Source organism: Cyrtonyx montezumae, unplaced genomic scaffold (assembly GCF_038088225.1).
Source record: "Cyrtonyx montezumae isolate F1298 unplaced genomic scaffold, pur_monq_1.0 scaffold_18, whole genome shotgun sequence".
Lineage (NCBI taxonomy): Eukaryota > Metazoa > Chordata > Aves > Galliformes > Odontophoridae > Cyrtonyx > Cyrtonyx montezumae.
Genome location: NW_027071914.1, coordinates 7,432,452 through 7,557,472, shown reverse-complemented (window position 1 = coordinate 7,557,472; position 125,021 = coordinate 7,432,452). Strand labels below are relative to the sequence as shown.

Genomic DNA, 125,021 nt, shown 5'->3' with positions numbered 1-125,021 from the left:
AGACTGATGCTACAGATCCCCATAATGGCCAACAGTTGACATTAAAATTGACTGTGAAAGTTCCTTGTGACATAATAGGCTTTGAGAACACTGAAGCATTAATTTATAGAGAGCTATTTAAAAAAAAAAAGTGTTTTTCAAGTAGTTCATTCAGATTTTGGAGAATAGGTGTGCTCCGTAATTACTGCATATACTGCTTTTTTTTTTTTTTTTTTTTAAATCAGTGTTGAAATGTTTACATTAGAGGCAGATTTCTTCAGTTGTCTCCATGCAGATTTCAAAGCATGATTTCATTAAATAATTACTAGTAGCTCTCTGTTGGCTATTAGTTGTCACCTTAAATTTATTTCAAGAAATCTCTTTGTGCGTACTGAAGTCTGAAACTGTACTAGTTGCATGTCTTGAGCTCTAGTCTTTACAGTGATGTGCCTGAAGGCAATATTCTCAAGCTAAGCTTTCTTGGTGCTTTTTTTCCTTCTGTTTTGACAGTGGAGACTTAGAGGTGTGGGGTTTGGGGTGAGGTTTGTTGTTTGTTTGGTTTTGATTGTTGTTTAACAATGTCCTGCTGCATTTTTAGTTTTGATTTTTGTGGTTAATTGCTTATAAACCGTTTCATGTCTGCAGTGAGGTTGTGTTACATCTATGGGAATTAAAATGTCATTGGCGAGAGAGAAACCCAAATTCACAGTAAGGACCGTGCTGCCTTTAACAACTTCTGTGTAATTAAAATGCCACTTAACTAAACAAAAGCATACAGCCTCTAGGATTTCCATGTGCTGGAACAGTAACTGTGCGTTGTTTTATTGGAATACAGTTCCTGCAGTGCAAGATTTGATCTCCTTTACTAAAATTGGGCAAACGGGTAGGAGTATGGACAGGAGGTTTGAAAGAAAGATGCTGCTCCTGGTGCTGTGGGTTCACGCAGCAGGTAGCTCAGCACCATGCAGTCGTTCCCTCCATTCCCAGTGGCGGGGGGCTGAGCTTATCTGGGCAGTGCAGGGAAGGTATGATGGAATGTACTGGCAGAGAAGTGTACTCACACCCGAGAGGCTCTGCAGGTCCAGGTGGGCTAATTAACTGGCTCAGAGCTGTCATCTCTGCTTTCAGAAATGAGCACTTTAGGCTCATGGAAGGCTTATTAGGTGGAGCAGAGAGTACTGAGACCGGTATAAATCTCACTAAAATTCCCTGAAACCTGGACTACTAAGGAGCAGAGGCTGTGTTGAGCTGGATCTCATAAGCTTGATTTGAGCCCAAACTGAGAAGCCACTCAGGAATGTCTGAATCACACCTTGCTGAAGCTTCTAGGTCAGCACATGACAGAGATGCCCATTGCTGCCTTACACTGACGTGTCTGACCCTGGAAGCAGAGCAGTAGAGCTGCAGCTGCAGCGAGGCAGTCCACTGTCTTGAATATCACCAGCTAACTCCTCCTGGCGTGGGCACAGGACTGCATCCAGTGTGTTGTCTTAACAACAGACCTCTGTCGCTGAATGTGAGGCAGCTTAGATCTTAACCCCAGCCTTCATTCAACTGCAGTACATACCCCTAGATCATGCACAAATCAAACCACTTTGAAGCTATTGTAGATACTTAAATTTCAATTTGTATCTTGATTGTTACCAATTAATTGTTATCTTTAGTCAGCCTTCTGTGCTTATTATTTACCAGTGTACGGCTGGTGCTGGAAGTTACAGGCAGTGTTTTTGCAATCTGCTGCTTTGTCTTACAAATGAGTTTGGTGACAAATGCTCTTCCTGCCATTCTGTTCCTGCTTCTTATCTTTAAAGGCCTTCTTGGGCAGAGGCTGGGTAGCTTGTTCTGGAAAATAAAAGCACAACAAAACTTTTGATATTTCTACCTGCTCTGCAACTTCCCTGCTGGATGCCTGCTGTGTACCTATAGTTTTAAAGTGAAGGGTTGAATAAATGGAGCTGAACAATTGCAGCTGATTCGCTTTTCATACTTGTTTGTAATTACATTGCATTGTGTGAAAGAGACAACGTAATGTCACTGGAAGTTGTGCACACCATTAGAGAGGACTCAGATCTGTAGGTCATTCCTACTCCAAGTGTCACTGTCTGGCTAGAATAGAAACCTCTGGACTGTGTTATTTGACATTACTGCAAGTTTTCTTCCAGGTAAAATGCCTATTAATTACCTGATGGCAGCTCTTCTGCACTGTCCATATCCTAAACCTTCCTTTTTTGTTGTTGTTTGGGGTTTTTTTTGGCTTTTTATTTTAAAAGGGATTTTTTTTTATGTCTAAACTAGTCATTACTGCTGCCAAGAGAAAGGTAATTGGTACTTCCTCCTGTTGTAAATGGCCACAGATCCACTGCATTGCCAGGGTGTTGTGAGTCACATGCATTGAACTTACAACTTCTAATAGGAAAAAATGCTTTATGCAGCAATCTTTTAAATATAAATGCTCTAAACCAACATCTCTTACTGATTTGTTCCACTAGTTACTCACCCCTGTGTTTTCAACAGATGTGCCTCGTTTCCACTTGGTGTTGTCTGTCCTCAGCTCCCAGCCTTTGTTTCATCTCATTTCTCTGCAAAAATAAAAAGCTGTTAATACTTGGCATTTTCTCCCTGAACATGTTTGCACAGCAATGAAGGGGACAGTTGGTTCTCTCTGTAAGCTGAAGAGACAGGGTTTCTTTTAAGACAGATAACTTTCTGCAGGATTTCTGAGATGTTTGCATCTCAGCCTTTTTTTTTTTTCCCTACATTTAAGAAGGGACATCAGAACTGATGCTGAGATTTTTGTCCTTTCTACTCTATATAAAAAGCGTGTTATTCTTGCTTACTTCTGCCTTGCTTATACACTCAACACTCTTAGCCTTATGGGGCAACAGCTGTGCCAAGTTTTAGACACCCTCCCCCTTTTCTGGAATAGCTGATTCCTGAGACATAGACCCCCACTTTCCTGCAGCTGTGGGTGAGTTGTTCTTGCTTGTGTTCTTGCAGCTAATTGCAGAATTAAGTCATGTTTTCTTTGTTCCAGCTTACTGAAAAGTATGTGTTGTTTGCTTTGACTTCCCACCATGCTGCTGCTTACCAGGGTTCTCAGAATGACTTCAGGTTTGCTTCTCAGTGACAGATGGAAGTGTTGAATTGTATGAGACCTAGCAGAGATCTGAGCAGAACCTCACAGGAACCATTCCTTTTTGAAGAATAGTGGCAAAGTGTTGGAGATCTGCCAGAGGTACAGATCTTAATCCATGTGTGCAACATTTATTTTATATTATATTTACCCATAAATATTACATATATTGTAGAGTGCAATGCCAGGTGATGTATTTTTATGATTAGATTAGCTAAGTGTAGTTGAATGACAAAATCTATTCTTGATGGATTTAAATTGCCTCTTTTCTATTAATTCTTTATTCAGAGGACCCTGCTTTCAGATTCCTTTCCCTGGACAACCTGACCTAGCTGTGGTGTCCCTGTTCATTGCGGGGAAGTTGGACTTGATGTCCTTCAGAGATCCCTTCCAACTCTAAGGATTGAAAATTCTGTGATTAATAGTCTGTACATATCTCTGTTTTCATCTTTAACCTCTTTTGTTCTGCTGACTTTGAGTCTGTACCCAGCATACACCGAAGACAAAGAGGGTGAGCTACTTGGCCATTTTAGGTGAAATACCTGGGCCTAGCTCTGTTTCTTATTTCTAGGCAAGTTCACTTATTCTTTCTTACTGTAGGCTATTTGAAGCACAGGGTAGGAACAGAAAAAAGAATATACATAAATATGTGGGTAGACTGTAGCCCCTGACTTCCAGGACATGGGTTTTTGTCTGTAGACCGGGCATGTCCAACCCACAGCCCATGGACCACACGTGGCCCAGGACAGGCAGTAAGCAGCCCCACAAGAGCATAAACTTTTACCATTATTACATTATTTTTAGTGGTACTTATCATGTAGCTCGAGTGCAGACTCTGTAGGTGACAACAGCGCTGTGGAGGGGAGGGCAGAGTGCAGTGCTAATGTGACTTCTTGTGCCACCACACACAGTGGAATTGGAACCTCTGTGTATTACATGTGACGTGTTCTTGTGCCACTTGTTACAAGCAGTGATTGCAGGTATTTCATCCCAGTGTCTTCTCAAAAGAAACAGAACCCTAAAAAAAAGAAAAACTGTGGATGAAGGAAGAGAGTTGAAGAGTGTTCAATAAAAGATGGATTTTTTTGTCAAGGCAAACAATACAGCACTGTGCTTAATGTGTAAGGAAACCATGCCAGTTTTCAGAGAGTACAACTTGAAAAGACATCATATGCAAAAACATGCTGCCAGATTAGATGCGGATCAAGGAACGCTTCCCAAAGACAAAACAGCAGAACTGGAAGAAGTCTGTCATCACAACAAGTTTTATTTGTTTTAAGTTACAACTCAGGCTCTATTATAAAAGCTAGTTATATAGTAACAAATCTGATTGGAAAAAAAAAATCAAACTGTTTCCTGATGGTCTATTATGCCACATATATATATGATGGTCTATATCTGCCACACTTCCCATATAATTTGTCTTGAGAAAAAAAGTGGAGTTTGCAGTTTGTCTCACCGAACTGTAGCCAGGCAAACTGAAGAAAAGGGAAACCATAATGAAAGAAATCCAGAGAGTAAGGCTGCTCATTTCAAAGTTCATGTTTTGGTGTTGGACGAAAGCTACAGATACAGCTCAACTTGCTATTTTTATTAGAGGTATTGACAACAAATATAATATAACTGGAGAAATGGCTTCTTTGTTGCCATTGCAAAACACAACTAAATCTCTTGATGTGTATGAAGCTGCAAAAATTACATTAAAGCACTTTTCTTTAGCCTTTGTCAGCATATCTGCTACAGCAGTTGATGGAGCCCCAGCAATGGCTGGTTAAAAAGAGGGACATAGAAAATTAATAGAAGAAGATGAAATTGCTGCCAGCACCTCATGTTTGATGAAATCTCATGGCATCGTACATCAAGAAAATTTATGAGTGGAAGCTTTAAAAATGGATAATGTCATGCAAATCTTCATCAAAGCTGTGAGCTTCATCAAGTCCGAGGCACTGAATCATTGCCAGCTCCACGTGTTCCTTAAGTGTATGGATGGTGACTGTGGGGACACTTACTTTTCTGAAGGAAGGTGTCTATGGGTAAAATGATAAAATTTCTTTTACAATTTGTGGCATGAAGTCCAGCCAATTATGGAATCAAAAGGAGAATTGGTGCCAGAAGTAACAGATGAAAAATGGCTCGTGGATTTAGCGTTTTTGGTGAATTTGGTTGTTCGTTTAAATGAGTTAAACACGTGTCTTCAGGGTGAAACTTAACTTCTCTGTGCTATACTTCAAACCGTAACAACATTCAAAATGAAACTTAAATAATGGCAAGCTCAAGTTATGGCAGATAACTTCATGCCTTTTGGTACGATGGCCAAACACAGCCCTGTGAACAATGAAACGTACGCAGCCTTGCTTTCACTTCAGATAACAGAATTTGAGAATAAGTTTCAAGATTTCTGAAAAATAATCAATTTTTTTGTATATTTGTGACTCCATTTTCAGTCAACATAAATACATTACCTGTGAGTTTTCAAATCAGATGTACAGAGTTGCTGTCAGATATTCAACTCTAAGAAGTTTAAGACCTAATGTACCAGAGAAAAATATCCCTCGCTTCACAGCCACACCTCAATCATTAACGTCATTGCTTTTTGGCAGCACATACATTTGTGAACAACTGTTCTCAAAGATGAAACACAGGAAGGGTAAAATTTCATCAAAAAATCTAACCAACACATTGAGAACTCACTGAGAACCACAGTCACTGCCCTTGAGCCAGGGATCAGTGCATTAGTGTTGCAAAACAACACTGGTTCTATGGTTTTGTTGCAGCCCCCGACAATTCCTCTTCACTCGGTGTGGCCCAGGCAAGCCAAAAAGCTGGACACCCTGCTCTAGATATTATAACCAAAGCAGCATATCCAGGGCCTCGTACAAGAAAGCTCTTCTGGACATAAGTTGAGAAAAGTCAAGAGTGCTCAGCACGTCTTCAGCACTTCAGCTTTTCATTACAAGGCCACTGAAAAGTGGCTCCTCCATTTTCTGGTGGTGCCATGAGTAGCATTTCCTGAGCTTTGTCCTGAGCTTTACTGGCACAGCTGGTGGTAGTGCTAAATAGCCTCTTCAGTCCATGGTATCTAAAATTGTTGCTGTATCTTCATTTCTACCCTTTCTGAACAGGTAATAGCAAATAATTGACCAGTCTGGTCATTTAAGTCATTCCAGTACATCACCATGTGCTAAAGTTTATCTCTTATCATCTGTGAGAACATGTCAGCTTTCTTATTGTGCAGGAAGATTAAAATTAAGGTCAAGGAACCTTTAAGTGTTCTCTTGTAAATAGTCTACATTTAATAATAACAGTACATTTCGGACTGTAGCACTTTTGTTACCTCTACCTCTTCATGTGTGATGGGAGTGGGATACCCAGGAAAGCCATCTTCATTTTCCGTTCCTCTGCCAGCACTCACAGCGGCTCCATCTCCCGCGTCAGACCTGGACACAGAGAGCTCAGAGTCAGCACTGAGTTAGCACTGAACATGTACCCCTGTGAGCAAACCCAAGAGAGCACCACAGCCAGGTCACTGAGAACCACGGCTGTCCCCAGAGAGCAGAGCTCAGCGCTGCCCTCCTCCCCTGTGTGGGGCTGCGGCCGCCATGAGCCTCCCCTCCGCTGCTGTGCTCTGGGCTGAGCCAACGCAGGGACCTCATCTGCCCCTCACGTGTCGTGTACCATCTTTGCAGCCCCTCTTTGCAGGCTATCTGATAGTTTTATGTCCTTCTGATATTCTGTTGCCCACAGTGCAGTGCCTCTGGGATCGGAGCCCAGCTCATTTTGGGTTCTGGCTGTGCGAGGCATAAGGCCTGGTGTCCAGAGGAGCTGAACACTTGCAGTTCCCTCCACCTTGAAAGGATTTGGGGATTTAACATCTCTTAAAAACAACAATAAAAAAAAAAAACGCTCTCAATTTGCATCATCTGCCTTTCAAAACGTCAGTGTGAAGCAGGAGACAACCCTCTCCAGTACAGAAAGAAGACCTTGGGACTCACATAATCTGTGCCTGGCTCTTACTGTCAGTGCAGTGCTGCTGATCCCCACCCGCCCGGCCAGTAAGTGGGGACATGAAACTGCTCCCAGCTCCTCACATCAGAATATTTGGGATTTGATAAAGTGCCGAGCTTTGAAGTTGAACCCTTCCTTCCCTGATGAGTGCATTTCAGCACTGAATTTCTTGGAGACCCACCTAGCCCTGATGAGAGCAGAGCAGACACAGCTGTACAGAAAGGAGAAGCCTCTGGTCACCAGCTCCTGTGCTTTAATGAGCTGTGCTGTTCCTAAGGGATTACTGCAGCAGCCAGGCGCTGTTGCCTGCTGCTGCAGCCAAGAACCAATTATATCCAAGTACCACCTCTCTTTAACTGCAGGTACAGATGTGTACGGGCACATTTAATGTGCATTAATACATGGCTCATTCGCAAGCTTTCCCTGTTTGGAAGAATCCCAGCTTTTTCTTTTCCAGCTGCTTAGTTTTTTTCCTAAACCTGCCCAGCCTCCTGCATGAAAGGCTGTAATTGCTGGGGGTATCTTTCATCAGCAGAGGCTCTGGTTAGCCGCTTGTCAAAGAAACATTCTGCTGAGGCACAGTAAATTGTCAGGCTCTCGGCTGCTGTGGCATTAAGCCAGAGTCATCACAGCCTACCCTGACAGAGCAAAGTCCTTTATAAATGAAACGTCCTAAAACAGCCAAAAAACATTAACCATATTTTTCTGATTCTGCATGTTCAGCGGCAATCCTCCCAGCTGGAGGCATCGCTGGTAGCAGCTATGTACCGGCTTGGAGCCAGGATTCCCTGTACCTGCTCGCTGCTTAGCAGCTGCCTCTCAAGAAGACCATTCTCAAATCAGCCCTCCTGGCACAGGCACAGCACCAGCAGCTCTCCTTTCCTAGCCCAGCCCGGACTGTTCACCCGGCTTTGCATTGCTGCCCACACCGACCTCATCCCCGGCTCTGCTGCAGGGACCGGGGCCCCGTGCTGCACGAGGCAGATGGAATGGTCTAAAGATATTCATGGAGAGTTGCTGGCATGTGCCAGCCATAAAACATGTCCCTGGAGAGGCAGCAGGGTGGTTGGGCTCCGCTGGAATAATTGCATCCAGCAATTGCATCTGTCTTTATCTCAGGGAAGAGTGACACGTTTCCATTAGCTTGTCTGCCGCAGCCTGCCATCTTGGGGCACTTCTCTGTCTAAGAAAAGAGGAAATGCAGAATGTGGGAGCTCTGGAAAGAGGCTAAGAGCAGCTTTACTGCTGCCCACGGCTGTTACACGGCAGCCCCGCAGACCTGCATGCGTCCAGTGTGAGCTCAAACACAGCAGAGGCACTGCTAGGTGCAGCCAGCAGCAAGTTGACTAAGCCAAGACACATCCAATGGCTCTGCTGTAATTTTACCACATTAAGGAAAATGTAAGTGATGTACGTACACCAGCCCTTGTTCTCACAGCTTATTTGCAATGCTCTCTTTGAAGCAGCAAACTGACAACAGAGTGACTAAGGAGAGGGTTAGCCATGTCCAGCTATATTGTACTAGCAGCTCTGAGATCTCATCGTGAGCACAGCCCCAGCCACTTTCTCCAAAGGCTCAGAGAACTTAAATATTTGAATGAGCCCAGGAGCAGGCACAGCCTGCCTTTAATATTTAACAACCAGGATGACTACGTTTGGAAATATCTGTCTCTGAGCTCTTAAGACTCGGAGCTCTGAGCTGAAACTCTGCATTTCCAAGTTAGAAGTACCCCTCGTTAGCTTTGAACGTTTACCCAAAATTCAGAATGGCCTGAAGCTGCCACATGGGTCACAGCCTGCCCGGCCCTGACTGCCCATGGCTTGGGCTCCAAACCCAGCGGGTGGATAAAAACAAACACTACTGAAACACTGAAGGGAAAAACACGAGCAGAACCATAAAGTCAGGCTGCAGAATGCAAACAACAACCCGCCAGCACCAAACCAACCAGGAAACAACCCAACCCTTTTTTCTGAGGCCATCCATACGCCCCGAGCCTCCCAGAGCTTCCCTGCACAAAGAGGGAGAATGACAAATCCACGTCCAATGACTTAAGCAGGGACCAGTGAACGAGAGCAGAAATGAGAACAGCGAGTGCCCCTTGATGCCAAGGGCAGGTCGCCGTCCCCGCAGGCGCTCAGAGGGCTGCACACACTGCTGTCTGCTTTTACAACCAGCACCTGGCAGTGCAAGTACTGCTGTGCGACTGGGAGAGCAGGAGGATGAGCTTCCTTGCAGGAGGGTCAGATCTCCACGCAAGGCATGAGGACACCAGCCTTGTATGCAACCTGCTTGTATTCCAAACCTTCCAGAAAGTGCAAAAGCAGGAAAAGGACTTCGCCATGCAAATCTCAGCTCATCAGCAGGGAGCACAAAGGTAATGTGAGATGTGTGCCCTTTCCTTAACTATGGGGGCTGCCTTGGGCAGTTAACCATCTTCCTTTTCAGTGCGCTCTTCACCACATCACGTTTAAAAATGACACGGATGTGACAGCTGACCACGCCACGTCTCTGTTAGTGATCTGCCTGATTTCCATCAGAAGTCCACCCGTTGGTCTCACCCTAAAACAAGTCGTTTTTCTCCATTGCAACCCCTCGCATTTCAGCTGGCACGTCAGCACCAGGAGCACTTTTGCCCTCATTAAATATTCCCCTTTTGATGCTTCAGGGAAGCAGAAAATATTATTACAGAGCGGCATTGTGCAGCACTGCCTTCACTGCTGAAGGTTGGCTTACTTTTATACTCTCACCACCGAACTGCTGGAGTGCACGTTAATCAGCAGAGTAATTGCAGACCTCCAAAACCTGCACGGCCAACCTCTCCCATGGGCTTCACAGCCACGCAGCAAATCCAGCACTCCCGCAGGGAAAGCTCCCAACACAATGCCACAAAGGAAAAGCCATTAGCGAGCAATTACATTTCAGCAGGATTTCCCCTCTCCACCGACCCCCAGTGAGGATAACCAATTCAAGGGGAACTGCTGCAAGAATGAATGAATAACGAGAGAAAGGGGATGGGAGTTCCTGTAATCCGGACAGAATAAGAAACAACTGTGGGAAGGTGAAGAAAAATACACGGCAGAGCTCTGCTCCCTTCGATAACCAGAGGTGGAGCCCCGCTGGTTACTGGAGGCACCAGCTGATCCCAGAAGCCACACAGAGGCCCCGCACCAGGGCAGCAGCAGATGGCATTCGTGTGCACTTCACTTCATAAGCTAACTTAGTTTTGGGGAGAGTCTTAACAACCGACAACGGCTCAGTAACAAAAGCTGGCATCACACAGGGCACAACCTGCTCCTCCTGCAGGGCACCACGATGGGACAACGCCTCTCAGCACGATGCATCCCTTACGCACACAGAGAAATACCTTCCTACACTTACCTGCTGCAGACAACCAGCCTGAAGCTGTTAGCACCGCCACAGACAGGTGAGCAGGTGGGCTGCAGGTACCCAGCACGTCCTGTGCTCCTGCTGCTTTGTGCCCTGCTTGCTGGGCTGTGCTTGCAGGGAGCTCTGTGCTGCACAGCAGTACTGGGGCGGCCCTGAGCTCAGCCCCACTGCTCTCCCCTGCTCCTTGCCCACATGGAAGAACAGCTGGAGGGGCTGCAGCCTCTCACAGGGCTCACTTCGTATCTAGTTCTAGAAAGCACAGCTAACCTTGTCTTGTTAATTACCACCAAGAGTAAGAAAAGCCTTTCCCCATCTCCTGGGGAAAGCATCCAGCTGGCTGAGTGCGCCTTGACATCTTTCACCACGCTGAAACATGAGTCTGGACAGAGGCTTGTCCAGATGACTCCCTTCCAGCAGTGGACAACTAACCCCAGTTCAATCTTTAGTCTGTAAATAAATAAATAAATACCTTTTGGATCAAGGACTAATAAGGAATCAAGGAAGCTATGACATGAAAGCATTATTCAACATTATTTCCCTTTAAAAGAGCACTGAAAAAAATCAAGGCTTTATTTGAATAAATGTTACACAACATTCTTTATCATTTACTTCTCAGCAAACCTTAAAGGATGAATCATTTTCCTCATTCAAGTCTACAAAATGAAAGAGGCATAGTGACCATTCAATATACAGACAAGAAGGTAGCACGGAGCAAAGCTTAAATATTAAGCAACTACAGCAAAAAAGTGAAAAGCAATACATTACTGTAATTCTCTATCATTAGAATATCCCTGACAATTTCATTTCAAAATGAAAATCTGGTTTCAAACAAAATGGCTGCAATGCTTTTTGTGAAAACAAACAAGTACAATTAGCTACCTTGTCTTATTTTTATGCTATTTGCTTATATACCCATATTATCCAATGCATAGACCTGCATCACTCTTAAGTGTTTATATATATATATAATATACTTTATATATATATATTTCAGCTGCTGTGCACAAGTGCTCACCGTGAGGAAATGAGAGCACTGGTTAAGAGTCAGATGTCACACAGGCAGGCACTACCGGCTTCTACTTACAACATCAATCAGTTTTCAATCCAATGTGCAATAACCCAATAACCCTGCTATTACAGTCCTGGGCCTTTTTCCTGAGCAGAAACTGTTTTGTGCCGTGTTGTTTGGTGGCTTCTTTTCAGTTTGGTTGTTTGGGTGTGGATATAAATATTATCATTAGGCCAAGACCGTCATTCATTACCAATGCAATCGGGGTTTGGTGTCCAGAGGTGAGGCCAGCACGTACACTGCACCACGTCACTTTCCCTTCCATCACATCTGAATTGTCATCACATCTCAGCCACAAACAGGACCTGAGTGGTGCAAAGGAAGAGCGCTGCCAAACGTCAATCTGAACGTTAAAAAGAACGATTGCAGTTTATTACAAGTGGTACAACTTGAACCTACTACCCGGCAGATGCAGCTCTCTGTTGAGAAGCAGGCCATACATACTCAATCTCCAGCTTTATGAACTAATTACCTCTTCATAGACGGAACTGAGCGAGCACTCGGCACGACCGGACTCAGAGTGTGCGCTGCTCATTGGCCTTTCCTGGAGCTGGATGACAGGCCCGGCCCCTCGCTTCCCTCCTCCCCGACTGCTTAATGAGTTGAAACCCATTGCCAACACCAAAGCCAAACAACGGAGGTGCGGTGAGTTCGGATTCAGTGTTACTCAATTCGGGCTCCGTAACGAAGGCTGTGCAGCCGCCTTCGCGCTGACGCGGACTCTCAGAAAGGTGTCTTTCTTTTTAAATGATGTGGACAAAGACACTGTGTTCTCCAATCAAATCAGGATGTTAGTAAAGAGGAACAGAGTTTAATACAAGCCTTTCCACTTCTATACCAACAAAAATTTGACTTTTAGTAGATTATGTGCACATTTTCATTTCTTCAGAGCAAATATTGTTTCCCCGGTTATATAATAAATCCCCTTCTAAGAACGTTGTAGGAAATGATACTGCTGAGAAAATGTGCACACAACGTCAAATAATGGTGACAAATAAATTAATATTTAATAAGTCAGTATTTCAGCAGCATGTCCAGCATTCACAAGCTCCACTGAAATAAGTCGTAATGACCAGACACCTTTTGGGGAAAGGGAATAAAATGAATAAAACCCACTGGGTTTCTTTTTTTGATTTACAGCTATTCAAAGAAGTCAACAACCACCAGAAACACTAATAAAGCCTTTGCTCTACGAGTTACGTATCTGAAAAATATTTACGTCAAAAGGAAAATGAACCCATGATTTGAAATAGAAACGCCATTCCATTTAATCTCTCTACATTCACAGCTCCCATCTCGTCATAGTATCATAAGCAAAACACTGCTCTCTGCATCAGAACCCTTCCACGATCCTCAGTTCCCTAAGTGTCACAACAGCATAAATAAAATGCAACCATATTCACACAGAAGGAGCTTTCCCATAATACGGAGATACACGGAGTTTGTGGTCACTGTCCCTTCCATCACCTCTATGGGAAACGTTGGTCTCACGTAGCAGGACTGTTCATATTTTACAATACAACTGGATTCGGACATGCTTTTGATCACAGGTCACAGCTCTGCTAACACCTGCACTAAATACTAACTAAGCCTCATAGAATGGAGAATCGCAATGCTAAAGTTAAGAATTAAAATAAAGGTTCAAAAGTTACAGTCCCAGGCAACTGGCTCTGTCACTGGCACCTACTGAAACATACAAACGTGACCGTCACATTACAAAAGAACAGTTATTTGCAGTGATTCTTCATACTAATAATTCAAGTGGTTCCTTGCATGTAAGTGTCATAGAGTCTTGGATAATTTCATGCGTCATTTATTGCAAAAAAGTTTTATAAAATATTTCCTAACATCTTTTTAAACTTGAAAGAAAATGTACATTAGGTACAGGTGCCCTAGCAGGGTGTGAGGGGTCGCTTCGACGTGATCACCCCTTTTCCCGCTCAAAAAAGGTTTACTACGTGGTGAAGATTTCAGAGGAAAAATAGGACAATTCAGTCTCAGATTTCTTTCAGTCCTGATGAGCTGGTGCTCTTCGTGGCAGTGTAGTGAGGTTCCATAAAAACAGCAGCTGCCTAGTGTCTCTGAGCTGAAAAGGGGAGAGAAAGGGAGAACGGTTAAATGTCTTCCAGTATATACTGCAAAGTAGGCAAACAAAACGTGAGGCGGCCAGGAAAGATCCCGGATCACCTGCTCCATTTGGTGCACTGCGTGCAGAAGACAAATACAGACATAGCTACTGACATCACCATAAGACATACACGAGCAAACAAACTCCTCTGCTGATGGAGCTTGACGAGAAGCTCCATCCCAGTCTGTTACATCTCACCCCGTTTCAGCATCAAGAGAGAACTTCAATGATCAAACTTCAATTATCAAACACATCTTAGGGGTCGCTCGTGAAGGAGGGAGATGAAAACAAAGTGCGTGCAAGGATGGATAATTTATAATGCAAAACTAAAGCTGATGCTATAGCAGCACGCTGAAGGTGAGGCCTGAAGAATGCACGGCAGCACTAAGGCTGAAGCTGCTCAGCGTGTTGCCTTCCACTGTTGCTTATGTTTTCCCATTTGCTCTTCAGAACTCAAATGAAATGATGGTAAGGCAGAAACAAGGCAAAAAATAACTGCTGCATGAGAGCACCGACCACCACGGGCAGCAGAGATTAGCACAGTCTGCCCTGAGTGGCACTTCTGGAATGCAGAGAAAGCAGATTTCAAACTAATAATATCCAGGTGGGAAGAGACCTCTTAGAGGTCTTCTGGTCCAACCCCTCTGCTCACAAAAGGGCTCCAGCAGGACCTGGCCAGCCTCGCTGGCTCCCACCGCTGCTCCTTTGACTGCTGCAGCTATTTCAGATGGATGTCCACGTTTTCCTGTGCTGACAATGGCTCTGTGAATCACTCGTGCTTCAGGTGGGAAAATCCAGAAGTTCCTTCTACGCTGACAACTCTCCTGAATAATATCCAAATGAAATATAAAAATGAGAGCAAGAGAGAGGAATTCATGAAACTGGGCCTAACTCCAGAGAAGACAGGGGACATACAGCAGGTAGCTACACCATTTCTCAACTGTTCAGTTGCTCATCACGCCACAAAAAGACAAGACAGAAAAAATAACTTTACATCCTATATAATGAAATAGAACTAAAATAGGAATAGAATTTTGGTATAATAATATTGATGCAGATAAACTGAGGACTCATTACAAAACATAGCAGATCCAGGCAAAGATGCACTTAGCTGCTATCCAGGGAAATAATGCATCATTTAGCAAACTAACTGGCAGAGAGCAAAGCAGCAATAGGTATCTATCTATGTGAGGACCCTACTGCCCAAAGAAGCCCTTGGTGCTCAGAGCCAGAGCGACACTACGAATTGTGCCACGCTATCTGAAGTGAGAACTGAAGCAATGGAGTGTAATTTTTGGTAATCATGACCATATTTTCTATATTTTAGAGTAAAAAAGCGAACTTTGGGCATGAACTTTTCAAAATTGATAGCATTCTACATTCGCTTTGTAACAAAGTCTAAGAGAGCAGATTTTTTTTTCCACATACTGAAAAATGAATGCAAGTGTGACAGGCAGAGAGACAGCGAGCCACCACAGCCACACAGCTGGCAGCCAAAGCCAATCCATGGCTACATGCTTCTGTCTTAGATACACCTTACTTCTAAAATGCAAAAAACAGCAGCTACTCCTCTCTTGTTTAGAACAGAAAGCAGATAAAACACCATTTTTCCACCCCAGGTAAAAATCAAAGATGAAACTGCATCTTCCTTTGGCTTCATGTATTCATATGAAGCTGTGCACAGTTGTGTATACCTCATTAGTACTGGCCAGACTACCCAGAATGTCTTTACTATCACAATTAAAGTCATTTAAAAGCAGATGACTCTCAGTTGTAGAGTATATTGGAGTTTCTTTGTGCACTGCCTCACATTTTTTGTTCTAACAACTATCCCCATATGGCTCCTCACTGCCTATAAACTGAAATTCAAAGCCTTTTTGGCAGTAGCATTATAATCTCTGTTGAAGTGATTACAGTATGGAAGAAACCCGAGACAACCAAAGGTGAAAGAGCAAATGGACCAGTTGCTCTCGAGGCTGTTAGGATTCAGTGGCAAAACTCCAAGGAAAAAAGCTGACAAGACTGAAAGACACTCTTGAGATCAATAAACCGAAGTACTGCTGAACCTGCTATTCTAATACATACCAAGCAGACACCTGTTATCTGCATGTTTGGGAAAATTCATGAATGCCCATTGACCTGTGGTGGAAGCCTTGTCTGGTTGCCATTATGCTGGTGTTAGAGCTGTGTGTGGATTTTGGGGACCAGCAGGGAAGAGCCGTGGCTTGGACTGATGTAAGTACATAACGTGATCAGGGGATGGCTGATCAAAGGGGCAGCCCAGTTAAAAATGCACTGTTGTACCTGGATCAGGAGCAATGTTCTGTATAGACAAGGCTTCAGGCAGGACTATACAAAGTCAGTTGGCTGCTCAGCTATAGCAAACGAGAAATAAAACCCCACACACGCAGTCATGTGCTCTACTGCAGGGAACATTCGTAGCCCTCAGGATTCCCCTCACTGTGCTGTGCACAACGCAGTCCAGGGGCCGAAAGGCGGTGATGCTCAGAGCACAGCACTGCTGCCCTGCCAGGCACCCCTTGTCGGCCTGCTAGCACTGCAGCTCTGGATAAAACCAGGTAACAGAAGAACCAGGAAGAACTGAACTGTCTGACTGTCACAGCTGAACTGTCTGACTTTGGTTATTAAGACAGGCTTCTCTTCCACGTCATGCATTACCAGAAAGAAAGCAGAAGCATTGCATTCTTTTACAGCACATGAGTTTTCAGCAGTGAGGCCTTCAACCTTAACTGCCAAGCAGAAATGCATTCTCCCCTTCACGTGCCTAGTTCTCTGAAATACATTTAAAACAGTATCAAGAATTTCTAAGAACATGCCCAAGCCAAAACTTATCAGAACAGATCAACGCCCTCAGTGCTCGGAAAATCTCCCATTTTTCCCCCTAAAATAACCATATATTGCATCCAAGAATATTCAATGCTCAAAACTTCCAGCTATGATTCTAACAGCAACACGCATAGAAAGAAAGCATCTTTTTTTCCCTCATAGCAGAAATATAGACTTTTTTTATTTTTTAATTTTTTCTCCAGGGGGTAAAAGACAGAGGAGGGAGCTATTTTTATTTCATACTAGAACCATATGCTTTAAAATTCAGAACCCCTTCAGCAGTGCAATTAAACATCAGTGCCTCCTAAAGCTAAATTAAAAAAAAAAAAAAGATGTAAAATCAGCATTTAAGTAAATATTTGCTTGGAACTGAACCTGCTTGCTTTACTGACAAAGCAAGCACCTCCTTCCCCTTTGTGCACCTGTTAAAACACAAACAGGCAACGACAGTCGGGCAGAGTCTGTCACCAGAGTTATGCTACATTTCCATTAGTCTCTTGCTGATGGGAACAAGCTGGTGGGAACACAGCTCGCCTTCCAAATCTCAAATGCACAGCACATGGCCAGCACATGTAAGAATAGCTCTTGTTCATACTGCGTATCTGATATCAAAACCATTAGTAAGTAAACACGAAAATTGACCTACATGTTTTAAAAGAAAAACTTGTTTGAAGTTGACACGTTATAGAAATGATGTCATCCCAATGTGGTTTTGCATAGGAGAGGCCCCTTGGCAGGAGGTGCACAGCAGCCTGGGCACTGTGCTTCCATGATACCAAGCATGATCCCCACCTGACACGTGGGGCAGAACAGCTCCTTATCTGCACAATTCTGCAAAGATTCTTTTTCCTAAATATCAGAGCTGTTAATTCCAAAACTGCAGAAAATGGAGCTGTGACAGGGCAAGGATAGCTCAGCAATTCTATCCCACAGCCAAATGCAGGATGAATTTAACTACCCCCATCCTGACAGAGGTTAATCTCCCTTGTTTCCAAAAGCTTGCAGTTACAGAAGCTATGCAGCTCTCAAAATATCATCCAGGACTTTGCTGCTGTAACTGGACTGAATTCTGAACTCTAGTACTTAACTCTGTCTTGTAATTTTAAACTACAACTTCTTGTCTCGCACTTAAACAGGAATATTTCCCTTTTGTTCACCTGTCCATCAGGTATTAGCAGACCTGCAGTTCCAGTAGGCTTTTCTTCCATCTCTGCCAAAATCACTGACATAGAAACTGTGCTACAGTTGTTCAAAACGTGCCCAGTCCTGGCTTTGAAATTATCTTCTCAAATGCTGCCCAAATTAACTCCACAAAGCCATTTGTTTTCATACACTGCAAGAGCAAAGCGAGAATTTAAAACAGGATCCTGATCTGGTCCTTGCTCCAACTTACACCTGCAGCCTGTGTCAGTATCAATATCCCTTCAGACTGCAGTAGGTAGGCAAGTTTTTAGCAGTGTGCATTTGCAGACTCTGCAGGGGGATTCTGCAGGCACGTGCGGTGATCCCTTACTCCCTTTTGTCTCCCTATTGGATGTGCAGAGCAGCTCAGGTCTTCTAACATGCAGAATATCTTATCCATCACATTCCCTTCCCATGCTGCTGCTTATCCTACTCCACACCAAGAACACACGGATGCTTTTTCTTTATTAGCCACGGATCCGAGCTCCCTTCGGTGTGTCAGCACCTGGCAGAAAGCCAGCCATGCTGCAGGGCCACCCTGAGACTTTGTTCCCCAACTGCTGGATCTGATGCCAAGAACAAAACCGCAGGAAAAAAGCATGATCACAGTCAGCAAGCCCATGTCTCCACGCCAGGGAGCTGCTGCCCTTCCCTGTGTTCACACAAGGGCAGTTGTGTCACAGAAATGAAAAACAAAAACCATGTATAAATTAAATTACAGTATGTATTACTATACATATCTCAGATGTTACAGAACAAAGTCTGAGATGTACGTGTAGCTCACAGGACAGTCCCAAGCTACTCCCAGGCTCCAACAACTGAAGACCAAAAGCAGTCACCAGGGAGATGTCTGACAGAGGAGAACCGCTGCACTGCTGCCCTATGAGTTTTGCAAGACCCCATATGAATTACCAGAAACAGTTCTTACCACTGACGTTGAAGAAAGATGAGTTCAAACACGAAGAGGTGAAAGAAATGCCAGTAAGGTGAGCGGGGAATAGAAAAACCATCTTAAAAGGGGATCTTACTTCACGGCCACATTCTTTAAGCACACAGCCGCACTAAGGAAATTCAACTAAAATACTATGTGGCAAGGAACAGAAATTGAGGTATTTTAAACATCAAGCAAGAATTTGTCATTATGATTACCGCAGCCACGTATCCAAGCAGAGCTTCTTCCCACAGCAGATTAGTACGACTGTGAGCTGAATACTTGCAGCCACACCGCTTGGCTTGGATCTGCCAGCTCGTGCTGACAGCTGCTCCACAGCAGCCCTCAGTGCAGGCCTCTGCCAGACCTGCTGCTCAGCGTGGATGATCCCTGAGCAACTCAGCCACGACAGAAGCCTGAGGGAAGTTACTTTTGTGAGGAGACCTCTTTTGTTATCGACAGCTTATTTTATCTATAGGGATAACTGCACAGTATTGCTGCTGAGTTGCTTGACTGTATCACTATCAGGTACTTTACCATGCCCTGTATTTCAAAAAATAAAGAAACAGGCACTACATGTATGCACAGCCTGAGGTGCCAGAACCCAGTAACGCCACAGAACGATGCCCTGCTACTGCACTTGTAAAGCACCCTATTATTCTCAGTATTATTCTCGCAGATCTCCTAATGTTTTCATATATAAGTCAACGCACCAAGTTCTCCTCCTCTCCTTCAGGTTCCCCACGACCTTTCTATTTATACCCATAAAAAGTAAACTGAAAGTAAGAACAGAAAAATAAAGTGTCTCAGCCTTTAACCACTAAGAACTCTGTGCTGTAAGATCACTTTCAAGTTTGTTTTTAAATAACATGCCTACGCTTTCACCAAATGGCTTAAGGCACAAAACGCTGCCATCTTCACTCACCTCTCCAGTGGCTTTTTCCTCTGAGACAAACTGAAATCAGCTTCAGGATGTGGGAGCATTAACTTGTTAACTTCAGGAGAGCTGATGAGAAACAAGCCTAGCCGTGAAAAAAAACTCATAACTTCCATTAGTGATATTTCGTAAACCTAGGAACACTTGGAAGCTTCACCCGCACTCCCCAAAAAACATTTTCCTACACAGCGAAAAGAAATAAGCCTTCTCAGCCTCCACAGCTGACCTAAACTCAGTGCATCCCTGGCACCACTACTAGCAAGGAAGCTGCCAGTTCTGTAGGTCTGAACCAAAGATAACGCTGTCTAAAAGAGAGTAAGTCCAATGGGAGATGATTTCCTTCTTTAAGCCTTGACGTAAGATTACAACTCTGATTAGAAAAATAAGAAATCTGTTCACTTTCCTGTTGGAATTTCAATTTCACATTTGGTCCAACCTTTACTCGTTAAATGATGTTTTCAACTCTTAAAGGAAATCTTTATATGTTTTGGTATAAAATGGCTTAAGATAAAGTAGCTTTAACTAAAACTAAAGATATTTGAAGGAAAAACGTTCTGGTATTACAGACTCATCATTACCTGCCTTATTTTTTCCCCCAAAATGGAAGCACCATGCATATACAACCATACTGAGGAATCTCCTTAATTCAGAAAGGCATCGTCTGCTCATTACATCAAGCTGATAGAAAGATGATGGTCTCTGTACTGCTGTTCCTCTTCTCAATACGCAGCCTGCCTGCAAGGTGCACAGCTTAGTCACACAGATGCACTCCCCTGGCACTTCACAAGCACGCGCTGTCATTACTTATCTGATAGATCACTTACACTGTGGAGGTAACTCAGAGACAGTAGACATGTCCTGAACTGCAAGGACAGGAGTCCACACTCACACTACGGGCACTTTGGGCTCAGGTGTGCACATAAGGATGCACATTTTTTTGCAGCTAAGGCAAAGCCTGATGCTGTGCAAGTCTTCAAAGCTAATCCACATGCAGCACCCATGCTGCTCCCATCAAGGCTAAATGTCACCACCAGACTTCACAGTGAGCCCAACACTTTCTCCATTACGGACCCAATGTAGAATTTCAGCTACTTCAGAGCAAAAAGAAAAACCACGGACCCACAAATAGGATATTTCCAATGGAACATAACACGGTGCTGTGATGAAAGAAATTCTCCGCTGGGTTTGGGACCTATTAAGTCCGCAGCGATGATGTACTTCAGGTTTAGTACAAACTATGAAACTTCATAAAGACTTTATAATAAATGACTGATCAGCTACAATCACAACTCTGAGACATTAAAGGCCTTCCATAAAGTTCTTCTGAACATAGTGCAAACAAAAGAAACCCCTCGTACTTGTTGCTTTTCAACCTCCTCAGTGAGCATGTAAGTTCCAGCTACACACACTCTAGCACTATGCTAACTTTATAGAAATTAACACACAGCTTCCAAGTACTTTAAATAAAAAAAATACATACATATCAACTTCACTGCTACTCCACTCAGAACAACTTATAAAGCAGTTTGCTTGAGATTCTAAACCTCAAGAAACCAGCATAGACACCTAAACCACGCTGGAGGAGTTCTTGGCTTCAAAAAGCACTCTGCTTCAGTAACAAAGTAAGGCTTATTTACTTCAGTAGAGAAACTGTTTCTGTTTGCAGGAAAGAATACATAGAAGTGAAACAGGATTTTTAATTTTTTTTTTCCATATTATGAAATTTATTGTGTGTTTATCACATTCAAAAAGCATTGACCAGTTTGGTTTGATTTGGGCTTTTTGGTGGAACCTAGAAGGTCAAGGAAGAGCCGACATAATTGGAAGCTTAACTAGCACCTAACAGAGCTCAGCATATACTGGAGAAGGAATTTTAACAGCCATGCACTCAACACTTGGGACTTCAAATAGTTCTGTGGGCACAAAAGAGTAATTTTAAAAGGTTAAAGAAAGCGAATGCTTTGGAAAGACCAGACAATATCATGAATATACAAAACTTTAAGTTTACAAGATTGTAAGGGTTTGATGATTAAATCCTTACCCCCATTTTCACGTCTGCTCAAAATCTAATTTCAGTCTCAGCTGAGATTTTTACATCTGTCATGGTTGCCTACGTGGCAAGCAATTACAGAAAAAAAACAGGATGGAAACTGCTCAGGGATGAACGCTGACAGATTCTTCACAACGCATTGCAAAGCTCAAACAGGAGTGGGCTGGAAAGAGAGAGCAATAAATATGGTCAGCCGAGGACCAAAACTAGAGGGAAAAATGTACAGTCCGTACAATCAATGGCATGAAAGTGCCCAGCATCGGACAACAGACACGCAAGGAAAGCTGAAGTAACAGTGGAGCAGGACTGCTTAGTATCTGATAGATGGAGAAAACCAAAAACATCTCCCCACTGTACAAATGACATTATCCAGTTGTTATTCAAATATACAGAACAAAAACTAATTAAGGGGGAAAAAAACTGATCAACTTTCCAGAAAGCCCTCTACAGAGCTGGTTATGAAACAAAGGGGAGAGATAACTGCTTCATCTCAAAATTAAGACTGAAATATACCAACAGGACTTTACCAGCACTTTTCTTTAAGAATGAGTGAAAAAGGACAATTTGCTTTTTAAAAGGGTGTCCTCTAAATCCAGCATATAGATATATATCAAGTACTCTAACATCCTAGATTTTTTTTCAAAGCTTTTTGAGAAACACACACAAATAATTCAGATTTAGTCAATTTTATTTACAGTTTGTTTTTACATTTCAGAGCATTACACAATTACATAATTCTCATTTTCTGACCTGCAAACAGATACCTTAAACGGAAATACTTAAAAAAAAAATGAAGTTAGATACATCCAAAATGCAACAATTACACATCTGACAATTCACAAAGTGTAATTAACTAGGACGTATCCTAAGAATTTAGGAACAACCAGTCAGGAGAAAATCTGACCAAATTTCATCAATCAATTATTTACACATTCAAAACAAAGCCTCTCTTAAATCTAAAACTCCAGGCAAATGGCCTGAAAGGCTTCTTCAGGAAGAAAGACCAGAAGTTATGATTCACACCTATGCAGCATTAACAGCCCTTGATCCCAAACACTGAGCAACTTCTCAGCTTTGTCTTAGAGCTACAGGCATCACTCTCAGCTTCTCAGACCCTGAAGTGTTAATATTTGTGCCCCCATGTGCATAGAAAGGCTGAGTGTTTAAGTGGTCACTAAGATAAAACCCCATTTAATCTGGTCTTTAATTTTGTGAATTTGTCTTCCTTAAAAACTTCAGCACGTCTTCTAATGCCATTTAAACTGGCCTTGGTGGACTGAGGCAAGCCTCTAAGATGTTCACGCGTGCATCGACCCAATTAGCACTGGCCAGATTAAATACATCAGAAAGTATTTGAAATCGTGTTTAAAGACCATTTAGACAAGGCTTACGTTTCTACACTTCCCTGATGGGCCACCTAAGAAAAGAAAAATAAAATATCACAGCTACTACTTTCACCCCTTGTGTCAACCCTTTGCCACACAGCAACTAGGTACGTACTGGGTAGAAACTACTAAAAAATTCCCTGCAAATAAGCTGCCTTTCAGCTGAGGCTATGGCTCCTATGCATTGGGTGTTTGAGGAGTTTTTTCTTTAAAAAAAAATTCTCACTTGAAAAATACTGAAATTCTCGCTTTAGGCTAATTTCGATTGCATGTTCAATTCATTTAACTTCCACGAAACCGCTACAAATGGAACAACTTTAGTATAAAAAGAGCATCCAACCGACTGCAACTTCTGCCTCGGCAAGTCCTTCACGGCAGTCCTCTAACTAGGCTACGGATTTTGTGGAGCCTCCAGATTTCTTGCCTACCTTACTCTCCACGTTCACGTTTCAAACTGTGTCAGCAGGGCCCGAACTTCGGGAGTCAGCTGCTTAGCAGCCTTAGCTGCCTCTGTGACGGCCTTGCGGTAAAGGCCCTTTCTCTTCTTATTAAAGCGCGACTGGAAGTTCTCTAAAAAGGGGGACAGTTGTGAAAGAGCAAGAATAGACGTTGTCGGGGACCCAAACCACGATATACAAGCCTCCTGTCGAACTAAAAGACCGTTATCTTTCCGGCTCACAGTTATGGTCAGGATACGGGCTGGCCACCAAGGGAAGCCATAAATTTTGGCCCAAACAATGTCCCCTACACATATGGTCCTGCCATCTGGCGTAACGCATTTAGAGACTTTTTTGGAAAAGACTTTCATTTTCAAGGAATTACTGAGCTTTTTCTCTTCCTTCGAAGAGGAGGAGGAGGAAGAAGGTGCATGCATGCTGCCTGGAGGAAAATCAAAGCTTTCAGTAGAGCTACACTCAGAGTTGGTAGATTTCAAATCATCTGTGCTATCGCTACTACAAACTGATGCACTGGAAGAGTCAGATTTCTTTTGATTAAGGGTCATGTAAACCGTTATATTGCTTTTGCTGCCTCTCTTGCCCAATGTCTGGTGTTCATCCTGATCAACAGTTACATGCACTTCACTTGTGTCCTGAACCTCACTGCTGGCCTCTTCAGGGCCTTTTGAGGGGCTCTGATTTTCTGAAGGGGCCTCACCTGCTGAGCGGGTGGAGGAGCAGCGAGACTGCGGCTTAGTTGCCATCTTGCCACTCCGTATTTTCTCAAGTCCTGTCTTGAGAGAAGAGTCATTTTCTTCATTCCGATATCTTTGTGGCTTTAAGCGCAATCGGGGTGGGAGGGAACCTGAGCTGGTGTTCTGAAGACGCCGTGTGAAGTGGACCTTTGAATGTGCATTTTTGGAAGAGGAGGTTGCACTCTGCTTCTTTTGTGCCTTTTCTTTGGCCATTTTCAAGACTTCCCGAGCTTTTGCATGATCCATGTTTTTGCTCTGGAGAACTTTTTTTGTATTTAACTGCGCTTTTGAAGTATTTGCTTGTGCAGTAACTTTAACTACTCTGCTTCTGCTGTGGGCAATATTTGAAACCTTGACCACAGCATTCCTTTTCTGGCTTTCATTTTGGCTTTTTCCATCCACTTTATGGTCAGTCTTAAGTTTTTTATTCACAGTAGTCACACTCTCGTTTCTTCGTTTTTTATTATCCTCGTATTTTGAAGAGTCACTTGCATTGCCACCTTTTTTTATTTCCTTTTTTTCTGCAACAACACTGTTTTTGCACTTGTCACATAAGACCTGTCGGGGTCGTAGTTTGATAGCATTCATAATAGAAGTGGGCTCCTCCCTGTACATTTTACGCTTGGGCCGCTTAATTTTGCGGGGCGGAGGCTGAGGTATTGACTGGTTATACGTGTCCCTGATAAACAAAGGAGGAGGATATGGCGCTCCTTCGTGGAAGAGAGGAGGTGGTTTAGAAGTCCATAGGCTTTTAGCTAAGCTTGGTTCTGATGGCTGCGTGAGAGAAGAGTCATCAGGGACTGCAGCATTAGATTCACACTTCACCTGTGCCTCATCTTGGAATGGTTTACTTTGGAGCTGCATGGCTTCTGGTTTATCCTTGTATTCCCTTTTAGGAAATATGGTCACAGGGATTCCATGGGGTCCAAACCTGAAAGAAAACAAAAGAACATTACAGGATTTGAGGGATCTTTTGCTGTATTTTTTAAAAAGCATTTTAAAAGCTGTCCACCTGACTACCATTCAAAAATAAACAAGTTCTGAACAAAACTGAAATATTATACCAAGTCTTAGGCTGGGCTTTGAAACAGCAACACACCAAGAACAAGTCAGCATACAACACAAAACACATCACTTCACTTATATCTGTTTCTATTGTGTCAACAACAATCCTTGAAAATGTAGCCAAAAATATTGCCTAGAACAGCATTTATACGCCTAGAAAACACTTATGAACACAAAGTCCATATTCAGCAAGTTACCCCATCAATTCCAAATCTACACAAGATTGATTTCCACACCAACTCCATTTACACAAGGAAGGAAGGCATCTTCAGTAATTTAAACAGAATCAGTTTGTGGCATAGCACAAAAGACTGAACTTCTGTTAGATTTCAGCCTAATATACAATGTGTAAATACCAGCATTTAAGAGCACTATCATTCTTCACATAGATGTCCACAGAAGATTAGTGCTCGACCATCCAATGCTTTACACCTTAAAACATCGAGTTCAGGTTTCTTCTGGCAAAACTTCCCTTATAATTTCATAAACGGTACAAATAATTTCCATCTATTCCATTTAAAACACTGTCTACTTTTCTGCAGGCAGCTCTAGGTGTTTTAAGATCTCTGATGCTCTACGTAACACATATACAGGACTTCTCACTGCCCTGATTAAGAGAACAGAATGAAAATTCCACCAAGTCTTATACATTAGTTTAACTTTCCTGTACTAACAGAAGTAGCACATTGCTCAACAGGTAACCAACACCTTCTGCAAAATGCTATGCTAAGGGTGACTTGTCATCAGTTCACAAGGCATAATGCTTCTCTGCTCCTGGGAGGAAAGTTAAACAGTAAGTACATTCATATTGCATCACTATGTCCTTCAGTCTGTTGGACAAGAAGGGAGGGATTACAAAAGCCTGTTTAACCTTTCTAGTGTCCCACACTAGAATCTATAATCCAAAGTACCAACCTTACACAGAGCTCTCATGAAGCACTCATGCTCCCTGACACACTCCAGCTCCAACACATGTTTGGCTTACATTAGGTTATACTTTAATGGTTTAACTTCCTGAAGTAAGAACATGATAGACAAGGTTGCAACTCAAACATTAAATTACCCATTCCAAATCACCAAACACCATTTGTATTTATCCCACGTGACCTGCGAATGAAGTAATTATCCAAGACTTGTCCTCAGGTTAACACTAGTTCACAGTGCAGCTGTTTAACTGCATCATCTGAACTGATGGAACTGAAATTCATTTGTAATCTATGGTTGCCTCTCAACTGAAGAGAAATGCTGAGCGCTTTTCCACTCACATTCCTGCAATAAACATGCAGTTTATACAAGCAACTACATGCTAGCTTCTTATTTCTTCAAAATCTGTACTGAAAGAAGTGTCATAACTTGTCAGAATATTCTTTACACTGTCACCAACAGAAGCCCTCCCTTACCTATCCTTTTGCTTACCTGTTAAGCCTCTTTCTATACTTCAAGTTGTAACTGAAGCAAGCAATGCATCCAAAACTAAGTTATCCATCCCACTTGCACATCGTTACACCCAATCAAGGGACAGCTCAACCAACTTTGCCAAAATAATTAGAAGTTGTATACCCAACAACTTGCAGCTAGGAAGTACCTAAGAGGGCTGTTGTTATCCTCCCCCTAGATACTGTAACACTGACACCTTTGAAATCTGGAACCCAGGCAGGAGCCCAGTCTGCTAGCTGCTGGAGCACTCTTCTGTCTTTACACACAGGTGCAAGCACCCTATGTCACAAAATACCTCACTACCATACAAAAGTTCATTTCTTAGGGTCGGGCCCACTCCAGTCAGACTCCAGATGTCCTTCCTGAAAAGCGTAACTAAACGCAGCCTGCTGCACCACTGAGGGCTACAGAGAACTACTAACATTACACGGAGGACACGAGCATCAATCCAGCCTACAGTCCGGCATTAATTCAGAAGATACTCACTTGTAACTAAGCTTTAAGTTCCCTAAAGTCTCAGAAGTCCAGCAAGTGTCAAGGAGTTGCTTTTCCACAAACACTCCTTTTCACTAAGGATGAGAAATAATTTGGTCAGATCTGAGAGTGATTTACAAAAAACAAACAAACAAAAATAACCCTGTCAGCTTCTATTAATAAAACTAGCAACATCTTCAGTGTTACTTGCACTAAGAGCTTCCGTCCCTCATACAGCAAGAAAATCCCATCATTCACCACCTGAGGAAGATTTACAAGAGTTGGGAAAACAATTAATATAGCATAGGAGTTGAGAACAAGAACTCCTAGATTGGACAACAACTCTGCTGAGCAAATTTCTATCCCAAATGAACACCAGGAATACAACTGACACCATAAAGCCATTTAAGACCATGACTGCACTTTAGACCATCTTCTCCTTCAAGAAGCTCCATAATATTTTGGCCAAAAAGCTGAGAAGCAGGACAGTTGAAGCGGATATTTTATATCTAAGTGAAAACCTACTCCTACTTCATTACGACACAAAACCATTCACACTGAATTTGTGAGGCTATACAGACCATCTCACAAAATGTGATGTTTTAAGGAATGAGCTGGAATTCGCTGACCATGCCTACCTAGAAATTAATGAGTTGTAAGATTACAGACCATTCACAGATGCCTGGTACCAGTTTTGCAAGAGCAAATGGAAATGTGACCTGTGCAAAATGCATGTCAATACAAAGATGTAACAAGCAAAGACATTGTTCACATGAAGTACAAAATAAACTGGGCATGCCCAGAGACTGATTATTACTTCCAGGAGCTGAACATCTTTTTTTCCAGCCTTATCCTACAACAGGTTATGCCCACATTCTGTTCTTATACGATTGTTAATTCCTCCTTGATGAAGTTCTCCAGCTGTGCAGCTCAGAAGAATCATGTGGAAATTAAAAACAGAAAATGAGAGAAGACTTGGGAAGCAAACAGTAACGAAGATGGTACAGAACGAAGATGGAAAGAAGAGCAAGGTAATAAGCACAAAGAGAAAGTGGACAGTGGCATATTTCCTTAACAGAAGAAGCAGAATGAATATGTGACCAGAACAAACATACTGAAGATTACACATGGCAGAGCATCTAAATAGTTTAATAATGATGAAGTGAAGTATTCACTGTTCAAATACTACAAGAAATTGCCTTGTCTTGATCCTAGCAAATCACATCTTTTTTGAAGGCATGGATCCTGAGGTATCACCTGTCCTTACTACATTACTTTCTTCAGAAAATTCCTGAAAATGCTACTCTTGGAAAGGCATAAGAAAGTGTCCTCCTCATCAAAAATAAATAAATAGAATAAAAAAAATATCAAGGTGTGCCTAAGTTCCAGCTGCTCATTGTGTAGCCCACTAATGCACTACATATATACTTCTACCTTCAAATATTATGTGATGCAATAGAAGGATTCCTTCATGAGGATCTGAAACTGAATTGTTAATGGGAAAACAAGAAAAAAGAGTAAGAAATAGATATTTAAACAGAGATTAAGGTACCTCTATTTAACAACCTACTCAGAATTTATAACAGTTTTCCATATTGTCAGGCTTCTCTTTCAAAAAACTGTCCTGGCCCTTTTTTGTTCTGAAAAGTCCACTCCAAAAAGAAAATGGATAAAACTCACTGTGAGAAAAATATTTCTAAGAAGGTTTACAAGAAACCAGAGCAATCAGTAGGATCTAATCACACCTGGCATGGGATATCAGATATACACATAACTACGATATACATCCATGTTTAAGACAAAGAGTAAATAGTAATTAAATAACAAAAGTGACAGGATAGATGAGATGCCTTCTGACAGTCCAGTGATCTTTACAGCAAGAACTTAGAATTAAGCTGGAAGGTTATACAGAGACAGATGTGGGAAAAACACAGGTTTTATTTCCACATTTTATCAACTTATCAAGTTAATGAGGGGAAGTCATGGCATCCTACGTGACGATGCAGAAGCTACTTCTTATATCAAACCTAGAAGTCACAGAGATTTCTATTACAGACATGCAAACCTAAGTACTTCAAGCCAAGTAAGGAGTTCACATCTAAATCCTATAGCAGAATTATTACAATGAACACAAATTACTGTTCAGTTCATATGCAAAACAGAGCACTGTTAAGAAGCATTTTTAAATAAGCAAGAGATAAGGAACAAATACCAACTAAATGTACCACAGCACGTACATAAACATCCAACTGATACAGCCTGGGGCAGAACGTCTGCGTCACTCTGTAAAGTCTTTGGCTCTCATCTTTAGTCTCCAATGTTTAACTTTTAAGTTTATTAATTAAAAAGTATATTTTTTTCTGGCAAGAAGAACTGAAGAATGTGCTGAAAGGGTTCAGAAGAATTTCACGTTTGTCTGCAATCACTGAGCTGATGTCAACACAGCACAGTCACTTCTAGTGTTGGTTCTAGTGTTGGGTTAAATAAGTTCTCATCTCCACCACTAAGTCAGACTACAGCAATCATCAATTACCTTTCAATGCATTACTCTTGTTCACCCCATATCATCTGTACCTATCTTGCAGCAAGCAAGAGAAGAAACAGTCAAAGCAATTTTAATCTCATGGATAAAGGCCCAAAGACTCTGAATGCTGGGAGTATAACAGCATGCTCAAGTAACATTGGGCTAAGTATATTTGCTTCACGTGTATCCAAACTGAGGGTTTAGATTATAATGGTCAATGTAATATACAATTAGATCACAGCTATTTCCATACAAAGTATTTTAGAACTCTGGAAAAAGTGTTTATCCAAAACACGGATTATGCAGTAACCTATTTTTAATATGGTATCTAGTTGGTGTGATAAAGCTTGTTGTGGCACACACCACTTTTAGTGGTAGGCACCTAACTGAAAAAGCATACACACAAGCCAAGTTAACAGTTCAAAAGTTTACTTACCTTCCAAGCAATGTAACAGCAAGACAAAGACACTAAGAAATGCCTATTTCAATTAGAGCTCTACAAATACAACAAAGAACATTTGTGTGAGCAACTCTTTGGAAGTCACATCATCAAGAAAAGCTACAGCCTCAAAGTCAGCTTCCATGAAAGTAGATCAGAGAAGTCCACATAGTCAGGGTGCTGATGCAGACCTGGAAGAATTAGCCACTGCAGAGACAGAACAAGTCTAAGAGGATAAGCCTGAAGGGTGCTTGGATGGCTCCTAACCATTCCTGTCCCTACCAGAGGAGAGGGAAGGTATCCTTCACCTTCTGGCTGGAAATAATTTACACCTGAATTCTCAAAGTTTCCTTTGTTTCAATGTACCTTCTGAAGTTCTGCCAAAGATACAAAAGTAAGCTTATTTTAAAGATGAAATGCAAATATTTTAAGCTTGGGCTTCCTATTAACTACTGCAATTTTACTGTCATGCTTCTAAGGCAGAAGATCCATCTAAAGTCATCTTTTCATTTTCTTGCAGCATTATTAAACACGAGGATCATGTTTTAAAGCAGACATTTAGTTGATACATTTGGATGTGTTACAAAGCTACAAAACTTTATAAGCTGTCTTGAATATACACTCCCAGCTCACCCAAATAACAGTCAAATCCAAGAAACTTGAAAAGGATATCACTTACTGATGGATGAGCTTTAAGTCAACTCAGTAGCAAGACGTATAAGATTAATCAGTCCTACAGCATCATCAAAGAAAAAGCACATCTAAAGCATGCTGAAAACTTCACCTCTGTCCTTTGATTTAGCTTGAAGCATTGAGACAAGTCAAGCTACTCTCAGAAAAACACTGAGAACCCACACTGCTCGATCACAGAGAAGCATGCCCCAAGGAAGCACAGTTCAGCCACCATCCATTGAATCCAAGTCCAGGCAAAGAACAGGAGAGGCCGACAGCTACTACAGGAAAGGGAAGTTTCAGGCACAATCCACACAGACACCCCATATAACAGCCAGATTAGGGATTATTACTGGTTTCAGTAGGGGGTGGATGGAAATCACGCTCCTTGCTCTGGCTCAAAACCAGAAGCAGTTTGACAAGCACATCTGTTCAGAATAAGCAGCAGTTATAATGTGTTTTATACCTACACCAGAAAACCTTAAAGCTACTCCAGTTTTGCCAGCCATTTTACAAGTGGAAACTTGGAATGAGAAACCCTTTCAGAAAAGGCATTTGACAAGTGACAACAAATAGAACTCAGTGAATCTTTGGGTGTAAACAGAAATACAAGAGAATCTATTTTCACATACAGAGGCTGAAACATTACAGAATCACAGAAAAATTTAGCTTGGAAGCGGTATCACAAGGTCCTCTGATCCAAACTTGTGCTCTGAACCAGGCTAACTAAATCTGACATTATACCTTTCAGTATCACTTGTCAGTCACAAAGTATACAAAGTTCTTGCTGTAAAGTGATTTACTGCCTTAACCACACACATTCACACCAGACCTACGCTTCCAGTGTTCTAGGGATAAAAGGAACACCAAAGCAGCAGCACGGCTTTTTCTTGAACACTAGCATTCACCAAGCTTGTTTACACATCCGAGAAACAACAGAGACCAGGTGATGAATTTTACAAACACGTTGCAACTGGAAAAAAGAAAAAAACAACTGTGCAACCCCAAGTAACACAGCTATCTCTTTACTGCTGAAAACACATACTTTAAAATACCAGTACTTCCTTAGAACTGAAACTTCCCCTAGACAAGAAAGAGCAAGTGTCTCCATTTATTAAATTATTAGTTAGTAAAAGAGAACCTAAAGCAAGGAGAAATGTGCCACGTTTTTCCAGGTAAGATTCTCGCTGCTTGTTCCTCACATCAGATCTTCAGTCTGTTGCAACACAGAGTCCTTTCTCTTGTCCTTCCCTTGCCTTGGTGTATGCAGTCACAATACATGAGATGCACTCTGCAGAGTTTAAGCCAACAAGACTTCAGCACACAGGCGAGTTTCTAGAAGTGCTAACTGTATGCAACTCAAAAATATAGTAGGTGTTTTGCAGATTAGAAGAAACTGTGTATGGATGCAACATTCATTTAATCTTGCTATTTTTCTAACCTTATTGTACCAGAAAAACCATAGGATTCAAGAGACACCGGGAAAGAACGCTACAAATGAAAAATACTGCCAGGATTATCACAATCTGAACTGATCTGAAGAAGTTTGTTTTCATCATACAGTTCATTCACATCTTGCTGCAGGAAGCCTTTCCTCATCTTCCACAATCAAGCCCTAACTAAGATGCAAGCCTAAATACCTCTCCACTGGAAATAAAGGGATCATCTTTTGGCTACCCAAGGCTTTGGGGTCACAGCACAACTCTGCTCCCATTGCCTCCTCCCCTAAAAGCTACCATGATCACAAACAAAACAGCTTAGAGGAAAAGGCAGTAGGAGGACAACTCTCCCTCACATCCACAGGATTAGAAACAAAATTTTAGCCAAATGATATCACCATATGAAGTCTAAGACCTGAGTGTTAGCTAAAAACAGAACAAATGCAACTCCTCCAGACCTCCTCCCAAAAGATTAAGAATGCAGAAAAAAACAGCACAGATTAAACTCCCTCCAGAAGAACAAACCAGAACCTCTTAATTGTACATTTTAAGCTTTACAACAGCTACTTTCCTTAGTTATTTCCTTACTGTACATTTCCTTCAGGTGCCGAGCAAGATTTACAGTGATTGTAAGCCAGCAGGTGGCATTAACATCTCATATACCCTAAGCAAACAGCGTTAGCCAAAGGATGCACACAGGCAAGCTTAAAAGCCCTAAGGAGAAGTTCTCAATGACAGTTTGAACAATGCCATGGCAAACTGGCTACAGCCTTCCACAATCCACTTGGACATGACAAGACTGCCTTTGCTTGCCCAATGGTTGGCTGCACCTCCTGCTTCTTCCATCAGCTCTATCAGGTACGCACCCTGGAGCCCACATCAGAACCTCATCCTAGAATGCAATAAGGCTCTTCAATAAGGCACTTAAGTTTTATTATCAGTGTTGCCATTGCCTTTTAATGCTAGGATAACATTTTTAATTTGTGCAATAAGCCTGTAATGTAAAAAAGGTGATGTGCCCCTATTTAAAGAAGATTTACAGGATAAGATACGGATTTGGGACTCAGCAGGTGTAGCTCCCTATCTTCAGAACCTTCAGTGCAGCTGCTGACAGGTGGATCCTCAGCATACCCCACTGCCATCACTAGGGGCAGAAACACCTTCTCACCTCAAACAAAAGGGGGAATAAAGTCCACTGAACACTGAGGTTCTTGCACTCTTGTTTCACAAACACCTAAGGGACACCCTATTTACAGCAAGAAGGGGAACAGAAGGAAATCAGACCTGTAGCATCATTAACTTCATACTGGATCCACAGTAATAAAATGCAAAGTCAAAACATCATTTTAATAACTAAGATAGAATTAATGGGGATGTTTTTTCTTTTCCTTGACCTTGAAGTTAAAGTTACTTAGAACATGCCTTGACAAGATAAGAGTCCATCAGTCAGGTTTTTGTGTTTGTTTTGTTAAGTGCTCATGACAACTTACTCCTCTTATTACTGCATAGAAAAATCAGCTTCATTGCCCTTAAGAGGAAAGCAAAAATTAAGATCCAAGGAGGAACAGGAATTATTTCCTTCTGAATATATAAGAAAAACAGTATCAGCACACACAGAGAATACATCTACTCATTCCACTTCAGAAGTGATTCCAATAAAAAACTTTTTTTTTTTAAGAAAAAACTTTTCTACAGTGGCCTTAAGATACCAATCTACAGCAAACAAAATTCACATCAAGAAAGTTTATAAAATTACTCTTGTGCACTTGGATGAACCACAGGAGACCGTTTGCTATGTCTACTCTCCTCTATACAGAAATCTCATTGCTTCCATGTAAACTTATGCTAAATCTGAGGTGGTTTTGATTTAATCATCTAATTTCACCTTCTGAATCCCAGTGTAACAAGTGTCCATGCAGGAAGTCCAAGATTATACAGGTGGAGAAGAAAGAATAAATGTAACTGCAGGAGAGTATGTGGGAGAAATGGCACAGGCCTTCACACAACACTTTCCAGAGGTCTTTGCTTCTTATGTGGAAGGCTTCCCTGAGGGCCTGTGCTTAAAACAGGGGAAAGTGAGATGCATGCTTCCGCCCAGGCCACAGTGCAGAAGAGCTGGGGTTCACCTGCCACAGATGTCCACTGCTGCATGGGGCCACAACAGCTCTGCTGCTTGAGAGAAGGATCTCCAGAAAACCTGAAGCAAATGAGGGGATGTCTGCAGACAGTATGTGCATAAGAAGATATGGCATCTTTTACAAGAAAGGAAGAAGCTGACATTTCATTTTCCTTCTTAACACAGAGCCCAACAAGAAGTATGTGCTTTGTCACCTTCCTAACTAGATTAATAACGGGATTTTGCTGGTACAGAAGTCAGACCTACAAAAGAACAGATATTAGCTAGCACCAGAACTGAACTCCTCCTGATCTTCTTTGAGGGACTGTCACACTAAAAACAAATATGTTTTGCAGGTCATATTTTAGTAATTGGCTTTGAAATACTGGTAACTCTTCATTATAACAATTTAAAAATGTAAAGCTCACTCCATCTGCATTATCCAGGAGTTAGGTTCCAGAAAACGCCTTCAGTTCCACAAGCCAAGCAAGCTGCTAGGCCTAGGATGAAGGTGGTGGCCACCAGTACCTTCCTTTTAGAAGACACTGATAATGCGATACAACAGGAAGTTATTAAACAGATGGTAGCAACGTAAACCACAGTGATAAAAGACAAAAACAGATGAGGCCTATATCTTGAAAAAAGACACGTTTCATACACTGTAATTCTTCTGAATAATAATCTGGGTCACATTTCACTTTTCTCTCATGCATCATCTCACGGTGTTCACATGTTTAGCAAAGAAACAGGACATATTTTCACCTGTAACTAGCAGTTAAACTCTTCCTGCCTACATGCTCTCACTGATGACTTGGGCCTCCCAAGAGGGCCCGGCTATAGGAAGACAATGAAAAAAGCCAAACCTGGAGCTCATGGCGGGATTAAAGCTTTAAGTCTGCAGTAACAGCCCCCAAAATTATTATTGTGCTTCAGCACCAGTAAACTTCACCTCATTCGCTGCATGCAAGGCGCACTTAGCACTATACTTAGGACTGCGACGGCATAGCTTGAAAACCATTACCGCGAACAACAGCGCGTCCAGAAATACGAGGTTACCTAGGCAATGCGACAGCAGCCTGCCACACGTGCCCGCACCTGCGGTTCGCAGCTCCCTCCCAGACACAGCGCTGCGGGGCACACCGGGAAAGCCACCCGAGCCCAAAGCAGCGCCCACGTGCCCGGCCCTCTCCCACGCTTCGGGCACCGCCACCTCCTCCCCGGGGATGCCGAGTGCCCGGTTCCCGGCACGGGAGGGGAGGAAGGAGCGGAGACTGCCCATGTCGGGACGGCTCCCCGTGAGATCTCACCTTTTCGAGAGGTCCATGAGGACCCCGGAGAACAGCTTCTCTCCCAGCCGGAACGAGACCACCAGGGCGTCCTCGATGATGTGATCCAGGGTGACCCGCACCTCGGAGCCGGGCAGCAGCAGCGCCTCCGCCTCCCCCCCGCTCGGGGCCGCGGGCAGCGGGCGCTCGGGCTCCGCGGCGGCAGCATCCGGCTCCTCCTCCTCCGGCCGGGACGGCTCCTCCCCGGGCTCCCGCTTCGCGGAGCCCCCGGCAGCCGTAGCGCAGGGCTGCGGCCGCTCCTCGGGAACTTGGGGATGCGCGGCGGGCGGCGGGCAGGGCTGCGGCCGCTCCTCGGGCTCCGCGCCGACCGCTGCCCGGAGCTCGGCCCGAGGCGAACCCACCTCCGGGCTGCGGGGCGGTGGCGGCGTCTCCGTCCTTTCGGGCTCCGACTCCCGCGTCCCGGCCGGGCTCCGGGCGAGCTGCACGGGCGGCGGCTCCTCGGCCTCGCCGGGAACAGCCTTTCCCCCGTCGGCCTCCTCCCCGTCGGGCGCCGCCGACTCCACGGCCTCGGTGACGGCAGGAGGAGGGTCCGCGCCGGCCTCGCTGCCCGGGATGGGCTCCATCTCGGGCTCTGCTTCGCCCGCCCCCCCATCGCCCGGCACCGCTGCAGTCGCCGCCGCCTCCGCAGCCATGGCCGCCATTTTCTCTGCTGCTTCTCCGCCGCCTCCCTCCAGCAGCGGGATCGATAACCGCGGCCTTCCCCGCCCGCCTGGGAGGGAGATACCGCCCCTCAGGCAGCCTATTGGGGGGCGCGGCGGAGCTTTCTACTTCTAATAGAGAGCGGAGCTGTCAGTCAAGCTCAGTAGGAACTTGCCATTGGTCAGCGAGGACTTCATTCAATAGAGAGTCGGGAAGAGGAAGAAGGGGCGCGGCTTAGCGCCTCGCAGGCCGTTACAGATGAGAGGGGCGGGGACTCTGGGGCTGCTCCGCCGCTTCATTGGTCGAGGGAGGAGCCCCTCCAAGGAAAGGGCGGTGATTGGCCAGGAGCTTACGTCCGTCAGTGGGGCGCGCGGCGGTTGGCATGCGCTCTGCGGGCGGCCGGGAGAGGGCGCAGGGGAAGATGGCGGGGGCGCGAGGGCGGCCCCGGGGGGGTTCCTCCGGCACCAGGGGTGGGGCTGAGGCTGAGGAGGGAAACCGGCGTTAAAGACGTGATAAAGACGTGACTCGGGAGCGTCTTCCGTGAAGAAATGTACACGTTAAGAGACGGCATTTGCGTTTATTGGGCGTATCGGGGGAAGATGGAAAGCAGGTGGAGGGGAAGAGAGAGGAAGAGGTGACGCTTTCCCGTGGGATGCTCTGAGTCTGGGGTCTTCTCTCTGCGGGATCGGCAGTTGGAGTGGTGTGGGGATTTATTTTTCTCTCTCAAGTGGGAAATCCTGTACTCCTTATAGCAATGAAATAAAATAAAATAAAAAAATAAAGAAGAAAGAGGGAACTGAGGCTCTTACACGTGTTTTCGGAAGCTGCTTCCCTTTGAGAAGCGGAAAGGAGAGCAGTGTGAGGAGGGATGAGAGGCGGGAGCAGCTGAGGACACGGAGCGCTCTCAGGGCGTGGGCGCTTTCCTTCCCCGTGCCCGTGTGAGGGACACCTGCTCAGTGACACACACTTTGCTGCAAATAACGACTCAAAACCCTAAAGTTTTCTTTAAAATCAAAGCATGCCCTTTTGTTCGAGGTAGTGACTTCTTACAGGTGGTTTTTGGGGTTGCTCCCGAGTATAGGGGTAGGGATTGAGCTACATCCTACCTTTTTCGTATAAAAGCATATAAATAGTGGGTGCAAAACCCATGGAACTTTTGTAAGAAGTGCAAGGAAAAAATGTTAATCAAATGCAAGTCCTGGTAGTATGTGCACCTTTTTTCCCCTCTGAAAATAGGGCTATATGCAGATTACAGCAATGTATGCCATTTTTTTAATAATAGGCAAGGGCTTGAAGTATTCTTTATCAGCAAAATAGCTGTGTATAACAGCTCGTTCACTGCTACTCAAATGCAGTCTTGCAATCTGCTAGCTATAGGATTTTAGTAGAGAATAAGAGCACAATTAATGCACTTTGTGGCCTTGCACACAGCGGTTTGACTCGTAACATATGTGAAGTCTTCTCTCTTTGTGTCTGATAGTGCTTTGCTTTACATGGTGATGTGAAGTATATAAAAACATACAGGAATGTCAGGGAAAAAAGCTATATGTATTTCTGGAGGCATACATTAGCAATATAGTTATAAGTTTGTATAGTTAAATGCTGTAAAAATGTATGTAAGACTAATTTTTTTATGTTTTTTCCCACTACATCTATTATATTGCTTGTTTGGTAGCATGAGTGGGTAGGATAGAATGTATTTACTGGGGGAACAAATAGTAGATACTGATTTTATTTTTTTCTTTGTTATTTTTTCCTAGGCGTGCTCACAGCTCTGTCACTCAGTATCACAGAGACACAGCAGATGGATTCGACATATGATCTGTGGTTTTTAAGAAATCAGATGTGGTAAGCTTTCATAAAACTACCTACTATTAATATTACTGCCTAGATCATTTGGAAACAATTTTGTTTGACCAACACTGTAAGATATGTGTCCTGTATCCTGAGGCTATAATACTCTGCAAGGTAGTAACTGTCCAAGAGCCTTTAAGGCTGAATGTGTTCTTCCTCAGGATTATATAGAATAGTGAGCAGATTTGTCACTACTGCATTACCTTAATTTCAGAGCTATCGCTGAGAAAGGATTTCAGTTTTTTTCTGTATGTTCCACCTAGCAGAGTGTAATGGTGGCACTGAAAGATTTCCGGAAGTTGCAAACAATGTGAAAAGAGTCCTTATCTTGAAGGAACCTGGCATTAAAATATATATATATTTTAGAATGGTCATGCACATGGAAGAAGGGCTATGCTGTGCTTTCCTCTAATTTATTTTGCCCTCTGCAGTTGTCAGAAAATGATACATCAGAAACTTTTTACCTTATTCAGCTGAGTCCTGGTGCAGATTAAGAAACACCTTAGAAAAGATAGTTCGTATGGACACAAGAACTGTTTTTACATTACTCTCCTACATGAAGAATGTGACTGTGTTTGGAGGTACTCTAGCTGTATTTCAACAGTAGACCAAACCATATCCTGCCTGCACAGAGCTGTTCTGCTTGTTAGATCTATGCTCATCTGTTGTAATGCTGGATTCCCTTTGCTGTCTTACACTTGTAGTAAACTATCTGTTCACCTCCAGTCTGCGAGGAAAAGCATCAGGCTGGGTTTGGCAAGGATACATACTGTCATACGTTGATTGCAGTTTCCTTGTTTAAGAGAGGTAGTGCTACTATATTTCAAAATGTAGGAGTAGCCTGAGCTGTCGCGGTTCCTGCTGTGAAACAGCACGACTTGTGTAGTTGCTTCATATGGTTGTGATTTTAATTGTGCTACACGGATAGTTCAGTTAGATCCAGTTCATTTTACTAATGCTCCTGTGCCCTGGCATAGAAAAATGGCATTAAATTCGGAGCTTATAAGAAATTACCAACTTATACAAAGAGACTGCTGGTCCTTGAGCTAATGGGATATTGAGATCTAATAGCTCAGCCCAGCAGGCTTTTTGTTATGTTAAATCCAGGCTTCTGTAAAGGATGGGCAGAAAATGGAAGATTTCCTCCTCCAAAACTTTGGGGAGATTAATGCTTACTGAAATCCACCCTGCTTTGCCTACTGTTAGCAACTCTTGATGAAATTACTGTTACAATGCTCAAGCTCGTGTTTTCTGTCTGTTGGAGTCCACAGCAGTCCTTACATTTAGCAGGGGATACAAACCTGGGCGTATGCATTATTAACACCTCTTGTTTCATTGTAATAACAAACTGAGGAGATAACCTGTTCAACCCAACCACTTAAAACATGGGGGCTTGGGGGGAGGGGTCTTAAAAATGATATATATCCGGCTCTTTGTCAGTATTGTTTACATGTTCAAAGGAACTGTATGTGCTCGTAAAAAGAAGTAAATAAAACATTTGTATGGCTTTCTAATCTAATGGTGAACAGGGACCCCTGAATGGGAATGCTCTTAGCAGTAGGCACATAGATGCAGGATGAAACTTCTTCATTGAACAGACAAGTGCTTGCTGCATAACTTTTCTCCATCCTGAACTTTGTTGATCACCATTTAATTTCTGATTATTTTGAATGTAGCCTGTAGTCTCCTGAGGATAAAGTTTGCCTTTCTGTGGCTGGTTTGCATAGTGATTAGCATAGCTGGGGCCTTGTTTGTGTCCTGGAGCCTTTACAAACTGCCAAATTAAAATGAATGAAGTTAATGAAACAAATTGCACCATTTCTGTAGATTTAAATGAGTCTCTGTTCATTGATGGGCAGAAGGGACAAAAGTAGAAAAGAGGCTATGAATTCAGGGGAGGAAGGAACTCATAAAATTGGAGTGTATAAAATGATGAATTGGCAGGCAGGAAAAATGCGTATCTGTATGAAGATATATTAACAGCATTTAGGCAGACTGGGCATGGCAGAAGTTGTACCAAGCTTGAATTGAGTGAGTGAACGGATGTGATGTGGTTGTGGTAAAAAGCAGATATGGTTTTATTGCTGCATCAGTGTACACTCCGTGGAAGAATTGTGTTTGTAAGCTGAGACATGATAAGGATCAGGTCTGGCAGCCTTGTCTATTTAAATGCTTCTACTGCCAGATATTGATGTTGATTTTTTTTTTCTGTCATGGCCAAAATGTCTTATTGCACTGAACTAAATATTAAGAGAAAATCTCAAATGATATGAGTAGTCACAGCGTGTACATGTTTCAGTTGTGTTAGTGTATATTTAAGATGATGTATAGTGGTAGTGATGTCATTCTGTGTGTATCTAGTTCAATAAAAGTACGCTGCACTGAAAGGTCCAGCACAAAGTGCAGGTGTATCTGCAAGGTTGTACATCAACATCAGGGTTCCAGTGAAGCCAAAATTGGCTTTTGTAACAGATGTAAAAATACTCAGTTACCATTACAGGTGAAACAGTGACAGCAGTCTCAAGAATGGGCTGCACCCTGTAATTGGCTAGCATTTGTTGTTACTGGTATCCAAGCTGGCTCCATGCACGTGCATTCGCTATGGCTGTTGAAGCTACAATAGATCCATATGTAGGTATATGAAAGCCTTAAGCAATTGTGTGGATTTATGAGAAGCGTTCACAGAGTCTTGGCAGGACAGCAGGTATTTTTCTGGTATCTAGACTGGTATGTAAGAATTTTAGGTTAGAGGTTTACAATTTGAAGCTCTAACAAACTTATTCAGATGACTCACTTATTGTGTGACTCCTCACATCAAAGGGATTTGATGTTATATACAACCAATAGCTTCTGTCTTCACTGACAGGAGCAACACCAAGAAGCAGCATACTGTGGGAAATGCAATGTTTTTCCACTTGTCGATTGGGATCATACTGGCAACAACTTCTTGTGACCCCAAATGAAGTCTGAGAGTCTCATAAAAACCCTCTGTAGGTCATGATTTAAGGACCAGTATTATATTGTGTTCCTAAATCCATTTAAGAATCAGTCAGTGTTTGCAAGTCATAGTCTGCTACTGTGAAATTGTCAAGGCTTTCACATTCTAAATAATAAATGTGAGCAGTGAAAGCTGATGTGTGTAAGTAACTCAGGAGCAAAAGCAAGTAATAAAGTAAGGGTTGGGTCTTGGTTGTGTGCTGGAGACTTGCTGCTTCTATTGCAATGTAGGAAAGTAGTGCTCTTAAAACAGTTACTTTCCATACAAACTGTTCTGGAATACCATTATTGATTGCGGAGGGAAAATAAGTCATTTTAATGATGTCTGATAACTGAGTTTTATGTCCATATGGGTGCTGAGCTCCTTTTGCTAGGTTTGGGCATTATCACAAAGGATTTATAAAATCTCCTTGTCAGCAGGCATGCCCTGGAAATCTACTCTGGAATATGAAAAGTAAACTATCAGCTAAATTTCTCAGGAACGAGAGAAGAAATCAATGACTGGATCTCTGCCCAATGTCTACGTAAAATTGATTTCACTCAATTACTATAGATTGAGTTGCCTAAAAAATTGCAAATATAAGTGAGCCCCTGGGGCAAGGCACTGGCCTTAGCTCACTGCTGATGCGTCTCATGCTTATTTTATAATTTTTAGGAAGTGTGGGTCTCACTGATGTCTGAAATTTGTGCCTCTGTAGGTACTTGTGATATCCACACACCATTTCCACATACTGAAACAAAATAAGGCTAATTAGAGATGTAAAACTGCTAATACTAGCGTTTCATACTTTAGGGTCAGTTACCTTATGTCTTGTGTTATAATGGTGAATACCTTTTAACTGATGTTTAAAAAAAAATCATTATTGTAGTATAAACTAAAGAAAAAAAGTGTGCTAAAAGCTGGGTATATAGTGTCTCACAAACCATTTATATTTTTGAATGATTAACTTATGGATTATAGCTTATTCTTAGTATATCAAGTACCAGCCCTTTTCCCACAGATGCTTGTCAGTATTAAAAGTTGTAGTATGAAATGAATCAATTCATCTATGATTAAGTTTTTTAGTGCCTTGTTGGGGTGATAAGTTTTACTGAGGCTTGGACACTCAGTATGACAAAATTAGTTTTTAACCAAAAAAATCAAAGCAGAGTTCACAAATTGTTTGGAAAGTGTTGTCAGGACTACTCAGCCTTTGCAGTGTGCCAGACAAGAGATGTCTCAATGTAGATTCAAGAAGCTGTTGGGCTGGGATACTGCTCTGTCAGCATGTGAGATGCCTCATGCCTGGTATGGGTGTGAAATAACTCAGTTCCTTCTTGCTGGGGCTGCAGACCTTTTGGTGGGATGGCAGCCTGTCTGACCACTTCTTTGTCAGGAAATGCTTCTCTTCTGCTGCATGAGGTAGGTTTGGAATAAACTAATTAGTTAACATGGACTACCTGGGTAAGGAAGTTTGTTTTTCAAGAGTGTTTTGGTTGGGGAGTGACATACTTATGTGACCTAATTTAGGTACCTAAATTAAATGGCCAGTTTACAAGCTCTGTAGTTAGTAGGGAGGTGAAGCACACTCAGGAGAGTGATTCAGAAAGGTCCACTTGGCTGGTTTGAAATGATCTCCTCAGTTGAACATTTGTTCTTTCGGCTCTACAGGTATGTTAGTTGCTCAGTTTAAACACTGAAGTTGTGGTTATCAGAAGTACTGCTGTATTCTCAAAATGTGAGGGTGAGGAAGGGTCTACAAATGTTAACAAGGCTCTCTTGGGGAAATGAGTGACCAGTCTGCTGAGGCATCTAGCTGCATTTTCTCAGTTTGAGCACTAAGGCCAAGTGTTTTTGAAAGCTTAAAGGCCTCAGGCTCTTCTATTAATCTTGTGACTAAACCAGTACTTAATGCAATTTCCAACTCTTTATCCATAAATTAATGTTTTCACATAAGTTTTTCAAACAGACAAAAATGAAGAACAATTCTATAATACTTTGTTTTTTATTTTTTTGGTGAAAGATTAATTTTCCTGTTTTAAAACAATGTTGGTTCTGTTTTCCATGGTTTGCAAACCATGGCTGATTTTGTTAGTGCCCAAAGCAGTGTGCTTGGGGACTGTTGCCTGAATTTAAGATCTAGGTAAATTGAGCTGAATTCTTCTTTTCTTCCTGCTCAAAGTTCTTGTTTAACAAACAGAATGGTATAAATTATTATGCATGTTTTAAGTGATCTTTTAGCCAGAGTCTCACAATATTTTAGCATAAGTACAAGGTGGTATTGAAAAAAATCTTAATATAAAAGAAAACATTTGCTCAAGAAATCTAAACTGTCTTTCCAGTGGAAATGTAAACCTCTGTATGTTTTGTTGTGGGGTAAATAACTCCCAAGGATGGTACTTCATAAAGAAATAGTATAGATGATGGTATATTTTGAGTAGTTTATATAGACAGTATGCAAATAATACAAAAGAGAAGATGGCTCACCTTCAGGATGTCAAGGCTCACAGGGGACTCCACATGGGAGGGATCTCTGAGAAGAGATCCTTCCTTGGTGGTGGTCAGCCCTTAAATGGGGTTTGGGAGAGGTGGAGCCAGGCTCCATCCCTTCCAATCACACAGGTATATCACCTCCACCTGTGGCCCCATGGCTGACTCGGTGCTCACCTCAGGTGGCCTATCAGTGGTTCAGGCTGTGATTCAGCAGTTCCCATACATTTGTCTTGGATTTGGAATTCTGTTCTATGTTTGTCACTCAACTGTAATGTTGTAAAAATTATTTTGTGTGTTATGAATGCTGGAATATGCTAATTTTTTACCAAGTCTGGCCACTGCTTTTTCACTGTGATCATGTGTCCATTCACGTTTATGGATTTTTGCAAGTGGGAACTCACATTTCAGTTCCAAGATGATGGATTTATAGGAATGCCATACGTGTTTTCAATGTGTCCGAAATATTTCTTATCAAGCTCCCTAGATTTGATTGGGAATGAAAGAGCAACTGTGCCTTGCAGAGCACATTGTGTTGACATTTAGTTGTGAAACTCTCCTGTGGCTCTTTGGAGTCCTTTAACTGTGGATATAGCTAATAGCTCTAGAGCACAGACAAGGCTTTCATGTCTGGAGGGTTGCTGAAAGATCAACATAACAGAAAGCTTGTTAAGGGTTGGCTCTCAAGTTTATTTAACAATTTGCAGTCGTTTTAAAGATCTTCCATCTGGTTGTTAGATTCTAGCACCTTTCTACCAGGAATTAGATAATTATCCTGGATTCTTTGAATGTTTACCTCTTCAATTTTAAATGGAGAAAAAACTTGGAAAATGCATCGTTTCTTATTTATAGTTTTTGATACATTTTTTTGTGAAGTCTATAGCACCATTTGTGTCAATTACTCACTTAAATATGGTCCTGATGTGATATGATAAGCTCGTCTGGATCTTACCTGAATTTGAGTTGGAAGTCCCTAGAGAGCACTGAAATGATTTGCTGAGTGACTCAGTTTTTCCCCGAATCAGTGCTACATCAGCATCCTACAAGAGCAGTGCCTCACGCAGTGCGAGTTTGCTCATGGAAACTGTTACTGAATGGTTCTTCTTATGGATGCTGCATTCTGGTGGAATAAGGCTTTCCAAAGCAAGGCATGCAACTTGTAATTGTCATAGTGCTGTGCTGAACTGTTGCAGCTGTTTGCAGGTACCCTTGCTGTGGCAAAATCTCTTCAAGCTGCTGCAGCACCAGTAAGTAGCTTCCTTTCTTTTCCCTGTACGGTTTCCATGGCAAAACCAGTCCTTGGAGGTAGTGTTTGAGAGACAATGTAAAACAGACAACTAAAGCTCTCTCCGTACTTTTCCTAGGATACTAGTTTTGATGACTTTGAGATTTTCTTCTGTGTTTTCTTTTTCTCTGCAGTTGAACTGAATGCAGTAGCCTTAAGTACTGAGTGGCAACCAGGATGTGTTAAGCCCCGCTCTGCAACAGGGTTGGCTCTTTTGCATCTGAGGGGAAGGTTTAGAATGTCCTTTTTGGTTTCCCCTATGTGCCATCTTGTTCTGTTTTGTCTTGTGACACGTACTGCATCAAGCCCTGCGGGTGATGTTTTTGAAATCACTAGGTTACTTCTGAATCACCCAGAGATTCATTTGCATAAATGGCAGTATTCTGCCAAATTTGATAATGCTTTATACTCCAAGAGCAGTAATTCCTGATTCCGTTTCCTTCTTCTTTAGCTTCTGAGTTCCAGTCAAAAATGCCTAATTTAATAAAATCCGTGTATTATGCATGACCATTTAGATATGCTTTACTATAAAAGGGGCTACTTGTAACTAAGGCTGTGTAAATATCTACGTTCTAAACTCTAGCTTAGCTGTCTGTTTCATCTTTTGGACACTTATGGAAGAGAACGTTTCTAGATTTCTGTCTGAAAAGCATTAAGTGAATAAATATGAACAAAAGATATGTGGCTAATTTGCCCAAAGCCAAGCACTCTGCAGCTCTTAAGTCTCTAGCTGGCAAAATGTAATTACAGCATGATTTAAATGATCACAAATTATATTTGAAGTAATGCAGTATATCTTGTAAATATTATGTATGCAAGTGAGTTTCAGAATATTTCTTCAGAAACAAAACAGTCTGTATGGCTAAAAATAAAAAAATGAATAGCACAGAAGTGTACAGAAAAATACAGCTAGTTATTTAAAGGCTATCTAAACAAACACATATCAAGAGCCTAAAGATGCAGTCTTACTTCTGGCATTGCATGATTCTTCTGTTCTCACTCATGCAATTTCTGTTTCTCTTGACTTGTTCCTTTTTTTCTTTCTTTTTTTCTTTCTTTTTTTTCTAGTTAAGGTAGAAATTCAGTTGCTTTCTCCATGAATACATCTTGCTCCGTTACTTTTTGTTTAATTTTTCCTCAATCTCCTTTAATTATTTAAGAATGCTGTTCATGAGAAAGCCCTTGGAATGTTTGTGGCAAATAAGCACTGCAGTAAGTATTAGTCAAATATGTGGCTGGAAAATGTTTAATAAGATCTTTCTTATTTGCAACATTCTTTAATTCTTAAGTCTTATGTGAAAATTACAGTGAGAAAATATATTGTACAAATATTTCCTTGAAACCTGTAAGTAAACCAAATCTTTCACACTCACACATCAGTAGTTTTGTTAACAGCTTGTAGGTTTTGTTGTGTCAATCGAATCATGTACAACTTGATTTTCTTTTGGGATGAGCGCAGCAAGCTTTTGTTCTTTGTACCAGAAAATGGGAGCTGGAAGTCTTTGCTCAGCATCTCTGAAAAAAAAACCAAAACATATTTACTATTGACTGATGGTCACCTCTTTGGCAGAAAAAAAATACTGTATGTCAGGGTAACTGAAAAAGTAATAATGCAATAGTACTTTTAAGTGAGAGAGTAATGTTTCAGCCAAATACCAAGTACTTACTCTTATTATCCAATAGGGAATTCTGCACTTCATTGTGTTACTTGTTTTAAGATGTCTGACGTTGGATCTGCTGTTTAGGATTCTTTTTGAGTGTTTTGATTTAATATTAGTTGTTTACAGAGTGTGGGTTAGATGTCAGTAATTATTTTCATTATTGCTGAAGAATTCCATACTGCTGCAAGGAAGGAACTGTTTAGGAGATTCACTCCTCTTTGGGGATCTGACTTGGAGTACATCTATATTCAAATTTGTGTTCAATGAAATAGTAAAGGGACAAAGACACAGAAGCTGTTACACTTGGGTTGGACAGCCACAACTATTACATACAAATTGGATTATGTTCATGTTGTGGCTTTGTTTTTTTGTGAGAAGTGGATGCAACCTGTCAATTAGATTTGCATACCTGTTGGGGGAAGGTTACTCAGGGAACCAGGAAGAAAATGTTTTCATGAAGGATATTCCTGACCCTCTGTTTCTTTGTTTAGTAGATGTAACACTAAGTTTGAAGTTTCCTTTTGTCTGACTGTACTGAGGGAGGAAAATGCGACAACTTTTAGACAAAATTTAAAAGTACTTTAAAGACATTTAAATGTAGATTGAGTGTTTTACTTGATCATTTTGGTGTTCATTTCTTTCTTTTACCAAGCCCATATGCTACCTAAGTCAATTGGGATTTGTAAACAAACTCGTAAACAATGTGGGCATGTAACTAAGTAGGGCTGGTTTAGCATGCAGCATGGTGTAACCCAAGTTGCTCTAACAGATGGTATAAATCCACTCTAACTACTCTGTGCCTCAGAACTTCAAAATATTGCCTCTCTTCTATGAGAGATAACTCTTCTACCTGTCTTTAAGAGGGGATCTTTTACTTCTCTGTGAACTGATGTTACTCACTTCACAACAAAATTGAGACCAAGTTTCTCAGAGTGTGTTTCAGCTGACTAATTGCAGTCTGTTAAGATGCTGCTCTTTAATCATAACCATTTTGAATTTCTTTCTGGTGGGAAGGGACCAGATTGCTCTAAGTGCGAGTACTCTTGACAACAAACCCTGGTTGCAGCCTTTACCTTCTGCCATAATACAAATAACTGCATGAACTGACACACTTTGCTCTTTCTGGTACTGCAGGAAAAGCTGCATTTGTATTGCGTATAAGCATTGTATTTTATCTTCTTTGAATAGTAAACCCAGTTTATACCTTCAACGTTCTTCTTCCAATCCCTGCCTCTGTGTAAAAGCACCTGTTTCAAATTAATGGCTGTATTGTTCAAGAATCAGTTGGTTTGACAAAGGTTAGGGGTTGAAACGTGCATGCTACTGACATGCAGGCATGTAACGCATTACTGGTGTGGTATGCACAAACTCCACTCCTTGCCATTGTTTGGTGACACTGCCCTAGCTCCAGTGATAAATGGGGAGGCTTAAACTTAACTATAGGTGATGTAGGATGGCAGTTCATTTTGGATTTCTTGCATAACTTCCTGAATTCTCTAAGTCCATTTTACATTCAACAACAACGTATCAAAGTTGTGATTTTTTTCTTTGACAGATAGAAATGCAATAGGATTTCTGAGGCTGTGGACTACATCTGTAGGCAAGCTCCTGATCAAGTTCAATAACACTCACAACTGTTGAGGTGTGGCTTTTCCTTAGCTGTAGTCTGCAGATAAACCTCGAGTTGAATGGGAATAACAAGAATGATAAAATACTGACCTTAATTACTTACAGTAATCCTACATAGTCCATTATTTAGGAGCAGTAGTCTAAGAAGGCAGGATAATAACAGGAATAGAATTGAATAGTAATCATTTGGAACCATTCTGCTTCCCTAGCTGAAGCAAATATGAGTTGTCCACACATCCCTGACCCTGTCATTTTTATGGCTTATTGTTGATTCAGCTTTGCTATCTGTGAAGTATGGACAGTAACCTTTCATTCATGGAAATGTAATGAGGATTTAATTGCAGTGAACATTTAAAAACAACCTGAGGATAAAATGTGCTGTAATATTATCCTCAATGAAGACAGAGTAACAAGATGATTAGTCTTTCAGATGCATCCTGTTAATCCATAAATTAAAATTATTTCCTACTACCTGCATTCTTGCTGCCTCTTGTGATATTTTGTACCTGTTAAAAGGCAAGAATAAATGTGTGTAAAAGGCAAAGTATCCAAGTCTTTGGGGCCTTTCCTCTCCACCTAAATAGGCCAAAGAAGCAGTGAAAGCTGCAGAATATTACTTGGCAATGTCATTCAATAAAATACTGTTTTTTTAAGGAGGAAAAAAAAGAAACAACTGATACTGAAGTCTGTGGTTCTCATGTGATGAAAAAGCCATCTGAGCTGGAGTCTTCCCAAACCATATAATCACGTCAGTAGAGCGATATTCAGGGCAATATTCATTTTGATGTAATTTCACTGACTTCTTAATTTAATTACAACAACTATGAATTTGTCCCTCCTGGTGTCTGAAAGTGCACACACACGCACATACATACAAGCTGACCACAGTTAGAGGGGTCATGGTCCATTTGTGTATGATTATGTCTGTGGCTGATGCTCACATTTCATCCCCCTACCAGATGTTCTGTTCTTTTACTAAAATCAGAGCAGTTTTGATTTTCCCTGTTTGGGTTTTTTTTTTGTGATATTTTACCAGAGGATTGTTTTTCATTTTTGTTTTGTCTGTCTGTCTTTTCTTTCTGTCTTTCCCTTGTGTATCCTAAGTTATAAAACCTTTTGTGCTAAGATTATTTTCAAGAACAAAGAAGTATTCACCACTGGTGTTGCACATCTGATTTGCCTCTGTTCTTACCCAATACCTAATCTAGTTCCAGGTAGGATCAGTTTATGGGGAATTCAGGCTCAGCATGTCTTTTTGTCAGAGCTCATCAGCTGTACTCACCATGGCCAATGGCAATCTGGTTCCTTTGGTAACACCAGATCACCTTAATTGCCTTTACCAAGTTATCTGATGATAATGTGCAATTCTGAGAAAACACTATTTGCAAGTGGTTTGCAAATCAAGAGCAAATTCTCCAAGCTAGAAGCTTGATCTATTATCTTTTAAGGATGTGCGTGGTTGTCAATGGTTGGGAAATTGTGTTGCCTTCATTCAGAGACTCCCTTAGCTCAAGCCTTACAGCTATAGAAAAAACATTCAGCCGTCTCCCCCCAAAAATACATTGTGATTCTGATGCTGTAATCAATAAACCACTGTGGTTTGTTAGGCCAGGGCAAGTCTTGGCAGCCAGTCCACAGAGCTGTGTCAGAGATTATTAATGTAATAGGCTTAATTACCCTTTTGCTGATAAGGACAAATGGTGATCAGTGGGGAAAAAAATCCAAGATAATAAATGTTGCCTTTCCCAGAGTTTTGGGAATGTGGAGTTAATTCTCATTTTTGACTGCATCAGTCCTTTTCCTTGTTCTTGTCACAAAGTAGTTTATGAAATCACAAATACAAAGCAAGTCATCTCTGTCACAGTGCCATTCAGCCTGGCTTAACTGTGACTTCTGCACATCTGTCCATTGGCAACTCTAAAAGCACACAAAAAATAGAGCTAGAGCATATCTTGATAATTTGCAAAACATGTTGTTTGTTCTTTTTAACTGAAGCTGCTAAGATGTAAGTGGCTAGGTCTTACATTTCAGCTCTTGTGTTTGCAGTTTGTCATGATTGTTGTCTGTGTTCTGTGTGATAATTGAAATAATGGAATTTTTACACAACTGGATTTCTGTTTATGTTCGGAAGGGGTTGTTTAGGCAGTTGTGAAGAGTTTTGGCAGGCTATTTTGGGATGTTGAGCAGGGTTTTAGAGCATTTCAGTGAAGTGTGCAGTGTTGCTTTTTAGAGCTGGTCATTACAAAGACCGAAGCATGGAGACTGAACGCTTTTACCCTGTTACGCTGTTCTCCAGAGTCATGCATGGGCTGTGGGGCCTGGCAGGCTGATTTTGGAACTGTGTGAATGTGCCTCTGTCAGAAAGCTGCCACGAGATTGTTCAGAGTCCTGCAATTCTTGCTAAAGCCCCATTTTTCTATTGCAGAGAGTGAGGAATGCTTGCATTTTTATCATGTATCAATATCCTGTCATTTTCTGCTTGGTCAGTAGTGAATCACAGTATGGAGTCTACTGAGACTGTGCATAGGGCTTTCTACAAAATATCAGTAGGCCACGAGTTTCAGTGCTGTGATTGAAGCTTGTAACATTGTCTCCCAGGCAAACGGTCAATTTCACCACAAACTTTTATTGTTTTCCCTTCATTTTCTTTTTACCAGCCAATTTAAATACTGAAGAACAAGTTGTGAAATTTTATGTCTGCCTTAAAGGACAGAATCCTGAATAGTGGTACTCTTCAGGTACTACAGATTTATAAATGGTAGTAGAATGCATGAAAATAGTGCAGACTGTTTAAACACACTACCCTGTTTTGCTGGGGCAATAGCAGCATTGCCTGATGTTGAATTAGCTACGCAGTATTAGCATCTCTGGAAACAAGAAGATTTGTGTTATAAAAGTTATCCAACTGAAACTCTCCCCTCACATCCCCCCAGCTGATAATAAAGAAGAATGCAAGCCTTCAACAACTGCTTCATCATCCTTGTGAGGACGTACGCTGGTACATGCTGCATTTCTCCCAAATTACACTAATCTAATTCCCCATGTGGTGGTTTATCACAAAGTGGGACCAAGCCTGCTGTACCTAGGATACGCTGATGTAGCTGTATAGCACAGTTTGTTTTTACAGATGGAGCTCTTTTCTGTTACAGTTGAAACCACCGTGCCCAATTACACATAACCTACAAGGAAAAGATACCTTTGGCAGCCTAAATTTCTTTCTTTCCACTGGGAGGGTTGGTTAGAAGTGTAATTGTTTTTCTCTGTGTTACTAAAAGGTAGAAGGCTGCAGAAATGGAACTGGTTTAAAAACGCATTTTCCCCTGATTGGTTGATACTAATTTGAAAGGTGTGTAAATTAAACAGCAGAAGAGATGCATCCTTCTGAAAATGGAGGGCATATGATAACTGGATTTTTTGTTATTGTTCTTGTGGGTTTTTTTTTTTTTTTTGTTTTGTTTTGTTTATAGGATTCCTCTATTTATATTCAACCTAATTAATGGATTCAGAAGAGAGAAAAGCAGTTAACAAGTAAACAGTTCTGTGCCATTCTGTTTATTGTGGGGAAAAGACTCAGAATGATCTTTTTGCAGCACTTTTTCAAGCAATCTGCCTCTCATACACAGCTCATTCTTCATGTCTTTGAGGTCTGCACTTCAGATAATTAGTACTTGGAGCACCATTGCAATTTTGGTATTACTTCTCCCCCACCCCTCCAAGCTGAACGCTGTGTCAGTTAGATGTTAAGTTTACTGAGTGTACTATCACTGTTCTTGTTCTTCAGTCTGGTATATGTCTCAGTGATCTGTTTGTTCTACTTTAGAATTCATTTGAATGACAAAAATGTTCTGAAATGCAACTTTGAGTTCATGATGTGTACTGTCATCAAGTGATATATTTCTGTAGCAAAAAGAGTATGGTGAATCATACAACACAATATAGTGCATGTCTGGGTCTTAAAACAGTGAAAAAATGCCAGACACAACTAATCAGAGGGAAAAAAGGACTTCTTTTCACTTGCTAGGCCTAGAAATTGTTCAAGTACAATAGGTTTTACTATTGTAGCATCTTTAGACTTTTAATAAGATTTCTGGTAACAAGTATTTGACAGCTTGATTGCCTTCGATTATCACATTCCTTGAGAGCTCTGTTCAGGAAAAAATTTACATTTAAACAGAATTTCAACAGGCAAAGCACTGAACAAGGACCTGGTGAAGTCTGCAGAATTTTGGCCTGTGTTTTTCACCTGGGTACTCACAGGCATAGGACAGACTTTGCATCTGTTGTATACAAGTGTTTTAAATTCTTGTGTAGGCCACTCCATTAAAATAATGCCGATGTATATCAGTGACAGAGTGGAGTCGAGTGTACTCCGAGCAGCCGTGCTGGTGACACCAAGCTGAGTGGTGCAGCTGATACGAGGGAAGGAAGGGATGCCATCCACACAACCTGGACAAGCTTGAGAAGCGAGCCCACTAGAACCTAGTGAGGTTCAACAAGGCCAAGTGCAGGGTGTTGCATTTGAGTCAGGGCAGTCATGAACACGTACAGACTGGGAGAAGGATTCCTTGAGAGCAGCTCTGCAGAGAAGGACGTGGGGATCTGAGTAAATTAGAAGCTGGGCATGAGCCAGCAGTGTGCGCTTGCAGCCCAAAACTCCAGCAGTATCCTGGGCTGCATCAACAGAGGGATGGCAGCAGGGTGAGGAAGGTGATTGTCCCCCTTTATTCTGCCCTTGCCAGACCCTATCTGAAGCACTGCATCCAGGACTAGGGTCCCCAGAGCGAGAAAGGTGCAGAGCTATTGAGTTGGGTTCAGAGGAGGGCCACGAAGATGATCGGAGGGCTGAAGCACCTCTCCTATGGAGAAAGGTTGAGAGACCTGTTCTTGTTTAGCATGGAGAATCAGGGAGACTTCATTGTGCCTGCTACAAAGCTCCTTTAAAGGAGCTTATAAACATGAGGGGGCTGACTGTTTACACAGACTGGTAGCATGTTGAGCTTTGGCTGATGTTATCATGAGTAACAGAACATAGCTATAGGGCAAGGGAGAATGCCCAGAGGAGCTGTGGGTGCCCCATTCCTGGAGGTGCTGAAGGCCAGGTTGCATGGAGCTGTGGGTGGTGACCAGCCCAGCACAGGGGTGGGGTGGAACCAGATGATCTTTAGGGTTCCTTCCAACCCCACCCATCCTCTGATGCTTTTTTATAATTCTGAATGGTGACTCCTGTCTTAATATCTTGTTATTAAGGACATTTGCTGCTAATTCTCTGTTTTTTCCATCATAGATTTAAAATTGAAAGAAAATATGTTTGAATTCCTAAAATTTTTATCTCTGTGGTGCAGTGACTTTTGTTTTGTTTTTGTTTTTTTTCAATGTTAAGGTGTTTTTTTGTTTTTTTTTTTTTGTTTTGTTTTGTTTTGTTTTTGTGGCAAAAGTTGAGTGTGAAAGAGCTTCATGATAGCCATTATGTTTTTCCCTCAGGATAAAACCAAACTGTCTGATTGATGCAGGCTTGGACCACTGAGAGATCAGATAAATACTGCTTTCTGGTTGTGTTGGAGGCCAGGAGTTCCTGAGTTCCTTGTCGTATCAGTAGGGAGATCGTAGTTACAATTTGACTATAGTTTTTCTACATTAATCTCAGTTTGATTCTAACTTCTGAAGACACACAGAGTGAGTCAGATCTGGTCAAACCAGAATAAGCTCTCAAATTGTTATCAACTGATGGAAAATATGAGTGAATTCAGAGTTAAGCAAGTAAAGCCAGTCATAGGCATAAAACAGCCATCAAAATGTGTATGATTCAGTGGGAGAGAAGGTCCACATGGTGAATCAAAACTGAATTGAAAGTAAATTTCAGGGCTTTTCTTTCAGTAGAGCTGGGGAATATCCTCAGAAGAGGTACAAGAACCATGAGTGGGAAGAGAAATTGACAGATATTTATGTTGCATGATTGCTTTTGAATTAACACAAAGCAAAGCACCTCGTAAGGAAAGGATTTGGCCTCTGACTTGGGTATTCTCTTAGGGAGGGAATAGGATAAGTAAATAAAACCACGGAAGTGGCAGTGGACTCCAAACTCTGAAGGCAGCTGATGCTGTGGCCCATCTTACCATGGCACAGCATGTGGTGTGTTCATTAATGCTGTTGCCAACTGTATCAGCCTGGGTACACATACTGCAATTAATAACTGTGCTTTCTCCAGTTCTCTTTCTGGGGAAATCTGTGCTACTGTCGTACACCGCAGAGAACAGTTACTACTTTGCACAAGCTGCTGTTGGCTGTGGGAAAGTGACTTAAGTGCGTAGATTTAAACATGAGACTCAACATTTGATGGGTTGCTATATAATATTATTTTTTAAATTGCTTTGTCTTTTGATAGTAGTAATTTGCTGCTGTTGATGGTCACAGGCAAAATACAGTGTGTGCGCTGAGTCAAGAGATGTTTCTATGACAGAGTTGGCTCTGTAAGCGGGGTTACAAAATTTGGTGAAAATTCCTCATATAAAAACAGGACCTTGGTGATCATTTTAATTTTCAGTTAGGTGTGTATGAAGACAAAATCATTTTCTGTTAGTTCTTCTCATTTGTAGCTCATTGCTGCTGCTTCGTCGCTGCAGTGTTCTTTGCTAATGCAGTAAATCTGGAGACCTAATGGTGCACAAGCCCCTCTGAGGACAGCACTGAGTTTTAAAATATTCATTTCTATGCGGATCAGGGATATCCCAGTCTGGCTGTAATCAGAGAAAGAAGGAAGGAGACAAATAATCACTGAACATGACTGTTTAGGGAGCAATTTCTGTCAAAAAAACAATCAGCAGCAAAGGTGGATATGAGCTGGCGTTGCACCCCCAAGCACAAGTAAGAGTGATGTGGGCTTGTTTGATACTCATAATGGTATAATTGCTTCTTTCTATTCCTTCATCCTCTAGCCAGCTGCTTCTCCCCTGCTATGCTGAAATGCCTGTTGTTTCTCTCTAACTGCTGAGTAATGTAGGGCTAGTGAAAGGTGCCAGACCAACAGCAGCAGGATCTGCACTGCTTCATGTCCAGGCAGCAGCTACAGCCTGAGCCCTGACAGAGCCCCTTGATGCAGGAGGGAGGTTCAGCCCTGACCTACAGGGACAAATCACAAGGCAGGGGATCCTACAGGGCAGTTCAGTTCTTGGTGATTTTTGTTTGTCAGAATGCCAGCTGTGCAGTGAATTGCGTGTTCTGGAAAAGCAGCATGTCTCTGCTTCCAGCCAGCGACCCAGACAGAGAGCAGTTCATAGGCTGAGTTATTCCAAATGGAACAGACCTTTGTGCCATGAAATGGGTTTTCTGTGAGTCTCCAGCCGCTGGGAGCTAAACTGACTACCAAATTTATCTCATCTAGGCTTAATGAACAGTCATCAGGTAGCAATGATCCTACCAATCTTGATTTAAATAGCAAGGGTTGAATTCCTTATCCCTAGAGTAATTTTTTGTGCTGTTCAAGCCTCATCAAACTTTCTTGGTGGAAATGATTTAAGCTAGCACACTGTACTGCATGTTGGCAGGCAGCTAAGGGAATAGTGTATCAGTTACTGTTGCTCACTAGTAATTCATTAGATCACAGGAACTTCCTTGTGTGCCTCAATTCTTGCAGGCAGATGTATAACTCCGGGCTTTCTCTTTCTGTGCTTCAGGATAACAACACACCAAGGGTGTATCTGTCAGTGCCACCTCCTGCGTGTAAACCCTTTGGATTTTTTTGAGAAAGAGTTGAACATTCATTTTTATAGTGGAGAAAACAAATATACATGCACAGAACCGCGTCTGACTTTGTGTGAGGAAAGTAAAACAGAGGCCACAGCAACCCCAGAGCTGGTACAGCTAAGAAATGTCACATAAAAAATTAAAGAGGGCTTTATTTGGATCATGTCTGTATGTAGGTCACAATAACTTAAGAGAAGGCACCGACCAGACAAAAAGCTTTCAAAAAAAAAAAAAACCAAAAACACCCACTGTTATAGAAGGGTTCTTTCTCAAACAGATGACTGAAAATTAGTGCTGAAAGAATTTCAGTAATCAGTGCTTTTATCACTTAGTCATGTTTCCAGTCAGAGACTGAGTAGAGGAGGACCTGCACTGGCTGTGTTCTCAGCCTGTCTCCTGCTTGTGAGCTTTTCCAGTTCACTGCAGTAAGACACTGTGAAGCTGATTCAAGCCATTTCTCTTCTTGAATTGTTCTGCTTTGTTGACCCCATATAAATCAAATCTAGCATGATCATCCTTCCTGAGGAATAAAGAGGTAGATACAAGTCAGCTTCACCTACTTCTCACTGCAGCTCCTTGTGCCAGCCTTACATTTCTGGTTTTCCTCAGTCCCTAATTACAGGATCTGAACAAAAACCTCTCCTGCTGCTCCCAGGTTTGTGAATATCACTCAGTGACCTGAGAGTAGCCTCCTCTTGTGATTCTGTGTTTCTCTGCAAGAATTACTCCTTTATGACTGGATCTACATAGCCAGTACATCATTTCTGAACAATCAACTTTTGAGCTTAGAGGAGCCTGAAGAGGGAAAGGAAAGCAGATCTCTTGCCTACCTGTGTGGCCAGGCTTCATGCAAGTGCTACAATAGCAGCATGTACCAGTAATGTAATAAGCTTTTCTTTTAGGATGAGAAACTGGAGGCAGTGATGCAGCTGTGAAGAGTCAGGGTGCAAAAGGTCTTAAATGCATCTGGCCAAAGAGCTCTTACTGACACCTGGGTTACAAACAGAAATGCTGTGTGCGCTATGGGGGAGAAGAGTACACAAAGGTGTAAGCTGGACCTAAGGGTACAAATTTATTGTACAAAAGCTCTATTAGACACATAGATTATTGTTTTTGAAATCAGCAGTGGAAAACAAATTGTTTTCCCTTGGCTTTAAAATCCATTTAGGCACCAAGATTCTGTGTTACAACCCATTTGTTTGATTAGGAATTTTTTTTCCTATGCCAGTGTCTGGAGGCAGCAGTAACTGTGGCACTGTACAGCAGTGGGGAGGTGTTTTTATATTTTTGTAGAAAGTAGTCTTTTCACAAAGACTTTTGAGACAAATACACTCCTTCAGCCTCTCCTTATATGTTTTGCCCTTAAATGTAGAGCATTTCCATAGGTGACAAGGTAAAAGCTAGGGTTAAAATTGAGGCAAAACCATAGGTGTTAATTAACAGCAACTAAAGCTATACTGCCATGTTTCATTGCTGATTCCAGTATTGCTCAGTGGGAGATAGGCTCCCATTTTAGATTAGCTGTGAGGTCTACCATGTAGCCTCCTTTCCCTGTCTTCTTTTCCCTGTTCCTGTTGTACTTCTGTTTGGAACTACTCTAATTCCTCTATTATGGAATTCACTTTTGTTTTTCCTCTAACCCATCTGCCAAAATGAAAGTCATGAAATACTTAATGCTGTTATATAAAATTTCACAGTAAACTTGCATCAGCCAAACGTTCTAGGGAGATTAACAGAGCAGGATGAATTATATTCTCTATCTTTAAGCAGCAGTTTTGGCCTGTCTCTTTTACCAGCTCCAGAATATAACAGTCTAGTGGCTCATATCTAGCATACCCTTGGAGACTATCTCACAGTCACAGCAGCTCACAAGAGAAACTCAGCTTTTGTAGCAGATGGTGAGAGCTGATTTTCAGGTGTGCTGAGTAGTAGTAGTGAATCTACATGTCCTACTCTTTGACCTTGGGAAGATCAATTATTTGTGAAGGTTACTGACAGTTTGATGAAAAAGTGCATTAAAACTGTATAGTCATTAGTAATAACAGATGGCTTTAAATTCATATTTAAAGGCATTAAATTTATATTTAATTCCTCAGAGACACACCTTGCAACTCAAATCAGTATCAGAATGCCTGTAACACGCATCTCTCAGCATTAGTGAGTTGACAAAGATTTCTGTGCTGTAGCCTGATTATTCTTTATTCACCATCCTCTTTACTCTGCATGAAACTTTCTCCCCTCTCCATTTTGCTTCTTGGTAGGAAAAAAATAAAGAGCAAACAAGCACAGGGAAAACAGAAGTCATCCCACCTTGAATCAAGGCAGTCCTTTTGCTGAAGGCCCCTGTGTGTTAAGTGAGCCAGCTGAAGCAAAGATGATAATGTCTTGCCTGCAGAATCTCAGGAGATGCTTCTAGCAGATACAGATAGCTTTCCATGTTTGTGGAAGATGTGCTGCTTAGTAAAGGTATTATAGCATTTTCAGTTTCTAATTTGTAATCTGCCTGCATCTTAGTCTTGTAAATACCACAAAAATGCCACTATTGGAAGTGCTTAAGTCTTCTAGTTTCTTCTCTGTCTCTCATGATGCATCTTGTATCTAACCTTGGGAGCTACAGATCTTTGCACGAAGTCCACGCGAGGCTCGTTTGAACGTTCATTCCGCCAAGGAACAGAATTAAGGCCTTCTCACTAGATGGCAGTGTGACTCAGACTTCTCTACCCGATGGTCAGCAGCTGCTCTGAAAGGCCGTGCTTTCTATGCAGGAAATCTCAAGAGATTTGGGGGTGGTGGTTTTGAAGCTGCTTCAGCACGCAGACTGTGTAGTGCCAAGGAATATCCTGGGTGCTAGGATGCGTTCTTGGGGGGTCCAAGTGGTTTGTAAGAATGGCTTTTGTTGTACTGAAGTGAAACGTGTCCTTCTCTGTACTGCTCTTGCACCATTAACCTGCATAAGTACTTCTAGTGTGGCAACGTTATAAACATTGTGCTAGCATAAGGAAAATACACTTGAATATTGGTTTCCCTTGTTTGGCTTTCAGATTCATTATTTTAAGCCAAAATACTTTTTTTTTTTTTTTTGGTCAGGTTTATAAGGGCAGCAAATAACTTATCACTGTCACACCAGATAGCTGTCCATTCCATCTAACTGAGCAGGTGAGCTGCTGGAGCTGGGAACTGAGAAGTGGAGGAAATGAGAGGGAAGGAGTAAACTTGATTTTAAAATACAAGGAATATCAACTGCAAAGCAGATCTGCCTTGATGTATCTAATTTTAACACTGACTTTACCAGAGATTCAGCAACTTCAGCTGAAGGAATCCTCTGGAGCAGCAGAATGAAACTGCTCCTGGGGCCTATGTGCACAGTGATAGCAGCAGGCTGTACAGGTGCAATAGGTGGAGGTGAATACGTTTCAGGAAAATCAGTGGAAATAAAGAGCAATGAGCTGGAGAAACAGTTATACCCAAAAGGTGGAGGGATGTCTAGTGTTGTAACAGACAGCAGAGAATCAATATTTCTGCCTATTAATCCCATCTCATATGACCTGGGGCAAACAACATGATCTGTATTTAAAGCACTGTGCTATTGCTTTAAAAATGAAGGGCTGGGAAACAGCAGTCTGGAAAGCAGGATGCATAATAAAGTATGCTGTGTTTATTCCATGCATGCTGAACTCTGGGTAACCCTTGCAGCATGGAAGTTCCCCTGACAGGCCAAGAGGGGAATTTGGCCTTTCTTTAGCTCAGCTGCTTTGTGTGTTTGCTTCAGTAACCATTGATGATCCAGATACAGAGATGCTGAAGTTACAGAAGTAAAGACACATGAAAATAAGGAAGATATGAAGTGTCGTAACGTGGGGAAAACGAAGAGGTTTGGGTTTTGTTGTTGTTTTTCTATTTTTTCCATGGCAGAAATGTGAACATGTGCTGATGTTTTCCCAAGGAACAGTGCATCCTGAAGTAGGATGATATTTCTCTCAATTTATTTATTTTTACCAGGATACCTAGAATGTTTTCTTTTGAAGCCTATAAAACAAATGTATTTTGAAATGAGGCTCTGTCTTACTGGAGCTTCAGGTTAGCCTCTAGCTCAGCACCCCATCAATAGTTTGCGTTTCCATGACACAACATGGACTAAATTCTGCAGTGTATTAAAGAAAATGCTCTGGATGTCCTGAGCTAGGAGGAAACGATGAAGGGAGGGGAGGAGCACTGTTCTGTAGGTACAGTTATAAAAATGCACTTGTATATACCTCATTAGTAGATTTGAAATCAAACATTTCAGACCTTTTAAAAATGCTTTTTTTTGAAAGCAAAGAAAAAAATAAATGCTGTTCGTAATGAAAAAGAACAAGACAAACAAACAAAAAAAACCCACCAGCTCTATGTAAGTTTTCCTGTATGTGGCTTGTACAAGCTTTTGTGTAGTGTAAATGAGCATCTTCACTTTGTGATATACACTCTCTAAAGGGACAGCTTTAGCTGAGTGTTCCATAGCACTGCGTTGGCCATAGCAGTTTAAACTACACTGAGTGCTGGTGTTATGTCAGATCCTTCCACGTCTCTCTGGATTGCTGTCCCTCTTCCAACACAGTGATTCCTGAAAATAGGAGAAAGATTAGAAGACAGAAGCTCTTAACGTCTTTGTTCTTCCTTGAAACATTACTTAATAAATCTTTCTTTAAGCAGTAGAAATCTGAAATGGATACAAATGTAGAAGTCAAAAGGGCTTATGCTTTAAAGTATGTTCTCTTTTAAAGCATCACCTTACCAAGGCAAATTAATTTTCAGTATTAAGTAAATGTGACATTAAGTGGAGCTAATGGAGATGGAGTTCTGTGAAATGCTGAATGTATCTCCAATTTGTGTTAGAATCTCAGTTAACACAGGGAAATATTAAATATTTCGAGAGTGATTGGTAGTATTCTTGTATTAATTAGATAATGGACTTCTAACAATGAACATTATGTCCTTCCTTATTAACCATAGGCTGCAAAGTAGTAGCCTATAGGTTAATAAGCCAATCATGTGAGTGAAATTGAGAGAGGCCAAATAATTTGTTGCAATTTTAATTTTGTGAGAACTCTCAGCTCTCTGTGTTTATTATACTAATTTATAGACTTCAGAAATCTGTCCTGTACAGCAGGTAGCACTTAAACTGATTTATTATTTTATAATGTTTGGCAAGAAACAGAGAAGCTCTTAGCAGAATTCCTACAGAAATAACAAGTTAAAACACAGTTTTACGTGTTATTATTGACATCAGTAAACTTAAAGGCAAACTCTGAGCTGCATTTCTCCAAGATAACCCAAACCAACCAAAGACTAAGTCATCAGTTGCTGTGTCTCTCAGGTGGAACAAGCTGCCAGCTGGTGCCCAGTCATAGGGAGCTGCAGGAGAGAAGGAAAAGAAGCACATCAGTTCAGTGCTTGTGAACATGCAGAAGGTCTAATTCTGATATCAGAAAATTGTCCAGCTATCATGAGAGCTGTGCTGCCAGCAGTCTGTGCAGGACTCATCTGTAATGCAGAAGCAGGACTCGTTCGTGAGGCATCCAAGCCTGGTTTCATCCCTTATTTATCCCATTGTCTTCTAAGCCTCATTTAAATAAATTTCTGTTATGATTGTGTGAGTTTTGCAGGTAAACGAGGAGAATGAAAATAGAAGGATTCTGGGGCATGATTGATGCCTTCAAAACACGATGTGGCTAAGGAAGAATTTAAATTTGGTGGTGGTGGTATGTGTCAGTGACAGCTTATTGCAGAAAGATGCATTCAGTCACCCTCCCTGCCAGCAGTTGCTGCTAATGTTAACTGCAAGTATGGGGCACATTCACTTTATACTGAATTTCAGCCTTTTTCTCCCTTTGGGTGGCACAATCTGAGCAGTCCTCATTGGATTGCTTAGAAGACCACAGTCATGTGACAAGCCTCTGAATTAGACTGTTACCTTGAAAATAAGCTCCCACTTGAAGCTGTGTTGTCCTGATGCATCACTGAGTGAAATCACACAGATACTATCAAATAATAAAATCTTTATAATGCATCATGTGAACCGTGTAGATAAAGGGGACATGGCTATTATTTTTTGGTCAGAAAAATCAGAACTCGTGGTTGTAATGATTCCCATCTTCAGGGATGTCAGGCAGGAATTTTTTAAACCATAGCTACATTTTGTTAGGGACTTCTGGTGTATGTGGAACAAGTATATTCATAGAATCATAGAATCCTATGAGTTGGAAGGGACCTTTAAAGGTCACCTCTCCTGCAATGACACGTACAGCTTGACCAGGTAGCTCAGAGCCCCTCACAGCCTGACCTGAATTACAATTTTTTGTTTAGCAACATTTTAATTAGGGTAAAACTCCTGATATCATAGTGACTTTTAGTCCCAAGATGGTATTTTGGAGGGATCTTAATAGGTGTCTGTGAGCCAAACTGGTAGTAGCCAGGATGGATTTTTTATTATTCACTTGCAGATTGCCTGTGTCAAAAGTGGCGTAACAAAAACCTTTGAGTCTTCTGTGGTGGTCCAAGTTAACTTCCTAGTTCTGCTCTCAATCCCCATTACCATTGTTTTGGAGGCAATTGATAAAATCAGCCTAAGAGGACCAATAAAAGGGAAGAGTCCTAAGAAAGAAAGGAACGATTGGATGTAGAAGGTGCTGCCAATATCAGTTGAACTCTAAATCTAAAATATTTTAGTATGTACCGTAATTACCTCTTATTAAAGGTGGGTAGCGTACTAGAGAAACATGTTGAGCTGGAAAACGTCTTGGGTCCTAATCACCTCTGCTCCACAAAGGTTATCTGAAATCAGGGGAAGTGGAGAGGAGTACCAAGATGATAAGAGTAAGTAGTCTGTACCTTCAGAAGTGTCTAACAGAGTTTGGTGTGGCTTAGCCTGATTGCTTTAGTTTAGAAGAGTAAGGGCTCTCTAAAGCACTTTACCTCCAAACTCAGAAGAGGAAGTGTTGCTTAAGAGAAAGGGCAGTGCTGGCAACAGATACAAACATGTTTAGAACAACTGTGAATTAACTTAAACTAGAAATTAAACAAGAAAATTTACACACCAGAGAGTAAATGACCTGCTTAAATAGCAAAGACAAACACTTCTTAGAATGCTGTAAATTCTAAGAGGCTGACATGATTACTGATATCCCTCCCAATTCTTTGTTTCAATGCTTCCGATTTAATTTACCTCAGAGTTGGATTCTGAACAGCCAATGTGAAATACTAAGTACAGAGAATCTGAGCCTTAAGCTCACAGAAAAGATCATTTATTTGAGCTGAACTGGGCACACATCAGTTGCTCTAGTAGCATGAGCACAGTTTGGATTTTGCCCTACAGGGCCTTGTTTACAATCATCAGTTTGGACTTTTTTTTTTTCTTTTAATATGGATAATAAAGCATAACTCAGGTCATGATTGCAGTGAGCATTTTTCAGTGGTATAACCACCTGTGCAGATACTCCCTGAGCTGCTTGTGCCCTTCTCCATGCCAGTGCTTCCACTATGCCAATACATCTATTGGAGCGGTCATCAAAGCACTGATCCATCTCTAAAGTACCTTTTTATTTACCTTTACAGTTTTAATTCAAACCAAGCCTTTGCTCTGGTTGCTATGTTATTGCATAAACTGTTGTATCAGCACAGAGCAGGAGATGGCTCAAGAACAGCCACAATTTAAGCACTGCTGTTATGTCCTCAGGCTGCTCGCAATCACTGTGTGGTTTGCAGTCACCTCTGGGCCATTGAAAGGGCCCAGCGTTGGTGCTGACGGTGCCATTAGTCTTCCCATCCTCTCCTGCACCTCCTGTTGTACTGGCAGGGTATGACCATACATTGGAACAGTTCAGAGAATGGAATCAGTTGAAAACTAGTGAAACCACCTGAGAGCTACTCTACTGTTTTATCTTTTTTTTTGTCCATAGGTTTAGCTTTCTGTCTTTTTAGTTGCCCAACCAGACCTCAGTCCCATTGCAAAGATGCTCGGGACCACCAGTCAGGGTCAGTACAGCAAAACCAATCACTTTTTACAGAAACTCCGTCAGCTTGAACCAATTGATCAATTGTTTTCCTCTCTAGGTGGTGCATTTCTGGAGATCCAAGAAGACTGAAAGTTTTCCTGGTATAGTGCTTTGACTGGAAAAAAAATGCAAATTTCCTTCCAGGAGCTCCCCAGAATTTCTCAAGGATCTGAGCCTTCCTCCCCTGCAAATGTTCCCATCTCTCACCTTCTGGTAGGATTTTTTCTTGTTTTCTTTAAGCAGATTCAGACCTTCAGAATCTCACATTTAGGGCAAGGGCAGAGTCTCTACTAAGTCACCTGTAGAAGTCTTTTAGAGCTGGCCAGGGGGTTTCTGTTAAATGGTCGGAGTTAATACAAGCTCTTCGATATTTCAGCCACATCTTGTTAATAACTACTTTTCTGCTGCTTATGAGTTGAGAATAATAACACTGAGTACCATGCTGAATGGATACTTAATAGGGCAAAATTATAATACAACTCTCATGGAGTTGCACATTACATTAACACCAAATGTGTTCATTCTGAATTCATTATGAATGATTACTCTGAATACCAAAGGAATTAATAATAATCATTATCCATTTGCCGTGAAGGGCTGTTCAGTTGTCAGATACAGCTGTATTAAGAATTTACAAGTTTTCCTGATCAAGTTTCATTCTGACAGAATCATTAAGGGTAAGTTTCTTTTCACTGGAGAGCTCCTGCTTTTATTCTGGGTCTGTACTCCCTTGTTCAACTGCATTCCAGTTTTAAAAGCACTTCAAAGGTAGTCACTCAACCTTGTTCATTCACTAATGGAATTACTTTCCTTATCTCCGTTTTGTCTTTGAGTGTACATCAGTTGGCTTTATACAACACTTCTGAAAGGTTAATAAACTTTAAAGCATGTTGGGAGACATTCAAGGGCAGGGTAACTCCAACATGACAAAAAGAATATAAAGGCGTTATATTTATGACTCTGTGGCAAGTAAATTCTGAAAGTAAAGATATCCTTGGCCTTTGATTTTGTTCCTGAATGTCCCTCCTGTTCCCACTAGCATTTGAAAACTCAGCTGTTTTGCATATCAGAGGTAACTGACTTGTGAGGCAGAGGGAATTAACTGCTTGCTTTAGATGAGCTTTTCCTTTGGGTATAAGCTTTCATGAGATTTTTATTTCTTTTGAAAACTTACTTGTGCTAAACATCAACAGCAGCCACAGTTTCAATTTGCACAATCTGAATGAATTAAAATACAGCATGGAGCCTTTCTGTGTAACTTCTCACTGTAATTAATTGATTCTTTCCCAAAGTCCTGGCAGCTCAAATCTGAGGTCTGCCATGTGCTGATGTTAAATCAGTGATTCACAAAAGTTTCTAAGATCGATGAGCTTGACTGTGAATGCATGTCTTGTGGTTGTTTGGTTTGGTTTGGTTTTTTACTATGTCAGACAAATTGAATGTAAAAAGCCTGTGTATACCTCTTCCTTGCCTTCTGTCTGCTCTGTATAAGCACACACGCCCTTGTTTGTGTTTCTGTGACTGCTGTATCCGCTCAGCAGATTTCATAAATGCCAACCTGTCACAAATAACATTTGCACATAAAGTTAGATTCATTGTATTGTTTTTGCTGAAGTTGTAGCTTCACTTTAGATGATGCTGACTGGGTTTAGGGGAGCCAGCAGTTAGCCTCTGACCTATGACATTCTATTAAATATATATAAGGCAGTCCTGTGTGCTGCTGATTGCCAAGATAGCAATAAAACATATTTGTGCTTAAGCAAAGGCAAACAATGTATGGCATTTCAGTGATGCCATAACCTAGCATTTAGGAAAGCACTGTCCTTTAGAAATGTGTCTGAAAACGAAACATATGAAGATAACTGTATAAATCATGATCCATTTAACATGACTTTTTTGAGCTGATTGACTGGTTCAGGTGGAGTGCTGGTTTTTTTTTTTTGTTATGCAGTCAGAGAATTAGATTGGAGTTTGATCTTGGATGTTAAGCTGTGGCACCAGGAGGGTTACAATCCCTGGCATGCTATAACTGAAGTCGAGGGCTTATGTGGATGAGGCAGGGCTTGCTGCAGGACACAATCCTCCCATGGCAGGCAGACCTTGGGAGCTGGCCACCAGATGGCACGATCTTCTGAAGAATAATTCTTTGACCTTCCTAAAGGACAGCTGCATATCCTTCCACTGAAAATAGTGCCAGCTGCAATTAATAAGGTTTTAAATGTTGTTTTAAATTTCTGCACCTGAAGCTTTTTATTCTTTTGTCTTTTCCATTATAACTCCTATGTCATGGCTTCTGTTTACACCTTTTATGTGAACAGGGAAACACCCTTTATTTTTCCATTGGTGTTAGACATTGCTGTTAATTCAGTCAGGTTTCAAATTCTGTTAAGTAGAAGTATAACATACACAAGGATGCTTGCATCAGTGTGCAGGTACCTACACAGTCGTAGATGGAGTGAATTAAATACACAATAGAGTGTACATGTATTATGACATAATACAATAGTATTTTAATTTATTCTTTTTTTAACTGGGTCATTCTATACCACATTGCTCGGTGCCCAGCCCACCAGGAATGAAGCACTACCATAGAGGTATGCAGAAGTAATGCCACAAGCTCACAGCTCTGAAGAGGCAGGAAAACCTTGAATATTTTAAATGATAATGGAAGGTCATTAAATGAATACAGTTTTTAGTTGACACTAAAGAGAGAGGAACTTGGTTAACTAACCTTAGCAATTGTACAAGTGACCATAACCTCATTAAAATCAGAGGATCTACATCCCTTTATTCTTGGAATAAACACTGTCCAGATTCACTATTTGAAAGACTATGTAATGAAATCCTGAATTCTCCAATACTCTCTTGAATTTCATTACATTTTATAACAAAAAGGGAGAACTTAAAGTGAGGATTTAATTCAGAATGAGTGAGCAGAAAATGGATGCAAATTCACAGTGCATGTGAAAAATTCCTCTGCAGAAACAGGTACAGAAATTTGCTCAGAGCTTGTTCTAAACTGTTCTGATCCCAAGCTCCCAGGCAGAGTAAGCACGGTTATTAACACCATATAGATTTATTTTTATATGGAGATTTGCAGAATATTCTGCAGCTAGCACGTGCAGTGTAGTGTACAACTCTTTGGAGGTGAATAAACCCCTACTTAGAGGGACCCACCCAGTCAAGTGTAGCTATTCACCTGTAATTCACTGTACTACATGCTGGCTCCATGCGTCCCGCATTCCCACTGCAGACAAGCTTTACTGTTTTAGAGTTGTGTAGTTGTCAGCATTTTTATATCACATCATAAGATAGTTATCAGTATAATTTAACCTTTATAAAGAGGGAGAACATAAAAGCTCAAATATTGTTCCTATAATGTGGTTATCTTCTTCCTGTTTGACAGAGCTGTGCCATTTTCCTTATCCAGTTTGATCTATCCTTCAAGGTTCGTGTGGTGTTACTGCACCAATGACATTGGCCCTAATAAGTTTAATGTAAACAGATGGGTTTATGGCTGGAGTTCATTTACCTTCTTCACAGAGTGTGTCTCTCTGAAACATTGAGAGCCTGGTGCAACACAGGGGCCTTCATTGCTGAGCTAACCCGAGGACAATGTCTGTCAGTGGTCCCCAATCCCAAAAGCACAGTGGACATTGGACACCTGTCAGTATACAGGGCATGCAGAGCCACAAGCACAAGAGTGCAGGACTCTGAACCACAGACCTACACAGCCAGCTGTGCACATCAGTGGAACAACTGCAGGACTCCCTGGGTGGCTGTGTAAAGTAATTAGCTGACCAAAGCTCTCCTTGCCTGCTTCTAGCAATTTGTTTATTATAAGAATGGTTAATTTAATGAGCCATTCATTCCTTGGGCACGAGATTTATGCATGGACCTAGGGTTTCTTACTGGATGTGTCATCCATTGCCTACATTACATGCTCTGACATGTCACTTATTTTTTCTTTGTTTCAGCCTGCTCAAGTATGCATTAGGGTTAATTGTGCCTTCCTGTAAATAATATTTTAGAATCTATGTTGGAGTGAAATTACAAGTGTTGTTTTTTCCCTCTATTAATGGCAGAATTTACACTGTGGTAGCTTTACCAGTGCCTACTTAGCTTTACCATGGCAGTAAGAACAGAGGTTTTTGCATGTGCAACCACTTCATTGTTTTCTGTGCAGATACACTGCTTTGTCTACTCAAGGCCCAAGAATCTGGGCCTGGCTGTTAAAAGAAGTTTCTTTCTCAGTTACCTGCTCCTGCACAAGTTGGAGATTGAACTGAAGAAATATAGTTAAAAGGAAATGTGTTAAATGTAGTTTTAGAACAGATAGAATCATTTGACAGACACTTAAATCAGGTGCAATGGTAACACTGACTGCAAAGCAAGTTTTTCTCTCTTCTATCTTTTGCATTTGTAACTGATATATATTTATATACATGTACAAAGCCATACAAACAACAGCAAAACAGTGAAGTACTTTTCTCCTACACCCCTGTGTTTTGAATGCTGCTCACAGAACAGGGAGAACATTCACAGAGGAAAGGTATATGGCTCCCTTGTATTTCAGGCGGGGAGACATCCTTTTAATTGCCAGCAGACAGCAGATGGTATGGCTTTTGTGGCGTCATGAACTCCTGCACAATACAGTCAGCCACTGCACAGCGTGGTGCGATTTAAAGCTGAGCAAATATGGGGGGAGTGAGGGGTTAGGGGTGGGAAGGCAATAATTCCTAGGACGTTTGTTACATTTTTATTTTACAAATTGACCATGGGTTGTTTTTTTTTGTGTTTCCCTTTTGTTCACTTTCTGCATCTGTTTGAGAAAACTGCTTTCCCACCAAGAGGCCATGCCAAAACAAATAATTTTGAAAGGATTGATGTTAACTTCAAAAAACACATCTCTGTATTAAAGTTTCATATCTTCTTTTTAAGAAAGTGTAAGATTTTGAAGTTACTCTCTCAGACCTCAGAAGAGGAAGTAGGTGGGGTAGAAAAGCAGAAATAATATAAGTTTGAAAGCAATAAACACTATGCACGATCTCTTCTAGTCCACAGGTATAATCTCTTACAGAACTGATTCGATTTCCAGAAGTTTTTGGGGTCAAAGAGTATTTTTCATTAGAAGTGCCCTCCTTACCTGATTCAGCCTTTTATCCCACTAGTCAGTGTGTTGTTCTGGTATCCCTCTCACTTTGTAAGGAAGAGTTTCAGAACTGCAAAGATTTTCCTGAGACAGCGTCAGGTGCCCTGTGTATTCCAGTGCCACAACACTGTTAGCACATTAAGTCCTGGGAAGGCTTTTGTTCAGATTAAAAGTTGGTCTGTGTTGTTGGCCAGTGCAGCAATGCTCAGCAGCTGAGATTTCCTACCCTGCTCCTGTATGCATTCTAAATTACCCAATGAGCTCTCTGACTTGTAGCATCTTACATAAATCAGAATTCTAATTCTGCATTTCCCAAATAAGAATGTGTTTTTAAAATGTTTGTAGTTAGTGTAAATATTCGCTAAGGAATATGAAGTGCTATTTGTCTCCTGATGATGAACATGGTGCCATCTATCAACATATCGAATATACTTCATATCCAAGTAATGTGATATATTTCACAGTTCTTTTCTTCATGAGGGGATAAGGAAGGATTTGGAACTGGAGTAATTTACACAGAATCTTGGCACTGCCCATGTCCTGGCAGAATTACTTAGGAATCTGTGCAGCTTGTTTCTTATTTTCATACATTAACTAATACAAGATGTGCTTCCAAATACAGCAAGGTTGTGATCTAAGGTCACTGCTTTGAACATGTTTTCTCTCTGTTTTATTGTAACTTGTTTTACCATTATACCACTATCTGCCAAATCAATGGGATCTTTAAAATAAATACGAACCACTTTCTTTAAATATGCACAAAAACCAAAAGCCATCTTTTTGCCCTTGATTTCTGCTGATCTCCAGATTAGTTGAGGATCTTTTATTGAATTATAACCTTCATTTTCATACAGGTCAATGGCATCCATGTTAGTGACTCACATAGATCATAAAAGTACATTTCCAAGGGGTGTGACTACAGGTGGGCTGAACAGCTTGGTCTGGCTTATAAAAACACGGTCCTCAGGCCATCTGCACTTATCCATTCTTCTTTGTTCCAGCAGCTATTCTGCTCTACTAGCCACATCACCAGGGCAACATGGCATTCACAGGCAAATACGAATTTGAAAGTGATGAGAACTACGATGACTTTGTGAAGAAGATTGGTAAGTATGTCTTGGGGTGAGTCTTAAAGGTTATAAATTAGCTAGAAATACTTGTTTAAATGAAGCTATTTATTGAAACGTGCTGAGATCAACAGGAGATAAAACTGGTCCAAGTGCTCCATACTTCAGCAAGAAGAATCAGTTCTCGTTCTTATTAAGAATCACTGTCATCTGCAGGAAATAGTCCTGTGGTACAGAGTTTATTCCTTTTCAGTGACAGCAGAATGAAGGGCAAAGATGTTTGCAGTATAAAGATAATGAAGATATTTTCTTCTTCCCTAAGTATTCATAAGTGAAAGTGTAAATCTTAAGTATGAAAATACTTGTCAGTCTTATACTGGAACAGGTTTCTCTGAACCCTTTCAGAAAACTGCATAAGGAAGTTTCTGAGATCGCCCCTGGAAAACTCTTAGGAACACTATGATCTGTGTGGATAAGTTCAGCACTTGTATTCAGTTATTTAAGAAGCAAACGCAAATAGTAAATAGGTATGCAGAGCTGTATAGCAGAGGCACAAATTCATTCACATGAATTGCATGTATCTGGAGGTGTAGCATAAGTAGAGAGATGAGAACATTTATATATACCTCTGTCTACGTGTTTATTATGTACCATTTCTAAGGGAAAAGAAGGCAAGATCAAAACCTATTGTTTTAGTAAATGCATTGATTTCCCTGTATCTTTCTTTATATCAGTAATTTAAACAAAGAAACAAAACCACAAATCAGCTACTCAGACATCAGTGTCTGAGAATAAACATCCCAGTAGCATGCTTTACTTCAAATACAGCTGATAAGATATTAGATTTGATACACTGATAAGATATTAGATTTGATACACTGTATTTTTCTATTTCTTAAGGTCTCCCCGCTGACAAGATTGAAATGGGAAGGAATTGCAAAATAGTCACCGAGGTGGTGCAGAATGGAAATGATTTCACCTGGACGCAGCATTTCCCAGGAGGACACAGCACTACTAACTCATTCACTATAGGCAAGGAAGCAGACATGGAGACAATGGGTGGTAGAAAGTTCAAGGTATATTAATTTACCCCTTGAGTTCTGTGTTTAGTTGTTGTTGCTTTTTTAATATAGAGTAAAAATCAAATCTGTTTCATGTCCATCTTCCTTAATCTGTAACTTCATCTATCATAGCATGGATGTCATATATATTTTTTCCCTGTTCCCTGATGCACTAGCAGAACATCTAAAGCTAGGACTGCATTTTGATGAGGGTTAAAACTTCAAAACTATTAACTAGTAAAGAATGAGGGCATGACTCTTGTCACGGCTCAAGCAGTCATAGTCCTCATTAAGTCTCTGATGAGCCGGATGCCAGCTGTCCTTGTCCAGCATCATACAGCAACAGGAGCACTCTCTGAGAGGAGTGCTGTGGTCCTTAGCCTGGCTGCAGTGTTCACTTTTTCAAGTTAAATTGTGTAAGGACTGTGTAAAGTGAAGAGAAGTAAATCTCTCTATCATCCTTACTACTGCAACCCAAGCAATTTAGATAAGTAAGATTGTACAACCAATCTGCACCTGACCAAAACTGTGATACCTGCATAAAATGGTTGCTTTGTTACCTTATTCATTTCTCACCTATTTTAACAGATAGTTTGGGATGACTAAACTCCAGCACTAACCCTACAACAGATTATCAGATAAATGCTTTATACTGAAGAGACAATTGCATTGGGGAAGCTCTGGCAAAATGAGAATGGCAATAATGTTGCATGATTTCCAGAATGCTTTTTTAGTCATAGCATTTTAATTATATGGGGGAGAAAAGGAACATTTGTCTTTGGTTTTGAGAAATCTTTGTGAAGTCTGATGTATGGAACAAAACAGTTTTACTTAGCCTACTTTACGGTTTTGAAGTATTGCAAATACTGCCTTCCTTTTGGCCTTAGGATGTTCAGCAGTCCAAATCTACTAAGTAGCTAAACCCGGAAGCAGGATGAATGACTCTCAGCAGTGAAACCACTGCCTTTTAGCACAGAGTCACTAAATCATACCTATATTAGTAAGACTCTTTCCTTGTATATAGTAAAAATAAATAAACAAACAAACACTTTTCATTTCACAATTTTTTTTCCCTTCCCAGTATGACTAGCTGATCTGCCTGTGGTAGTAGGCTGACTGGTTATGCAGACAAGACTCATTCTGTGATGGAACTGTGTATCTAGTTCTGCACAGCTGGTTTTGGCAGTCAGCTGAAATGCAGTAGGACTTGTGATCTTAAGATTAGCATCCTGGCATAATTCTTCCATGCAGAAGTAGCTGTTAGAATAGTCCAGTTGGAAGAGACCTTTAGAATCATCTACTCCAATGGCCTGACCACTTCAGGGCTAACCAAAAGTTCATGCACATTATTGAGGGCATTGTCCAAGTGCCTCTTGAATGGAGAGCCATGCATCTCTCTGGGAAGCTGACACAGTGTTTGACCACTCTCAAAGTAAATATTTTTTTCCTGCTGTTTTGTCTGAACCTCTGGCTGCTGCAGCTGTGTGCTGTTCCCTGTTGTTCTGTCATTGGTTACCAGGGAGAAGAGACTGGAACCTCTTTCTCCATTTTCTTTACCGAAATTTATAGAAAGTAGAGCAGCTGGCACAGATCATAGTATAAAGGTGTGACTGCAAACTGTACAGCCAAACTGTCCACTTAATGATCTGGGTGAACTCCAGTGCAGCTGAAGTTATGAAACTCAGGATCTAGATCCCCAGCTCATGGTGACTTTTATGCTGCTTGCAGACAGGTACTTAGTACCTGAGAATGGTACTTTAAAAATTACTCATACGGTTTCACTTTTGACTTCACTATCAAAACAAAAGGACCACACAAAATGTTGATAACTGAGGATACAGTCTGTATTAAGATCATTTTTAGAGCTATGGGAGAATAGTGTCTGTGACTTATTGCATAAGTATGGAGCTTAGAGGTACTGTTAGTTGAACCTTCTTCTATTTATACTGTGAATGTTTAGATTTAGGAACTAAAGCACAAAGAATTTAGTCATCTTCATTAACCTGCGTATGTAATAGACAAGGTTTCCTTCTTTTAAAGGGAAAACTTCAAACATGAAGTGTATAGCTAACTGATAATAGAAATGCCAGTAAGCTCAGAGATCATTAAACCTCTGTCTATTACAGGCAACTGTAAGAATGGAAGGTGGGAAAATTGTAGCTGATTTTCCTAACTATCATCATACTGCAGAGATTTCTGGAGGAAAGCTTCTCGAGGTGAGTTCTCAAATATCCAGATTATTTTGTTTAGGACTGCATGTCTTAAAAGAAAAAAAATAATTAAGTTTTGAATTCAGAAAAATACTTTTAAAGAAGTAAAAAAAAACAACCAAACAAAAAAAGCCCGTTTATTAACTTTGTCCTTCTTTCTAGATAATCTCTTAAAATTCCAATCGTTTGCATAACTTTTTTTTTTATATATATAATTTAGTAATGTCTTATATCATAGACACGGACACACAGTGTTATAGCTGTAAGAGGCTGGAGTGTTCAGTTTGAAGTATTCCTGAGTTGCTATGTCTTATCAACTACATTCACTGTGCATATGCCTAAAGAATAGGAAATAATGTATAGTTTTCCACCTGCACCTTGAAATGTGTTTGTACAAAATGCCATTAACTGTATTTTTAAAAATATCAGCTGTAACTCCTCACAGAATTTCTCTAGACCCCTTATCTATTTCTCAGTCTTACTACTAGAAAGAAAACCTTGAAAGAACTTATATTATGAAGTGTCCTGTTTTATCAATGAAGTCACTTGGCAGTGGTAAATCATGATTTCTCATTCTCAAAAATCTTCCTGAATTGTGACATAGATGTATGCAGCTGGCACAGACAAAGTATGTCTTCAGTAACTTACTACTACCCGCAAGGAAATGACTCTGTCAAGCAAGAAAGGATCACCATCCTGAAAAAGGATGAAAGGATCACAACCCTGAAAGTGATATTGTCACTCTCACTGCTTTCAGAGAACAACCATCTGTCTAAAAACCTGATGCTAACTTGGAGCTAGTGATAACCAAGTCTATGCATACAGTGTATTTCAGAGCAGACTGAGCTATCTAGCTTATTGCTCGTGTATGTTCCACTAAAAGGTAAATCTGCTTCAGTAAATGGCAGGTTCTGTGGGCAAGCTAATAGGTCTTTCCATTTGTGATACTGAAGCTTTAAGTTTGCCGTTCAACCAAATTTTGGTTTGTTCTTTATTCCAGATCTCTACTTCTTCTGGCATAACCTACAAGAGAACCAGCAAAAAGATTGCTTAAGGCATCAAAGCACCAAAGCCAGTCTTCTGGTACACTCAAAAATATGCAGCAATACAAATAAAAAAGAGTTCTGATCTGCTTTGCTCTCCCTTTCTCTTTGCTTTACAAATGCGAAGAATTGGGTTTTGGAGTAATGTTACTCACACTATTGATGTTTATTCACTTCCTAAAGAAACACAAACTGGCATTTTATTTATACCGGAGCAGCGTCACTACTTGGCATGTTCATTGTCCAACATTCAGCTCCATTCAGCTTCTTTCTAGAGAGTCATCAGAGCATAAGACCTGAGGATCATCTTTTGCCTTACCACTGATTGGAAGGCAGAAATTTAGGAGCTTTAAAAATTAGAAAATCTGTTTTCACGTTGCTCTCATGGTTACTTTGTTCTCATCAATATCTCTTGTTGATCCAAATTCTTCAAGGATGCTTAAGGTTTTATAAACAGAGAAGTTGGAGTCTTAGTTCTTCAACACAATCCTTTCTGCAAAGAACACATGGAAATCTGTTTCCTTGCACACAGTAGGAACTTGATGGAACAGTGCATGCAAAAACTGTTTCAAGTAATTGCTGGCCCACATTTGGTCCACAAAGATTTTCCTTTTCAGACTCCCACTATGAAGTCATTTTTCCATCAGTCTTGCCTTCTGGATCCATCTAGCTGCTTGCTCTCACCCTTGTTAATTAGTAACAAGCCAGAGCATGTGTCTTGTGTACACAGAAGTTCATTTTCTGATTCCCTCTATCCCCTCTCCTCCATCCCCTCTATCCCCTCTATCACCTCTCCTCTATCCCCTCTCTCCTCTCCTCCATCCCCTCTCCCCACTCTCTCTCCCCTCCATCCCCTCATTTCTATCCCCTCTCCTCTATCCCCTCTGTTCCCTCTCCTCTGTCTCCTCTCCCCTCTATCCCCTCTCCTGTATCCCCTTTCCCTTCTCCTCTGTCCTCTATCCCCTCTCCTCTCCTCTCTCTCCTTCATCCCCTCTCCTCTCTCCCCTTCATCCCCTCATTCCTAAACCCTCTATCTCTTCTATCCCTCTATCTCCTCTCCTTTATGCTCTCTATTCCCTCTTCTCTATGCCCTCTCCTCTGTCCCCTTGGCTTGCTTACGCACTGCTGCTCTGGCAGTTTGGGATTTCACCTTCTAATAAAACAAATCAGGCAAGACAAGCGGCAAAGGTTTATGGTTCCAACATTTATTTCCACAAGTATCAGTCCATGAATAGTAAAAAAAAAAAAACAACAAAAAAAACCCACATTTAACACAAGATTAAAAGGATATGAACGAAAAAGAAGAATTTATTTACAGAGATTTTAGAAGTGATCCTACTAATACATTTTGTCATTAACTAGGTCCCTGTGATCCCTCCCTATCACTCTTCTGCTGGGTCAGTCTCTTCTTCTGCAGCTCAGTTCTGTCTGGCAGCGTCAGACGAGGTTCTTCTCTCCCACCCAGTTCTTCCTTGTTGGTCTTCTTGGGGCAGGCGGGCGTCATCGATGGTGGGGTGAGATGGGAGAAGAGTAACTAAAGCAAATGCAAAGGAGAAGAGTCAGTTGCTGCCACACAAGTCAAGCAAGAAGACCACAGCAACGAGAGAAATGAGATTATGGAATTTTGAACCATGGAAGTGAAAAGTGTCCACGGTTCTGTTTCAGCCTCCAAGTGAGGCTAAAGCACTCTGAAAAAATAAAAACCCCACTGGTGTTTTCTTTCCCCAGAAAGTGCCCTTTGCAATAAAAGAAGGTGCAGAGCATTTCTGGCCATCCCCACCTCCTCCACTGCCACAGGAACACCCCTCGCAGCCAGGAGAACATTCTGGGAGCTGGGCCACGTGCACAGACACAGCCGTACCTCACTCTGCGACGAAGGCGCATCCTCTTCTCCCCGGCGACCTTCCGGCCACTCGTGCCTTCTGCAGGTGCTGGGCAGCACCGGCTCTTGTTCCGGCCTCCAACTCCGGGGGAGGCAGAGCGACGTCCGCACGTGCATTTCTGGGCTGTGCCGGGACCCCGCGCTGGAGCCCAAGCGATCCCTCCCTGCCCCTGCTAAGCACTGTGCGCAGCGCTTGGACGCCACCGGCGGCAACCGCCCAGCTCCTGCTGCTGCTGCCCTAGGAACACACGGGAGGGCAGCGCACGGCTGGAAGCGGAAGACGGTGGAAAGGAGCGCATCAAGCCTGCTGCGCGGCCCCACAACCCCGTGCCTGACCCCGTGACGCAGCTGGGTGGCACTGAGGGTCAGGGCTGTTGCCCCCCTCCCATTACCATCCCAAACTCAGTGACCAGAACGGCAGAACCCCGTTAAAAGAATCTCACAACCCTATAGGATGCTCGACAGCTTTATTGGCAGCCCGGGCTTTTCTTCCTGTGCTTCCCACGTGGAGGAAGGGCAGTGCGACCCTTGCGCTGCAGCACAGGGCACGGAAGACGGCCGTTGCTCACTTGGGGGGGGGGGGGCCCGCTGTCACACCGCGCTCCCTGCCAGCCGCTGTAGCACTGGCAGCTGAAGTCCTCGGCCAGCTGGGACGCGTCCCCGTTAGCAGTCAGGCTCCGCACCGCGGCCTGGGGCTTGGTGACTTTCGGGTCGATGGCGGCGGCGGCGGTTGGCTGCTGCTCGTGGCAGCAGACGGACGTTGGTGGCGGCCGGGTCACCACCGCTTGGGGTTGGCGGTGGTCCTGTTGGAGCCGGGGGTTGAGCTCGGGCACCGGAGGGCCCTTCTGACCGAGGAGGTCGCATGGTTCTCAGCAGCGGGCCTCGGCGGCATCCCTCCGGTGCTTGTCCGTGCCCGGATGTGTGCGAGGCCTGTAGGCCGTGCCGGTCTGCTCCGTGGAGATTCAGCACGTGTGCTACCCCTGCAATTCCTCCCAAACGCAAGCTCCCAGATTTTGTTTTGGAAACTGTCTCTCTCTGAATTTTCAATTTAATGCGACTTAGTAAAGTTACCGTTCCTTCTCAAATCGTGCCGTTGTTTTTTTTCTAGACCCATCTATTCTGTTTCCCCCTGCCCCCAGAGCACACGGCTCTGCTGGGGCGGCCGCGTGGCCACTGATGGTGCACTTTTTCTTCTTTCCTTTCTCTCTCCCTTCTCGGTTTCCCTTGGGTCACTGTCACGGATAACACCGTGACAACAATGCAAGAAATACTCGTGTAAAAACTGGCCGTGGATTGGCAGTATGTGAGCAAGCAGGAAGCTGGTCTGCTGGAAGCGGCGTGCAATCAGTCTGGGTGCTGATACTCTCCTGCTGAGCGCTGTCCTGCTCTTCTCCCGGTTCTCTTTCCTACGGAACATAGAAAAACAGCAGTAATGTTAATGAAAATGTTCGGGTTTTTTTTTCTTGCAAAAGGCATGTATGTCACTGCAGGGATCTAAAACATCTGTGAAATGGATCCATTTGTGGATCAGCTCATGAATTTGGCTGGTACCTTCTGCACCTGGTGGCACCATCTACTTCTTCTGAAGGCTAGCGGGAGAGCAAGGTGACCTCTATAAAAAAGGAAAGATTCAAGAAGACAGCCTATGGTCGAAGAAGTAGCTTCATGCCTGTGAAGCTCAGGCTCTGTTCCCTGCTCTGTTGTAGGGAGGTGCTGAGTGTGAGGCTTCTAGGTACTTAAAGACAATTTTCAGAAACAAGCAGCGTCTAATTTCCTTTCCCAATTTCCACTCTTGTCGCGGCACGCAGCAGGCTTGATGCGCTCCTTTCCACCGTCTTCCGCTTCCAGCCGTGCCCTGCCCTCCCGTGTGTTCCTAGGGCAGCAGCAGCAGGAGCTGGGCGGTTGCCCCCCCCTCCCGCCCCCGCTCCCTTCCGGCGCGCCAGTGTTCGAACGAGAGGCGGCCGCGTTCCTTCACCTGAAGAGCCGCCGGGAGGGGCGAGCTCATCCCCCTCATCTCTAATATCTCTTTCTGTAGCGCCTCTACCTCAAATAAAGGCTCTGTCACCTCCTTTGCTTGCTTTACAGATGGGATAGTGGGCATAAAGGGGGAGGGGATAGAGGAGAGGGGGCGGAAGGGGGGAGGGGATATATGCAGCCTAAAGCGTAACAGTGGACGTGACCTAAACTAGGAAGGTGATTAAAAACTAAGAAAAACCATACAACAGTACTGCCACAATTGTGTTGTTCAGTAGTTCTGTTGAGTGACAAATCATAAAATACACTAAAAGTCTTCTGCAAATAAAGTTTAATACAAATACAAAGCCAACAGACTTAAAGATGAACTAAGTTCTCTACATTCTAGGTCAATTTCTGAAGAGTATTGCCTCTTGATTTACAGTTAGCCTTGTTTAAATGAAAAAAATCCCCCAGCCTGCTGAATGCAGGAAATCATCAGCTTAACACCAACCACTGCATTCTCAGAAGATGGTTACACAAGCACACATTAGCAGGCGTGCTACATTTCTCCCCCTCCATCTTAAAATAACCTTAAAAACAATTCTCTAAAAATATAATTTAAAACAGCACTGACACATGACTTGGAAAAACTGCCCCAAGTCAGAAAAAGCATATTGCACGTTACCTGTACTGCAGTCCTGAGATCCTAAAAGAAAAAGGACAATTCAACAGTATTGCCTTCAAAGAAGCACACAATAGGGGTTGCATATCAAAACTAAAAGTTTCACATTACAAGAAACAGACGTCTGAAAATATTTCTACACAACCTTCTCTGTTCTCAACTGAGAAGGAAACATTTGGGATCTGACAGTCAATGCATCTCGTTACAAGAGTAACACCAGCAATTCACCAGCTTCATTTTCCAAGACAGCCAAGGTGATATTAAAAAAAACAACCCAAACTAAATCAGCATTGTTTAGTGCTGCAATTGAACCAATTTCCCAATAAAGTTAACCAGTTCCCCATCTCTGCCCACATTACCAGCAGTTCCTCTGTCCAAAATTGAACTACTGCCATAAACCGTTGACCCCAAACTACAAAATAACCGAAGGGACTGAAGTTCGAGAGTTTTTCAAAGAAGGTGTCTTCAAGTAACGTTAAATCCCTGATATAGCTCGTAAACAATTTTACTAGAACCTCCAGTCTCAAAAAGCAGCAGCATGTTTAAGTTCTAAGATGATTTATGGTTTCTCATGTTTTTTTTCTTGCAAATAAACAAAGGCAGAGCGGTGTTCTGTTCAGAAGCATCACAGATCATGTCCAAGATCATTTTAAGTCCAATTGTTTGATAGTCTTCCAGCCATTGTTCTTATTACACAGTCTTACCCCTTAACTATCACTCCAGGTCAAAGAGAGTGGAAAGTGTCCTACGTGTCAATTTCTGCAGAAACAAAGATCATCCAACATTTAAGTGAACGCCATTTCAGGATACTTTCTGTAGAAGTTTCCAGCAGTATAAGCTGCCACTGTTCAAAAGACGCATCCCTAGGAGAAAGAAAGTACTCTGTTTTCAATAGCATCCTCTAAGAACATTACTGCTTAACCAGAAATTCAAGGAGCACTCCATCCTGAAACAACACTTTAACATAAGGTTTCAGACAATTCAGATTGGTGAGTCACTGACTGAGGAGTGGAAGGCAGCGATCTCCACAGGGGTGCTATGTGCATGTCTTTCAAAGTTACATTAAATGAGGTATGCTACTGCATTTCTATTTCTCTTATTAAAAGAGAAAGGTACAGTCCTTGACAAAGGCATCCAGCTGCCAGCAACCAATGGCTTCAGATTAACATCCTGTGGATAAGTCATGAGGATTGTGTTCCTTTATGATTTACATTCAGACACACATTTTGTATCACTCACAAGGTCCTTTCTTCAAGCACTCACTCCAGTCATCTTTTTCTCACACCAGTATTTACTCTTCAAAACACCCGTCTGGATACGAACAGCAACTGCTGAAGTAACTACTACCATAAACCATGGAAATGCAGTGGCTGGGCTCTGTTCCTAAGGCCACCTGCACAGCAATAGGCATTTGGACATGCAGGGTCTGGGCAGATGGCTGCAGGCTGGCCTGAAGAGCAGCACAGAAGTGCAGTGAGCTGTCAGCACTCCCAGCAAGCAGAGTGCTGGGCCTGTGTGCCTGTAAGGAATCACGATAAGCAGAGCACAGATCCTGCACCGGTGACTGGAACTGGGAAAAACTAGCTGAGTGCTGCACCACAGGGTGATAAGTGGATTGCTGCAACAGAACTTGAGTAGTGGCTTCATGTCTCAGGTTCTCCATTACTTCCTGTTGCTGATATTGCATCATTACTTCCTTTTCTATGTAGCTGGTCTCTCTGATGTCATGCTCATGATATCTGAAACAAATAAGTTAAGATTCATCAACAGGGAAAATTCCGAGTTTGCATATATCCCCAAATTTTCACCAGTCAGGTTTTTGCCCATAGGTACATATGATAGTTCACATGCTCACAGTTCTAATTATTCTGGTGAGATCTTCACATCCTAAAAAGCTTTACGAATAATTTTTGTCTCCCAAGTACATTACCAATGGACTTGCTATGAAAGGTGATGAAACCTGAATGTCCACAGCATGAAAAGGTATTTCTGAAATATCTCCCCCACTGTATTCCCAGTGTTGGAGATACACTGGTGTCCATCTGCAGCAAGATCTTTATGGGCACAAGGAAGAAAGAAAGGAAAAAAGCTTTCAGCAAGCATCCGTAAAAGCTTCCATCCAATCACCACACAACCAGTACAAGATGAGCAATAAACTGTGTGCCATCCTGCAATGCACACACTGTTGGAAAACAGTATTTAGTAAAATGATCCTATCTTTTCATTTTATTTCTCTCCCCATACTAAAGGTAGAGATTAACAATGTAATCTTAATTACAGCTAAAAACATTAGCTATATTTAGGCTACAGCAGGTTTTTACTGTGTATTTTTTGTTTTGTTTTATTTGAGTATTAACAACTCCCTAAGAGTGGCAAGAGGTTACACTTCCATTCTGATCTTACATGAGCAGCATTTCGATGCACTGGGCGAGATGCTCCCAGGAGTAACATGTGAGCAATTCAAGTTGTGCTGTCCAGGCAGGAGAAATCTGCATGCAGATACGTGAGGCACACACGGAAGCTGCAGCAATCAAAGATGGACGAAAATAAAGGAAACTGTGATCTATGAAGAAGAAAAAACAGTATGGGTTATACTCCTACTCATCACTGCAGTGAGCCTGCTAAGTGCATACATGGCAAAACAACACTAAGTTAAATGCTCAACTTTTTCCACACATCTCAGAGCACTAATTCATACCAATGAGAAGTCTTTCAAAACCAGATGAGGCTTTACTGAAAATCTGTGTACTACTGGTGACTCGAGGCTTCCCATATAAAAAGGAGCTACTAAATATGTGCAACAGACCAACTATGCCAAAACTTTTAGACTTGTCTCAAGTGAACCAATGCCCAGTACCAACAGGCAAGTACATTCATATCAGAGTTGGAATTACAAGGATACTACATTTTATTGCCTCTCTCACAGGCAGATATTGGAAGCGGTGCTGCAAACCAAATCATTACAAGCTCAGTCATTCTAAATAAATCGTATCTTGCAGCACAGAACCCTCCAAAATGTAACTGAAAGAATTAAACTGCATAAGGTCACATCTACAACTGACAGCAGCTCATACTCTGTGTCAGATAACCATTTCTGATGGTCTTGACAATAACAGTTTTAAGATGAAAAAAAAGGATCTCATTTCTGAGAAGCGATGAGACTAATCTGCAAGGAAAGAACAACCATTTGCCACCTGAAACGCCTGCCACGCGAGACACTGGTCTGCACAGATCAATTTGTGCAGTCCATATAATGTCAAGTTTTAAAACCCTTATCTCTATCAGATTTCTGCCCTTTGCCAAATGGAATGTCGTTCTAGCGTAAACTCTCTTACCTTGCACTGAGAAATCAAGGAAATAATACGCATATTTTTCCATAAATGCTCTGACTTCGGTCAGTGAGGTGACTGGCCAGCCATTGCAAAGGTCATTCTCATCAACAGATGCAGACAGGTAGTAGTCAATGTAGTGTGCTGCCGTTGGTATGCACAGGTTCCAGTTGAAGTTTTCCAGAAGCAGCATTTCCATCCTACGCAAATCTTTCTTGCTCAGTACCACCTTTGCATTGCACATGTTTGCCAGATTATTTAAGTGCTCCAACTTCGGAACTTTATCTTCCTTCTCTTCAAATTTACCTGTCCAAAAAGATGGTTTTCAGCTGAGGCACATCATAACGAGTACCAAGAAGCCAAAGAACACTCTGTAGACCAGAAAGTCTAACAGTGAAAGGTACTTTTTACAACGGATGGAAGAGGGATAAGAGAATACAGTGACACAAGTAGGAAAAAAAACACCAAAATAAGACATTGGACTGGTCAACTTTGAATAATAATAAATGGTATGGGAATATCTAATGTAGTTTTGATGCCAAAACCAAAATAAAGATTAATCCTTTAGAACAGATGGACTGTAGAGCGCAAAGAATACAAAAGTAGATGTCTAGTATTTGTGACGTTTCTGGTGTTAAGTTTATGAACACTGGTTCACAGAAAAATGTATATTTTTGCAACTGAGTAGGCCAAACCATTTACTACAAGTTTAGATGTTTGACTACGTTTTCCTTATTAAGCATTCCTTTTATTCTCCAGAAAGAGGCATCCCTTCTTTGCATCCATCTTAAATTAGGTCTGTTGTATCTACTTAACATTAACATTGTCACTGAAAGTTTGCTAAGAATTTAACAGGAACAGATGCTACAATTCACTAGCATTTTTATTCATGGCAGAATGCCTGGCATTCCAATTGAGGAGGCTTACACATTTCTATAAGGAAGTAGCTCAGTAAGAACAGGGAGAAACTGATGTCTTTCCAGGACAGTTTTATACTGTACACAGCATTTATTTTACTTTTGAAACCTTATGTATAATAAAAACTAACAAGTCCCTATTTAAAGAGAAAGTTGTCTATATTGTCCATAGTTACAAGCCTTCTTAATTTTTTTAAATGAAAATTAACCATAATATACCCCATTAAGCCTTTTAATGAAAAGTGAGTTTAAATAAAATGTCTAACTGAACTAAACATCCCCAATTTTCAATAGAAAGGATAAAAATACCATCTGTAGAGAGATCTTAAAATATACTGCAATCATAGCTGAAGTTGACAACTACTGATTTATATACCTGGGAACACAGAGAGGTCACGTATAAAAGTTCCCAAGTTATGATACAAACTGCACACTCCACCACAAACTTTTAAGAGTATATTATAGCCTAAAACAATTAACAAAACTAAATATGAATAGATCTTTGCTTCCAAGAGGAAAAAAAAACAAGACGTGTTACACAAATGAGAAATACCTTTAAAGAAATAAAAAACTTAATATAAACTTAAATATAAAACTTAAACACATTAAAAAGAAAAACAACAACAACTTGATTGCGATACCAGGACAGAAGTCAGAATATCTCAGCTGCTAGGGGTTAAGTCATGGTTTCATCTTGACTGATGCTCCTGAACGCTTCACACCATCATTCTTTATCAGCAGGCACCCTAACAACAGTTGACTTCCAGGTGTTGTTAGTAAAGAGGTGTATGAGACCGCTGGACTGGTTTGCCACTTGCAAACTGGGTGCTTGGCATACTCTGAACAATCAAAGCTCAAAATTGGGTTTATCTTGAGATGGCCAGAAGCAAGCCATGGATCTACCCTGCCTTTGCTTTTCACTATCCCTATGACACAACTGTTTCAGAAAGATTCTCATAACAGTACGTTACAAAATCACTAAAGTTGGAAAAGACCTCTTAAGATAGTCCAGTCCAACCATCCACCTACCACTAATATTTCCCACTAAACTATGTCCCTCAATATTACTTCTAAGCATTTCTTGAAGAAAAGAATTGGACGTGGTTATCACGTGCAGTTCTGTGTTAAGATATGTAAGGAGAACAACCATCTGCTCAGAGAAGGGAAGAAAAGCCACAGTGAAGAGAAGCCAACTTACTTGCTAGGAGAAGACAGGCAAATGAAATGACATACAGCTGCCTGGCAGCGATATCATAGCGATCCATGAAGAGGTCCAGTAAGTAGACAGCGAGATGCCGGGCTGTAGGGCAGAGATTGCAATGGTTGCTGAGGACGGTCAAGAGATCAATGAAGTAACGGCGCATCCCAATCTGTGGTGAACGGGCCTTATACTGAGGCAGGTTAAGTTCCTACAGGGAAGGGAGAGGGAAAAAAGAAGAAAGAATTACTGAAACATCCCATTGCATCATCTGGAATCCCAAAGCAACACCCTCCACCTGCTACGGTAAGCATTGAGCAGATACAGCAGTGTGACTGATGCAGAAATCAGGGTTGAGGTAGTACACGTTGTGGCAGTCAATTAACTTCAACGACTTCAGTCATAATGCACTTTCCCTACAAGCATTAAACAAGTAGTTTCACCCAGGAACAGCATATATTGCTTCCTACAGAACACCAAACTTCTCGGCCATGAGAGCTCTCTCTTAAGGACTTAATTTCTTCACTCAAATATTTAAAATTTAAATAAATATAATATGAATATTTAAATATTAAAAACAACCAAGCAAAAAAACAAAAAAAAACAACACTGTGCACAGCTGCAGTATGAAAAGTATACATTAAGAAGAAAAATAATGGGAGATTTACAGTTACAGCAAATTCAACCATTTCGCATGCTAGTGTATCTCAGCAGTATAAAAATTAACCATTGAATTTGCAAGCTTCCATAGATGATATACAGATTTTCATTCTAAAGGTAGAATTACTGAAGTTTTTGTCAACATACACTACATCAGCACCTGAAAGTGTTTCACACAGGTTTGTAGCCACTATGCAAGGAAGGGAGTAAAGATCCTGGGGAATGCCCACAAGCTAATACCACTGATATGTTAAGTGACCAGACTTCAATCAGAACAGGCTGAATACACACTGACAGGCACAGATAAAAGCAAACAAACTAAAACCACTATTTCAGTGTGGTGTATCTTAGTAGTTCAGATTCCACTTCTAGATTACTTCTGTTACGTGCATTTGAAAATAAATTAGAAGCAGCATAGTACTGCAATACAAACGGGTCTTTTAGTAGAACACAGAGTAGGACATGGAGTAGTTAATTCTACAAGACAAACGCAGACTTGAAAAGATGAGTTCAGAGGAAGCATCCACGCTGGCACGCTGCTTGCAGAAGAGCACCACACTGCACAGCTGAGCCGTGCCTGCCCACGCTGTCCCATCTCACTGGAAGGAAGCATTCCATGAGCTGGCAGGAGAAAATGGCTGCAGTCAGGCTCAGAGGGGTGCACAACTGGAAACCAGACGGGCTCTTCACCACAAAGCAGCAAGCTTCTTGGTAAAGCAAGCTTTACAGCACCCAGCTTGCTGTCTTCGTTACAGATGATTGCTTACCAGGCCTCTTTTAAAAAACAAAGTAAGTGAGGAAATGTATTCTGGGCTGACCAGACACGCACTGTGGACAAGCAAGGAGCCCTCTGAAATCTGGTGCAGCCTTCACTGGGGATTATAAAAAAATCCCTCAGCAGTAACAACATAAGAAGAAGGAAGGCAATGGAACATGACCCACAGGTTGCTTTATGCCCAGAAACACCCCATAATCCCCCCCACCACAACTGCCTTACATACCAGGATTTCAATCCATCAGTAGTAAACAGGTTGAGAGCAAGAATTTGTAGTATACTCACAACCTAAGAGTTCTGGAAGACATAATTTCAAGTTCCTTGCTTGCCACAGTAAGAAAATAACTGCATTTGTGTTAAATGTCTGTACAAGTCCAAACTAAGATAAGATCAGAATTTCCACCTATCTCTGAAATATTTTTTCTTCCCAGATGACTTATAGGAACATCAAGTTTCATTTTCTGAAATGTCTCTGGCTATTGAAACAGCTAGATCTCCCAGCAGAATCATTCTCTCTAGATATATCAAAGCTCAGCTTATGTATTTAATATGAAACGTGCTGTATGGACCAGAGTTATGGTTGGGAAGTCTGGAATTCCTACACAGAGTGAGAATCCCTATAAATATGGCTGCAGGTCTACATTCTTCTCCCCTGACCTTCCACCACAGGGTTCTTGAGCATAAGACCTCTGGGAAAAAAATTACTCCTTTGAATACAGAAAGTGCCTTTGTTACTTTAGGGATACCGGTGCACAACCAGCAGCTCCTAGCCCTTAAAGGAGAAAACAACAACACTTTCAGGAAGTGAAAATAATTTCCAATGCTTTGAATTTTCCTCCAGCTCCTGTAAAATGATAGCAGAGAAGCTGTTAGTCCTGCTGTCTGCTGGTCCTTTCATATGCTGCTGCTCTTAACCTGCTCGCTCCCAGCTCCCTCTGCCACCTGGCTGCGTGCTCCTGGCAGCCAACGCACTGAAACACCGGGCACAGTGGCACGGGCTCCCATGTGGCTCAGAGCTGACTGAGTGAGCTCCCTCAACAGAATGACTGGTCAGTGTCTCAGCTAAAAGCCTCCAAACAGGCAGCACACAGCATTCAGGATGATTGCCACTTATATTTTGGGATAAGAAAGGCTCATAAGAGTGAGACTGTGCGTAGGCTGAAAGAGAAGCAGCTTTAAGGGCAAGGGCCATTTATAAGCCAGCTCCCATCAACTTTGAGACCTGACCTTCTCAAGGAAGGGAATCAGTGTAAAAACGTTCAAGCAGCGCTAAAGATGACAACCACAGCTGAAGGACTGCCAGGCTGCAGGCAGCTCCCAGGAGGAAGCCTGATCGCTTCCTGCACCGCTCACTGCGTGTAAGAATCAGACTTCACCTGTGTGTCAGAAGGCTTTGCAGCCAGGCCAAGCTTATGCACCTCAGAGCCATCCTACAGGAGATGCTGAGTTATAGGACTTCACAGAAGCACATGGAGTCTCGCCTCTTGAGCTAGATTAGCCAACCACAGCAGAAGAGGAGGGGAAGGAAGCTGTGCATGATGATGTGCTCCAGCTGCCCTACAGCAGTTGCTCCAGTCCAGCTGCCACACCTACTGTGGTCAGAGTGCTACATCAGAGTGCCTGGGTGTTCAGTGCAGCCAGAAGTTGCATCCCGTTTCTTTTCAGCACAACTCCTCCTCCCCGCATTTAAAGCCAGAAATGAACTGACAAACAGTAGAGAAGTTACCAAGTGATGTAACATCATGTTCATAAGGCCTACCAATAACGATCAGTTCTTAGAACAAGAGTGAAATTCATCAACTCACAGACCTTTTGACAGTGGAAAATGAACCTCTGTGACAAATATTCCCCAGGCTCTGAAATCCACAAAGATGTTAACTGAATCTGCTTTTGTACCATGTTTAAGTACTTCAGCCTGGCTCTGTCTTTCCCAGGCAAACCATGCAGCACTCCCTGCAGCCATAGCACCTCAGCAAAAAGCAGACAGTGCAGTGCTCTGCAGGCATGGCCAGCAGGATGCATTTCCTCTCTCAGCAAAAATGCACGGTAAATATCTCCAAAACAGCTAACCTCACTTTATCTGGGCAAGCACAAGCCATGCTGTCCTGTAACACAGACCAGCCATTATACCTATTCAAAGTTACAGTGATTAAGGTCAGTTGAAGATTCTCTGTGATATGCAGACACTTGAATTCAGATTCAGTCATACCACCAAGATGCCATAAAACAAACAAACAAAAAGATGTCAGACCAGGACTGTATTTCAACTGCACTGTGATCTTATTCTGCCCTTCAGCATCCCTAAAACAGACTGAAATATGTGAAATTTCAGGGAAAACCAGACTGCTACTGTGCTTGAAAAATTTATCACTTCCTGTGTTTCACTGTGACATTTTATCAAACATTTCATTAAGTCCTTCTTACACCATTCAAAGCATTCAGAATTCAGCAACTGAACTGTGAAGGATCAGAGAAAGAAGTGTGAAAATCAAAATTCCAACTTGAAGGAAGGAAGGAAAGAAAGAGAAAGGTCATGAATAACCATGTACTTTACTACAACACCTGTTCCTTTCAGCTCCATGCATATGCTGCCATCTACAACATAAGCAAGTTACAGCTAGGGGCCAGTAATGCTATTGTTACTGGTTTAAAAAAAGAAATTAGCTTTTGAAGTGAACAGATTATGCTTTTTGCTGGGCTGCCAGTTTTGGGAAAAGCCTGATGTTAGTAAACCTCGAAGCTTCTAACACCTTTTCTTACAGCTGATTCAGAGTGGAAAAGCTCATCAGAATGAAAGGTTAATGCTTTACCCTCTTGATTAATTGAAATGACAGAGTCTAAACCCTTTTGAATGTCTGCAGGTATCTGAAACCCTGTTATTCTCATCTAGAGTTCATTTAAAAAAGAAAAAAAAAACCCAACACAAAAACCCACACCAGAAGCACCACCTGCACAGTGCCCTAGTGCCTTCCTTCTCCACAGCCCTCCTGCTCTGCACCAATCCCAACTTCAGGCAGTGCCAGGCAGATCTGAGCGTGCCAAACTTACCACTGATGCTTATTTAGTGTAGAAAGGATCTCAAGTTTCTAAAATAACAAGGTCATGAGTGAACTCACCGACTAGAAGACAAAACAACACCTGTTACATCATAACCATCAAGCCAGCAACAGGTCAAGTAAAGGCGGTGCTTCAGCAGAACTATAAGATAATACTAGGATAGAAATACAGGCACTTGCGCTGCATGCAGGGAGAGGAGGAAAAGTTTGCTCTCTAACAACACAGCCTCAGCTGTTTCCTGCACTACTTCTCACAGGATGATTTGGAACTGCAAGAGGTGCACTCACGGTGATGAAAAGGGACCCTCACAGGAGGGCAGCAAGCTCTGCGCAAGTCTCCGCTCCAGGGACTGCAGGACAGGTTGTGGACTCAGGCTGAGGAAAGAGCTGCATGTCAGAGTAGTAAGAAACACTTCACTGCTGCAAACAGCATTTCTCATTAAAGCCCTGGAGGTGGGAGACAGGTGCGGAGGAGCTTTCACCTAGAGGAACTCACTCAGACATATTTACCACTTAAAGGACTGTTTGCTTTCAGCAGGAAGAGGATCAGCTCTCCTTACCTTTCTGAAAGTATCTGCAAACTGCCATTTGGACTGGCTGTAAGGAGATCAGGTTACAACATTAACCTTTTAAATTCATAAAAAAGGCCCTGCAAAATTTGGCTCTGCTCTGAGAAGCCACACGAGAGATGGATAAAAAGGGAAATGCGGACGGATCCAGTAATTCTCATTAATTGCAGGAAATAAATGTATCCTGTGGGGAAACAGCTCAACACAGAACAGCAGCAGGAGAGGAATAGCAGCCAGACATCCCCCATTTTCTGGGGCATTCACACTTTTCTGAAGTGCAGGATTTTCTCAAACACCAGAAATACCACTACACACTCATTTGTTACTCTGCTTTCCACACTTACTGAGTACTCCAAGCTACTAAAGAAGAGATCTTTGTAAAGGAGCTGCAGCAGTTCCATTCAGAAAGATCTGATTTTCGGTCTGGGGCAGCAGCCTGGAACAATCAGTACCTTTCCATTATCACCTATTCCTGCAATGGCCCTGCGTTATCACAGGGCTGACATTTCAGTAGTTGCCCAATTCAGGGGCTATTAATTTCCTCCACTCTGAGATACAGCCTTTGTGAAACAGCATTTTTTAGCCCTGTCTGAATTAAAAGCCAGGTATAGCTCACGCGTTCAGCATCTGCACTCATGCAGAACACAGCCATCAGAACAGTGCACAACATCTGTTACTAAGGAGCCAACTTCTCAACAGATGAAGAGAACCCCGATCCAATGGGGGTGGGAATAACACTTCTTGCAGTTAACATAAAAACATTCAATTTGCATCTCAATCACTTCTAGCGTTCTAGGAAAAGACATTACCTATCATTCCTCACCTTAAACAGACTTAAATACATAGTTCAAAGAAGCAGGATAGCCTGCAGCACACATTTCAGCCTCCTTGACAATTAAGTCACTTTCCTAACAGGCTCACATGCTTCCATTAAGACCTGTTTATTCTGACCCAGACACAGACAGGTCCACACTGAGGCTCCAATACACCAACAACGCACTGACACTACTGCTCAAGTGGCAACACACCTACTGCAGCTAGTTTCTTCTACACGTTTGCCACAGGCATCCCCAGCCCATGCTCACATTTTTCCACACTTCATTGCACAGTCCTTTGCAGAGACTCGTGACATTCTCCTTAAAGTTCTGATGATTCTTTGACATTAAAAAAAAACCCCAAACACTAAAAAACTACAACTCAGCAATATATTTCAGAGCAGTTTCTGCAGGATGTTACTTGAAAAAGAACACAGAGTGAACAACCTCACCGCCTGCAATTACTTTTTCTAGCTGCAATGGCACTCCGGATTCTCAACCAGTAATTTACTGGAAAAGGAAAGAAGTCATCCCTGTAAGGCAAGCAGCAGATACGCTCAACTACCAAACAAACACACCAGAAAGTCACCCCAGCCCCTTCGCACCGCCACCGGATCCCTGCAGTTCCTCCTGCCCCACAGAGGGGGCCCGGCTCACTGGGAACCTGGACCCGGGAACACTGCATCGCCGGACGCTATATCGCTAAACGGCAGCAAGGAACGTCCAGAGGGTACTTTCGTTCGCCGGAGCTTTACCGGCTCGCTCTCGCGCTACCCAACCACCTGTGCGTAGGGCTTCCCTCGAGCCAGGAGCCCACCTGAAGAAACGCACAGCACGAGCAAGCAGCTTCAGTTTTACCTGTCCTCGGTAGAAGAACGCTACTTCTTAACAGCAGCGGCTGACTGCTTTGCTTATTGCAAGCTGGCTTTCCGATCGACGTGCAAGTGACACTGAACTTCTAGAAAAAGCACAGCAAGCCCCGTTCGTGCTTATGTCAGTTTGCCTACAGTCTGCTCAGGAGAGAGGTCCCAAAGCTTAGCGTTTATCCGTGAGCAAAGAAGCAAAGCCATCCCTCTACAGCCTGCAACACGCTGGTTTTAGTTTGGCAGGACAGCACCCGCATCTTCCCAGCGTCCTACAGAACGGCTCACCCCCACCACGGCCAAGTCACAGAGCCGCAGGCATCTCCGGGCTGCAGCCTGAGCAAGTTGCGGTTGGAGCGGCGCCCGGCAGCCCCGCGGCACAGCCCACCTCCTGGGGGCGGACGCAACGGAAAGCAAAGCTGAGCGAAAGGAACAAAGCGGGAGCAAACCTTCATCCTCAGGGTCCGATGGATGTCTGCCGCCAGCTCATCTCTCCACCACTGCTCCTCCATCCTTTTTCTTACTGTCCAAAGCTTCAGGAGGCAGACGGGGCACCGGCGGGACGGAGACCGGAGCGTACGAGGCGCTTCCGCCGGCACCGAGCCCCCTCCGCACCCAGCGGCGGGCACGGACGGGGCTGAACGGGGCCGGCGGAAGCCCCACAGCCAAGCTGGGAGAGGAGAGGAGAGGAGAGGAAGGAAAACGAGGGGAGAACCGCCGCCCGTCCGGGGTTAATAGGCCCCCATCAGCAGCTGCCCGCCCCGGCGGGACACTGCCGACCCCTCCGCGCCGCCGCCAACGGCACCTGCGCGCTCCTGGGGCCCCGCGCGCGGAGCGGAGCCCCCGCCCTGCAGGCGCGGCGCGTGGCTGCCCGGCTCCGAGCCGCGGCCCCGGCGTTAGCAGCACGCGCGGGACTTCTCGTTCTGTGCTTCCTCGCATGGGATACCCCACCTTCGGCCACCGGGGGCAGGCAGCGGTGGCCTGGCTACAGTTTGAGCCCATTTCCACAGCTCAGATTGACGCTCATAGAGCCCAGGAAACTTCCAGGCACCACGCAGCTTCGTTTCCAGACCTCTGAGAGAGGTCCCGATGGGCGTTTCAGGATGAAATCCCCCACCGGTGCTGTTTCAGCAATTGACAAGCCAAAAAGAAGACCACCCTACAACCTGTTGTGTGCCACGGCCTCACAGTTGGACACTTCAGGATGAAAATTGCCGCAAGTAGGCCCAGCAGCAGCTTTCCCTTCTCAACACTCCAATTTCAGCAGTAGTTTTGGGGAGTTTTGTTCGTCAGTCCCTTTGCACAGGACTTTGCAAAACAAACAGAAAATCCCTAATGAAACGTGTTTTTCTCTGGTTTCCAAAAGGAAAGAAACACAGAAAACCTGCACGCTTCCATCAAAGTGAACATCTCTGTTGATTTTAGTGTTCCTGGGAGAAGCTGTCCTGACCAGCAAAGAAAGCAGCTGACCGCCTGTTCTGGTGCAAACATCCCCTGCTTGTTTATGAGCTGTTTTCTGCCTGGTCCCTGCTGTAAAAGCCAAGCAATGAACCTAAGTGGCAGCAGCCATTAAAACTGCAGATAAAAGTTGCCACCAAGTGTCCGTCAGAAACAATTTTCCCCAACTTTCTTTCAAGTACATCTAATTACCCCACTATCCCTTAAACAAAGTACTCAGGTGCCCTCATTTAATCAACAAAACCACTTCTTTTTTTTTTTTTTTTGCTTAAAACTGAACACTTAAAAACTATGTTGAACTGCACTTGGTTTAGCAAACAGACTGGGAAAGATCAAAGAAAGATCCAAGGAAAATTCACAAAACAATTAGGCTTACTGAGAGGTTATATTTGTTTAGAGAAAGTTTATGCAAATCTCTCATTATTAATAAGGCAAGGCTAGGTAAAGCACAGGTATAGCTACCGTGACTTAAATGATATAAGCTTAGTTTCAAGTCAATGGTTTTATCAGCATTGTGGGGTTTTCTTTAAGAATCAGATTAACTTGAGCAAATCAGTAGCTTTACTGCTACCCCAGCATTCTAGATGCTGTAGCAATAAAAAGCATTCAGACTGAACAAAGCTATCTGAAAACAGCTGAGGCACAGACCTCCAGTCTACCAGGCAGGGGCTCAGGCAACCTGTATTTCACCTGCTGGCACAATGGGCTTCAGCTGGGGAAGAGCACAGTGGAAATGCTGCATTGCAGAGGCTGCACCTGCATCAATCAGCAAGGAGCTGGAGTGTTCTTGGTGGAAAAGAATGGGCTTCTTAATCAAGTCCCACACACAACACAGAGCCTATGGCTGTGCTCTGCAGTTCGGGCCAGCTGCCTGCCTCCACCTGCTACCAGAGGCAGAGGGGAGCTGCTCTGATGGCCAGCAAGGGGTGAGTGCAAGAAGGGATCACTGCTGCCTGCTCAGGTACCCCCACAGGGCTCCTCCTTACCCAGCTCGACAGCTGAGGTTGATGCAACTCAGGTGCCCCACGTTTCATCCCAATCCCAAAGCCAGATGGTATCAGCAACAACTTGAGTGATAATTTCAGCCAATCTGAGTGCTTTCACTCAAATGAGTGCGGTGGTTTTCATCTACTGAAAGACAAATTGATTTTCTTTCTTTCTGGTTCTCTGTACCTACCTATGATCCTCTCTCTGCTTCACCCTGCTCCATTATAGCTCTGTCACTCAGCATGTGTTTTCGCTATGTGACCCACCTTGTTAAGCCCAGTCTTTCTGTCAGGTTAACTTTCTATAACTTTTAGCATTTTGTGGGCTCACAGGAGGTCTGAAGCATGCACAAAGCAAACAACAAGAAAGCAGAGCTAGGAGCAGCAAGAGGCAAGCAGGGCTTTTTCCTTCATCAGTGTTTGCTGTCGTGGTGGGACTGACAGGGAGGCTGTCCTGTCACCTCAGTACACTGAGATCCGTGACTTCGGGGGCACAGCACCGGCTGCTCTGGGGGTCTGTGGGCCCTCTTTTTCCTAGCAGCCTGGTGTACCTCATTTCTGTGCCCAAGAGCTGATGCGCAGCCAGGCTCTCTTTGAACGTGCTCTAGCTGAAGTGTGGGACTCCCTTGTTCCTCCTCTTAACCACAGGACCTCCTCCTAGACACAGAACCTTTTTGGCCGTGATCACAGGCCTGTGTCATCCAGAGGGCATGCTTTAGCTTCTGCTGCTGGGCCTGGATTGCTTCACAGCCAGAAACATCCCCTGGCAGGAGAGCAGTGCGCATCCAGGTGAGTGGTACTCAGCTGCATGAAGCTTCCTTGGTCTCCCTTAGGGAAGATGTGATGGGGTCTGAAAGGCTGTGCTCTGCCCTACCCTGCTGGAGTGATGGAGGTATGATTGGAGGATGAAGGAAGTAAGGAGAAAGCCTTGTGGTTATGTGGCAGTGAAACCCTTTGCTCCCATGGAGGGGACCTGTGTGTATGTCATTCCTAACTGATTACTGAGGGTAGGTGCTGTGCTCTGTGCCTCCTCCGGGCATGCTGAGTGCCCAGAGGAACCTGCTTGTGGCACAACTCTGTGCCCAAGGCAGCCAAGCCAAGCTCTGGTGCTCACAATGGAGAAAGCCACTGCAGCGTAACAAGCCTTGTTTGCATCCACTGCCCCCACACAGCATCCTGCCTTGGCCAGGACGTTCCTCCCTCCTGATAGTGTCTGCCCACATGTTTGCCTGGCCAAGGCGTTCCCATCTCTGCTCCCAATGTGATGCAGGGGCTGGGAGCTGCTGGGCTGGGGTGAGCAGCCTGTGTGGGAGCAGTTCTCCCTTGTGACAGCTTGGCTGTGAAAGCCTGAGTTCTTTACTTGGTGTTATTCCAGAAACTCCATGTTCCTGGAAAAAAGAATCCTGTGCAAATCTCATTTTTATTAAAAATAAAAACATCAGTACACATAAAAACCAAATAAATAGCTGCTTGGCTGTAGAAAAATGAAACAGCAAACTGAAGCGCAGCCTGAAGATGCAAGAGTAAGCCAGAATATATAATTTTTTAAATGCTCTGAAGCTTGAGCCAGTTACTTTAAGAGAGGAAAAAACACCTCAAACTCAATGTTCCCGTGGTCAGCCCTGTGATAATCCCAGCACTGTTGCCCTTCCCTCCTTCTTCTGAGGGAGGCAGAAGGAGGGAAGCCCGCAGCTGATGGAGGAGATGCTTGTATAGGACTGTGCTGAGTGGAGCCATCTTGTTCAGCATGCAGGTTGCTTTGGTTAATTTTAAAACATGCTAAAAAGAGCTTAATCTTTTTCAGAGCAATCTGTGTACTTGAAACAACTGTGCCTCCTTCACAGACATCATTGATGTATGGTACCTTTTGAGTGACTGCAGCCCAATCAGAGGTTAAATAATTGGAAGAAACTGTCCTCTCCCTTCTGCCTGTTATATCTTATTGCTTTGAGCTTTCCCTCTTTGATGGCAGCAGATTCACAGAGCTGAAGCTGAGCTGTGCTGTACAGAAGCAGCACTGCGACCCAGGGCAGCTCCTAGGGGTGAATGTGGGCCCGTTGGAGCCCGTGCTCCTGGTCAGCAGGGAGAGCCTCCTAGCCCCAGGCAGAAAGCAAGCTCTGTGCTACTGAGCACTTAGCAGGGGGTTTCTTCCTAACTTGCACTTTGATCTTCCAAACTTGGATGCATTTGCACATTTTCCTTTTCACTAGATCAAAAAGGATGTTTTGCCAGAGAACTAATAACTCCCATGGCTTCTCATCAGGAGAAACCAGTTAGTGGGCCCCTGAGAGGACTCCCTGCTGGGGCTGCTGAGATAGCTGGACAACGGGGAGTCCAGCCCTAGAAGCTGGTTGGCAGTGCAGCTGAGCTTATTGCTGACTGCTGCTTCCCTGCCTCAATCTTATTCCCTGTTGTGCTCTGCCATCCCAGCACTGGCACCTGCTTTGTACCAAGTGGGTTCAGCAGTAACCTGCTGAAAACCAAAACCAAACCACACTGGGGATGGTTGATGAGGGGAACGAGGACTCTCCCTTTTGGCAGCAGCCCTGCCATCTCCCGGGGCTGGAAGTGCAGGACTTGGCACTGAGAGAGAAAGGCAGTGCTTGAACTGTTGCTGCCTGCAAAATGCAGGCCAGGACATACTAAACGAGGGCATTGCAAAGGAACGTACTTTATTTGCACGGCAGCTGCTGGGAAAGGACCTCTGCCAGCTGGGTGAGCAGCTGCAAGGGAATGGACAGATCCTGTTCCACCCTGTAGAGAGCCTTGCACAGAGAGCAGCAAAGTGTGTGCTCCTTGGCTTATAGGGCTGGGAGGGAGGAAGTACTCCGGTAGCAACTGGCCCCACAGAATCCATCACTGAAACTGGCAGTGTCTGTAACAGCTTTGAAATAGTTTTAGGGAAACTGCTTAATAAGTGTCAGGGGGGTTCCAGTGGTAGTTTTGATCAGCTTTATTAAAAAAGTATCGGAAAAGGTTTTTGTAAGATATTACAGAATTCCTGTAGTTCACAAAACCATGCAAATATAATGACTAGTAGAAGTAAGATGAAAATACATATCTTAATTTGTTCTTCTGGGCTATGTCTTCAATGTCTAAATGTACCGATAAGCAGAACTGGAAAATGATACGAGTTTTTGTGTAGCAGTAGAGGAGACAAGAAACATGACTGTGGAAACCAAGATGTGTCAGATATTGAGGAAGACTCCTTTCCTCTGACCACAGACAGGCTTCTGGTAGAGAGTGGCTGCACCTGCTGGGGCAAGGCAACCAGCCGAGCAGCTGTATAGCATACAACACTGTATGGCTGCTGCTTGGGACTGGGGAAAATGCAAAGCTCATCACAGGAAGGACAAAAAGCTCACCTCTGGCCTTTTCTGCCTTGTTTTTAATGCAGTTTAGAACCGCTATGTTAGGATTGGATCATTCATAATACTGGACGTACAAAATCAAAAAAGCAAAGCACGTCAGTAAGACAGAATCCATCTGCAGCATTAAGCCCATGAGGAGCATCTCAGCAGCACCATGAGTATTTCCTTCCAGCAAATGCTGGCAGGGATGGAGGAGTGGGAGTGTTGATGAACCTGTTTCTGGACTGAATGTTCATGCTTTCTCTAAAACTTGAGTCTTATCTGCAGCGTTCCCCTTCGCCGCAGATGTGAGGCTGGCTGGCATTGGGCTTACACAGCCAACATCAGGTTCTGGTCACAGCTTTTTGATGCTTGTCTGAAAGCAGATGCAAGACTCCAGCACTGCTGTATTGCGGCTGAACTCTGAACAACACCAGCAGTGCTTGATGAGATGGCTTGTGTCTTACCAGGAGGTTTTCCTTTAGCTTTAAATGAGCTCTCTTCTTTGTGTCCTATTTAAACCGGATGTCTTCACTTATTAGTACTGCTTTGATGAGGCTGAGGGTTGCTGGTACTTTTGTAACGGCAGCTGATAACTTCCTGACTTGTGAGTAGCTGGTAAAGTGCAGCAAGTTTTATTATTAATAATACTGAGGGTGGGGGCAGGAGGGACACTGATACAATCTCCAATATCAATGGCACATATAAGCTCAGTTTTCAGGAAATAGTTTTTGGTCTCCATGCATTACAATAATACAAAGTCAAAACATTCTGCACCAGTATTTGAGTTACATGTCTGTGGCACGTTTCAGCAGCAGTGGGAAATCAGAATGGATGGCTCCCAGGTTTACAGTCATGAAGTCACTCGAAGTTTGGTCCTACAGATGTTGATGTACTTCATGGACTAGTTGGTGACATCAAGTAAATATCTGTATTGCCAATACAGGATTTTAGTGCCAAAAAACATGTCCATGTACAGGCTACACTTTGCTGGACTGAAGTTCCATCCATTTCTTATACTTTTCCCCCCACAGGTTTATTTCTCACTCTATATTTCATTGAGATAATCTTGGTCAGGGTAGATCAGGAAGCCAGTAAATAAGCTATCTGTCCAGTAGGGATCATAAAAGAGCCCATTTTGTTCAGAGTAAAAGATCTGCAGCCACACCTCATCCTCTTGCTTCAGAGAGAGAATGGTTGATCCAGAGGCAACGTCGTGGTTCCCAGTGTTGGCATCAAAAGTCTTGATCCGATACTGCCCATTGTGGACCAAGCCAATGGCCAAATGTTTGTTGGCCAAAGTGATATCATAAGTGAAGTAGTAAATACCTGGGATGCTGCATACAAATTTCCCACTGGAAGCATTGTAATGTCCTCCCTCGTTCATCAGGATCCTGTCAAATTTGATGGGGAGCCTTTCCCTTGGGTAGCTCTTAGACACAGCTACAGAGAAAGCAGATTTGGCTTTGTTGGCATTGCAGGTGCAGGGTCCTGGCATCCCAGTCTCGCCTTTGTTCCCTTTCGGTCCTTTCTTTCCCGGTGCACCGTTTTTTCCAGGATTGCCCTTTAAACCCTTTGGTCCTCGTGGGCCTGCCTTGCCAATAGCTCCTGCTTTCCCCTTTGGTCCCGGCTTGCCTGGGTTTCCTGTTCTGCCCTGCGGACCTGAAAGACAAATAACCCTGTAAACATTTAGTGAAGGTTTGGCAAGTGCAAAGTGGTTGTATTGTTGCAGCAGTGTATTTTCATTTGGGAGTAAAATTGCAGTGGTAAGAATCCAATGAAATGCCACCTGGGGCTGGACACACATCAGGACATCAATCACAAAACTCACTGGGATTTACGCTGTGTCCTATGACCTGCCATAGCAAGGCTAGATGGCTGTGAGTGGAAACTCCTTCTCCAGATTCCCTTTTCTGGGTGTGAGAGAAGATGCAGCCCTGGCACACTGTTGTTAAGCTGAACCAGGAGTGCACTCTAGTGTGGTGATGGAAAATCACTGCCTCCTGACACCAGCTGGTCCAGATCCTCACAGTGAGGACTGATAGAAGGAACAGCCCTGCTGCAGGATCGGAGGAGGGTGGATGTGTGCTGTGATTTAGATGGAGCATGGTCAGAGCAGTGCCTGACACCCAGTGAGAGCACTCCAGGGAATCAGTGCTTAATTTTTCATTCGATTCTGTTCCCCTTGAAAGCAGGAATCAGAGACCAGTGTTTTGTCTCTCATCTAACATGTGCGTGTCAAAGCAGAACATCTCCCCGTGGAGGAAATATGTGCAATAACAAAGGGAAGATGAAAATAATTACATGCAGCTTTAAGACTATCAGCAAATAATGTTTTGGAAGGTTTTGGCTCAGGGTTTGGGATGATGTTTGAAATACTTTCTGTTGTCACTTAAGCTGATCAGACCTTCAAGGATTCAATATTGAGAAAATAAAAGTTTCCACCTGCTGCTGCAGCAGTGCTACGTGGGAGTGCCTGGACACAGTGTGAGAATCCAAAACTCACTGGCAAGATCTGTTGAGAGGAGGAGGCTGAATTCCTGGAATCATCTCATGAGATGCAGTCTTTTCTGGGACTTGGATGTGGGATGACACGTTGCTGCTAACTGGGCCGTTGCACTCATGCTTTTACATCTTATCCTTGTTTTGCAAAGAAGCTCTTCCCTCTTACCTTCATCACCGTGATCGCCTTTGTCCCCATCCTTGCCGTCCTTGCCATCTTTCCCTGGGAATCCCATTCTGCCGACTGTTCCTGGAGTCCCAGGAGCACCAGGAGGGCCGGGAGGCCCGGGGGGGCCCGGCAGGCTGCACGTCAGCTGGGGGCCCTCCTGCAGTGCTGCCTTGGCAAAGCCCCCGAGGATGTGGTTGGCCACGCAGGGCACAGTCCAGAGGAGGAAGACAGCAGAAATCATGGCACAGCCTGGAGAAACAAGATGGGGGCTTGGCTGATGTGTGCAGCAACCCATGTGTGGGTGCCCTCTGCCAGGGCTGCGTGGAAATGGGGCACATTTTCTTTTTGGGGGAGGGGGGAGCTTTTTGTTTTGGTGTGTGTTCTCTCTTACCTCTTTGCTCCTATTTGTGTTTTCCTTTTTCCCCCAGGAGCTGAGCAATGATGGCAGAGGGGTACAGGAAGCAGATGCTCTGGACTAACAGAGCAGAGGAAGGAGAAGCTGGAGAAGCTGGCACCAAAGCCCTGAGACTTGCACTGCTGCTGTGTTGCTGGGTTTATTACAGAGTTCAAGCACAAACGATAGGGTGAGATGGGGCTGAGCTGAGTTGTGGAGGCCTTGGGGCCAAGTCAGTCAAGGAAATTCTTACTGTGGTTTGCCTGACAGTATGCATTGAGCCTCTGCTAGCTGAGGACACCTGCCTGGGGTTCCCCTTCCTCACCATGCTCAGCTGCATTTCCTGCAGCCAGGACCAGCCCTGCTGCAGCCACCACCACTGTGACCTGCCTTGCTGCAGGGCTCATGGCTCTCTCTCACCTTAGAAAGAGGGATGGCTGTGAACAGTCCTGTTTGCTGCTTGTCTCCTGGCTCAACTGTAATCCACTGTTTTAGGTGTAGAATACAGCAAGATTTGTTTCATTTGTTTTTGGAGCAGCCTTGCCTCTGCCTTCACTGACAGGGGAGGCTGATCCTCTGGGGCTTGTCTGACTCCCCTTCTGTATGGATTTCTGATAGGAAATCATTTCTAGAATAAAACTATTCCTGTGGAACTGTTGGTAATGCAGAACAGTTATCATGCAGTTACACCTCCCTCTGGATGTCTGCATGTGAGCTGTTTGCAAAGATCTACATGGAGTAACCCCACTGCATCTTAAAATGGTGCTTGGGGATGCAGCTTAGGGAAGGTGCTCAAAATCCAGCTGACCAACTTCATCTTCATGCACAACCCATCTGAGACTCTCAATGTCAGAAGAGAGTCAAGTAGTGTTTGCATTGGTTCTGCACCTGGTTACAGATAAACTTAAAAAGAGGATTTCTCCCAAGGTATCAGTTTCTGGCAGACAAAGGAAGGTCCTCCTGCCATCCCTTCCCAGCTCTGAAGGATGCTATGCGTGTGGTGGTGCCCACGTGATTTTCTCCTCCTCCTGACAATGAGGGAGGCCACAGCCATAAGCTGCAGGCACTGACCATGATACTGTTGGTATAGATACTGGGGGATACTGATGGTAGATACTGATGGTAGATATTGATGGTAGATACTGATGGTGCTGAGCTATTTCCCAGCGATCTGAGTGTGGAAACAAGCTGGTGGAGGATGGAAGGCATCCCCTGGCACAGTTTCTTTCTTAGACCTTCTGTAGTTGGAGTAGCTCTGGGTGAAATGAGACAAAGCCTAAAACATCTCTGTCTGGTTCACTGTTTTCTCAGTCACTCCACGATTAAGAGAAACCAAGCTAAAGAAGTAGGCATGTGTCACTTTGATGCAATTCCTGAGCTCCAGGCTAGGAGCTGTACGCTCTTATTTGGTGTCTCTATGAAATGCAGTCCTTTCCCCCACCACAGCTACCCTGTACTGGAGGAGGCTAAGTATTCTGAAAGGCTCACACTCGCGTGGGCTTTCTTACCATGTTTAAATACAGAAGCAGGGATTATGAAGTGAGAAAACTGCCTTTCAGATATTTCTTCATGCTTTGGTGCTGAAGCAAATTTGCAATAGACAGATGAGTTGTGATATCCTCAATCTTTCATTGACCTTTTGGTCAGGCAGGATCCTGTGTGGTACGAAGCCAGATACTGGGAGGCTTTAGCATCTCCCTGGTGGCATTATGTTCAACTCCTGCACTGGAAATGAGATATTTGAACCATTGTATACATTTCATGTTGCCTTAGTGCTCCTGCCTTGGTATCAGCTCCTGAAGGGGGTAGGAATGCACATTACATGCTCCAGATCCAGCCCACAGTATGCCATACATTAATGTGAGTGGGAGCCCCCTGGTTCTGAGAGACATGTAATTAAGAACATGTAGAGGAGTGGGAAGTGCAGAGCAGCTCTCTGAGCTGGATGTGACTGCTAAGCCATCTTGTTCTTCTGGATTCTTCTGCTTTCCTTATACCCAAGTTTATTTGCTGGTGAAAAGCATTGGTTTAGTGTCCTTGTGAAACTGAAACCACAAACCAATATTAATGTGGGAAGTTGAATAAAGGTTCACAGATAGGGAAACAAAGTGCTAAAATGCCTTTGGAGTGGGAAAATCCTAAGGAATGTTCCGCCCTCGCTTCCCAGTAGCCACCTCAAACAGGGCAGGAGAGAAGGGAAAAGCATTTGGAGATGGCTGACACTAAGTAGTTGTGGCAGGGAGGCATTCTGTTGTGGAGCATAGCCTGGGGAAAAACATAGCTGGGACTGCTTCGTGTGGAGGAGGAATGAGCAAGAGCAAAGCATGGGGCACACAGCAGCACCTTCTCTGAAACTTTCTTAGTATAAGTGCTTCTATTTACCTCTGAGCAATGCCCCTGGTTATGGGGTAACACACATGGTACCCTGAGGCTGGGAGGTTCGGGTACCAACACATGCATACACGGGGAATGTTTGGCCACGTGGGTGCTCTGCATGGTTCCTGGGTCACTGCTAGTTTGGGGCTCCACAAGAGCAAACTGCATCCCACATCACAGCAGCGTCACATTCACAAGAGGATCTATAAATAACCTTTTAAAGGAATCCCTATGAAAGAAAGAAAAAAAACAAACTCATTCCATTCCACCTTAAAAGGAAAATTGCATCTCAGTGTAGAACTTACGACGAGTTCCAAAAAAGCAAATTGGAAACAGACCAGCATCTTTCCTCTCCTCAGCACAAGCAGCAGACCTGGCACCGAAGGCCATGCAGCACAGTTTCAGCTGAAGTATTACTTTTATAGCAACATTTTTATTAATGCTTTTTGTAATAAGGTTCTGGAGGCCTTTGGCTATGACAAATGCCTGCTGTATGGGACTGCACCCTCTGCCCGGCCTTGTGAGAGCTGATGGCAGAGCACTGCCTCAGGGGGTGATGTGGTGATGGCAGCTGCAGGCAGTGCTGAGCTGCTCTGAGGTCAGTGCTGGATGCTGGCAGATTCCAGGCTGAGACCTGCAGCTCCATCACTGCTGGGCCATCTGTGTGCAGCCTCTGGGCTCTGTGAGGCTCCAAAATGTGCAGAGAATGCCTGGGCCCTGAGGCGGCAGGATGAGCCATGGGCAGGTGGTGACAGGTGCCATCGGCTGGGAATTAGGGATGGTGATTCCCTGTATCCTTCAGCTGAACCTGTAAGAACTGCTGCTATGGGGTCCAGGGCATCCCCTGGGATCAGTGTAGTCTGTAAAATGATGCTGCAGATCCCCATGAGTTACAGTTCTGTAGACGAATAACCATTAAAAGGGGCATTTGCAAGGAAAGCTTTTGCTCGAGAGAGTGAGCCATAGGAGCAAAGGAGCACTTGGACCTCCTGGTGCTTGTGGGGCAGCTGGGCTGAGACCACACCAGAGGGAAAACCTCAAGAATGTGGTGGTGGTTTGGCAGCAGACCATGGCCAAATGGGGATTTTGGGGCAGGGAAGTGGCCTCATACAATGCAGTGATGGTGAGCAGCCTTGCATGGAGAGGGAAAGCTGAAAGGCATGCATTTAACTTCTAATGTAAGCCAATGAAGTTGCTATAGCAGATGTGAACTTGATCTGCTGCGCAAAGCAGAGTTAAAGGAGCTGAAGGATGCATCTCCTGCACCCAAAACCACATCACCTCTTCTGTTGTTTCCTTCCCTGATTATTTCTTCCAACCCAAGCTGTCATCTTCATGGTTTCCTGTGCAGGTGTTGGAAACCTGAACGTGTGATGATTTAGCCCAAATTTGATAAGTTTTCCAAGTTAAGGTTAAGAGGAAGAGGGAGACAAATAACAAACAAGAGAAAAAACCAAAGGAGGAAAGAGAATGTACTCACCCAGGCTTAATCTCCTCGGCAGGATCTTGACAGGCGCTGGGATTCCGCTCGGCTTGCAGCAGATGTTCAGCTGCAGATTGCTGTCACGTCATGGAGCACAAACCCCGTCCTCCCGCGACTGCGTCCTTCCGAGCGTGCTCTGCAGTTCTGACTTGGTGGGTCTTTCTTTTCTATTAATGTTTTCCCCCGTTTTGCATGTATTCCTGGCTTCCTGCTGCAGCTCTAGGTTTTGGCTCAGCTTTGCCGAAGGCATATTTGTATTATTGTGTAATGGATCTGAGCCTCTTCCTCTGTCACGTGGCGTGGGCAGAAGTTTTGCACACACATGGCTGGAGAGCTCTCGTGCCTGGGGAGCCTTTCCCTTCCTCTCCCCTTGCAGGCTGCTGTGGAGCTCTGGCACTGGGCCTGGGTGGGTTCTGCTCTGCTGTAACCACCACCCCTACGGGCACGGTTTGTAGGGCCATGGGCAACAGGGATTGATGCTCAATCCTGTCGTTGGAAAGGGTGAGGTTTTGCTTTAAGTTTTCAAAGTAATTGCAAAGCCTTGCTATTCATGGGCGCTGCTCCCTGCACCCGGCAATGGCTTTTCCCACCCTAAGTGTGAGCGGGACATGGCCCTCAGTCTGCACAGCTGGAGAGCATGCTGGCAGCACGACACGTCAAACGAATGCCCGCCCCGCTGCAGTGAAGCGGAGCAGCCCTGGCACGCAGCTCTCCATTCTTCTTTTTCTTTTAATCCATTGCAGGAGATGGTTACAAGAGGTGGTGGTGTGTCTCAGCAACAGAGGTTTCCCCTTTGCTGGCTCTCAGAAAGTGAACACACTGCACCGTTACAGACAGTGACCTCATGGCAGTGCCTTCCTAACCAGACACGAGGAGTCAGACAGGACATGAACAGCTGCAGCTGGAGGTGGCCTAACAGGCAGCCCTGGAGGCAAAGCAGGGTGATGGCTCAGCAGGTGTGTCTCTCTTCAAAGATGAATGTAGGGCCTTTGATTTTTTTTTTCATTTTTATGTTTGGAAGATACTAATGGGAGGAAAAAGCATTTTCTCTCCAGCAGGTCTGGCGGCTTAGCATGGAACGGTGATTTGAGTCACTTTTATTGCCCTGCCTGAAAGGAGCTTGGAAGACTCTGAGCACTCTTCAGAGAGCGATTGTCCCTCTCCAAAAGCCCACATAAAATGAGTCAAATCACTCTTTAAAGTTAAAGGATACGCTTGAGACCATCAGCTCTGCTTAGAAGCTGCCGTCCTATCCCATTAAGATAAAAATAATCTATTTTGGGAAGAGGGAAGTGGGAACCGACCCAAACATCAGTGAGACACTGCCAGTGCTCTGCAGAAGACAAGTGGTGGCGTGGTTTTGTTTATTTGGTTTTGGTGCTTTCTTTTGTCTTACGCATCTTGGAACTCAAAACCAGCAGTCTCTTTGACTTGCCACAGCTGGCTTCTGCTGAGCTATCCAATAACACATTTTGACAAGAAGAACTCTTAAAAAAAGGCGTGGGAAATTATGGAGCTCAATAGGAGCCCGAGCTTGTAGCCAGGACACCGGGTGGTGGAAATGCAATGGCTTTGCTTTGTGTGTGAGCAGGTTACATGGAGCTAAGTGAGCATCTGAAAGCAGCCCAGAGAAGAGGAGGAAGAGCAGATTGCTTATTTAATAGGGAGTGGAAATAATGCAAAAATGATCTTGAGCTGAAGGCTAGATACATACGTAGTGAAGGAACAAAGTAGAAAAACAAGAGTTTTTTAACTCGCAATCTCTGCGTAATGCTGTAGGTTCTGAAGGCCAAAGGGGGCTAGAGCTTGGGTTAGCAAAATCTCTTTGCTGGGATCTGAGCATCACCAACAGTGATGGCAGCACCTGAGGATGAGGGCAGCACTGCCCAGACCAGGAAAGCCGAGTGCCACAATACAGTACTTCTGTCCTTCAAGGCAAAGCAGCATCCCCCAGTGACATTGCTCGTGAGCATGACAGGCTGCACAGATAATAATAGCTACAGAACAAATCCCTTCTCTGTTGCTTTCTGAGTGCTTTTTCTGAGTGAGAATTTAGCATTAGAGCTGGCTTTTTAGTTCTCAGACAATAATAATTATGCTAGAAATGGATTTCTGCTGCTCCTAAAGCACTGAGCACTCTGCAGGGCTGTGCTGGCTCTCAGGCACTAGGAGCTGCACCCCGTGCTTCTGCGTGTGCCCACCATGAGGTCTCTTACAAGAAGTATCTTTTTAAGTCTGCTGCTGGGAAGCTTTGGGTTTGCTCATCTGTCCCTGGAGCAACTTTTCCTAGACAAAGGGTTCTTGACATGGTAGTATTTAGCAGAAGCAAAGCCCGCCCCTGCCTGCTATCTGTGGGTGGCTCTCTGGCTGAGTTATCTCAGAAGTGAACAAATTTGTTCCATGTGAGATAACCAGCTGAAGTTAAAATGATATTTTTGCCTTCTTGTGTCCAGCTAAACTAATGGCACCAGGAGAGCAAGCAGAACAGCAGGAAATCACTTGCATGTAGTGTTTCAGCCTGAATATATCCAAAAATGGGATGGAAAACTCAGCTATTGGGCTGCACTGGGCATAGCCACTGCATTAGTGGGCAGAGAAAATCCTGTCTCTTCAGATTTTGTTTTTTTTTAATCCCCTGAAGGACCAATTCTGTTTTACTCTTGACTATTGCTGAGATTCCTGCTACCCTCTGATCTCTAAACAACTGCACACATGTAGAACAGCACCTCTCTTTCACTGGTCCACTCAGAAAAGATCCAATTACAAAGAAACGTAGGGACAGTAAAAGAATCATCTTCTGATGTGCCTTGAAGGAATGTAACACAGAACGCTAAGCTGATCAGCAAAAAATAGCAGCAAAAAATAAAGACCGTCTTACCCACATGCTTAAAAATGTTAACACCTTCGAATCAACCATCTCACTCTCAATTTGCAGATGGAGCCTGCCTTGAGAACCAGGATTCAAACAGGGAGAAGAAAAGAGAGGTCATCAGTTGCAGGGAAGTGAGATGGGAAAATAAACATTGAGCTTTGCCAAGGGTGAGAAGCAGAGAAAGCTGCTCTGAGCTCTCTGAGTGGGTCTGGTTTGTATTATGATTTCAGAATGTGACAATTTAACAGGCTACTACATTTTTTCTCATCTCTCTTGTCTTCGTGTACAAAGAAACCATTTCAGCCATGGCTGCTAGAGCAGGCTCATTTCCACTGTGTGTTTATTTTTGTCCAAACTTGCCCATAAACTTGTTTCCAATTCATTTTAGAAATGAAAAACAACCCTGCTTGTTCAAGGGGAGGTGATCTCTGGACACGCAGTCACACTGCATGCCAAATGCAAGGGGAAGCAGATAGAGGAAAATCAGATGCACGATGTTCCTTAACTCTGTTGTGGAAATAGAGCTATACTTTTTCAGCATTATCCCAGTAACTGAGGCTAACCTAGGAGAGTCATTCACAAATCCAAACAGCTGTATTTTGCATAAGACCAACTGCTTTTCCCCCTGCAGCTGGCTGCTCCAGGAGAGGACACAGGTCCCCCAGCCCTCGGCCTCAACCCGAGCACAGCAAGACGGGGCACGCCAGATCTGTAAGTGTACTTCTGGTGGAATTTGGTATGTTTTTGTGACAAACCTGTTCCTTCCCGGAGCACTCAGTGTGTTACATGAGCTTTTAAATAAACGAGCCTTTAACTCATCCACTTATACATGCCGTGGCATTCAGCTGCTCAGAGTGGTGAGCTATATTTTTCATTCGTGCTAATATCAGAAAAAATCATTCCAGGGCACGAGGTCACAACAGATCTCTGGACCACAGTAAACATGATCCAAAGCATTGATCTATGACAATGGCACAGCTAAGTTTTAACACAGGACTACGTTACAGCCTGACACACTATCTCCATTATACTGCACACCAAATTAAAATGCCCAGGCCTCAGAAGGTGGATCAGAAATCATATGCAAGACCAGCAAATTTGCACGTAGTGCATATAACTACTCATAGAAAAGAATCATTTTTTTCCTTGAAATTATTCACAAACCAGAAAGGTGAAGATGAGCTGATGTGAAAACCTGGAAAGTGAGTCATAGGTAAAGGAGAGGGGAAATTATGCCTCTACCCCTCTTTCCTCTGTGACTTTTTAAATCCACATCCAGGGTAGCTGGATGTAGAGAAAGAATAATAGAAGAAACTTTACAGGTGGAAGTAGGTATAACATCTGTGTTTTTTTTAAACCACTTGCTACTGGGAATTTCAACTTCATTCACTCTTTATGAAACTGAAATTGTAAGTTGGTTCTCCATTAGAAGAAAAGCCAGGATTACAGTTTTCTACCATTAATATAAGCACACTTGATGTGGTGATATAAACCTCATTTAATGGACTTTAAGCCACAACAGCACTAACTCTCACTGTCCCGAGTACAAAGCTATGGCATCAAGTTTCTCACCCATTTCTTCAACTTCTAATAGTTACAGTGGAGAGTTACAGGTTATGGACTAATATACCTTCTGCTGGCATGCAGCATCTGCTTTCTGTTTGGAAATGATATCTAACTGTCACTTCCACACAACTTAACAGGACTCAGGAGGTCATAAGGATGTATATTGTTATCAAACAAAACCAAACAACTCAGATCTTCACAGCTGAAATGTGGATTCTAACTGCAGAAACGGAATGAGAATTCAAAAGCTCTATAGTCAGCTTCTCCTCAACTTGTAATTACAACACCTAGACAGCTTTTAAGACCTTTAAATTAATTTAATCAAAACTGTACAAAGCAAATGTCAAATTCCAAAATACTCAGTAAAAACTGATCAAAAACTCCTCCTCCTCTTAAAGCCATGTGATGGGCAAGGCCTTCTACAAATAGAAGTTAGGCTTCAATAACTGTACAAATTTAAATGCATAGCAGGAATTACTGCATAAACAGTGACACCTGTTGATCATTTCTTCATTGCAGTTAGTTTAATTGAAGCAGTTAAGCCTTCATGTACGGCCAAATGAACCTGGAACTTTTGGAATTACAGCCCATATCAGATCTTTTCCGATCAGGAGTTTAGAGTGTTTTGGTTTTTTTTAATGCATATATACACTTATGTACATACATGTGACTATATATATATACACACACATACAAATATCACATAGCTTTAAGTACTAGACTGCTCAAGTCTACTGAAGGAATTTTTTATTTACCAGTCTCTGTGGTGCAAGAAAGATCTGTCACTTCTGAACTACATAGAAAGGAACTGTCTACAGACTTGTTTACAAGCATGGCAAAACATCTTGGGAATTGGAATCTTCATCACAACTACTGTCCAAGAAAAGAGGCCATGGGATCATCAGGTCTCTGACGTTTCATTCTGTAGGCCTCCATTTCCTCTTCTGTTGGCTCCTTGGTCTCGTATACACTGTTATATGGTCTCTTCCTCTCATCTAACTGCATAATTTCCTTAACTTGCAGGAGTCGAGCCTCTTCTGCATTTAAAGCCTGAAATGGAAGAAAACAATGCAATTAAACTGAAAAGAAAAAACAGACCAAGCCAACCAAAACAAACCAACATCAAATCCTAGTATAATGAAGATAGAGCAGGCAGAACGCTGGGATAAGCAATGCACACATGCCTAGCCACCTACAGCATACTTTGTGTGCTGCTGAATGCTCATTTTTCAGTGTTCATCACAAGACAATGGTAACGTGGCATTTCACAGACAAGGTACTTCAATTCTTTTCCCATTTCCAAAAATCAAGAAAGAAACTCCTGGGTTCTACCTAAAAAGTAATCACCATCCAGAAAGTACACAAACATGCCATCTTAGTGGGTTGTTGTTCTGTCTTTTTCCAGTTAGGGCATTATTGTTTAAATGAGAATTATACCTTTTGTAATACAAATTATTCAGTTCCTCAAACTGCTACTATTATTCCTTGCTATTAAAAAAACAAAAACCCCACATTACTATTATTTTTTTAAACTACAGTTTAGTGTAAATTTGCTTTGGATACCCAAGGACTTGGTGCTGTGTCTGCACAGGGTGCATTCAGCACTGGACAGTAGACTTGTAGATATAATTTCATTAGCTGTGTGATGGTGCCTAACTATGGGTTTAAAAACTGCTACATTGAGCTTTGACAATGCTTTTGATCTCTGTATCTTTCTTTAATACTCCAACGGTTGTGTTCTGTGATGTCTTTTATATATCTGCAGTAGTAATAGGTGACCATGAAGGGAGTATTCTGCATCTTCTAAGTCTTGCAAAGCTATAGCATTTGCTGCATGTTTGCCTGAGAAACAGGAAATAACAGCATCCAGCATCATTTTAAATTTGCTTTGGCTCAAAATGAGCATAAAAGGACAGACAATTCTACTGCAGAACTATTACAGACTTCATAAAACTGACAGAAAATGCATTTGAAGTTCTTCATGCCACAAAAACTCGGGGAGTGTTTTTGAGTGTACCTTTTTAAGTTTCTCTTGCTTCTTTTTCTCTTCACCCTCACTGTCTGAATTTGAGCTCTTCTTGCGTTTCTTCTTTTTCTTCTCTTTCTGTTTCTCTTGGTGGATCTACAAGGTGGAAAAACAACAGCAGTTAAGATTCACTAAACAGTTGTAATATTGAAGCTATTAAATCTTAACTGTCTATTAATAGTACTGACAGTTTAATTTTTAATACAGATGTGAATGACAATTATGTTTGATAACTTCCTGATTCACTAAAATGACTTAAATAATTTTGTACTTACGCATACATTCAGTTACTTAAAGTGATGAAGAAAAATACCTCTCTTAAAAAGGGAAACAACCCACCTCCATCAGTGTTTTGGGTTTTGTCATGTGTTCTTCTTCCCTGGGTTGCTCCTCTAATAAGTTTGCTTCAGCATTCTGTATAGCAGACAAGAGAAAGGAAATCCATTTACAAAGCATGTTTGAAAGCAGGATGACAACTTAAAAAAGCAAAATCATCCAAGGCTTACACAGATGAATGCTTTCTAGCTCTTTCCAAGCAAGAAAGAGACAATACTTACAGCAATTTCTTTCCCAGCTTCTCCTGTACAGTATGAGTATTTGACAAACGAGTGGCAGCATTTGTAACCCCACTTGCCTTCTTTCCAGTACGAGCCCCAAATGCACTGCAAGAAAAGATGACAGCAATCATAATGCTACTCAGCTAAGAGGCAGGATGCAATGCCACTATTTCCTGATGAGTAACCTACTCCAACAACCCAGAAGGGGGAAGTTATGATAAATCAGCAATTCTACATTAGTCTTACAGGTATTATTTAAAAATAAACAAATAAAACAACAGGATGTGGCCAACTCATATTCAAATTAAAATGAAACACAGTAACTTCCTCTTCAGTTTGAGACAGTCATCACAGCACTACTTTAAATTCACACTGCAATAATGAGAGGTTAAAATTCCTTTGTAGAAGGAGAAATTTAAATGCTGTTTTAGTTATACTGCACTGCATCTACTACATATCATTCCCTTCCAACAGGGAGACTTTTTTCCTTAAACTATGTACGTACCGTATGGTTGTTAATCTTGACATCTTCCTCATATTTGGAGCAAGCAATAGCTTTCTCTTGTCCTTTGATCACTGTTCCATGTCTGGAATACTCCACATAATCTTCAGTTTGAGCTAACAGCAGTTCAGCTGGTGGGGCATCTAGATGTTCTTGTCCTCCATACTATAATGCAAGAAGAAATCCCATGAGAGTTTTGCAAGGAAACCTATCTATATAGTAAAGCATACATTTCAAGAACTACACCTTCGGTGCCTTCTCTAGCCATAGCACATAAATCTAGAAATGCAGCACTAAAGGCTGAGAGAGATACACCTCCTGTGGCCCCCTGACATTTTACGTTAGAGATGTTTGAAAGCAGGATAACTTTCCAGATCAAACCAAAGGGAGGAAATACAGAGTGTGTTTTCCCCCCACTCCACACTTCCATGTTGGCAAGGTCAGAACCTACATGGATTATTAAGTTCTTTGTCAGCTTGCCAAAAAGCCAATAGCAAAGTATGTATTTATTAAGAAGACTTCACCTAAAAAACTAGATTCTGAAAATGCTGCTTTTCAAGAGAAGAAAACATGAAAGAAAGCTCTGCGAGGCAGCTGTCTGAGTATTTTATGAAGATACTGCTTTTAAAGCACATGGAATGCTTTTTTAACCACTTGTACTATTTTTAAAACAAAACATCTAGAATTCATCCTACATACTGGTATCAGATTTTTCACTAGAGAAATTTTGACAGTTAAGGGATAAGCTCACAGCAACCTGTAGACCTTCAAAGTATTGTTTTAAACAATATAACGATTCCAAAGGATTAAACAGCATATAAATTAAAAGATTTAGATGCATCACAAAGCTCGTTAGAATGGCTAATGTGTTTTCACATAACATTATGTATTTGTTCCCTAAGAATCAGAATTCAAACTTGACAGAATTGTAAGTAAATAAAACCAAACGTGTATTACCTTCTCTAGGATGCTTTCTTTCTGCTGTGCCTTGAAATCTTCTTTCTTCACTTTGAAGGATTTATAGAGCAGCTCTAATTTTGTAGGGTCTGCTTGAAGATGAACTTCAGAGCCTTTGTCATAAGCCTCCCAGGCAAACACTGTATACACAAGAGGTGTTACTCAATGTTTATTCTCAAACTAAGGTACACGCTCAAGTTCCAATCTTGAAAGGGAAACTCAAAATTAAAGCTACTACAATATTAATCTAAAAGAGATTTCTCTTTTGCAGAAGAGCAGTGCTAACTCAAGTCCTAAGTCCATTCCTTAAAAAACAAACAACCAAGAAATAAAACCCAACACAAAAAGCTCAGCAAATCACATAAAAACAGAAACCACTTACACTGAGTTTGTGCCATTGAAATGGTGTCTCCAGTGTAACGAACAAAGTTGTCACCAGCATAGCCAACTCTGCAAAAAAGGAAAATACTATTCTTTAGCATGCTGTTAGTGTGACTGTCTTTTAAATACAATCGTATGACACCAACAGGAAAACTCCTTTGTGCCCTGAGTTACAAATGGGAGGAGAGAAAGGAGCAATCAGTTCAATACATGAAATTGAAGCCTAGGCTCCCAGCAGTCACTAAAGTAGTCTGAAATGCTGTCCAACATCTGATGCCTACGTTTATATGGGTCTGTCTTGTGACACTTTCTTGGAGCTCCATCTAAGACACCATTAGTCAAGCTTAGATGCGAATGCATGAATGGCAGGTGATATTCTAGCAGTGACTCTCAACTTTTGGATTTATCAATCTTTCCTGCTCAGTTTCAGCGTATTTCAGCGATTTAAAACCTGGTAAGAGCTTTACTGCCCTTGGTTACCTTTTGCACACCTCTCTGTAGAGGTTCACAAACTGTATCTGGAATACAGGCTGAAAAATCAAATTATGTTAACAATTCAGTTTTCACCTTCCCACAGCCACCCTGAAAAGTTTCCAGTCTGAAAGCAGAAACAGATTCAGCAGAGGTCAAATTATGACTGGGGAGAAGCAGAAGCACCTGCATCTGAAATAGAACTGCCTAGCTTTATTCTACCTGGGGGCAAGGAGAGGTGCAAAGGGCATTAATTGCTGTCATTCAGCCACTGCCATTCTACTTCAGGCAGCAAGCTAATCCAATTACTGTATTCTGAATAGATGTTTCTCCTTGCAGTCTGTTCTACTTCCTACATCCACAGCACCACACAGCTCAAGGCAGGGTCAGAGCTGAAGTGCTTGACTCAAGTTTTAGGTGAGACAGCATTATGTACAACCAAGAGCCCCCCCCGCCCCCCAGTATTTTTTAATCAAGTGATCTATCTGGACAATGATAAAATACTCAGAATTCCTGGGCAGGCTCCATAAACACACGGGGAGCTTCTGTTCTCAACTCTAGCACTTAACACAGACACTCCATGCTAATCCCCAGTACCAAATGCCTCCCAACAAACAAGGGAGGAAGTTTTACATTTGGTTACTGAAATACTTTGCATCATTACTGCTCATAAATACCTCTTCTAGAGCAAAGAGTGTTCCAATCCTTGTTTTATGTCAGATTAGTAAGTGATATTTCATGTACCCCTGAGGATTAAATGCAGTACATAAAGGAGTATTTTGGTGGTACCTAATAAATTGAACATTTTTTCCATGTTTACTGTAAAGCATTATTGGAAGATTCCTCTATCCATAACTGACTTGGGATTAATTACTAAAACAACATACAGATATGAAATAAAATGCAGAACTATTAAAGCCATCTATTTTTAACAGTTGTGCTGGATGCACTAGCATGACTCCATTTCAACTTACTCGTCTGGATTCTTGCCTGTGTTGGCATACGGATTCTCCCTCATTGCTCTCGTTTTGGGGTCATAATAAGCAGAGTTTGGATCCAGATTCCTCAGGTACTAGGGAGAGAAAATGGTACAAGGTATTTTATTAAAGTTTTTGATTTTCAAAGAACTGAAATCACTGCTGATGCCCCAACGTAGACATTTTAAAAGAAAATATCCACTTAGGACAATGCCCTTGAAGAGGTCACAACAAAAGTTGGAAGTGAACTGAGAACTGACCTTAACTTCCAAAAACAGAGACTCAGCTCAAACTCAGTGATAATGAAGCGTTCAACTTTTAAAATTCACTAATATGAAGAAAAAAGAAAAACTGTTAAGTTTTCTTTACTCACTTTTGCAATATCTTCCCGAATACGTAAATTTCGAACGGTGATTCGTCTCTTAGAGTCAAAGTTCTGCCCAGGCATATCAATGTCATCTGCATATTTATCTTCATCTTCGTCTTCACTATTGTGATCTCTTTCCTGAGAACAGAGATGGGTAAGTTCTAAGTAAAAGTGCTCATGCACTCTAGAGTGAATCTGATTTTAGTAGTTCCATTAAATATGGGCACGTGTGCTTATGGATCATGCAGCTACGTTCACTGTTCCAGAAATACTCAAGAACACCCACTTCTTCCAGTAAAAAAACTGGAACTGTGATGATACTAGATTAGAAAAGCTAATTAGGCAAATCATACCATGCCTTAAGAAGGAATTACTTGCTTATGCCTTTAAGGTTTGAAAACACACAGAAACTTAAAAACAAACAAACCAAAAACAGAAAAACAAAACAACAATTAATAACAAAATAAACCCTCCAAGAAAGAAGAACAGGCAGGCAGAGATGGGAACCCAACACTGAAACCCTTATGCCACCCTTGTTTTGCTGTTTCACTAACTACAGGTTCTTTTTTCTGCCCATGGTGTGATGCAGTATTCATCTTACTGTCTGTGAATTTGGTTCCTCTTCTCCCCACTGGTGTCTTGGGGAGTTCTGCAGCAAACAAAGAGCACATCAGCAGAGAAGACAAGATAGTGCAGAGAGGAAAGGAGGCAGGCAGATTGAGATCAACCAAAGCAGGACTTTGGTGCTGGATTACAAAACAAAATGGACTTGTGGCACAGAATGCAGAGATCACTGCATGTTGAACATTCCAGGGACGAGCTCATGAGACACAAGTTGCAGACCCTTTCACTGAATTACCAACCCAATTTCTTGGATTTGCCATTCTTGCAAAGGCTCAGTACTGTCACTATTATCTAAAGCTTGTTATACCTTTACAGTAGAATAGATTAGAATATTTCATCTCATGAAAATAAAACTAAGATTAAATTCTGAAAGCTTTATAAAAAGAAATCTCTGTATTAAAATATAAGTGTGGAAGTATTTAATTAGCACTGACAATAATACGAAACTTGAATCAGAATCAGAATTTAATCTGGAGAAATATAGCCTAACTTTTTTATTAATCTGCTTAGCCCTTAACTTTGAACGTTATTCTGTGGTGAATACAGACATGAAAAAGAAAAAAAGTAACAGCTTTTATCCAGAATGTCAGAACTCTGTATTTTGTGCTGGGTAAGAGATTTGGTTCACTCTGCCATCTGGCGACAAAATGCAGTGTGACAACCTCTGGAAAATGTATTTCTGACACTGTAATCCACTGATTGATGCGTTTTGTCTTGAAATACAGATTTAAAAAGTCCTTTGAGCAGTAACAACCTCCACTTTTTGTCCACATTACAAAATCAGAATTAAAACTCAGAAATTGAGCCTAGAGAAAGTACATATGCCTTTCAAATTAGAATTCTACAACCAGCACTATCAAGTGTTGTCTTCTAAGGGGAACCTGCAGAGCTAAGTGGAACATGCATACTTGGCAGTTACAGTCAAGTCCTGGTCCCTATGCTCAGCCTTCACCTAATCAGAGATGCTGCAAACAGTCACAACAGTGACTGAAGAAGAAACAAGCTCTGTTATATGACAAAGAAAGTACTTTCCTATTCCTATTTATACCAACCATAACAAAACAACCTCTAAATTAAAAAAAAACAACACACATCTCTGGGTATGAAGAGAACTATCACATGGAAAACAAGCTGCCTGATCTAAAACATCACATTGTTAATTTTAGAAGATTAACAATCAGAAGGAAGTTTTGTTCAAAAGCAAAATACAAAGTCACTTTCATTTGCAGAAGGTGCTCTGAATTCTTGTACACAACACAATAACCTGGTGCTAGGAAGAACTTAACATTTTCATGGGGTACATAAAGCAATAGAAAACTGTGTATAGAAGATAAATGCATCAGAGAGCAGAAATCTGTTCTGCTTTTGTTCAGCCTGACCAAAAACAAACTAGAGTTTAACATACTTACCACTTGTTCCAGCTTTCCTGATGCTAACTCTTCCTGAAGCTTCTGGGCTTTCAGTGTACGCTTGGCCTGCATATCATGCAAACACATTTGCTTTAGTATTTCCTTTCATAGCAAGCACATAGTAATATCATAAGCATTTATTGTGATTACTGCCATTTAAAATCTATTACTACAAGAAAATGGGCTTCCAATTCCCTGGGTGCTGGTAAAATAGCAGCAACCTGAAGTTAATCTCTACACTTAAGACTAATCAAGTTGTTTTTAGAGCCTCAAGGAAAAGAAACTGAACGTAACTAACCACTTTACTGGTCGAAGGTATACTGTTAAATAAGCAAGCTTACTACAGCTGGTGCAGCTGTACCACTGCTAAGTGCCAACTAATCAAAGAAATCCAGTTTATTTTAGCTCAGTAGTGTTTGAGAACAAATGTGTTCTGCCACAGTGTTCCCATAATCTAGTCAGGAATGTCAGTGGTTAAGGTATTTTTTAGCAACTAACGTGACATTTTGAAGTAGCACAAAGTGAATTTCTGTATGTGCTTGACATCACAGAACCACAGAGACACATAACAAAAGCCACTGTTTCACAACAGTAACAGAACTCTAGACAGGAAGCACAGCTTTGAAATTCCTTCCCCCCCCCCAATTTAATGTGCACCTCAGTCAGTACGTTATAGGGCTTGTCTAGCAAATGCAAGAAACTGGGAGAGACAGTATGGCAGACTCAGATCTGAATTTCTGCCCTTCCAGTTTAGGTGAAGTCTGCTCACACAGCACACACCATTTTTCCATTAAGAACACAGCACAAGGTCAAATGTTAGCAGCATGCAAAAAAAAAACCTCCTCACAGTGAACCCAAACACTGAATCCTTCCCCAGTGAACTGTAACACCTACGTACCAAGTCAACCTTGGCATATTCCTCTACAATCTTCATGTGCTCCTCTGGGTTATAACCATTCCAACGATCCCGCTTTCCATCGTAATCAAACATCAGCTGAGGCTGCACGTGTTCATCTGGTGCAATATTCATGCCTGTGTATTTTGCTCCAACTTTCCTGGGTCTCTGGAAGTAAAAAAAATACAAAAAAAGGTCAGATCAGTCAATCCAACTGAAACACAGCAGTCACTGATAGCCCTCCTTAAAAACAGTATCAGTAGAAGTCTTGAAAGGCCAGTTAAGTTTATCAGGATAAGCCTCAGACTTACAAGGAGTACAGTTCAGAATAGCTGCAACTGGCTCAAAAAAATGCATTATTTTCTAACACAGTTTTAAAAGGTTAAAAAGGCAATTAAAATGATTTCTGAGGACTGCTCCTAGCTGACAAGAAACAGAAAGATTGCCACACCAGCACTTGAATGAATGTAAACTAACACAAGGAACTAAATGCCAAATGTTTCCAACTTTTATTGCAGTGTTTATCACAAACGGACTTAAATGTGGATTATTTTGTTTTGCTACAAAACAAGTAGCTTAGGTATTTTCAAGCAGCATTTTGACACTTGCTTATCAAAGCAAGTGTTATTTTACCTATAGCTAGATGTTCTTCACTAAGACTAAACTCAACGTTCATTTCTGAACCGTTAAGATCTGAGCAGCACTCAGCTTTACCTCCATGCAGTCTTTCTTTTTGTGTGTCAGTGCACCACAGTTCTCACACGCTCCTTTCCGGTATCTGGTAGCTATGGAGTGCTAAGCAAAAAAAGAAGACAGTGTTAAACAAACCCGTGGCAAGATCCACGTGCCCCCTTCCACCAACTAATACATTTTTCTGATAGCACTGGAGCATGCACACTCCACCCAAACTCAAAAAGCCCATTTCGGTGACTGCCAAACACTGCAGCACACCTGCTGAGAGCACAAACTTCCAGTTCCTGTCACCATCCACAACATCTAACCAGAAATCACAGTGTGTCAGTGACACTGCACAGGAATAAACAAGAGCTCTGGTTTAGGACAGGCACTTCCCATACCTCTTTAACTCCCCGCTTGTACCAGTCCCCAGAGGAGCTGTACTGCTTCTGCTTCTCTGGCTGAGGTCTCTGATGTTTCAGTGTTGGTCTTTTAGAAGGATCTATGTACCACGGCACTGAAGATATGTACTGAGGAATGTGAGGATTGATATCTCTGTAAAAGATGTTACGGAATTAATGAGTGGCACAGGAAAAACACACGGTGCAATTTAACCTCACCAGGGACCCCACGTTAAGCTCAGCCTCACAGCTCGGCAAGCAGGTGAGCACAGGCAGCTTCACAAAGCTGTCGCGTTTTGACAGATCCCAGCCTTAAAGAACTTACTTTCCTTCCTCATCCACCTCAGCAGGAGCGTTCCCCAACTTCCTCTGCTCCTCCAACTCCTTCTTCTTCCTCCAGTCCTCCCTCGTCATCTTCTTCGGCTCCTCCATGCTCACATCACCCGGCCCTCCCGAAGGAGCCGCGTTTACCACCGTCCCAGACGCCATTTTACTTCCCCCTGGAACATTAAAAAACCACACGCGTTCCGTTCCGTTCCAACCCGGCCCGGCCCGGCCCTCCTCGAGTACCCCCTCGGAGCTCAGAGCCGCCGCTCAGCCGCCCCACCCCCCAACCAAGCCCCCCACAACAGAGAACCCACAGCCGCGCACTTCCGCCTCCCGCTCCCCGGCCAGGCCGCGGCACCGCCCCACAATGCACCGCGGCCCGGAGCCCCACCCCTTAAAGGCGCCGTCCCGCGGTCACCACGGCAACGAGGTACTGGAACTCGGTAGGCTCGCCGCTGCCCCGCCCCCCGGCGCCGCTGAGCCAATCGGATGCCTGAGCGTTAGTCGAAACAGCCAATGAGAGGGGCGGACGGGAGGTAGAGGCTGGTGGCGGGCGGACGGTGTTGGTATCCATCTTCGTTCGCGTTCTCCTGCTCCCGGGCCGGCTCTCTCCGCAGGTAAACGCGCGGCTTTCTCCAGGGGGATGTTTTTTGGCTGCCGAGCGATCCTTTTGCCGTGGTGCTATCGCAGCGCGTGCTGCTGGGAAGGGGCCTTGTCTCCGCCAGGGAGTAAGTGCAGTGGCTGCTGGCGTTGCGAGCTGGGCGGCCGGGTTTGCTGAGCACTTGGGGTAAGCAGTGCTGAGCACTGCGGGGAAGTGCAAACTGCACTTGCTGAAGTTACTGCAAACTGCAGCAAACTGAAGGCGTTAAGCCCTTACCACGCGTGGCTGCAGTGACACCTTGAGTTCCGCATGAGCTCCGTGGGTCTGTGAGCTTACCACGAGCATTAATATACCCAGGTGCAGTGGTCTGTAGCTAAACTGCTACGACACAAAATAAAGGTTGGCTTAATTCTCTGCTAGGAGCCAGCATGTGGCAGCTGTGCCATCCCCAGCGTAGTTCAAACGTTTGCTGCTTCTGCTGGCACTGAACTGCTTAAATTTTCTGTATGCTGTTCCAGGGTGGTCTCATCAGCCCAGAGATGGCAACGCTGATCTTTGTGGATAAGGAGAATGGTGAAGTTGGTGCTGCTAAGAGCCAGTTAAGACGCCCTTCGGTATCATGTGTGTATATGCTCCACAGAGGCGGTGGGGAATGGAGTAAAGAGCGTGTCCTGGGTCTTGTTAATCACTGAAACAGCAAAATGGGTTAACTGGAAAAGTAATAAAACTAGGTCTATCAACTGTCACAAACGTGGAAATCACCTGTCTTTTGTCACAGACAGGGCTTATACTTTTGAGTTATAAGTGAAGAACAACAACTAGCTTTCTAGCACATGCACCTAGAGAAGCAAGCTTTAGGGTTGATGTGCTAGTTTGCTTTTCCCTCCTGTCTTCAGCAAAGGTCTTATCAGAAAGAACACAAGTCAATACTCCACTTCCAAAAAAGACAATCAGAACAACTCCAGCCACATCTCACTCTGTCAGAAAGGCTCTTGGAAACGTGAACAGAACTGTAGGAGTTCCAAGCAAGAAGGAACAGCCGAGAGAGAAAAATCAGCCTTGCAGTGCAAAGAAAGTGAGTAAAACCCTTCTGTAATGGATGGGAATCAAAGGAATACGTGACATGCCTACAACAGCTTAGGGAACACTCAAGGGCAAAGAAGTGTCTCTAGACAAAATATTGGCTGGTTTACTGTCTTGTTCGTGTTCTGTTTAGCAGGGGCTTATTGTTATGAGCCTAAATATTATACTGCAGAGATTTGTTGCTATTGGGTACAGTAATATAAGCTCAGCTGGAGCATTTGCCCTCTTGCAGCTTATTTGTATCAAAAGTGTTAGAATTCAGACATAGCTGGAGCCTGTATGGCAAGTGCTCTTGCCTTTTCAATGCTACAGAAGTCTACAAGTACAGGAAGGGTACTACAATGAGAAAACATGATTGTGCAAATAACATGACTTCCTCATTTTAAGGTTGCTGAAAAGACTGTTGGATTGGAAAGCTGGGATGCAGTGGGTGATGAAGCCTGTCCAGAAATAGAAAACATGTTTCCCTCTGATCCTCTAGGTAAGAACTCTTGGGGTAATTTTTAAAACCTAATGAGGCTTTAAGTGTTGATGCTTTCACTGAGCTGTTGAGGTGAATGCACTGGTATTAAGTTACTCCAGAGTCCTTTCTTAAACATAAGGGCATTCACTATTTTTGAAGCATGAAGCATCCCCTTGTTCTTGTTTGAATGTTTTAAACGTATGTACTCCTTGATGAAGCTGACATAGCATAGGGTTTAGAAAAATTCCTTAAAGCTCTTGCTTTATAATGGCCGTTACATCCACTTCAGATAAGTATTAGTATATAAAATTTCATGGGCAATAGTATGCAACTGTATATAAGCATCCCGTAAGAATGAACTATTGGACTGAGATGTCCTAGAACCACTCCCGTTTCACTTAATCAAGGACAGCTTGCAGCTTCTTGTGCTATTGCATGCTGTTACTGAACTACAATGTGTCTTTTCTAAACAGACTTTGAGAGTTTTGATGTTCCTGAAGAGCACAGATTAAGTAATATTGGGCTGTATGGTGTCCCTCTCATGATACACACAAGTACTTGTGACAAACCTGTGAGCATAACTTCTTCACCTGTGAAGCTTGAAAAGATGCCATGGGAGTCTGGTAAGTGGAAAACTAGTGTGAGTTTCAGTGCATACAGTGCTCATCAGTGGTTTGGGAGGGAAGCTAGTCGGCTGCAATAGTGAACAGCCATTGCTGTTCTAAGTACAAGAGTGGGACACTTGTCTCAAGCAGCTCTTTGTATATAACTGAGCTCAATTTAACTGGTCAGCTTTACTGGCATGGGTAGTGGTCTCAAAGCTGCACTGCCATGTAACTTTCTGTAATGTATTGCTAACTTATTTGTTAGGGGGAATTGGCTTATACGGGCTAACAGTACCTGACGTAGCCATTCAAGAGGCTTATGCTAATCCACCAGCAGCTAGCTTGAGTGTAAACCTCTGGATTTTATGAGTAACAGATCTGTTCTATTTCTAACTTTCAGACTTGCTACAACTACCTACTGACTTTATTTCCACTCTGGATGACATCATTGATATGCCACCTATGAATTATGACTTTTAAAAGTGTATCCTGAAGTTTCTATTGAATTTTATGTTTATAATAAAGGTTACTTAAACTTGTGAAATAAAACTTTGCTGTTTTTTTTTCTTTCAGTAGAGCTAATGTACTGCATGTCCAAGATGTAGGTAGCCTAATTATCAAAGTGGGTTGGACAGTAGGAAATACTTCTCCAAGAGAGTGTTCAGGTGCTGCCTGGGGAGGTAGTAGAGCCTTTGTCCCTAGAGGTGTTCAAGAGATGTTTAGATGTTGTAATGAGGGATGTGGTGTAGTGGGAATTATTGCTGATAGGTGGATGGCTGAGCTGAATGATCTTAGAGGTCTTTTCCAACCATAGCGATTCTGTGATTCTAATGTGCTATTCCATCTTAGTGCAAGTTTGATGATGCTTGTATGTGTGTAGTATTTCAGATATCTGCTACTATAAACATCTGTTTAAAGTTCTGGAAAAAGAAGCAATATAGTTACTTGCAGTGGCTGTGTGAATTCACTCTTGTGAGGAGCAAGATGAAACTAATAGCAGATGGAGCTACTTGCTTGATGCACACAACTAAATTAATAACTCTTAAGTGTTTTTCTAAGTAGTAAGAAGTCCTTCGGAGTTCTTTCTCTGTGAGCCTGGATCCTCATAGCAGGGTGAGCATTCCTTTCCTTCCTTTTGTAACATCTCCTTGTTTGCACTGGTCCCTCTGTCTTTACAAACCTACAGTTTTACTATTCCCCTCCTTGTGGCTCTTATCAGTCTAGTGCCTAGACTGGTGTTCTGTTCTACATCTCACTTCTAGTGTGGAAAACATTAAGTGCTAAGCATTCTACTGATGTTCTTGCTATGCCTTTGAAAGGGTGCTGAGACTTGGTGCTTTCTATGTTTGTAATTAAGCTCCTTATGTTCTGCAGGATGTTCTTTTAATTGTTTTAATTAAAATACATTGAAGATGTTGCTAATGCCTCTCAACAGAGATTCTGAGCAATCTCTCTGCGAGTTAGTCAACATTCAGTAGGTTGCTGGGAACCTGAGGTTGCAGATAGACTTAGTGTGATTTTGAGTACATGAAGATCAAGAGAAAATGCTATGATACGTAGGTCCTACTTTAAAAAAAAAAACACCACCCCCCCCCCCAAAAAAAAAAAAACCAACAAAAAAGAACAAATAAACTGGATGTATGGGAACTGTTGAATCACAGCCTGAACCACTGATTGATCACCACAGGCAAGTACTGAGTCAGCCACAGGGCCACGGGTGAAGGTGATATACCTGTGTGGTTGGAAGGGGTGGAGTCTGGCTCAACCTCTCCCAGACCCCATTTAAGGGCTGACCACCACCAGGGAAGGATCTCTTGTTGGAGGTCCTTCCCTAGTGGAGTCATCAGCATGCCTTGACCAGTGTAAAGGTGAGCTTTTCTTTTCCAGTAGTCTGTACCATCTGTATAAAGCCATACAGAAATATACCATACTTTGTACTATTCCATCTGAATTCACTTCTTTAGAATTATTTGCCCTACACTGGATAAAAGTGAGTAAAGACTGTTTGGAGAACAGCTTTTACAGTGCTTCTCACAAGCAGGCCTACGACTTTCTATGTTTTACAGAATCTTCAAAATGAAGTTGGGAACCAGCAGCCTGGAGAAGCTTTTCTCAGGACTGTTAGGCAGCTTCTTTACAGTCCTGTGGTGTGTAGCAGCCAGGGCTTTGCAGTGAGATAGTCTGCGTGCTCCAGAATGCCTTAATAAAGCAGCAGCAAAAGCAGCTTTCCAGCTCACACTTTAACTAGTGCTTGAAGCAACAAGAAGTTTGTTAACTGCAAGTTAACTGAAAGATCAGCATTCTGGAAAAGAAATCAGGTGAATTTGGTGCAGATTGGTGATGGTCTTGCAGGCATGCTACAGCTGCAGCCTGACTACATGAAGGTGTGATATGAATATGAAACTGTTTTCTCTTTGTGCTGTGCCCTGCTATGCTGTCAAAGGGAGAGAAAATCCTTTTTCAAGACTGGAAAGGGTAACAGGCCTCAAAATGCTTCAAGTCCTTAATGCTTTATTACTCATCAGAAGCAGATGAGCCTGACGGTAGACAAGCCTGTTGGGAGTTGTCCTGTTGCAAATGCTGACTTTTAATCAGGTTGGCTGTTTCTGAACTATCAGCCACCTGAAATAAAAACAGGCACTCGCTCTGCTTTGCTCTCAAACCTGTCAGGGTTTTAGGCAGTGTTAAATATCAATGAATTATACAGTAGCTGCTCTTTATCACTGGCTTCTTGCCTTTGCCTTGAAACTTCAAAAAAAGAAAATCAAAAGACTATCAGACTAACAAAAACTGAACAGGATTTCCTTTAATCACAAATCTCAGGTTTTTGATGATCCTTACTTCAGACTCGAGAAATACTTAAATTAGCAGGGTGTTTTCACCTGAAACCTGAGTTTGGGTATAATTACTCACAGGAGTTAAGGTGTAACCAGAAGAAAGTGAGGAAATGCAGAAGCTAAGGCACTGAAACTGATCGCACAGTGCCATCTTGTGGCCTCCTATGCAGCTATGCATGTTTTTAAAAAGAAAAGTCAGTATAATGCAAAACACTGGGGGATGTGGTATGAGATACAGCAGGGCTAAGGCACCCATCAGCATAAACACATTGATACAGGCAGTATCTGCACGTCCACCTGTTTTATCTGGAGCGATACTATTAGAGATTCCAGTATTTTGTGTTTTGGAAGGTTTTATAACAAGCCTTATTTATAGGCTCTTGTAGATTATTCAGTAACCAAGTGCATACATCTATTCTTGCACCACTA

General features: G+C 42.6%; 6 protein-coding genes across 11 annotated transcripts; 2 read left to right on the top strand and 4 right to left on the bottom strand.

Annotated features, from left to right (window-relative positions):
* Positions 1 to 6,452: 6,452 nt before the first annotated feature.
* On the bottom strand, positions 6,453 to 36,398 carry PWWP2A (PWWP domain containing 2A). 3 transcript variants are annotated; one of them, XM_065734513.1, is made up of 3 exons: positions 35,700 to 36,398; positions 24,190 to 25,157; positions 6,453 to 6,549 (listed from the first exon to the last, which is right to left on the bottom strand). In XM_065734513.1, the coding sequence occupies exons 1-3, from the start codon at positions 36,377 to 36,379 to the stop codon at positions 6,521 to 6,523; spliced, it is 1,677 nt and encodes a 558-aa protein (XP_065590585.1). In that variant the 5' UTR covers positions 36,380 to 36,398; the 3' UTR covers positions 6,453 to 6,520. The 3 variants fall into 3 exon arrangements, with proteins under 3 accessions (XP_065590585.1, XP_065590586.1, XP_065590584.1); XM_065734514.1 differs by lacking the exon at positions 6,453 to 6,549 and adding an exon at positions 12,695 to 13,660; XM_065734512.1 differs by lacking the exon at positions 6,453 to 6,549 and having other exon boundaries at positions 23,251 to 25,157.
* A 1,569-nt stretch (positions 36,399 to 37,967) lies between these two features.
* FABP6 (fatty acid binding protein 6) lies at positions 37,968 to 74,782 on the top strand. 3 transcript variants are annotated; one of them, XM_065734965.1, is made up of 5 exons: positions 37,968 to 38,225; positions 70,200 to 70,301; positions 71,163 to 71,338; positions 73,450 to 73,539; positions 74,534 to 74,779. In XM_065734965.1, exons 2-5 carry the CDS (start codon positions 70,235 to 70,237, stop codon positions 74,585 to 74,587), a joined length of 387 nt encoding a protein of 128 aa, XP_065591037.1. In that variant the 5' UTR covers positions 37,968 to 38,225; positions 70,200 to 70,234; the 3' UTR covers positions 74,588 to 74,779. The 3 variants fall into 3 exon arrangements, with proteins under 3 accessions (XP_065591037.1, XP_065591036.1, XP_065591038.1); XM_065734964.1 differs by having other exon boundaries at positions 70,197 to 70,301; XM_065734966.1 differs by lacking the exon at positions 37,968 to 38,225 and having other exon boundaries at positions 70,205 to 70,301; positions 74,534 to 74,782.
* Positions 74,783 to 79,318: 4,536 nt separating this feature from the next.
* On the bottom strand, positions 79,319 to 85,229 carry CCNJL (cyclin J like). Its single transcript, XM_065735057.1, has 5 exons — positions 85,209 to 85,229; positions 84,541 to 84,751; positions 82,432 to 82,731; positions 81,500 to 81,659; positions 79,319 to 80,835 (listed from the first exon to the last, which is right to left on the bottom strand). Exons 1-5 carry the CDS (start codon positions 85,227 to 85,229, stop codon positions 80,388 to 80,390), a joined length of 1,140 nt encoding a protein of 379 aa, XP_065591129.1. The 3' UTR covers positions 79,319 to 80,387.
* Positions 85,230 to 96,422: 11,193 nt separating this feature from the next.
* Positions 96,423 to 104,276, bottom strand: C1QTNF2 (C1q and TNF related 2). Its single transcript, XM_065734511.1, has 3 exons — positions 103,994 to 104,276; positions 99,744 to 99,992; positions 96,423 to 98,734 (listed from the first exon to the last, which is right to left on the bottom strand). Exons 2-3 carry the CDS (start codon positions 99,982 to 99,984, stop codon positions 98,121 to 98,123), a joined length of 855 nt encoding a protein of 284 aa, XP_065590583.1. The 5' UTR covers positions 99,985 to 99,992; positions 103,994 to 104,276; the 3' UTR covers positions 96,423 to 98,120.
* Positions 104,277 to 108,939: 4,663 nt separating this feature from the next.
* On the bottom strand, positions 108,940 to 119,218 carry SLU7 (SLU7 homolog, splicing factor). Of its 2 annotated transcripts, XM_065734506.1 has the most exons (15): positions 119,002 to 119,218; positions 118,677 to 118,830; positions 118,315 to 118,395; positions 117,604 to 117,768; positions 116,706 to 116,771; positions 115,274 to 115,321; positions 114,679 to 114,810; positions 114,303 to 114,400; positions 112,859 to 112,926; positions 112,477 to 112,616; positions 111,523 to 111,684; positions 111,018 to 111,122; positions 110,800 to 110,874; positions 110,452 to 110,556; positions 108,940 to 109,484 (listed from the first exon to the last, which is right to left on the bottom strand). In XM_065734506.1, the coding sequence occupies exons 1-15, from the start codon at positions 119,163 to 119,165 to the stop codon at positions 109,305 to 109,307; spliced, it is 1,743 nt and encodes a 580-aa protein (XP_065590578.1). In that variant the 5' UTR covers positions 119,166 to 119,218; the 3' UTR covers positions 108,940 to 109,304. The 2 variants fall into 2 exon arrangements, with proteins under 2 accessions (XP_065590578.1, XP_065590580.1); XM_065734508.1 differs by lacking the exon at positions 115,274 to 115,321.
* An 886-nt stretch (positions 119,219 to 120,104) lies between these two features.
* PTTG1 (PTTG1 regulator of sister chromatid separation, securin) lies at positions 120,105 to 122,281 on the top strand. Its single transcript, XM_065734963.1, has 5 exons — positions 120,105 to 120,225; positions 120,501 to 120,679; positions 121,075 to 121,168; positions 121,624 to 121,773; positions 122,156 to 122,281. The coding sequence occupies exons 1-5, from the start codon at positions 120,111 to 120,113 to the stop codon at positions 122,233 to 122,235; spliced, it is 618 nt and encodes a 205-aa protein (XP_065591035.1). The 5' UTR covers positions 120,105 to 120,110; the 3' UTR covers positions 122,236 to 122,281.
* The last annotated feature ends 2,740 nt before the right edge of the window (positions 122,282 to 125,021 follow it).

Excerpts from the sequence above, each read along its gene's own strand:
- SLU7 (XM_065734506.1), bottom strand. The coding sequence starts at position 119,165 with ATGGCGTCTGGGACGGTGGTAAACGCGGCTCCTTCGGGAGGGCCGGGT. Across the intron at positions 114,401-114,678 it reads TTCGGGAAGATATTGCAAAA|TACCTGAGGAATCTGGATCC; the intron begins GTGAGTAAAGAA and ends TTCTCTCCCTAG. Across the intron at positions 110,557-110,799 it reads AACCCAAAACACTGATGGAG|ATCCACCAAGAGAAACAGAA; the intron begins GTGGGTTGTTTC and ends TCCACCTTGTAG.
- PTTG1 (XM_065734963.1), top strand. The coding sequence starts at position 120,111 with ATGCTGTTCCAGGGTGGTCTCATCAGCCCAGAGATGGCAACGCTGATC. Across the intron at positions 120,680-121,074 it reads AGCCTTGCAGTGCAAAGAAA|GTTGCTGAAAAGACTGTTGG; the intron begins GTGAGTAAAACC and ends CCTCATTTTAAG. Across the intron at positions 121,169-121,623 it reads GTTTCCCTCTGATCCTCTAG|ACTTTGAGAGTTTTGATGTT; the intron begins GTAAGAACTCTT and ends TTTTCTAAACAG.
- FABP6 (XM_065734966.1), top strand. The coding sequence starts at position 70,235 with ATGGCATTCACAGGCAAATACGAATTTGAAAGTGATGAGAACTACGAT. Across the intron at positions 70,302-71,162 it reads TGACTTTGTGAAGAAGATTG|GTCTCCCCGCTGACAAGATT; the intron begins GTAAGTATGTCT and ends CTATTTCTTAAG. Across the intron at positions 71,339-73,449 it reads TGGGTGGTAGAAAGTTCAAG|GCAACTGTAAGAATGGAAGG; the intron begins GTATATTAATTT and ends TGTCTATTACAG.
- C1QTNF2 (XM_065734511.1), bottom strand. The coding sequence starts at position 99,984 with ATGATTTCTGCTGTCTTCCTCCTCTGGACTGTGCCCTGCGTGGCCAAC. Across the intron at positions 98,735-99,743 it reads AGGCGATCACGGTGATGAAG|GTCCGCAGGGCAGAACAGGA; the intron begins GTAAGAGGGAAG and ends TTTGTCTTTCAG.
- CCNJL (XM_065735057.1), bottom strand. The coding sequence starts at position 85,229 with ATGGTTGAATTTGCTGTAACT. Across the intron at positions 82,732-84,540 it reads TGCCTGTCTTCTCCTAGCAA|GTAAATTTGAAGAGAAGGAA; the intron begins GTAAGTTGGCTT and ends CTTTTTGGACAG. Across the intron at positions 80,836-81,499 it reads TGCATCGAAATGCTGCTCAT|ATATCATGAGCATGACATCA; the intron begins GTAAGATCAGAA and ends TATTTGTTTCAG.
- PWWP2A (XM_065734512.1), bottom strand. The coding sequence starts at position 36,379 with ATGGCGGCCATGGCTGCGGAGGCGGCGGCGACTGCAGCGGTGCCGGGC. Across the intron at positions 25,158-35,699 it reads CTCATGGACCTCTCGAAAAG|GTTTGGACCCCATGGAATCC; the intron begins GTGAGATCTCAC and ends GTTTTCTTTCAG.